Source organism: Sinohyriopsis cumingii, chromosome 6 (genome assembly GCF_028554795.1).
Source record: "Sinohyriopsis cumingii isolate HCF-2022 chromosome 6, ASM2855479v2, whole genome shotgun sequence".
NCBI classification, from domain to species: Eukaryota; Metazoa; Mollusca; class Bivalvia; order Unionida; family Unionidae; genus Sinohyriopsis; species Sinohyriopsis cumingii.
In genome coordinates this window covers 20,447,910-20,569,805 of record NC_142966.1, presented here as the reverse complement: position 1 = coordinate 20,569,805, position 121,896 = coordinate 20,447,910, and the positions used below count along the sequence as shown (strand labels likewise).

Here is a 121,896-nt window from a genome sequence, read left to right as displayed (position 1 = left end):
AAATGAAGAAGTGCGCAACACCATCAGGCGCAAAGTAGGCCAATATGAGGACCTCCTCACCACCGTCAAAAAGAGAAAGCTGAAATGGTATGGCCGTGTCACTAGAGCCAACAGTCTATCCACAACAGTCATACAGGGCAGCGTCCAGGGTGGCAGAAGGAGAGGTAGGCAGAGAAAAAAGTGGACTGACAACATCACAGAATGGACCAGGAAAGTTTTTGCGGAGACACATGCATTGGCACATGATCGAGACAAGTGGAGGGAACTGGTCATATGTTCAGCAGCACAGTGCCTCTACGACCACACTAGGTCAGGAGACTGATGATGATGACAACTTCCACCTCGAGGATGACAAGTGTTGTGTAATTTTGGGATTTTAGTAGGAAATACAGTGAATTGTTTGGTCATTAAAGTTGGTCTGGTCTATTATTGGTGATATTATTATTATTTCATGTCTATATATTTGAATTCACATCCTTTAACTGATAATACATAAAGCAATTATTGTAAGACTCCAAATAGGTTTGCATTGTTCTTAAACAAAAGTGTCTTGCGAGCCGCGTGAGTCGGTGAAGAAGAAATGTCATAAGTTTAAAAAATACATTGTTCTTTGCATTACACTGTGCAAAAATATTTACAAAAGAAAAGATTTACAAAAGTATTTTAAAGAAATTGTGTATTCACCTGAAGAGCATCCATAATGATAATGCGAAAGCGCTCGAAGGAATAAAGCATGTACATTTTTCTCATCTTCAGTTACATTAACGAATTGTTCTGTGCGTTATCCGACACATAGACGGATTCATTGACTTTCTGTTTTTCTCCATGATCTTGCATTGTTCTGCATATGTTTCATCATTACACGACAACAAATTTGCAAAGCATTGTAAGTCTACAATACAGACCGCGTTCATTTTCCAAGAAAGTGCCTGACGGATTTTTAGGCTCGAGCCGGATGTGTATTTGCAAACGGTGGCACTATGGCTGACTGGGAAGAAGTACGACGCTTGGCAGCAGATTTTCAGCGCGCACAGCTTAGCAGCACAACTCAAAGGTATAATTTTAGCACGGATACAAATATATCATGTGATTGATTGCATATGTGTTTTATGAAGAATATGAATATGCAAACGTATTGATGTTATGTCAGTGCAGCTGGATGCCCGTAAGTATACCTTTACGAACCAATGCAGTCCACAGGGGCTCCGCTCGTATCGCTGCTTACAATTTACCTGTCATACATGTACTATAGAATAACTACAGTACATGTATGACAGGTACTTTGTAAGCAATGGTACGAACAGGGGATGAATTTTCCAGAATGAAAATTTAATGTTTCTGCATAATTCGAGTTAGTCCTACAATGTATGACATAGAACATGTTTTTGTTTTAGTGCTATGTCTTACTATCCAAATAACGGCCTTGTATAGCGTGTTCCGATGTCGGTTGACAACCGAATGAGTAGTCAAAGTTTCAGAAATATTTCACACACTTGGCAGCCTATATCGACACTCTTCCACTAACTTATGTGTAATTAATTAATATACTTACTGTAGCTAGTTCAACACAAAATGTTAAAAGCACATATAAATCATACATTTTTGTTAAGTTCATGTCTTGAGAAGTCAAAATCTGAAAGCCTTTTTAAAAATATATAATTCTTTAAATTTTTAACTAATTTTTAAAGTTTGACCCTGAAAACAAAGTGTCTGCCAAGATGTAGACTTGCAGGTGCATTGGGTAAAAATTCCATTTGTATGCATGAAAATTTTAAATGAAAGTAACAAAATTGTAAATAAAGTCCAAAACACATTTAAATATCTAAATGTATATAAAGGCTGGTAGAACATCAAATATGCCGGAGAGAGTGCAATTTATTCATATAAACTGTTGCAAGATTACAGAATTGGGGATTTAAAGATTGTTGTTGAATGGCATGTGCATTATTGCTTAGGTACTTTTTTCGGGTTACCACTTTAGGCAATTATGACATGTACATGACATAAAATCAAATACCTAACTTTCAAATGTCAGTAAAGAAAACAAATAAATAAAAAACTTCTTATAAAAATGGTTCTGAAGATATTTTAATGTTAAATGCACATGCCATTCAACAACCCCAATTCTGTAATCTTGCAACAGTTTATATGAATAAATTGCACTCTCTCCGGCATATTTGATGTTCTACCAGCCTTTATATCTTGTAACCTGAGGAAAATATAAAAGAAAAACAATTTTCTTTCTCATTAGTAGAATATCCCTGGATTATTATAAAATGTGCATTTTTCACATTAAATTTTTTAGCTGGTTTAATAGCTTATAGCTGAGGAAAACTTAATTATAAGAACCAATCACTGTCAGTACCTTAAATTAAAACTTTTCCATTAAACTGACAATACCATAAAATAATCAATTGGATATAAGCAATATTGCCTCTAAAATCATTTTACATTTTTAAATATAAGTGTACATATATTTTAAAACAAAATAATTAGTTGTTGCACGTACTATTGACAGTGCTGGTACTAAATTTTTCTAATAACATTTCTTTGTAATTTACCAAAGAACACTCTTTCTGAAAAGATTATATTATTAATGGCATTATTTTGATAATTTATTTGGTCTTGATAGGCATTTAAAACAATATATTTGATATATTTTTTGTCATAATAGTCACTTAAAGCAACACATCACTTTTTAGGAATTAATTTAGCATATTATAATTGACTGAAATTGAGAAGAGTTACTGAGTGTGAAAAGTGTGTTATAATTAGATGATTACATGCACACTGGACTTGGGCCAAGTCTTGGCTATAAAAAATATATATACTATTTTTGATGAAATAAAATATATGTTGATCCTTACAGGTGTGGGAGAGGCGGCATACCAGATGCTGCAGCCCATCTTCTGTGTGTGATGTCAAGGCTGCATCGTCGGTGAATAGCAGTTCACAGATGAGTACCTCTGTGACTTTAGTCTTAGCACGGAGATGGATGATGTTGAACAGCTTGCCGTCAGCCCTGGAATGGCTGTACACTCCCTCGCTGCAGTCCATGAAGGTGTACTGGAGAAGCATGGAGAAGAAGATGGCGAATAGCGTTGGCACAAGGACACAGCCTTGTTTAACTCTGCTGATGACTGGGAAGGCCTCCGATGTTGCGTCAATGAAGCACACTGTGGTGTGCATGTACTCGTGGAATGACGTGACGACAGCAAGTATTCGTGGGGGGCAGCTGGTCTTATGCAGGAGTCTTAAGAGTCCACTCCGACTGACCAGGTCCAACGCCTTTGTCAGGTCTATGAAGGCAGTGTAGAGGGGCATCTGCTCCTCACGACCCTTCTCCTGCAGCTGGCGTAGTGAGAAGATCATGTCTACAGTTGACCTGCCAGCTCGAAAGCCACACTGGGACTCTGAGTAGATGCAGGAGGCTAGGATCTGCAAGCTTGCCAAGGCAACATGGGCAAAAGCCTTTCTGACGATGCAGATGCCCCAGTAGTTGTTGCAGTCACTACAGTCTCCTTTGTTTTTGTACAGAGTGACGATGTTGGCATCATGCATGTCATGTGGAATGTGTCTCTGTTCCCAGCAGAGGCAGAGGAGTATGTGTAGGGGCTGGAGCAGTGCTGATTTCCTGCTTTTGAGGACTTCATGTGGAATGCCGTCGCTTCCAGGAGCCTTCCCACAAGCAAGACAATCGATGGCTTTTCCGAGCTCTTCCAGGGTGGGCAGTGTGTCTAGTTCCTTTATGATATGCAGGTCTGGTATGGCGTCCAGGGCAGTATCGTGACGATGTTTTGGGTTGCATACAGCTCAAGATAGTGCTCGACCCATTGCAGTTGTTTCCCCTGGTCTGTGATGACTTTGCCCATCTTGGACTTGAGGGGGTGGTCTTGGAGGTGTGAGGGCCTGTTGCCTTCTTGATACCCTCATACATTCCTCTTGCATCTCCAGTGTCGGCGGGTGGTCTTCTGGGCATTGTTCCTGGCAGCCATGAGGGCTTGTAGTGTTCTGGGGCTAGGTGCAGCCTTGTATGCCAGGAGGGCTTTCCTCTTTGCCTCATTTATGGGCTCCATCTCCTCCCAGCTGGCCTCATACCAGTCGGCATTTTTGCGCACCTTCTTGCCGTAAGCAGTGATGGCTGAATTATACACAGAGTCACAGAGGTGGGACCACTTAAGAGTCAATGGTGTCACTTTGGTGAGAGCTTCCTGCAGTTTGCTGATGAACTGCTGTGTTTTCTCTGGGCTGCTTGCATAGCAGGTGTTGATATGTGGGTGACCCTTCTTCTTGGTGTGGTGCAGCATCTTGGGTATTATTCGCACCTTGCTGGCCACGAGGAATAGTCCATGTTGCAGTCGGCACTGTGGTAGCTGATGGTAAGGAGGACACTCGCAAGTTCCGCACGCCTGGTGATGACGAGGTCTAACTGGTGCCAGTCACGTGAATGTGGGTGTCTCCATGACACCTGGTTGATCTTCCTGTATTTGAAGAAAGTGTTGGTCACACATAGGCTGTGGGAGCAACACATCTCCAGCAGTCACTGACCATTTTTATTGATCTTGCCCCTTCTGTAAAAGCTGAGACAGGTGGACCAGGCCTCATGGTCAGCTCCCACTCTAGCATTGAAGTCTCCTGGTAAGTAGAGGCCTTCATTGTTGGGGATGCTGGATATTGCCTGATCCAGAGCCTAATAGAACTTGCCTTTCTCTTCGTGGGTGGAGCAGAGGGTTGGGGCGTACACGCAGAAGATGTTTAACAGGCCTAAGGATGTTGACAGCCGTAGAGCAAGGATTCTTCCAGTACCTGATGACAGAGGTTCAGTGAAAGCAACTAGCATGTTCTTTACAGCAAAGCCTACACTGTGCTGCCTAGGTTCATCTGAAGGCTTTCCTTGCCAAAAGAAGGTGTAATTGGCTTCCCTGATTGTGTGCTGTCAGCCAGTAGGGTCTCCTCGAGGCAGGCAATGTCATTGTTCAGTCAGGAGAGTTCTTGGTCAATGATGGCAGTCTTCTGTGCATTGTCTATCTGCTGTAGGTCAGCGGTCAATCCATGACACATGGTCCTGATGTTCCAGCTTGCATGGAACTATTATAGTGAAACAAAATTCTCCTGGAAGCTGAAATCCAGAAGAAGAAAATAATTGATGCAAGAAAATTACAATAGCCAAGCTGTCTGTATGCAAGTGTTTTTTTTCTTTTTTCTTTTTTCTAAACTGAATTGTATTTGGTTTGATCTGTTTCTACAAAGCAGGTATCAACTGTGTAGTCTGGGTTAACAAAATAAGTCTAAGTGATTGTAAATGGAATAGGTGAAATCTCATAGGCCAAATCTTTCTCACTGAGGAGATTGAACACCTGTTATTTGATTATAAGTGCCTTATAATTGCACTGATCATTAGACTAATTACATGAATGAGTGATTTGAAACTTTTGCACACTTTGATCTATTTTACTTTAAATCCTTCTTGGATATTTGGAACACTTGCATTTTACCATATACCATGGTTTAAAAAAATAGTGCATGGATATTGCTCTTGTCTATATCAGAGCCATCATTTTAATGCATAGATATTGAACTTATCTGTATCCATCCCTTTTAATGTATCTTTTATTTCTTAGAGTAACGAGAACTCGATTTTAATAGTTATCAGACCAGATGTTTTTGAAGTGTCATGTGCAAGATATACCTTCCCATTTGATCAGTTATCGAACTGTGCTTTTCCAGTGTGTTCACACCTTCTTTGACACATGCAGGGTTCCCAAGTGGCTGAGTGGTCTAAAGCATTCACCTTTATGGATCATTGTCATCTCACCTCTGTCTGTATGGGTTCGAGTCTTGGGTTCAGCCAATGTGAGTCTGTGAGAACGCTTGCCAGTAGCTTCTCATGGGTCGGTGGTTCTTTATAATGGCCTCCATGTATAGCCTATCTTGAGCTGAAAATTGGTGTTAAACCCTACAACAACAGCAACAACACCAATTGCAAGTCTGAAAATGATTTGAATTGGCTAACAGGAAGTAAATAATAAATAAGGGTCTGTTTTTAATCAAGAAAACAGAATAGCTAGGAATCATTAAATAGACTACCATGGGCTCCCCTCAAAAAGGGGCATTATTACTGTCAGTAATGCACATGGTGTTGCAGTGGTTGAAGGAAAACTTATTTGGTAATGAGAAAAATTTTAATTTTATTATTTGATTCCTTCTTGTTGCAATTGTAGTTGCAGTATAAACAGCAACACAGTAATCATAAATCTCAATTGTCTTAGATTTTCACTCATTTGTAATGATAATAAACATTTTGCAATGACTGTGTCTGCTGACATTTATTTTGGAAACATATGGTAATAACAAGGATTTTTTTATAGTAAACTTTTATAAGTTTACCATAAATTTAAAGAGTTTTGCCAGTTGATTGATTCATTGGGATTATTTTTTATTTTATTTGTTGATTTGGACCCCATTGTTCCTGGCTACCCTCTATGATACTTTTATTACACAGTAAATGAACTGACTCCTTGAAACTCATTTTTGCATGATATGCTATATGAATTGGATATATATATATATATATATATATATATATGTGTGTGTTTGTGTGTGTGTGTGTGTGTGTATATATATATAACATCATCAAGTCACTTTATTTTACAGACTATCTGAGAGAAATTTAATTGAAATTGTGACCAAACTTGTGGAATTGAGACTTGTTGAGGTGATCTACACACTAGATGGAAAGGAATACCTCACTCCACAGGAGCTTACCAAAGAAATTAAAGAAGAACTCTTTGTCCATGGAGGTAATTTAATTTTAAGCAGATAATATTATTTAAATTGTAGTGTACTAGTCACCGATTGAAAAGATGTCTGATTCTAATCTCTGGAAAGATATCATCATTGCTTAGAAAATTTATATAACCCAGGCAATTCAGAGTCTAGATTTTGTCCCTATCATGTTCCGAGTGAGTTGCTTATATCTCCTTTTTGGTGAGAACAACTCAGTTTCTGTTCTTGATCAGTTTAAAGAGAGTATCTGTCTACCCACCTCACTGACAAATTCAGCTGTGCAGCAGGATACAGATGTACCTAGGAATTATATTTATTTACTATGTTAGCCTTTATAAGAGGTATTGTACATAAAATCAACCGTTGCTATGGATATATAGAACTATATTCTTACTAGTTACAAAAAATATAATTGCATGGTTCCCCTGCATCTGTACTGTTGAGAGTGTTAGTATAATTTATCAAAAGTGGTAACCTGATATTGTTTCAAGAGAAATTAATTTTGTCTGCATAACTGTAGAAACAAAGAACCAGTCTGTTGGCAAATACTAGCTTTTAGGTAATGTGCAGTTCATGAATACTCAGTTCTTGACAGTAACTTGAACGATTGATAAGACTTCTTGCAATAGATAATTCCCGAATGACGTCATCAGGAGCCATATTTGTGGTATGATGGCAGATTTACTATTGATTTTATATGTTGGTCGGAATAAATTCACTGAATCTCAGGATACTGTTACACAAATACATACATAAACAGAACGCAAATCATGCATTCTGTTAGTAGCTATATTTTTAATCTATATGTTGATTTTGCCTCAGTGTGCCTTGTTAAAAGTGGCCATTTTTGGTGGTCACAGTTATGAGAAACTCCCAAGTTGCCCATCATCTGGGTAAAATGGGCAGAATATCATCTGCTAGTGAGAAAAATGATGGTGCAAATGACAAAGTAGGTCATTCAGTTGTGAAACTTTCAGAACAGATGAGACTTTCTTATTTTTTTAACAACAAAACATTGTTCTATATCTGTTAGTGTCAAGAAAAGTTACGAAATTCCAATCCAGATAATAGAAGTATGATATTACAGAATTGGTATGTCATGCACGTTGAATATTCAGAAGATTTGTAGGTATGTTCCTTTTGAGTTTTTCATTCGAATTAAAGAAAGCAAGTAAACATTTATGATCTCTTGTGTTATATTTCTTTGCTTGTTTGAAATTTTATGTGTCCTTCATATTAGCAGTTAAAGGACAGTGTCCCTTGCCCATAGAATCCAAAATAGTAGTTTAAATGAGAAATATATCTCCACATTTATTCCCGAGTTTAATGAAAATTTTTCCATAAGAAAGAATTTCTATTGTCCACTAAGATTTATTTCAATAAGGTTCATTTGTGTTTCAAAACTGTGGTGATTATTCAGAGATTATCATTTCCTTTTGTTGGAACTGAAAATAATATTTTATCATTTTTCAGGGAGAATTAATCTTGTGGAATTACAACAGGAGTTGAATGTTGATTTTAGCCACATAGAAACAAAAGTTAACGACATTGTAAAACATGATCGAAATCTCACACTTGTGCTGGGACAGCTGATTGATAAGTAAGTGCATAATCAAATTCTTATGTAGTCATGTCATCATTTTACTCCCTGTATTATCTGTACTAAAGAAGGAGGCATTGAATAGAATTTTCAGACCAGGGGTGAAATGCCTTTGGTTGTTAAAACTGAAGTTGAAATGTTAAAATCAGAGAGTGAACCTTTAGATTGTAAAGAGTGAAAAAAGAAGTGACAACTTTCCACAATTACTAGAGTATATCTTAAAATATATTTTAAAAAGACTTTATCCTACCTATTGTTATGCTTCTGTCATCATAAACTAAGAAACAGAAAGAAGTGAAACCAACAACAGGGATGGAACCTTCCGGTTTTAGTGAAAATTCAATTTTTTTAAATGCAGATGATTTTGGTTTTTTTGTTGAAATTTCAGGTGGACTTTAATCATTTTTTAAAATTTTAAATCTGAATATTTTTTCTTGGATATAATTTGAGTGGGAGAGAAAATAACAATGCACTACATATTGGAAGTTAACCATTTCATGGGAAATTTTCATGGTTTCATTATTTCTTTGTGCATTTTGTTGCAGTTTTGATTTAGGTCTTACCCCACCCACCCACCCCCGATCTTCTGCAATGATTTCATGGTTTCTGCAGAATTTAAATTTGTTGAAAGAGGAAAATGTATGGAGATCACTAAATTTAACCAGTCAGTAAAAAAAATTGTTTTCAAGTGGAACTGGTTGGAAAAAAAAAGATGACAGTAAGGAGTCTATTTTCAGAATATATTAGAACCTGGACCTGGTGCATGAGCTGCAAAGACAAAATTACTTATGGATCAACTAGCAAATAGGCATTTTTTAACCATGCTAAAATGAAAAAGCACAGACAGGGAAGATCAGATTTAAACATGTAGAAACTTCAGTTTTTTAATCACTTTCATCTGTGCAGATGGCAATGATCACCTCACTGCAGATGTCCCAGGCATGTATGTTTGTGTGATCTGCTTTTTAATGTAGCTGTAAAAAAAATTCAGTCATATCACTATGAAGTCTCCAGTTTAGCACTTTATGGTATTGTCTAGCACTGTGGCATCATGCTGCAGACATGTAGCGTAATGTCTGATCCAGTCACAATATCCTGACAATGGGCCAACCAATCCGAACACTAACCTCTTTCCTGCTGAGTGTCTCGCAAGGCAGGTGTTAGTACCATTTTTATGTCTTTGGTATGACTTGGCTGGAATTTAAACCCGTGACGTCTTACATCCAAGGCACATACTCTAACCACATAGGCTACCAGAGTGTTCCCAGGATCCCCAGACAATGTATGGGTTGGCTCCTAATGTGCCAGTAGTATCGACCACAACTAATACTCCATCAGAAAAGGCATCAACAGTAAAATTCATTAACATTCAAGATTGAAAATCTCATCAAGACTCTTTGATCTGCTCATTTCAGAACAAAGTTTACCTTTGTGCATTGGTCCAAAATTAACAAGTCTAGCTCAAGAACTTACAAGAGATCACAAATCACTTTCAGAACTGTTGTTAGATTGAAAAAGTGATGTATAAGGTGAAACATATGAACAGATATAATACTTGTATAAGGATGCAATATCTATATTCATGCACATAAGTGAACAGTTTTCAAATCAATAATTATAACAATAGTTAAGCTTTTCTTGCATATTTTGTTGATTTAGAAATTATTATGCATGTTTTCAGTTACTTGTAAAATTGCACACTACACATGCATTACAGATGCATGGAGGTAGCCCTGAGTGGCCGAGTGGTCTAAAGCGCTCTCCGTTAAAGATCATTAACATCTCACCTCTGTCTGCGTGGGTTTGAGTATAGGATTCAGCCAATGTGGGTATGTGAGAAAGCTTGCCAGTAGCTTCTCGTGGGTCGGTGGTTCTTCCCAGGGTTTTTCCGGGTTCTTCCTCCACCAAGAATACTGGCCGCCATGCATAGTCTATCGTGTGCTGAAAAATGGCATTAAACCCAACAACAACAACAACAACAGATGCATGGAACATTTTCAGGGTTTATTTTGAGGCTGGTTCATCCCAGCAACAAGTTTGGTAGAATTCAGCAATTAATTTCCCATGAATACAAAGTGAAAATTTAAAAGGAACTTACAGTATTGTGAATTATATTCCAATAACCTAAATGTTCTATAACAAGTCCAAAAGTATAGAATATTCCAAGAATCTTGAATGTACTGATGTAACAATAGCTCTGATGTATCACAATTATATAACCCAAAATGTATTTTAATGAGTCCTCAATAATCCCCAAGCAGTGTTTTAGTCCAAAAGTTAATGAACACTTTGTAATTCCATTGAATAATTTAAATATAAAATTATATTCAAATCATAACTGAATACAGCCAAAAGTGATTCCACAAACTGATATTATAAAAGGAATAAATAATTGCCCAATCAGTCCCTTTTATACAGACTGTTACTTTAACTATGACAACAAAATACCCATGATGTGGGTCATTTTCCCTTCAAATTCATAAACAAGATCACTTCCATGACATATCCAACTGGTAAACAAGGTCATGCCTTGAACTTCACTTCAAGTAAACATGACAAAAGTCAGGTAGACAGTAGAATTATTCACAGAAAAACCAAGGTCCTTAACTCATATCCAAGTAAATATGTTGTTTACAAATGATCATTTTCTTAAGTATAATCTAGAATTATGGACAAAACTTAGCTATGTAATACATTGTTTACAAATGACCCTTGCAATCTACAACCATGGGCAAAAGTTCAATACACAATATAGATACACATAACACTATACACAAATAGTTACATTCATGTGTTTATTTTACTTGCTATCTGCCTAAACATGTTCATTTGAATTTAAAAAATTGGTGTGTGATGCCATCTAAATGTACAAAAGTTTCAATAATTCTGATTTTGTATGAGTGCAAAAGCATGTACATATATGTACTACCTACCTCAACCTCAGTTCATGCTAGAATCATCAGACTAGATGAATGTCTGTATCTCTATTAGTACCACACCCTTACAAGTAAAAAAGGTTACTGTAAGTTAATTTTACATTTTAATGGTTCAATTAATCTTATGCATTTTAGCTTATGACCAAATCAGTTTCTGCACTCTGTATATTTACTGTAACAGTTATACCTAGGTTCATTAAACTTGGTGAGTCATGCTTCTTGATTAGTACAGCACTCTTATCTTGAAAGTAGGTCACAGTAACTCATATTTCATGCTGTACTGACTAGAGGTGCGTGTTATTACTGGTGTTCTTGTGTTCCATATTTTTCTGGTGTTGTACCACAGTACTTTTTCACCATACTGGTATGTTGGTAGTTTCTGTCAGTAAGAAATGTACAGAAATTTATGAAGAATGTTCTGACAACTTTAATGATATTAACGGCATGTTTTCATCTTTATGACGACATAGTTTCAAACATTATCCTTTTTGTAAACAAATGTTGTGTCTGTCACAAATTAATGGTAAAATATTTCAAATATATTTATATTCATTATCCTTTAATCAAATCTTTGACATGCTTCATATATGCCAATGTGGTGGCCAAATAGAATATTGTGGAACATATTTAGGACAAATCCAACTTTCAGAAAAATGTCTGACCCCATCCTACCCCACATAGCATGTTTTAGTTCTTTACCAGCATATATGAATGGTGTTGTTGTGGGGTTTAACGCCATTTTTCAGCACATGATAAGCTATACATGACGGCCAGTATTAATGGTGGAGAAGAACCCACATTGGTTAAATCCGAGACTCGAACCAACGCAGACAGAGGTGAGATGGCAGTGATCCGTATCGGAGAGCACTTTAGACCACTCGGGGCCCCCATATATGAATGAGTTAATTTTATGTATTCCTTTGTAAGACTGTGATTCATCCTATGATTTAAAATTAGCACACTTTTTTTTCTGTCTGAACTTTGTGTAACTTCTTAAGTTCATTAAATATGTCTCATTTGTTGGGTGTGTTTTATGTTTACTCACCCTCTGATAAATATATTGACTGGGTGTTGGTATCCCACTCCAAGTTTCCCTGCCTTTTATATAAATAGTGTAATTAAAATTTTTTAGATTTCAGCATCAATACTTCCTATTTTTTCAATAGGTTCACTTACATCAGTATGATTACTTGAACAATGTCAGCTGTAGTGTAAGCTTAATCATCCCACTTAGTTACAGCTTTTAGATTACAACATATACAATAATAAACATACACAAAGCAATTTCATCTAGTATAAGGTAATATCCATTTAATTGGGATGAGGGTCGGCAGGGCTATGATTTTCTTTTCAGCTGAAATATTATTTCTTTTATAACCTTAAGATAGTTCATAATTTTCCCAAAAATATTGTGGCTAGAATATGATGTTATTTTGCTTCATATCAGAACAAGATATTTCTTCCCACTATTTACAGAGGGAAATTAACAAAATGTGTCAGGCCCTAGAACATTAAATTGTTGGTCCATATTATAATTAAGGTATACTGTGGTGCATTTCAAAATACCATAGTACATAATTTTTCTTTGTACCCAGCTGTAGTACAGACTTTGGTTGCTTTTTGTGTTTAAAGTTTATTACTCTGTTTATGCATTGTAGCATTTTGTATCAAACTAGACGATTAGTTTAGGTCACATTTTTGCATTAGTTAGCTCATGACCAGAGGTTTTTTTTTACCTCCTGTGTACATACTGTTATTTTACCCAGAACTGTGATCATAGATGGTTGCAGGTAGGGATTTTCGATGTATTAATATTTTTTTTCTTAATGTACACAAGCAGTGAAAAATCAGTACAAAACAATACTTACTCTATACTTATTACTTTAAATTAATTTTCAGCAATCATCAGTAATTATTGGTTGCTTACCTTTTTATTCTTTAAATTGAGTATTCGTCTGAGACAACCATCGCAGGCACATGCATTTATTTATGCCAGTAACAGAGATCTTTTGACAACACCTACTAACCTACTACAGAGAAACTTCATGCAAAAGTGGCTATTAAAAGATCTGTAAAGTACTAATTGGAAACACAAATTGACTAATTCAGTTGTTTTAAATCTGCCCCCCCCCCCCCCATTCCATGCTGATTTATCCAGATAATGGATATCACTGTAAAGAAGACACTTCACATTCATCCCCATGTATGTTTTAGGAATTTACTGATAATTTAATAACCACTATTACACAAGGTTCACTGTTCATATCTTGTAATGTATTGAATATGAGGGCCAGATTTCCGGTGTGTCACACTGTGAAACATGGTAAAATCAATTCTGATTGATGGTTATTATTTGTTCAAGTAAAGAATAAGACAATAATCACCACTTAGAACTAAGTGTTGCTTATTCACAGTTATCCAAACTCGGTAGAAATAGATATAAAGCAACAGAGAAACTTCACACCAAAATGGCTATTAAATAATTTGTAAAGTGCTCAAATTGTACATGGGGAACAAATTTGGAATTTCTCATTTTGCACTGAAATTTATAATCAGTGACTGAAAATGATGGCATTAAAAATATATTAGCACAGAATCTCCAAGGGGTCAGATTCTAAACCGCATGAATTATAATAACCTTATTAATATGTAGAAGGGGAGTGAGTACATTTTCATTTTCACTTACAGAAAGGAGTGTCTGTGTCAGTGGTAGATGTTTTGCATTTGCAGAAGGTGCAGTGTAAAGGATTTGGTTGTTAATCATCTCTGCTCAAATAATTGGACTTGTCCTAGATAATATTTTCCTTGCACAAGGAAATTGTACTTTTTCTTTTGTTTGAAGATAACACTTTAATGCCTCCCAAATAAGAGTGCTAACAGCTTGTCTGTTTGGAAGTGAGGTTTTTTTTAAACCATGTCAAGGATGAGAATGACATATAAACAAATGATAAGTTGATGTTTGTCTTGAATTTGCATTAAATACAACAAGTATTTCAACACATATAAAATGGCACCACCATATCACTGACAAACCTTCTAAACATGAAAAAACCATTAAGTTGATATGTGTATTGATAATGTATTGTGTCCTAGGCTGCATATCAAGAATCAAATCAGCATGCTGCATGTGTGTATTGTTTCACCCATAATGTTGGTGATGGTGGGGAGTAAGTAGGTCACTGTAACTGACCCATGTCATGCTTTACTGAGTGTGCACAGTTTTTGTTTTCACTATTCATGCTTTCATCCATTTCTTTTAGTACCTGCACAAAAAGCTATCACTGTAACCCACAGTGGGTTAGGTTAAATATTGCATTTAAGTTATAGCATGCGTGTGCATTCTGTCCTGTCAAGAATTATAAACTTGATTATGGAACGCGTCTTGATCATCGCTGCTCACTAATTTCATTTGTAGATCATTATGGCCATATTTTTTACTTCACTGACTTGTGTTTAAATTAGTGTCATGTGCATTTCTGTAATGATAGAATTGAAGATAATAGGCTTTCACAACAAAAGAACCTCAGACCTATATTTCATGCTTCAGTATTTCCAGCAGGGTTGTGCTATCTACCAGTACAAAACCAGATTTTATTGTTATATATGGTAATCAATCAATCACATGAATGCATGGTTCATCACTTGTGATGAGTGGAGAAAATGATGTTGTAAACAATACTTTAGATTAAGAAAATGTGATATATTTTGACCTTTCTAGGAGCTGCATTTGTAATGGACAGTATCACAAGTCAACACCATTCCACACAGCATCACTGAATTTATCCTACCTGTATCTCAGTAAAAACTTATCTGGTCAGCATCATTAAATGTAGCTAAAAGTACCTGATTTGTTTCCCATGAAGTATTTAAATTGAATTGAGTTACAGCTAGGATAAAGTTGCGAAGCTGTGTGGAACAAACTGTAATATCATCCCATTACAATATTGTCACTGTCAGTCACCAACCTAATCCACACACAATCAACATCTTTTGATCAGAGTTCACTTATAAAGTAAATATTTCAAGTCTTTTCATGCACTGCATAAAATCCAGGTGCTCAACATGATCATAAAATTGGAAAAAAATCAATAACCTGAAGACAGAAAGATCATACAAGTGACAAAATTACCACAGATTACCCCCATGATCCATTCTGATGTAGGACCCTGTAAATTATATGCTAAAAGAGACAAGGTAAGTAACTTCCAAATACTTTGTTCCACACATGACCCATGATCCTCTTCTGCTAATTCCATCTTTAGAGGCACACAACCATAATCAATGGCTTGTTTTACTCCTGAGATATGTTTCTGTTCATCAAGCAGCTGTGAACTTTTCTGCGTTGCACTAAACTGAACTTACAGGCTCCAAAATTTACAAATGCGTGAATTGTGCCTGCTGAGGCAAACTTAAACTCATGTGCAGCGTGCTCTATTTACTGAGCAATACGGTGTTTCTGACTTGACGATACATTCCTTCATAATTCTGATAACAGTGGTAGATGCAAAAGTAAGTTCCTGCTTTCCATTAACTTGATTCAACTTTAGGAATCCTGTTCAGTGGAAGAATTATACATTTGTCATCTTAAGTCCACACATTGAATACAAGATACACTCATTTTCAAAACATCCCGACTATGTGGTCTGTAGGAAACTACAGGCAAGCTTTCTCACGTATCCATGTTGATTGAGCAAAGACTCGCTTAGACATTGGTGAGATGTGTGTGTGATCTGTAAAGTCTAGCTCCTTAGACCACTCATCTGCATTGAGCCTTCACCATTTGGACTTGAAAGGGAGAAAGTAAGAGCTGAATGGGAAGAAGTGGGAGCAAAGCAATATATTTGTGTACATGCTTTGGTTTTCTTATTTGAACTGTGTCTGCTATTTCTCATTATGCATATTTGCATTTCACATTATTTTTTATGGGATACTTTATATTTAAGCAGACAATTTCCTTGTGTTGAATGTATATTATAAAATCATGTATCATATTCATATGCTTTGTATTCATACGTAAAAGCGTGTATACTTGGGTGGAGAGATATGCAGTGTATTCATACTTAAAAGAGTATATACTTGGATGGAGAGATATGCAGTCATGTGACTTCAAAAGACAGCAGAAACAATACATTGTATACTATTCATTTGAACTGATAGGAATACCTAAATTACAGTATTCAATTTATTAATTTAAAATTGGTAAAAATACTTGTCAGCTGCTGCTAAAGATATTTTTAAAAAATCTTCATTAGAAAATGGCAGTCAGGAGCATTTCTAAACTAATTTGAAATGAACCCTATAATGTGTTATTGAGAATACATGGACATTTGTTTTCAAGCCAGTGTTCATCCATTCAAACCAGAATATTCACTGATTTTATGGATGATAACCCAACTTTGCAACTCTATATTTAGGGTTTGATTCAAAATTTAATGCGAGTCTTTTTGACAATCAATTTTTGGTGAAGTTTTAAGAATAGAAAAATAACATTGATTGTTTTAGTACCAATTGCTTAAACTACTTGTTTCTATTTGTAATTACAATGATGTAATTTACCAGTAGCTACTCTATCAGAATTAATTACAGTAGTTTTTAATGTGCTGAAGTGCAGTCTTATGGCCAGAATGTTAAGTGTAGAGACTAAGATCACATGCAGCATAAGTAAGGGACTGAACATAGACTAATATCAAAACTTTGACATTTAATATCATTGTTTTTGATTAAATATTACCCTAGATATTCATTGACAAGGAACTGAAGCATTGAGGTTGATATATGAATGAATTCCAACTGAATAAGTGCACACTGCAAAGAACAAATACATGTATGACACCATGCATGCCCTGTGGATTCATCTATTTTTAGAAACGGGTTTTCATAATTTGACCATTTACTCTTTTTAGCTTCAGCACATAAGTCTGTATATAGTATTGCAAATTTATGCTTTTCTATTTTATCTAAGTTCATGTACTCCTAATAATGTCATGCATTGTTTAGATATTATTTGCTTCACTGCATTCATTATTTTCACAAACTGAGTGATGTAAGAACCCCCACCCTCGACCATATAGCGTCTCTTGAATTCCACATGATTTGACAGAATTTTGGCATGAAGGGTTGTCTGTTTATACAAATCATTAGTGGTGAAATGATTTACTGATTGAAATGGGATGAAGCCTGGTTAGGATTGGATTTTAGCAAAGACACTGCAAGCAATTTTGGGAAGGAAATTTTTTATTTATAATGTAATTGAATGATGAATGAATCTGACACATACTCATGCACATAAAAGTCCAACAATGGATTGAAGAGAATGATAGGCACCAAGTTAACAGCTGATACAAGATGATATTATTTCTATTAACTGGAACAAATCAGAAACATGTAACTTACACAAGTAATCAAACAAGAATCAGTGCCTGGAATTTTAAACTAATACAATTGATAAATGGATCTATGACCGCGGATAATCATTTTATAGAATTTAAACACAATATGAAAAGTGTTTCATCAATTCATTCACATCTGTAGTGATGATGAATTATTGATTTCACTTATATAGTGATATGGGATATTGATTTAACAATGAAACTTGTGTATTTCATGGCATATATATATATATATATATATATATATATATATATATATATATATATATATATATATATATATTCAGCATCACTATAAATGTGAAAATAATATAATATGAAATATATATATATATATATATATATATATATATATATATATTATTTTCATGTTTATAGTGATCCTGAATTATTGATTTCACTCATGGTGATATGGAATGTTGATTTAACAACGAAACTTGTGTATTTCATAGCATCCATTTGATGAACATGAAGTATTTCTGGTTACACAGCTCTTGATTGGTCAAGGAGCCAGCATGCACCATGCGTGGCTTGCCCCTCCCATTTGCCGAAGGATATCTCAAGTCTCCTTATTCCCTGCAGACCCATTGGTCCTGAAGTTTTGGTACCTGACCATGAGCAAACCACTATAATCCTCTGTGCCAACTTTACCATTAGCAATATCACACAGGTTACACAATACACGACAGGGTTCTACAACTCCCATTCCAAAATTAGGTAAAAAATATAACCAAACTCTTTATTTTGAAATACTAAAGGACAAAAATAAACCACCCTTGGGTAACACTATATGCAGTAAATGCACCCCAAGTATGTTTTTATTTATATATATTGCAAGGACATAATAATAAACAAACTTCCATGACACTGATATATTGATGCATCAGTGATTTTGCCATTTGGATACACTAATCGATCATAAAGGTGTAGACTCTATAGAAAATGATCAAAATGACAGACACCTTATAAAAGTTTCTCATAATTTTAAGTGACCATGAATAACTATTGTCTTTGTTTATGTATATCATTATATAGTGTATCATATATTATGTATTGTGATAAAAGGCACATGCATATAATTTTATCTTTACAATCAGTGCTGATTAACTATCAAATATAGCCACCTTTAAATGATTTGTTATGAAAATCCATGAGTTAGAATTTGATCAAATAATACATTTGACATGAATGGCTTGACAGGCTGTTTTAAATTGTGCAATTGATGCCCATTTGCCATCAGATATGGCAGCTGTTTCTAAAAATAGAAAAAAAAACTTGTATAACATATCCTAAGAAACTGTTTATCAGACTTTGATCAAATTTGACAAAAAGTGTCCTACATTAAGGCCTTTAAGGCCTTTAAAATCTATACAAATGATCCTGTTCACCTATCGGATATGGCTGCCATTACTGAAAGTGAACGTGCACAACTTTATCTAAAAAAATTGCTGAACAGAACTTGACCAACTTGGAAACAAAACATAATATTAGGCAAATGATGCTGATGTGCCATCTAATATGGATGCAGAGAAGAACTTGAGAAACCACAAAACAATTGTTTTCATAACATGTACAATCAAAAGTACTAGAAGACATTTCAATACAAAGCATCTGATTGACCTCATGAATTCAGCTGTTTGGCAAATGTCAGTCAGATCAGTAACTAGCAGTCCACTTGGGTCTCATGTTACTGTAGGATAAAGTTATAAAATTGGAGCCAGCATTTTGTGAAACAACATTGGCCAAAGTTTTCAAGTTTTAGGTACTGTAACAGTTCTCATATACATACTTGATTTCTTTGTGATGTTTAGAATATTCATATAACTTCTGAAATACACATTTTAACATGCATGCATTAGGAACATGGGACTCAGGTTCACGAAATTACTTACACACCTCATAACAACAGAATAATTTAAACTATTTTTTTTTTGTGTAGGAGCTATCTGGATTGCCTTGCAGAAGAAGTGAATGACAAACTACAGGAACAAGGTCATGTGACTATAGGAGAGCTTTCCAGGTTCTATGACTTGCCTGCAGATTTTCTATCAGAGGTAATATGAATAACGAATATTTTAGGGAAGTTCAATTTTTATTCTGATCATTAAAGTTAAGAAATTTACTGCCTAAGATATGCAAGGTCCATGATAGAGTATAATGGGTCATTTTGCATGGTTTAACTTTTTAAAAATTCAGAATCTGTTCACAAATTGCACCAATATAACCTGGCATGGAATTACATGTTCAGAATGGCACAGTGTATAGGAAATTTATAATTGCAAAAATTAAACATACAAATTTGTGAAAATCTGAGAATATGTAAATCTAAACATCAAAACAGCAAAGGGCAGGAAATATAGCATAAAGTGTGCAAGAGGTTGAATTGTAGAATATAAGCAAATATTTAAGTTACAACTTTTGTTTCAGGGTCCATTTTCAGATGTGCGATTGCTGGATTTTGGCAGATTTCTATTTTGAAAAATCTAGCAAATGTTCAACAATTGTGGATTATATCTTCAAACCCTACCTTTACTTCTTCATTAAATCTCTCATTTATTCAGAAATTTCCTCTATTTTTAAATGGTTATGGTAGAGGGGGAATCCACCCCTAAATTTTCAGTTCTAGAACAGATGCTGTTGTTTTACATTTTCTGTTTAAAAAATGATATAAAATTTAAAACATAAAATCATTACTGTAACAGAGGCCACTCCAATGAACCCCTTTATTATTTATATCACTGCCCCCACTTATAATGCCTGTATGGTTTTGAATCCCAACAAAGTTTGTTGGTACTTATTTCACCTGATTTATGTTCCAGGCTGTTGAGAAACATATATAATACAGTTTCACATCACAAAGTACCTTGTTTTTAGCTCTGTTGGTTATTGACCAGAAAGGCTTGTAGGATGGCCTGTTGTCTGTCATCTGTCAGCTATTGTCTGTCTGTTACCACAAGTTTGTTATTACTGCTCCTCCCAAACTACTTGGAGGACTCATCATAAATAAAAACATTGCTGCTCAGACATTTAGTATGGCCATGATAGCAGCATCCTAAAATGTCCTCATGAATGGATGGTCATATCAACATGTTTTATGGGGTTTCACTGAAAGACTTTTTATGGTGTCTTGTTAGTCCTGAATTAAATAGTGCCACTCTGATGTCCAAGAAAGTCATATCAATATGGGGGTTTCACCAGAAAACTTCTCATGTTTTATTGGTCCTTTGTGAACACTGTGCCAAGGAAGTGGTCATCCTGTTTGTTACTCCTCCAGTTTGGATGGTCATATATAAATGAATCTATTTGGACATCTAATATGGCTGCTACATGGGCCGTCTTGCTATTCTTTCAGAATGGATTGTCAAATCAAAATGGGGTTTTCAACAAAATATTTCTATGATGTCTAGCTGCACTAAAATGAAAATGGTACTGTTTGGAAATGAAATATGGCTACCATAGTGGCTATCTTGAGTTTTGTTTCGGTACTCTTCCAAAATGGATGGTCATATCAACATGGAATTTTCAATAACAGGCTTCTTACATTGTCTAGTTGGTCTTAAAAAAAATAGTGCCAATCTGACTTCCAGTATCGCTGCCATGGATGGTCATGTTGGTATCTGGTTTTGATTTAAAGTATTATAATGATGTCTAGTTTGTCCCAGAAAAAACATCTGATATAGCCACCAGTTGAAAATCTTAAAACTCAAGTATGTCAGAGATGGTTTCAGCACCCAGCTGTTCTAAAAGAAATAATGTTCTTGTCTTGAATTTCTGGAAATACATTTTGGATAGTAAAGTGTCAGTCTGGTTTAGAATCCTACCATTAGATCAGCCCTTGTTGGCTCCTTGGTGTGTCCTTGGGCAGGGAACTTTACTCTGATTGCCTTGGTACTAAATACATACATGTGTTGCTGTGCTTTGAAACGCCAGACTAAATCAAAACACTTCAAGTGACTCTTGTTGTGTTTTGTGACAGAATTTTTTGGAACAGACATCAAAAAAGGTGGCCTCACTTGAGATATCGTTCATTTTTGTGACATCTTTTTTGGAACATGTCAGTAAAATGTTGTCTAACATATGAAATGGATCACTTTTGTGACATCATTTTTGGAACATATCAGTAGATTGTGGTCTAACATATGACATGCATCACTTTTGTGACTTTTTTTGGAACATGTCAGTAAAATGTGGTCTAACATATGAAATGGATCACTTTTGTGACATCATTTTTGGAACATATCAGTAGATTGTGGTCTAACATATGAAATGGATCACTTCTGTGACTTTTTTTTTGGAACATATCAGTAAAATGTGGTCTAACATATGACATGGATCACTTTTGTGACTTTTTTTGGAACACGTCAGTAAAATGTGGTCTAACATATGACATGGATCACTTTTGTGACTTTTTTTGGAACATGTCAGTAAAATGTGGTCTAACATATGACATGGATCACTTCTGTGACTTTTTTTGGAACATGTCAGTAAAATGTGGTCTAACATATGACATGGATCACTTCTGTGACTTTTTTGGAACATGTCAGTAAAATGTGGTCTAACATATGACATGGATCACTTTTGTGACTTTTTTTGGAACATGTCAGTAAAATGTGGTCTAACATATGACATAGATCACTTTTGTGACTTTTTTTGGAACATGTCAGTAAAATGTGGTCTAACATATGACATGGATCACTTCTGTGAACAGTATGATAACAAAGAAACACCATATTTTTATGAAAATTATATACCTTTTTTAGAATATGCATAGTTTCTTTAATGTGTTTTTAATAGCTGTAATATTTGAATACAGTGGACCTTTCACCTTTACAGTTGTTGAAGATACCTAAAATTGTGTCATTCATTGTCTGAATTATTTATTTTTACAAATTGGGACAGAAATGACTATCAACTATTTTAATTTCAGAATATCCATTTGAGAGTTGGCTCTATCATCATTGGACAGGTAGATAGCTATGACAAGAATGTGATCTTCACTGATGCCTATGTGACCCGAATGAGAGCCAAGATAAGAGGTGGCTTTAGAGCCATCACAAGGTCAGGTCTAACATGCAAAATTTTAAAAACAAAAAGTGCACTGATAAATTTTACTAAGTTGGGAAATTCTGTGAATTCATTTTTTTTTTCATGAGCATCAATTTGCATTGTTTTTAATGACCTATTTATTCATGGTAATATTCATATGTATCTGACATGAACTGCTTCCACAGCAGATACCTTTCTTTACTGGGTATTTAAACCGTCAAATCTATGAATATTGGTACCCCATGAATAAAAAATAATTCCCTTGCAACAGTGACTTCACAGGACTCAGAAATGGGCAAACTTTGTTTTTCCTAATGTGGGGTTCATACGCAGGTTGCTAGTTAAAACATGTATTGGATAACAATGGAAAGATCCAGAACCTAGAGCTTGAAAAACTATTTTTCTTCTCAGTGGTTTTTTTGGAAAGCATTTAAGCTTTGCAGAACAAATTATGACTGTTTCTTATATAATCATGAAACAAATATAGTGTTATCAAATTAAAGTCAAACCTGTTGCTAATGGCCTGTAATGGGAAAAGATAAGACTTGCTGCTGCACACAGGTGACTGTTGTACACAGGCCCACCTTTTCTTCTTATTGCTATTATCAGCAGTAGTAGTAGTATCATCAAGAACATTTTGAGTACAATTGACAATGAAATCACTGTTATGGGTATATGTTGTTTGCCCCCAAATTTACATTCCAAAAAAGTTTACTGTATTCTGCTTACTTAGTCTATCCTATTAATGAAATCATCACGGACTTAAAAATGTACACTGATCTTAGTTTCTTTCTGCAATAGAAACAATATCTTGGTTAATCAGTTGCTCATCTGTCCAAGATCAAAAGACAGTTGGCTTATTTGAAAAGATTGTGATGAACAGACAGTGAAAAGAAACTATTGCTATTCATTGTGACCCATGATCTGAAATTTCATCTGCCTTTACAAACATGGTTTTAATAGTGAATGAGCTCTGACCCACAAAGGCAGAATGTTTTCTTCAGAGATAACAATTTTACTTAACAGGCAAATGCATAAAGATATCTCACTATACCTGTCATACTGGCACAAAAGGTAGTTTCTATTTCTGCTGTGATAACACAGATTACTTTGCCAGCCATCCAGCAATGAATTGCTTTGACCCAGTACCCTAATGGATAAAAACTTCCTTTCGATTTTGACATATTGACATTTTTGAGATACACAGTTAGCTGGACTGGAGTTATGAACACATGCGAGATAAGAAACATTTGCACATCGATTAACATCATATTCCTTTATGTAAACAATGCCTTCCTCGTAAAGCAAAACTTCAGTTTGCGCAGATTAAACAGTCAGTGTAGATATGCTCCATGTTACGGCTGGGAGAAACCATTTGTTGGTTAAGAAACACCTGTTTGCTGACTGCTAAAGGCAAGTGACTGTTACATACAGGACATTTATATAGGAAATTTGCTGAGGGGGGATCAGAATGGCCGTTGTGAAAAGGTGACCGCCGAGTACATTGACTGTTAAATCAGGTTTGACTCTACTTACATAAAAAGTAATTTTTTCAATCCTTTTTGATGAACACACACCATTCTGATATTTGGAAATGGCTGATATTACAAAATAGTATGCATCTTGTAAGCTGGAATCTGGCTGATTATGTATTGATCATAATTAAATTAAAAGAGAAGCATCATTATCCCCTTGATTTACTCATTTATTTTTATCTCTCTGTCACACATACATAACACACATTCAAACACATGTTAATCCAGCAATAGGTAATGGATCTAAATTCTAAAACTATTTTGCACATCTACAGACATGCCTCCAGTTAGTTTCTAAAGTTTGAAGTCTATGTTGGAGGTGTTAAGTGACATGTATCAACAACACTTGTGTGCATGGATGCATGCGCATGCTGCATGCAGATTCACACACATACATGCACAAACACTCACAGATGTCCAGATTTTATGTCTATTTACATTCCTATGTGTATATGATTGTGTTTTTCATGTCTACTAACTTTAGCTCATGATTTATCACATAACTTACTTGAGCAATCTTAGTGCACATGAACTCCATGATTTCCACCATTACTTTACAGTAATCAAGATAAGCAGATGACATTTTGCCCTGGTCAACCTAGCTACAGGTAGAGATGCTGCAATCTCGTCTTGAGTGAAAAAAAACTAATTAATTTGTAAAGTTGTCCTCTCATTATTGTTTATAACATGAAATTTAATTCTTTATCTAAATTAAATGGAATAATATATTATTATCTTTTACTGTCTCGTTTAGTAACAATATACAATATTTGTATCATTGTGCAAGCTATCTTCAGGACATAGAACACACTGCATCGCCACTACACCACTCCCTTGATCACTCGCATCCTGATAACTTGCAAACCCACTTATAATGCGGGATTAGGTGTGGGTCCCATTTTTTAAGCATGAAAATACCCCAAAAATTGATCCCTATTTGTTGAACTTGAAGAAAATTGTGATCAAGATTGGTAATGGAAACTTTGACGTATTGCTCGTTTTATCGTCAAAAACGGTAGATAGGACCTGGAAATTTTAATCAACACTATGAAATATCAAATTTAAAAATAGGTCATACAATTTTTTACATTTTCTTTCCAAACAACGTTCCTAGTACACTGCAATTAACGATATGTAAGGAAATTTTGATCAATGAAAATGTCACTTATGCCGAGTGGAGGCAGTACTTTAATAAAAAAATATAAATGAAATAACTATTTTTTTAACTATTGAAATTTGTGTTATAGTTCTATCTTTTAGTTGCTTTTAAGTGTAATCATCATAAATTCAATGTGTCCTTTTGTAATTAAACATAAAATACATCAATCTACCATAACAGCTATGCCTGCAAGCATTTCTCTGAGAACCTAATTAAGTGCTGAGCATGTTTTGATAACTGACTTCCAAAAGTATTTGTTGTATTGTTCCAGTGAATTAAAAGCTGGCCTCCTTTGTATTATAATGTTTATTATGTCTTTTGAATCAAATAAAGGAGGTGGAATAAAAGAAAAGTTAAAATGCATGAAAATCTTACAAACTTAAAATCTAGCAGCCCTAGTCCTACAGTGTAAGACATAGCACATGTTGGTTTTGTTTTAGTGCTATGTCTTACTATCCAAATAATGGCCTTGTATAGCGTGTTATGATGTCGTTGACATCGGAAGGAGTAGTCAAAATTTCAGGAATATCTCACACATTTGGCAGCCTATATCAACACACTTCCACTTATTTATGTGTAATTAATATACTTACTGTGCTGTCTTTATCCTAGCAGAATGAAAATATGACACTAGCAAATGGATGCATTTTCATGTTCTGTTGACATTAGGGAAAATTCTAGGAATTCGTTGGACCAGTGACCTTGCAATTCTAAAGCCTTTTTTTTAGAGTCAACTTCTAGCATTCTTTGCATTATCACTAGTACAAGACCCACCCTGACGATGCCTTCACAGATCTCATGTTAGACAAGAACTATGCTGCAGCTAGTCTGACTTTGCCTGTTCTTTATGGTGGATAAAGATATTTTGCATACCACTTAGAAGCTTGTTGACAATATAGTAACCACTTGGCATCTCTGGCAATTTTTCAGGCATGCAGACAAGGCCAGCAGTATACATCCTGCCTTGACCATGCAAAACTCCCATTGGATTGCCTCTGCTGTTTTGTGGTAGGATAAAGGTATTGCAGAGGCAGGCTGCCCAAGTACTGTCCCTCCATCTCTCTGCACAGCAACCATTGCCTTATATCATTACAGTGATTCACCCTCAATGACATGATGACTGGAGACAAGGAGATATGGGAAAGTTTGCTGCACTTGATCCCAATCCTATAGATGAAGACAATCTGTTAATCAGTTTTGGAGGCAATCATATTGAGAGGATAGGAAACAAAATGGCGATCAAACTGTCTCATTGGGGCTTTGGTTCTCACTTTGCCGACCCATTCCCCTTTCATTCTCTCCATTCCTGATAGAAGTACCATTGGACTTGGTAAAGGACACAGTTTTGTAGCAAGAGATCCAGATGCTCATGGAGATGTAGACAGTGGAGATTCTTTTGGAATCTACAGTCTCTGGAGTTTTCTGCAAAGCCTTTTTTGGTTAGGACAGCCAGTGCCATTCAGGATGGAGATGGCAAGATCAGTCCACCTCTCCATCCATCCAAATGAATTTTCCATCTTTCTTGATCTGACAGATACACATTCCTATACATCGGTCCATATGGAAATTAGTAGTTCTATCAGTTTTATGCTCTCTTCCGGCTTGAACACCAGTCCATGGGTCTTTATGAAACTACTCCATGGTATCATATTCCTGATCCGTATGACTTCATCTATTTCCTCAGTATATTTGGACAACATCCTCCAGAAACATATGATTAGTTCCTTTCTAGTCAAAGGAAAGAACGATCTCATTTCTGTTTTACATCATCTTGGTTTTCTGATCAATTGGGAAGTCCCATCTTTGTCCATTCCATCAGTTCATCTATCTTGGTATGGTTTTTCTCACCTACCTCAACCTGGTGTGTCTTTCTTACCGCTGGATGTTCTGAATCCATTTCCATCCAAAAATGGATCTCAACCAGGAAGTTTCTACAGCCCCTCAGATTATTTTTTGTAACAGCTGATCATATCCTGGTGGGTTGCCTCTACATGCGTCCTTTGTAGATGACCTTTCTGTCTTAGGGGCATCCCTCTTCCATGCAGCTTGATTACAGGATTGGTGTAATAAGTGAGATATCATCATTCCTGGACCAGTTTTGCAACTAATGTTGGCTCAAGACAGGAATATCCCTCAAACAGATGCTCCCAGATGTGACCTGTATTCAGGTGCAAGCACTTGTGGTTGAAGAATCCATCTTTTACTGGACTTCACCACTGACAACTACAGTGGGGTCCCAAGGACACAAGTTTCCACATTAATCTCTTGGGGATGAAAGCTATCATCAAGCCTTTCAATTTTAGAGCGACCATCTTCAGAAAAATATAGTTCTCATCATGTCAGACAACTCAGCAGAGGTGACGTATCTCCTCAAACAGGGCGGTAGCAGATCACATCTTCATTCCCACTACTAGATCCTGAGGCTTGGTCTCTTTGACTCTTTCACTTAGTTGGAATGGTCTATGACCCTTTGCCAACCCCCCAACCCCAGTCTTAGTTCCTAAGATTATACAAAAAATGAGGGATCAGAATTGTAAAATGACTCTGATTGCCCCACTCCACAGGGACAAATCCTGGATCAACGATTTTCTCAGTCTAGCAATAGATCTATACAACCCTCTGGGCCAGGCCAAATCTTGTCAGACTGCCTCAGACCTACATGTTCCGTCATTGTCTTCTCCTTCCCACTTAGCTCACAATTCGACCCTTCAATCATGGAAGGAATTGCATGAGACAGAAGGCCTTACACTTTAAAGGCTTATGAAGGGAAGTAGCACATTTTTCAAGACTGGTGAAAAGTCAAGGAAGCATCCCTTGGAGTACCTGTGTCTCACAAGTAGCTGACTTTTTTCTTTGCCCGATCAAGGAGGAAAGGTTGGCTCCAGTTACTATTAGGGGACATTTTTTCATCATGGCAGGAGGATCTTGATCATCAGCCAGTATTCAGTTGTGATCAGATGGCTTGGCATTCCTTGTCATACAACCCAATTTTGACACCAGAAATTGCCATCAGTGGACGATCTAAAAGTCTTTATACGACCTCTTTCCTGTATTGACAAAACCTAAAAGGCTGCCATCAGTGGATGATCTAAAAGTCTTCATACGACCTCTTTCCTGTATTGACATAACCTAAGAGGCTTTCAAACAGGACCAAGAATGTGTGCTCAGGCTTGATCTAACAGTTTATGAAGCTCATAGATGTCTCTTTCTCCAAGTTAAACCTGGGAAAGAAGCCATAAACTAATGAGGGCCATCACATTGTGGTTGAAGTGGGTAATATGCATGGCACACATGTCTCTAGAACAGAGTAGTCTCATGAAGATTGTTGCTCATGAGATAAGAGTCTTCTCTGTGAGTCTTGCCTTGCTGGTCATATCCCTTCAAAGATATCTAGGCCATCATTTGGCAGGCACAATCAGCCACTTGGGTTTTGTCAGTGAGACTTGGCTCCACAGCAACAATCTCTGGATCTTGTAGACCAATTCTCAGTTGTAAATGTGGCTACCAGACACATTTGACATTAATAGCACAACTTCCAGATGGGCACCCTGCACAGCTTTTGCTGGATTAATATGGAAAGTTTATGCGATAAGATCTCATTATTTCTTCTTTCCAGCAATAACCATGTTGTCTCCAGTTGTGCTGCTTGGAGAGTGGGTTAATCTTCATATAGGGAATCCAGTATTCTTATCTTAAAGGTTAACCAAGGTATAGTTGGGTTGCTGAAAATTCCCTCTGCCTATTATCTATTCTAATGTTACTGGGATCGGTAAATATATTTGAAGGAGAAAGCAAATTTTTCAGTAAATTATGTTTCTTCCAGAATACTTACCCAATCACATTACATTATTTCCCCACATCCTCCCAGCAATGCAAGTATCACATTGTGTGATGTTCTGCTCAGTATAAAACTACTGCCACCTGTAGGTACCAAGGGGAATTACATTTGTCTATATAATATGCATAATTTTTGTTTGGATGGTAGAAGGTTATTAGGCTCAAGAATAAATATAATTTACTGAAAAAATTTGCTGTCTTTTAAAGCTTGGATTTTAATTTAAAATTTGTAAAAGTAAGATTTTGAACGAAATGGGATCAGTGTATTTTTGTTGAAAAAGTGTATTTTGTTCTGAATCAAACATTATAATACAAAATTAGAATTTACACTTTTTAGAGTCAAAGCAAATTTTTTAAAAAAGTATAAAAGTGTGTCATCTATGAATTACCATTTGTATCTGTACTTTAATATCTTTTCACATTAATGCACTACATTATTATAGTATGCACATGTAATAAAACACTTCATGTTTTTTGTGAGGATTGAAATGTACAAAATGCAGCTTTTTATATATTTCAGACCAACACAAGTGATGTCCATTTTACATCAACATCATATGCAAGAAAGAATATTTTTTAGTGAGTTATTTTATTTGTTATTTGGAGACTCAATTTAAATGGATATTTTGAATCAAAATGTTTCACATTTAGCAGTATTTTATAAGTGTTCATTTTATAGTTTTTAAAATGAAAAAATAAAGCCTTAATTGCTGACCAGTCCTGGTTTTTTGTGATCTTTTGTTGTTGTTTATTTAAAAATAATTAATAATTTTGAAAAACAAGGAATTTTTATAAATTCTCATGCAGATATACTTTGTCTTTGCATTGATTGCACTCTCAGAATTGAATATTGCTTTTTGGAATTGTATTTGATAAATTTCCATCAAAGAACTTTCCATTTACAACAGCAGTCATTAACTTAGTTACAGTAATTAAATGTCTTGCATGTTATCAGTTTGCTCATCATAAAATAAAATTTGAGTGTACTTTCAAGTCGAGGAATTTTGTAAATACAGCTGCATGGTGCTATAAATTATCTGTCCATGCATATTTCTGTCAATCTCATGTGCACAGCTGCTTTCACAACTTTACTTTCATGATAATTATCTTATTGGGTTTTCAAGAGTTATGTCCCTTTTGATGAGATTTCATTGAAAGGGGAACTTTTCTGTCCTCAGTAAGTTATTTTCATAAAATAACTCAGATATTGATCAAATGATTATAAAGCATGAATAATTTATACTTTTTGTGATTGGTAATATAAAACTCGTGTAGGTTGATATGATTAGCTTTTGATGGAAAATTGCTATTAGAGCTAGTTCACACTTAATTGATAATTGATTGATTGCATAACAGTTAATTATAGTTAATCTAGATATTTTCTTTCTGGATGATTGGGATGTGCTCAGTAAGTATAGTGTTATGCACTGTTAACATGGAAGGCAATTTATTTTTACAATTATTTGACATTACATCGAATATTCCCATTTTTAAACTGTATTCTTCAAAGCTTATCAAATAAACATTATTTGTCTATATAAAATATATAGTTAATCCATATACAGTGAAAGCCAATGATAACATGCTTCGTCATTGCACAAATTCGGCTGTTTTCTCTGGTGGTATAGTTGTTAGAGCATCCACCTTGGACGTGGGAGGTTGCAGGTTCAAATCCTGGATGAGTCATACCAAAGACATTAAAAAATGGTACTCACAGCTACCTCACTAGGCACTCAGCATGAAGAGGCTAGTGTTCAGACATGTCAGCCTGGTGTCAGGATAATGTGACTGGGTGGGACATCATGCTACTTGTCTGCAGCGTGATGCCCCAGTGCTAGACATCACTATAAACTGCCACACTGTAGACATAGCAATATGACTAAAATTGCTAAAAGCTAAATATCCAAGTCACACATGCACACACACATCTTAAGTATAATCTAGAATTATGGACAAAAGTTAGCTATGTAATACATTGTTTACAAATGACCTTTGCAATCTACAATCATGGACAAAAGTTAAATACACACTATAGATACACATAACACTATACACAAAAATTTACATTCATGTATGTGTTTATTTCACTTGCAATATGCCTTAACATGTTTATTTGAATTTTAAAAATTGAAGTGTGATGCCATCTAAATGTACAACGAAGAAAAAGTGGAAAAAAGTGTACTTGATTATTTTAGTGTTGCATGACACTTTCTGTGATAAAAAATATTCTCTGCAATTTTTTTTTCTTTCCATTTTTACTTTCTCTGTTCTCTCAACTTCTTGATGTCCCAGTGCTAGGTGCCACTATAAACTTCCACACTGCAGACATCGTAGCAGTATGACTCTAAATCTTGATCCTTTAAATTTTATAGTTACAAATGCAGACAGCAAGATCAAATCACTCATATACACAAACCACTGTAATGGTAGAGTTACATGATTTGGCTTGTTTTGCTGTGGACCATTGAGTGCTGTGGACCATTGAGTGGATGAGATCCATGGAGGGATTTATATATGTAATTAAACTTACAATCCCCATTTTTCTGCTGTTGTAATGCAAAGTTATATATATATAATTTCAATTTGCATTGGGTATCATTTATTTATTTTTTCAGTCTCTTTTAGAGACTGAATCAACTGTTTTTATTGAAATCACTCTTTACTGATTAAAGCAACTGGTTTACTTCCTTATTGGGTTACGGCAATTATACGCAACTGTTAGAGTGCTAATCAGAAGTACAGATACCATTGACGTTCTGTATGGACTTTAAGTTCAAGTATTTTCAAGCCTAAATTCAGGTTTCATTTTAGAAACTCCCGATGTCTGATATTTGCACTTTTTTGTTGTTGGTTGAAAGTTAATTAAACCCTTTTGACATGTGCAGCAAATATGTTGTTGGACATATAGTGTTTCCTGAGTTAGTGTAATTGTATTAGGAAAGAAATTAAGTGTTTGTATGTGAATGGAATGTAGCAGAACAGTTCTAGAAATTGTATGTCTTTGTACATATTTTTGATGGAATTAATATTGTGGATGCATTAAGATTGGCTGGTGTGTTCACTTAAGTTGCCACTTCTTTTTTTTTGCACATATATGTATATACCAATGTTATAGTTTGTCACCTAATTCCATTCACTGTAAGCCTGTATAACAGGATTTTTATCCATATACCACCTAATGCTAGCAACTCCAGTCTAACACGGACAAGATGATAGTTTACCTGGAAATCGGATGAAACTGTTGACAAAGTGTAGAATTTTCATTGGGGCATCAATACATGTCATCTGATTGCATCACATTTTATATATTGTAAAAGCTAATAAAGTTATCTATAAATGGCATGTTTTCTTTTTATGTTTGATGCTATATTAATGGAATTATTACTTTAGATTCATCAAAAGTAACAGATTTCTTGCGTCTTTGGAAATAATGATCATGCCGCGGTTGTGTGACACCACTCTTCTTTGTTACGAAATTCGGTTATTAAAACTTAATGAATAATCATGAAATTTTCAATCCAACCAGAGATGTAAACAATTTGGTCAGTGGTTGTAGCATGTTTTTGGTTTTTCTACACAAAGAAATAATCCCTCAAACTTTATGCAGACTTTGGCAGTTTAAATAAATGCATCATAGATCATCAAAATTGGCATATTGCAACCTTTATTTTGCTACCAAATTTTTATATTGGAAATTTTTATAAACCAATAACAATGAGCATTGAGTTTGTAAAACATTTGAATCTCCCAGTGTTGACTTTGTCATATTTTAATTTTCTGACAGCTAATAGCGATGTCAACTTTTCCACAACTGCTATTCCAAAACAAAACTTCCAGAAGAACATGCTAAGATGATTGTTTTAAATAGTTTTTATCGTGTTAGTGGTTATTGTACAGTTTAGACAGTATACATTTGCGTAATGAACACGTAAAGTGTAGATTTTTATCCACTATAAATAGGCTCAAGTGGTCAATGCTGTAAATATCTGAACTGACAAACAGTCATCGGTTTTAAAATATGTTCAACCTTATATTCATTATGTTATTGCCTTTGTTTAAATTTTGTAATGGGACTTTGTCTGATGAAATAATGATAAAAAATTTGCATCACTATGAGACAAATGCAAAGTTTCGGCATGACAATATTTTTTAAATACTTTGACAAGCATGTGATAACATTTGACAGGATTAATAATGTTTTCTAAATACAAAACAAAAAGATAAAAAGTCTGAAAGTGATAAATTATTTTGCAGGTATATGATATTGAAATGTTAGTTCTAAGTGAAAGATGGTTGCATTCCCTGGTCCATTCTACAAGGAGCTAAATATAATATCATAGGATTTAGAAGATTAACCCAACTTGAATCCTATTCATGAAATTGGGTCTTGCAACATTGTTTCAATGACAGTTATGAATAAACATTGCATTTTTGTTGCTTTTGAAGTTGTTTGACATACATATGAACTATTGCTAATGTGATATATTTGTATTAAGTTAAATGTCATAATAGTTGTTTAATGTTTATATGCTTTTCATTTATAAATGAAAATATTGAAGTCAAACAACATATTTAATGAGAGCAATGAATTCAGCAGGAAAAATACATTCAGAATATGAAACTTCATATTAATATCTCATCAAAAAAGAAAGTTATAACATTTTTGTATGGAAAGAACATTTAACTTTGGTTCTATGACTGCTGCATTTATACATTTATATAAGACACAAATTGTAGAAATGTGTAAATATTTTGGAACTTAAAAGTTGCATAACTTTTTTTTCTAGTAGAGATATTTTAAAAAATTAAACTGTTTTGGAATGCTGCTAAACAGATCTATATGAAGAAATCAAGTGTTTGCAGTTATTTCAATGTCAGACAAATGGCGGGGTTGCTACTAATGCTAGCATTGTTTAATGCTGATATGTTGGTGTCTTTGACATTAGCATTGGATGACACACTCTAACAGCTAAGAGTGGTAGCTCACCATGAGCAGTTGTTTCTCCTTTGAATACATTCCCCAATCACATTACATTAGGAATATTAGCCTCTCACAAATTCAGCCCTTTTAAAAGATGAAAATAGTCTTTTCCATTCTATGTCAAATAGACAAAGGTCAGTAACTGTTGCCCATTACCTCCCCTTGGCACAACCAGGTGTCACCAGTTTTTAGCTTTGCTGCTGTACTGGACACACTGTACAGTTTATCCTCTGACAGTTTATCCATGCAGTTTTTATGCTCTAATTGGCCCATCCACTGTTTGTTTGAATCTGTTGTGATGATTTATTAATCTGCTGTATGCATTATTTTTTTGCTATTTCTTTCAATTTTATTGATTTTGTCATCTTTCCTGACTTTGTCTTTTTAAGACCCCTGTCCCACCATGCTGTTGTTAACCTCTTAACAGATCATTATGAATTAGCATGACTTTGAGTCTTTTTTTGTTTACTCTGTTCATAATGGAGCTTATATTAATGAATTATACAGTGCTGCATTGATAATTCATGCTTGGTTTCTTATTTGATGCTGTTTTGATATAATTTTGTGAGACTTTTAATTAAGCAATTTGCACAAGTTCATAGCATGGCCATAGTTTTCTGATACAATACTTTTCACTTATCCATTAGTTATGAACGAAATTTTGCAAATTGGTAATTTTCAAATGTAATATGAATTTCCACTTTAGTTTCTTTTGTGTCATTTCAATGGAAAGTCATCCAACTGTTTAAAGTGCAAAAACAGTAATGGGTAGTAACCATGACTCCTGCATTGTCTGTACAAAATGTACATCATCATTGCCATGTATCATATGTAACACGTGGTCGAAAACGCCTGGGCTGTAGTGATCCGTCAGGCAGCTAAGGGGAAGGAATGACTGTCAGTATCAGGAAGGAAAGCTTTAACATCTTCAGCCTTCATCCCAAACCCATCTCCATTGCAAGTCTTGTATGGGGACACTGGGATTTTTCCTTCTTCGAAAGCTTGTCAGTCCACCAACAGGCACAGTTACATCAGCAGCAGGGGAGGAAGATGATGCAGAAAGGTTACAGCCATCTTTCAAACAGATGTGTCATCTGGTACAGGAGACAATGACACAACTCCTGACAGCGGTACAAATTGTACCCATTCTTCCTTTGCTTGCTCCTGCACCTATTTCTGACTCATTCAGGGTGGGTATTCCCCCAATTTTAGGCAGCCCAGTGGGTGTAATTCTTCCTCTCACTATGTCCGAGCATGGCCTTTGGGCCAGTAAGTCAGTGCGCATAGATTTCATGCTGGATCTGTTTGATCCAGTTCTTAATACTGCTGCACCATTACCAGCTATCCAGCCATCATCGGCTGTCCTGATATTGCCAGCCATCCAGCTGGCACTGGCAGTCTAGCCATCCCTTTATGGGAATCTTTTTGTAGAAGTAGTCCATGTAGATAGATTTTATGAGGATCTTAGTGACAGATCTGTTTGTCTAGCCACACCGTCAACACCTTTCCACTATTATATCAGAGAAATGTGTCCATCTAGCCAGGTCTTTTGAGAAGCTGGTACTGGTGACAGCCAAACTTTCTTACATACCTCCAGTATCTGGACCGACCATACACACCAGCCAGCAGTGCCAGCATTGTCAGACTTCCAGTTGTTCACAGCCTACCCTCAATGAATAGCTAGTGATATCTCCAAATACAACTGGCCAGAGTCATTGATGCCACCTGACATGACTTATACAGACCTAAAAGCTAACCTGGAAGGAGACCCAACACAGTGAGTGTAATGAGATGCTGGTAAATCATTCTTATTCAGATCTGACAATGGAGCGGACTGAATTCAGCTTTCAAGCCACCATTGAGGAAATCTATCAGGTGTTGGTTACATGGGAATGCCCTCCATCTCCTTTTGCTGCCCAGGTCTAATTCAAGGTATTAATTGATTTTGCGGAGGAGGTATAGACACCATCCTTCTGGCTCCTTTCCCAGTCTGCAAAGATTAATGAGATTAATGACCAGCTTCAGGTCGGATTAGTGACCCAGGCAATTCTAAGGCATTCTTCTCAGAAAGCCACATTCTAGCAACATTCCCATCTCGCTGTTATCATACTCATTCCATCACCTTCATACATATCTTCCAGCTCTAGACAAGAATTTGGCAGCCATCCATATTGGCTACATTGTATTACAAAGTGGGTAAGAATGTGTTCCATGCCATGTCCAAGCTGGAACATCATAGCAACATCCTCCATGTTAGATTTTGGCAATCTTCCAGCTTGCTGAACAATCCAACTATAACCATACCTGCTTTGTGACCACTATGATCACTCAGGTCCTTAACTATAGCTAATAGCTTGTCAGCTTTGGCTAACTTAGATCTAATCAGACTGGATGCATGTCTGTGGTCCGTGTTGCTTGAACCACATCATACTCTTGCTTTATGGTTGACCCATTTTTACTTTTTGGAAGATGAAAATCGATGAAGTTTGGAGGCAGGTAGCTCAGGAATCCTACAATTCCTTGCTCCACCCACACAGACATTTGGACCCACTTAGCCCCCACCAGAGTGAAGGAATGCTAAGTGGCCCCAGGAAAGGATATTTCCTCAGATGTGCACCAGTATTGGTTCCAGCCCCATGCTAGGAGACATGCAGTAAGCCAGCCTGTAGGCAGCTAATTCCTGTGTTTTCATGCTTACAGGATTTTATGTTCTCTCAATACGGGCGGTGATCTATTTCTCCATATCATTTTGGATGGGCATCAGGTTTTGTTGATCCAACCTTCTCCACTCTCATTCTCTCCTATATTCATTCATGCACTGTCAGATCGGGAGAAGGATGCCAACAATAGGAGATAATGGTCGCTCATCAAAAATCAGGTGGTAGAGATTTTGCAAAGACCATGATCCCTGTGGTTTTATTCAAGGCTGTTTCTAATTCTGAAAGCAAACGGCAAGTTGAGGCCCATTATTAGCTTGAGTTGCCTCAACCAATTCATTGAACCTCCAAAACTCAAGATGGAGACAGCAACATCAGTTTGTGTCTCTGTCTGAAAGGGCGAGTGTGCCATTGAGTTTACCCAGGAGACCAGGCTGAAATATAATATACAGTACTTAGTGTAAAGTGTGCTTAGAATCACTTAAATCCTTATTTATTCCCAAACATATTAGATGCAGATTTGCTTTATTGTTTCAACCAAATTGCATTCTTCCATATAACATTTCAGCTGTTTCATTTATATTGAATCAAGCGCTCATGAGTTACTCATTTTCAATGATATAAGCAATTCTACAAATTGAGATAATATTTGTGTAAAAGTACGCACGTTTAATTTATACAAGGCACATAACCAGCACAATTTACTTGTTCACGAAGAGTTTTTTTATATAAAAGTTTGTCTAAATAAATGCATTTAGAACTTGCCTTGTGCATCTTGAGATGTCTTGGAGTTGTGAGTCGGCTTATACGCGGGTCATGCACTTTTTAGTGTTTATACCTGTTCAGTTGGGGGGTCAGCTTATACGCGAATGGGCTTATACGTGAGTATATACAATAGTAAGTTCTATCCTACTCCAAGGCAGGGACAATCTCCTCTCTCTTTTAGATCATCTGAGCTTTCCATTGAACTGGAAAAAGTCAGATCTTCATCCATCCCAGAGTATGGTCCACCTGGGTATGGAGTTCTCAACCAACTGGAATTTGGCGTGGCTTCCCTGTGTTCATGCAGTTAGAATCATCACATTTGTCAAGTCCATTTCCAATAGGACTTGAATTTCAGCTAGAGAATTCCTGCAACTTGATTTATTCAATGTAGCTGAGGTCTTGATCCTGCATAGTTATCTTTTTTCTCTGCCCCTCACAAATGAATTGCTAGCACAATGGCACCGCATTTTTAAATCCCCTCAATCAGTCATGATCAAACCCAAGATTTAATCATTCCAGCATCATTGGTGCAACCCAGGTTGGCTGACCATGTGAATCCCACTGTAGTAGCCCCAAGCAGAAATAACAGTATTTACCAAGGCCAATTCATGCAGTTGGGGTTCCCACCTGTTAGTAGACATCTCTACCATCAGCAGCACATGGGAGCCATGGGAGTGGCCTTTGCAGAACAATGTTCTAGAAATGAAGGCTGTCATCAATGCCTTTCACATGTGGGATGATTGACTCTCCTCAAACAGAGGGGCACCAGATCACCCAACTTGTGTGTCGTGATTTGGCAGTTCCTGTGTTGGTGCAACAATCTCTTTTATCAAGTACAAGTCAGACTCCATGCCTTGGCTGACACTCTATCCAGGAGAGGTCAAGTGCTTCACATGGAATTGTTGCTCCATCAATCGGTCTTCACTCAGATCTGCACACTTTGGGGGCATCCAGAGATTGATCTTTTTGCAATGAGGTGAAATCGCAAGTTACCCACCTTTGACTCTCCAATCCCAGTCCCAGAAGCTGGGCCATGGATGCACTTTCAGTCAGTTGGGAGGGATTGTGGGAAATTGCCTACTCTCCGATGGTTCTGATACCAAAAATAATCCAGAAATTACGGGGTTAGAATTGCAAGATGATTATGATAGCTGCTCATGAATGGGACAAGAGTTGGGTCAGTGACACCCTAGACTTTGAAGGTTTATGAGGGAAAGTGGCATGTTTTCATGGACTGATGCCGTATCCATCTGAGTGCCTTAATCCCTCAACTGGCTAACTTTTTTTCTTTGTCTCTTTGAGGAGAAACATTTGGCCCCAATCACTATCAAAGGCTTCCACTTCATGATATCAGACACATTCCGGCATCATAGCAGACCTTATAAGGCATAATAAAGACCTTTCAGATCTTTTAGCCAGGTTTAATCTCAGTCGACCAAATTCCCTCTTTTCCCCCAAAATCAAACCTATCATGGCTTTTGACATTGCTCAGTTTGAGTAAATTGAGCCTCTAGCCTACACTTCCAAAGTTACTACCATTACAAGACATGTTTCCTGATATCTTTGTCTTCTGCATGCAGGGTAAGCAAACTACATGCCCTTTATGTGGACCTGATCTGTCAGTTAATATCAGATGTTCAGTGGTCCTTTTAACATGACCAGGTTTTGTAGCCAAAGACAGGTTACCATCAGATGGTAACTAAAAAGTTGTCATTAGCTCCTTTTCTTCTATAGACAGATGAAGATCAGCAGCCATGCAAGCACTACGTGAAGTGCACAGAGACAAGTCATGGCACGTGCAAACACCTCCGCCCTTTGGTGAAAGCCAGGAAACCCCTCAAGCACTTGCTTCTTGGCTAAAGTGGGTTATACACTTGGCATTCTCAGAGGTCTCACAAGATCAAATTCACCTTATGAAGATTACTGCTTGTGAGTTTAGAGCCATATCTGTGAGCCTCGCATTCAAGCTTAACATGTCGATCCAAGATATAATAGAAGCCATTGACTGGCAGGCAGAGTCAACCTTCTTGAGTTTTTATCACAGAGATTTAATGTCCCAGAGGCATACCTTGAATCTGACAAGTCCATTGATAGCACCACAGATGGCCACTAGACTAAAATTAATCAATCAACACAGCAAGTTAGCTTCGCTGGTTTAGCTAGAGAAATTTTTTAGGTAAGAAGGTTTCGGTCTTCATCTTCTTAATTGTAGATATGGGTCACAAGTCAAAGTGACCCTAGACTGTGTTGCTTATGCAGTTAGGAGAATAGGTTATTGTTCACATGGGGAATCCAGCTATCCTAAGTAGAGGTCAGATGCTCAGCATCCCTAATTCTGTTGCCTATACTCCTAACATAATGTCGATGGTGAATGTGTTTGAAGTAAAAAGCAAAATTTAAGTTAAGTAATGTTTCTGTGAGAATACTTTAGCAATCAGATTACTTAAGAAACCTCCCAACACTCCACCTTGTGAGCATCCTTGTTAGCATCTCGCTTAGCTAAAAAATAGTGACAGCTTACAGTGCCAAGAAAAGGTAATTGATAAAAGTATTTAAAATAGTTGTTGTTGTTCTAGGGTTTAATGCCATTTTTCAGCACAAGATAGGCTATACATGGTGGCCAGTATAACTGGTGGAGGAAGAACCCTGGAAAACCCAGGGAAGAACCACGGACCCACGAGAAGCTACTGGCAGGCTTTCCCACGTACCCATGCTAGCCGAGCCTTGGACTCGAACCCACACAGACAGAGGTGAGAAGGCAGTGATCCGGAACGGTGAGCGCTTTAGACCACTTGGCCACTCGGGGCCCCAGTTTTTAAAATAGACAGGAATAGATGATTTTCATCTTTTAATAGTGCTGGATTCGTGAGGTAGCAGGCTCATATTCCTAACATAATGTGATTATGGTACATATTCTCAGAAAAACAGAATTTTGCTTGAAAATTTGCTTTCTCTTACAGAAGAGCTTGTCAACTGAGATCTAGTAAATCAAGAACCAATATAAACTTAGTTTATTCTTGACATAGCTTTAAATTCTTCCTTGAATGTTTTCCTCGTGATAACAATATTTAACTTTTTCGGCAATTTAATGAATCTTTTTCTTTTATCAGGTATACTTGAGGATTTAATCCAGAAGGGTCAGTTAGCAGGCAGTCTGTCAGGTGGAAAGCATGAGAATGCCACTTACATCCCTGACATTTACTCCAAAGCACAGAATGAATATGTGGATTGTTTCTACAGACAGAATGGATATCTTGGTAATTTTTGTTTTTCAGATAATAAAACAGTGCTTGTATTTATGGTGAAAAATCATACCATACCCTGTTAATGTTGAAAAATTATTTAGTATGATTTATAATTTGTTGTTGCTTACATTGTCTTAATGCTATGATTTCAAAGTGATTTTCCCCCCACTGAATCTTAAAACCAAGACACTGAAATGGCTGTTTAGAAGTTAACAATGTTAGCATTATCACATTATCAGTCTTTAATGTGTTTTTGCACCACATGTAATTTTTCATGGGCTGTCTAAAATCTTGTGTTCTCTCACTGAATGAGATCCTGTTGATGCCGTATTGCTGGGAAATCTTCAAGTCATTGTTGATGTTTTGATACCAGTCGATGTATGAGCATGGTTTATAATATGCACACGTTATTTTATTGTCTGCTAAGTTAAGTAATATCTCCTTGTTGTGGTTCCTGATGGTTGCTTAACAGCAGAGAAATTTCAGACACTCCTAGCCTGTCAAATTTATTTCATTACAGGTTTGATTGCTAGCCCAAGTTGAAGCTAGAAATACCACTAACATGTATTTTGGTACATTGAGACCATGTTGGGTACTTATTTGCCTTGTAAACTGTTCCTGAGCAGTAACTTCTGACTTAAAGTCTGTGGCGAATGCGAGGAACAACATTGTTAATTTGGTTTCAGACTGCATAAAACACAACAAACACGATTCTATGGTCAGTATAGGAATTAATGCTGACATCCACAAGGTTAATGTGGTTAACACAACCTGGTCAGCAGTGATGTTAGCATCATGCTAAGTTGCATTGTTGTTGCTACCTTTATGGGTTAGCATGACTGTATGTTTGAGCCCCATAACAAGCATTCTATCATATTTTGAACCTTGCATCAAGGAAGTTTTACAAATGTGCATTTGTAATATGGGTTATCTAGGGGACCCACAATGGCTGATTCCAATGTTGTTCCTCTATAGATGATGATTTCGTTTGGCTAATATTGGCAGTTATTTTTAAAGTGATTTTACGTGGCTTTTACTTGCTGATCATAGTGATGAAGGCAATTTATTTTATAGTGGTTTTGTTAGGCTAATGCTTGCCGATCATAGTGATATGGCAATTTATTTTTAAAGTGATTTTGGTTGGCTAATACTTGCTGATCATAGTGATCAAGGCAATTTATTTTTAAAGTGATTTTGGTTGGCTAATACTTGCTGAACATAGTGATCAAGGCAATTTATTTTTAAAGTGATTTTTGTTGGCTAATACTTGCTGATCATAGTGATCATGGCAATTTAGTGATCATAGTGATCAAGGTAATTTATTTTTAAAACAACGGTTGAACAAGTAGAATGTGGCATTATTGGACTTAAAATCCTGGTACAGCATCATGGAAAGTAAATCTGGCATAGTGTAGAGTGATAATTCAAGAAAGTTAAACTTTGGCAAACCTTATGTTAGTGAAAAATCTTATTTTGGAGCAGAAGTATCTAAAAGACAATAATGTGAGCTGTGGAAAATTGTACATAATAACAGAAAGGAACATGGCCTAGTGGTTAGAGCATCCGTCTCGGATGTGGGAGGTCATGTGTTCGATCCCGGCTGAGTCATCCAAAAGACATACAAAAATGGTACTAACAGCTGCCTTGCTTGGCGCTTAGCATTAAGAGGTTAGTGTTAGGACTGGTCGGCCTGGTATCAGGATAATGTGACTGGATGGGGGACATCATGCTACATATCTGCGGCATGATGCCCCAGTGCTAGACATCACTATAAACTGTCACTGCAGACATCATAGCGATATGACTGAAAAATTGTTAAAGCTAAGTTAAATATCCAAATCACACACACACACACAAACAGCAAGGAACAGTTTTTGAACTCATCATCAGCTGGCTAAGCAAGCTATGTATGTGCCCCTTCCAACAACAGACTGAAATTGGGTTCTCAGTGCAGAACAATACTTATACACAGATAAGGAACATATTAAGCTCAGAAGCAATCAATAGATTAATGCTTGAACAACTAGAGGCAACATCTTTTAATATTTTAGTTTTAATAGGGATCTTACAATGGAGCAAGAAGAAAGAGAGACGGATATTGAAGTGTCATTTAAATATTGAACTATGGCTTTTTCCTCATCCCCATCATTTCTGTTTTACTCCCCCCCCCATATTTTTGTGACAAGAGGGAAAATATCCCCTTTTGATAATAATCCTTGGAGCATAACTGCAGATATGTGACTGAGAGGAATCACTCGCAAAAACAACAATTGAGCTCCATGAAGTTCTAGTTGATGCTTCACAAAACCAAGATTTAAATTTGGGTTTGTACTTTGTATTTGCTACACCATAGGCCTGGACTGTCCTCTTCTTCAACAAGCTTGGCTGTTATCAGGACAACCTCCTCTTCCTCCACCATTTATACTGGCCGCCATGTATAGCCATTTTTCATCTTGTGCTGAAACATGGTGTTAAACCCTTCAGTCATCTACATGTTGTGAAATAACTATAGGAGGTGACCTGCCTCTTGTGAATTTCAAGAACACAATTCCTAAACACCTGATTCACAAATATTTCTTAATTATTAAACAATAAGAGTTAAAAAGTCACATCATAGCCGTATGATAAGAAATTTGACAGGAGCCAATTTACAAAACTGTCCCATGCCATCTTACACTTATACCTATTTATATTATGATAATAAAGTTACATGGGGAGACAAACTAATTTTGGTTTGGATAAATACTCCATGAAAACTTTGGAAGTCTCTGAAAACTAATTGAAAAATCTTTGAACAACAAATCCATGGGACAATATGACCCATAATTGTGATTTTGGTCATAACACCAAATATTTTTTGTAGGTTTATGGAGATATATGTATATTTCATTTTGTGATAAATAGAAATTGACATGTATGCTCATTGCATATAAAATTTAACTTGCACATCAATAAGTTTCAGTGTGTTTTTTTTAAGGCTTGTAAGACTTTGAAAGTATTTAAGTCTGTTTATAAATGCCATCTTAAGCAAGATTTGGCCTGTACTGTATTTTTGACAATTGTGCAGGAACGTCTGTTTATATTTCAGAATATGACTCCCTAGTCCGATTGGGGATCTCTGACCCCAAAGGTTTCATCAAAAAGCGATACAAGTCAGAGTTGTTGCAGTACTTAAGCACATGCTGTGCTGGACAAGCAATACAAGACCAGATGGATGCCAATATTGAGGAGGCACTCTCCAGTGAGGCCTGGGTTGATGTGATGGTAAGGAAATAGGACCACAATATCTGCCCTGAATCTTTTTATATTTTTGGTCCACGTATATTTGTGCAGATTTGATTGAAATTGGAGCAAGCTGTGAATTCATTATTTTTGGATATAAATTTTCATGGTTTGGGGAAAAGTTACATTTTCATTTGTGTTATGACTATATGGTCTTAAAGTAAGCAACAGAAAAGAGCAAAAACCAGCAAGTTTAGTAAAATTCAGCAAATAATTTATTTCCCTAGAATAAAAAGCTAATATTTAAAAGGAACTTAAAATATTGTGAATTAAATGCTAGATAGTCCTAAAAGTTTATTGCAAGTCCAAAAGTAGAGTTTCAAAGGAATTCCAGTGATGTTCCAAATGAATTCCAATCTTGAATGTACTGATGTGCCAATAGACTTAAATATGCTGATGTGCTAACAGTCTTGATGTATCACAATGATATAATCCAGAATGTCTTTGAATGTATTCACAATAATCACAAAATATTGATTTAGTCCAGAATAATTAGTGAGTTCTTTGTAATTTCAGTGACTAATTTGAATAAATTAATCCTTTCAAATTATAATTGGACACAAATAAAAGACTGATTTCACTAGACAGATGTAAAAATAACAATAAATAATTCTGTTGATGACTACCTTTATATAAAAAAGACATAAGACAAAATAAGAAGACCAGGATCATACATGCCAACCATTATGCTTTTGTCTTGGAGTCCCGAGTGGCCGAGTGGTCTTAAGCGCTACGGATCACTGCCATCTCACCTCTGTCTGTGTGGGTTCGAGTCTCAGAATCGGCCTATGTGCGTATGTGAGAAAGCTTGCCAGTAGCTTCTCATGGGTCAGTGGTTATTTTCGGGGTTTTCACAGGTTCTTCCTCCACCATTAATACTGGCCTCCATGTATAGAGTATCTTGTACTGAAAAATGGTGTTAAACCCCACAACAACAACATCAATGCTTTTGGCGTAATCATTACGCTGTTTTTCACCAGATTACATTTTCCATGAGACTGCATTTGGATTATGTTTTCTTTTGGTATATTAAATAATAAAATGAAAATAAAGAGATTCAAAATTGTTTTTGTCATTTTATTATCATCTCTTTAATTCTACTCATATAAATTAGAGATTAAAAAGGTGACTGCTGCATAAGAATGTTGTAAGAGTACTTTCCTTATTTGCTATTTATACAACTATATATGACCCATTTCCAAGAAAACAAATGAGTTTCTTCAAAGTGAATTCTGCCTAACAGATTCATTTTGTTGATGAGATAGTTGGGTAGTGAACCATTCTACATTTTTAAAGAAAATGAGGCCAGATGTTAAGTGAAATGCTTTTTGGTGTGATTTGTGGAAGTTATATGACAGAAAATGTTAGTGAAGAAGGATCTTTTCAAACTTAAGAGCCTGTCAGATCAGAAAAAGTGACAAATCAACACTGCTGTACAAACTTTACAAAGAAGAATAATGGATTAATGTAATACAGCACTCTGAGCAACTGACCATGATTATTGCAGAATTCCAGTACATGGTTATTCAGTGAAAGTTACACATTTAGACTAGTTAAAGTGAGTGTTGAATATAAATAATTGTTTAGTATATTTGTCTTGTTTTTTCTGGTTCTGATCCGTATTGATTTTGCCCTTTGCAACAAGAATTTTGACCAGCTACAGAACCAGGTTTGTAGTAAAAATATATATTTTTCATACATGTTGTATTTCTGGCATGAAATATTTAGATTACACTTTTTATGCCCAAAGTACACTTTTTTTTGCAACTTATAATAGCAATAATTATGCTTATACATCTTGGGGGGGGGGGGGGCATGTATACACGATGAGGAAAGTTCATTTCCAGAACATTCTGTGTTGTAAACAAGGTCAGGTCTTTAAAGTTTAGTAAAGAGCATGACAAGTATCAGGAAGACCATGAAAAACCAGTCTTAAATTCAGACCAAGTAAAGATGTTTACAAATATTGTCTTAAGGTTTAGTCTACACTCTTAGACAAAAATTAGCAATGTAATATGTTGTTTACAAAATGACCCAGTTTACAATTGTGGACAAAAAATAAACACACAAGATAGACGTGCATAAGGTTTGTACTTCAAATTTTAATTTAGGAAAGGATCTGTTTATTTCCACACAAGTATCGTTATTCAGTGGGGTTTCAAGTGCATTGTGTTTTGTAGTAACCATTAATTCCCAGAGCATTGGTACCCTACAAAAAAAACCAAGTGAATTCACAGTATTTATGTTTGTGTTTCTTTTTATTCTTTTTATTGAGGATCCTAGTATGAAATTGTTTTTGTTGAACCCATATTAGTGTAAAGTGAGACATAGCAGTCCTCTGGTGACATCATCAGTCTTGTATGGTTTTGGTTAGAGCTTTTACATTTGTATCTATTTCCTAAACCCCTTGAGAGCTGATTCTCATCATACTTGGCATGAATCATTTTGAAGCTGTAACAATTCATTCTAGAACAAGCTTGCATGCCCCAGTCATAGGAAATAAGTGTTATGGTGTTAAAGTTTTTCATTGGCTTATATTAGGAAATATAGTTTGGATTTTCTTCATACTTGGGAATTTTTTAAAAGTCATTTTAAAGCTAAGATATTTTCATTCTTTGAGAAATAGTATTGCTCCTTTGATCTTGATGTCAAGTTTATATGCATGGAAACTCTGCAGTAAGGTTTTGGTTTAAATTTTCTTACATTTGCTTGATTTCTGGACGGATTTACTTCATGAATCATTATGATGTAAGAAAATTTTATTCTGTACATACCTTTTAATCTTTGCATCAAGGTCACAGTCATAATTTTTTTTAGTCTGTGACATACATTTTAATTTTTGCATTAAGGTCACAGTCATAGAAAATTTTAGTCTGTGACATACCTTTTAATCTTTGCATCAAGGTGACAGGCATAGAAAATTTAGTCTGTGACATAACTTTTAATCTTTGCATCAAGGTCACAGTCATAGAAAATTTTAGTCTGATGTACCTTTTAATCTTTGCATCAAGGTCACAGGCATAGAAAATTTTAGTCTGTGACATACCTTTTAATTTTTGCATTAAGATCACAGTCATAGAAATTTTAGTCTGTGACATACCTTTTAATCTTTGCATCAAGGTCACAGTCATAGAAAATTTTAGTCTGTGACATACCTTTTAATCTTTGCATTAAGGTCAGTCATAGAAAATTTTATTCTGTCACATACCTTTTAATCTTTGCATCAAGTTCAGTCATAGAAAATTTTAGTCTGTGACATACCTTTTAATCTTTACATCAAGGTTACAGGCCTAGAAAATTTTAGTCTGTGACATACTTCTTAATCTTTGCATCAAGGTCACATTCTTAGAAAATTTTAATCTGTGACATACCTTTTAATCTTTGCATCAAGGTCACAGTCATAGAAAATTTTAGTCTGATGTACCTTTTAATCTTTGCATCAAGGTTACAGGCATAGAAAACTTTAGTCTGTGACATACCTTTTAATTTTTGCATTAAGATCACAGTCCTAGAAAATTTTAGTCTGTCACATACCTTTTAATCTTTGCATCAAGGTCACAGTCCTAGAAAATTTTAGTCTGTGACATACCTTTTAATCTTTGCATCAATGTCACCATCATAGAAAATGTGCGTTCAAGTTTTGCTTAAAGTTTTGTTTATATTTTCTAAATTCATTGGTGGATTTTCTTCATACTTGCAATGAATCATTCTAGTGCTAAAATAGTTTATTCTGTGATTTGCTCACACCTTAGGGATTGAACTCAGAGCAAATGCCTTACAACAGATCTGTTGTATGACCAGAGGTGCACATTTTCTCCCACATGCAAGAGAGAAATCTACCTGTTTTGCTAACCTTACTTTTCCTATGTCGGTCTGGTTATTTTGGTCCTGTCATCTTAGTCATGGTGCCCATGTTAGGAACTACTTTTAAAATGAAACCTTTGATGTCTTCTGCTGTACCTAATGGAGTTGTTATAAAATTCAACAACAACATAGATATGTAAAGAAAAGGAATCCACTCATAAAGCAACTTAAGGTCTCTCCAGTTTTGATAAAATGATACAAAACATTTATACACACACACACATTACACACACACACACACACACACTTGATTAGAGTTCCAGACATGGGCAATACACATCACTGGCCACACACTGGCGACACAAAACCAAACTCCCTCAAGTGCTACTGCAAAAGGGGACAAAAAACAGAAATGTGTTATGTCAAACTGGTGTCTTCTAATTTTGTGAAACACACACCCACCAACTGAATCAAATATAATTGCAAATGAAAACTCCTGCACTTACCAACCAGAGTGGTTCATTCATCAGGACACATGCTGTTCCACAAGATTTCCATTTAGTATCATTGTACTATGATAGCAACACTTGCCATATTTCCAGGACAGAAAATAAATTTTTCAAGAAAGTTATGAATTATAAATTTCCTCAGTCACTACACTTTGTTAGAACTGTACCCGATAGTTCTGTTGTACTGCACAGTATAGTACCATTGCCTGCCATAGAACGTTTTCCAAATTAGAACTGATGAAATTTAAAATTTCACTGTATAAAAGATATTAATTATTTATTGTCAATTTTATATGACATCCATTAATTATGATAGTACAGAAATAATATCTGATGTTTTTATGTTTCTATTTTCTCATTTATAGAACTCATGTACTTAGGGTAGTCAGGTCACTCCAATGCCCTCATTAACATATGTCTTATTGCACATTTACAAAATAGAAGCATGTGGATGGATATGCTCATTGTGCAATACTTGCACCATGTAACGTTTTTTCTGTTATTTTTTGTTTCTTTTCAAAGAGCGGCATATATAGCTTGATTCTGCTTGGATAGTTATTCAGATTTTCATAAAAGAGTGCAAAATCTGATGGCCTTTATATACAGTGAGATGCAATAATTGTACCTGTTGAATACTGTGTTTTGAATTTGCTAACTAAATTGCAATAGTGCCGGGTTATTTTAATTTATTAGGAAACATTGGGTGAGAAAAATAATCTATGTTGATGTTTGTACCAAGACATGGAAATCCCAGTAGTGGGGTTATATTTTTCGTTTCAGTAAGATGCTTGACTGGGATTTCCTTGTCCAAGTCCAAACCGCAGTATAGATTCTATTAATCTCAAAACATTTTTTCTTGGTTATTTTGTATCTAAATTTGCAATAATAAAATTTGTTTTTCATTTCTTTAGCCCCATCTGCCATCTGTCTTCAGTCCAAGCGATGCTGGCCAACTCTTGGGAAATTATCTTAAAAATCATCCAGGATTGATCCTTTGCTGTGATACCATTGTTACAACTGAGAAATTTATACAGAGTAGTTATGAGCTGTTTAAACCTCTAATGCAGGCCAAAGCAGAAAATGTAAGATAAAAAGTTTTAAGGAATTTTAAAAAAATCTTTTTGAAGATGAAAGTAGTTGTACCATATGCTACATGTACTCATTTATAAAAGCATATACTTATGTGCAGCCTCCCTGCAACTTAACTATTCTTCTCTTCCTATGTTCTTGACAGCAGTTTGAAGTGGGTTTTGCAACACTTAACTCATGGGAAGGATGTTACGGTTGATGACTTGGTGCATAACAAGTATACCATTTGTACATTCAGGATAACATTTGTACCTCTGGCTCATGACCACATAGTTCTTTTGCACCCAATATAATATACTCTTCATCCTTGAATTACATTACTTTGTACAGAAATAGGTATTTGTGACTCGTGTTTCATATTTCACTGGCTATAGTTACATTTTGTTTTTATTTCTCATGTGCTGTTCATACTTGAGTCTTCAGACTGATAATTGTATGCAGCTCTGTTAATATTACACCCATAAAATCAAAGAAGTTTACTGTGATCTGCCTTTTAGCTCTTAATTGCTTAGGTTAAGATTTTGTACATTGCTGTGAAGTATAGGTTTTTGGATGCTATGTGCATAGCATCATCATATCTAGGCTTGTGAACTCCCTGAGGATGCATCTTGATAAACACTACATTTTTAATGCAAAGATTAGTCACTACAGCCCATATTTTAGTGCTATGTATATTTAATTTATATTGTGTATCTGTATCATGATTTTGATTAAGGATTGTTAATGGAGTTAGTGCCTACCTGACTTTAGTCATGGGTTTAAGGATTGTTAATGGAGTAAGTGCCTATCTGACTTTAGTCATGGGTTTAAGGGTTGTTAATGGAGTTAGTGCCCACCTGACTTTAGTCATGTGTTTAAGGGTTGTTAATGGAGTAAGTGCCTATCGGACTTTAGTCATGGGTTTAAAGGTTGTTAATGGAGTTAGTGCCTACCTGACTTTAGTCATGGGTTTAAGTACTAAGTAAGGTGTTCCTTAGAAGTTGATTTCAAGAGTTAATGGAGTAAACATAATGGCTATCACTCCAAGGTTATTCCAAGCCTGTCACTTCCTGCCAGTAAACTTAGCTTTTAAGTGGTGAACAGTTATAATAATTTCTCAGCAGATTTTATAAACAGTTGATTCTGAAAACAACAACAAAAGAAAAGTAATAAATATTCCCTTGGTTTTGCTGCTTAATTATTGCACAAAATAATATTCTTTTTTTTTATTTGTTGTGCTTGTTCACAACTACTATACTTCATAGGTTAAGATTAGTATGGGGCCCCGAGTGGCCAAGTGGCCTAAAGCGCTCACCGTTACAGATCACTGCCATCTCACCTCTGTCCGCATCGGTTCAAGTCTCGGATTCGGCTAATGTGGTTATGTGAGAAAGCTTGCCAGTAGCTTCTCGTGGGTTGGTGGTTCTTTCCGGGATTTTTCCCAGGTTCTTCCTCCACCATTAATACTGGCCGCCATGTATGGCCTATCTTGTGCTGAAAAGTGGCGTTAAACCCTACAACAACAATAAGATCAGCATAGTCTGAATTTATTTTCTGCATGATAACTATTGTCTATAATTGCCACTGATGACTACCAAAGCTTCATAATGGCAAGCTGTGTGATTGTTGATGACATTCAGGTTTGCCAAAATTACTGAGTGAGGTCTTGAAAGACAATACTTTCAGTAGTGATCTTTTCTGGACCTGGTCATAGGAAAGCCTCACAGATAATGATTCTTGCAAGTAAACCATAGTAGTTACACTGCTCACAGAAAACCCATAACCACATTATATCACAGAACTTGAAATGTAGATTCATATAGGATGTGTTTTAGATACATAACTTATAGACTTGTTTGATTCAAAAATGTATTTCCAATTTTGCAAACAGAATTATATCAGAGAGATAAATTCTTCCACAAAACCTCTCATGATATATAAGCAATTTAAGTGTTGTACTGGAAAAAAGGGTTGGATGGGGTTGGATCAGAAGACAGTTATGTTTTAATTATACTGTATATTGGTGATTGGATGTAATCCAAACTAATTAAACTGCTCTGTGTTGACCAGTCCAGTTAAAATGTTATGGATGGTGGACTGTCAGAAATGGTGCTTTTTGCTATTCCTACTAAACCCTTTGATGGATTCACATCATGCTTGGCATGAATAATTATGAAATTAAGACAATTCATTCATTGTCATGTTCACTTCCCTCTTTTACTTTGATTATATTTGCTTATACTTCCTAAACCCATTGATGGATTTTCTTCTTAATTTGGGTGAATTATTGGATGCTATGACAGTTCATTCTGTGATATGCCACTTTGAGCTTGGGTTATGGTTGCCATCACAGAAGATTTGCATTAATGCTTAGGTTAGTTTATCATTTACTGTTGTTTCCATATCCCCTTAATAAATTTTCTTCATACTTTATTATTGTAAAGCAGAGGCAATTTATTCTTTGAAAAGTGCACTCATCCCTAATGTGTTGCAGTGAATGTCAGAGTCAGAATAATTTGTGCTTAGGTTTTGGTTGAAGTTTTTTTTATTTGCTTATAGTTACTAAATGCCTTGATAAGTGTTGTTCATACATTGGTTGAATCATTAAGAAGCTGAAATAATTCATTATGTGTCGTGCTTGCTGTCTTCTTTTTACCTTGAGGCAAACATCACACATTTGACAGCAATGCATGGGCTTGACATGCAGGACCTGGCCCTCTAGTTTCTGGAATAGCCCAAAAGCAAAACTGTATAGAATAGGCTTGAATAAAATGCTGTAACATAAGCATGATGCTAATATCAACTTCATGAGGTTGTTACTGGTATCAGAAACCTAAATTAGTTAACAGATAGTTGATATTGAAGCAAAGCAAAATCATTGGCTTGAGTTCAGATCAAGTTTGGCTCAGATAAATTGACAGTGCTCAATGGAAAAAACAAAGTTTAAAAATGTTTTAAAAATTCCACAGTATTTCATTTAATATGCAATCAGTTTCTTCTCTGACGTAAATACTGACAAGCTTCACTGTTGATAAGCTTTGCACAGATTTGACAGAACGGCACATAAAGCCACATACTAATTCCTTAATAAACATGCATTTTGACATGTCACATGGATAGTGTAAGCGTTGACTTTTTGGAAACACTAGCCCTCCAGATATAAGCCTTGCCTTATAAAGCTGTTAACCTTTCTTTTAAAAATCTTTGGTCTGCCATTATGTGAGCTTCAATATTTATAGGATTCAAAGTTGCACCCCATCTTTTTGAGCCCTGATGAAGACAAAAAGGCTGCAGTGAAGTCATCAGGGGAAACAGATAAACAAGATAAACAGGAACTTTATGGCAAGGATGAACGTAAGGAACAGAGAAGGAAAAAAGCCACAAGTAAGTGTATAAATACAGTCATCTCCACTTCTTGCAATTATTATGTTTAGGCTCTTACAAAATGCAACAAGAAAAGAGTGAAGACAACAAGCTTTGTAAAATTTAACAAATAATTTATTTCCTTAGAAAAACAAGGTAAAAATGAGAAAAGACCTAACAGCTCTATGAATCAAATCCAAAAATAATCCAAGAATTAAAAAATATAAGTCCTAGTAATAAAAAGTCTTAATGAAGCTAAGTTCGAATCCCAATGATATCCAAAATGGAAGGCGATGACATATGCTGTGGTCAGTGTTGTACTGATATGTCAACAGTTCTTTGTTGAATCACAGAAAATAATATTCCAGTGTTTGAATTCTGTGTAAATTTCTATATGTCTGTGTCAAATATTAATTTAGAGCACAAGTATTTCCAGGGAAAAATATGATCTCTTAGAATCCAAATAATTTGAAGAAAAGTTAAAAATTCAACTCAAACTGGTCACAACAAAACACCCCAAAGTGTCAATGGTTTAAAGCCTGACTAAGTTCTTTATAGAAAACAGTTATACACTAGTTTAAAATGCAATACAGATTCCTGGATGAGGGTTACATGATCGTGTTTCTAGAACAACACAGAAGCTTTTTACATGCCTAACATCACATACTCCCAGTATGGCCTTGACTAAAACCAATGATTTTTACTCTGGGAAAGAATAACACTTTTTTTTTAAAGTTGTTTACAAGAACCCTATACTGGTTCTGAATCAAGGTCAGCCACTAGATCAACATTAGATACAATGTTTCTATAAAGTTTAATATGTCAAAAATATATATATATAAAAACAGTCAAAACTGAATTCTTTTCCAGTAAATAAAGTTACATTTTAATAGCATGTAATGGAGCGAAAACAAATTAATACTAACAAACAATTAAATAAAATATAAATTAAATCAAATATGCATAACACTTCCCCCATAAAGAAAAAGAATGATTTATATAATAAAGCTTTCTTTTTACCATAAATTAATTATATATGAGGTTTGAAGAAGAAAAAAACATAAGAAGAAATCTTATGAATTATACAAAGTATCCATAAAATAATACATTTCTATCAACGGGAAAGTGCATATGCTATTAAATTATCTTTTCTCTTTATGTGCCTGATGTCAGTATTATATTCCTGTAACAACAAACTCCACCTTAGTAGTTTTTGATTTTTATTTTTCATCTTGCTGATGATAGTAAGAGGGTTGTTATCACTAAATACAATAATTGAAGAAGTAGCTGAACTAATGTAAACTTCAAAATGTTGTAACGCCAATATCAAAGCTAAACATTCCGTCTTGATTGTTGAATAATTTCTTTGGTGCATATTTAATATTTTAGAAAAATAGCACACTGGATGATCAACACTGTTTTCATTTTCTTGAATCAATACTGCACCAACCAAAACATCACTTACACGAACAGATAGTTTAAATGATTGGCTGAAACTTGGAGCTGTAAGAACTGGCGCGCTTTTAAGTATGGCTTTTAACTTATCTAAAGACTCTGACATTTTTCAGTCCAAAGAAACTATTTTTCTTACTCAGTAAATTTGTCAGGGGTTCAGCAATTATGGAAAACTTGGAACAGAATTTCCGATAGTGTCCAGCCATATCTAAAAATCACATTAGTTGCCTTTAACTAACAGACACATGGAATTCAGAGATAGCCTTAACCTTAACATATATAGGTTTAACTTGTCCATGTTCCACAATGTGTCCTAGAAATGTTACACTAGCTCACTTTTTTGATAGATTGTCGAACTTATATCAGTGAGTCTGTCAAAGAATTTCTGAATTGTCGCTAAATGTTCTTTCCCGGTGTCATTGTAGATGATGACATCATTGTAAGCATCACAGTTATCTAGACCAGAGGCGATCATATTTCTTAGATGTTGAAAAGTACTTGGCAGATGGCATCACTTTATATTGATAACGTCCGTCCGAAATTTCCTTTATTCTTTCCGTCAGTGGAATTTGCCAAAATCCTTTCAGAAGGTCAAATTTTGTGACATACTTGGCATTTCCTGTCTTATCAATGCTGTCATCAATTCTTGGTAATAAAAATGAATCTGTTTTTATCACACTGTTCACCTTCCTATAATCAGTGCACATACAGAAAGTTTTATCTGGTTTCGGAACAAGTATACCTGTTGAACTCCAGTTACTTTTACTGGGCTCCATGAAATTATTCTCCAGCAAATACTGAATTACTTTTTTCAAGTATACCTGTTTGAGAGGGTTCATCTTGTATGGGTGTTGTTTCACAGGTTTGGAATTTACAATTTCAGCATCATGGAAAATTTTGTTTATTCTTGTAGGAACATCTGGAAATAGGTGCTTATATTAAAAATATAGCAGTTTAAGTTCATTCCTTTCTTGCTGTTGCAAATGTGAAAGTTTCTGGTCCAGATCATTCATAATGTCTGAATTCCGAAGATTTGTTGCTCCAGAATCAGTAGAGAGTCCGATGGTATTCCTTCACTTAAATCTTCACTGAGTGGGACAGGATCAACTAAATTAATTGCATGTTTAACCTATCTATCTCTCTCAATATACTCCGTTAACTTGTTGATATGGCAAATTTGTTTTTGTTTTCACCTCCCAGGAGTATTTATGATGTAATTTAAATCATTTAATTTCATGTCAACTGTGTAGGGACCATAATACTTGGCCTGAAGAGGATTTTATGGTATGGACAAGAGAACCAGAACTCTATCAACAGGCTGAAAACTCCTTTTCTTTGAGTTTCTATCATTGCTTAATGTCATTTTTGACTGAGTAGAGTGCATATTCGCTTCTGCAACCTCACCAGTCTTTTACAACTTATACTTAAAATTGGAAACATAATTGAGAAGATTTTTTAGAAAGAAGTTTCTCTTTTAACAGCTTCAATGGTGCATGCACAGTATGTCCAAAAACTAGTTCAAAGTGACTAAATCCTAAAGATTCTTAAAATGATTCCCTAACAGCAAGGAATAGTAAATGAATGCCTTCATCCCAGTCTTTACCCCTATCAAAACAATATGATCAAATTAATTTTTTCAAAGTCTGATAAAATCATTCTAATTCCCCTTGGCTTTCAGGGTGATAGGCAGAAGATTTGAACTGTATTCCAGTAAATAAATTTACAATAGCATGTAATGGAATAATAAAAAAAAAATTTAAATTAACAAACAAGCAATTAAACTAAATATATATAACTTAATGTTATGTACAATAAATCATTTATATTTTGAGTTATTTTTATAAACTTGCATGTTTGGACTTTTTGCAAAACATGAATTTGCAATCCACTGGCATTTGAGTACTGAAATTTCTTCTTCAGCTATGTTACACAATCATTATACTTTAGGAGACCTATGACTATCTTGCAAATTCAGCCCTCCAGGCCTGCGGCGGTTCGAGTCAAAGATTCAGCCAATGTGGGCATGTGAGAAAGCTTGCCAGTAGCTTCTCGTGGGTCGGTGGTTCTTTCCGGGGTTTTCCGGGTTCTTCCTCCACCATTAATACTGGCCGCCATGTATAGCCTATCGTGCTGAAAAATGGCGTTAAACCCCACAACAACACAGCCCTCCAGGCAAAAGTCATTTTGAAAATGGCTTTTCTTTGGTGACAGGAAGCTGTACATTGGAAGGGAATTCTCATTCTATTTGACAACTCCACTGTGGTGACTTATCTCAAATGGCAAAGTGGGAACCAAGTCCCTAGACCATTGCATTCTTGTTTTGGATTTTGTAAAGTGGCATCTTCAGTGATAAATTCACATCCAATTTTGACATATTCCAGATTTACTAAATTTATTAGCAGACTCATTGACATGCAAAAATCGACTAATACAAAAAGAAGGGTCTCTTCATTCCTCAGTTTTCACTCAAATATGTACCTAATAGGACCAACACATGGTGAAACTGTATGCAAGAAGGTGGTATGCCAAACTCAACAGTTTTATCATCAGTCCTGTATCCAATGGCCTGGGCAGTTCAGTGTTCTTTCTTTTGATTGGAATGGCCTGGATGCTTAATGCTTTCACTCCAACACCTCTGATTCCACTCTGAGGTGGTTATCCTCAGTGATTCTACAAGAAAGGTTGGTGTGAAGAGGAATTCCCTGTGAGCCACTGTGGCAACTCTGTCATGACATGTAGAGAGATAGTGGAGTTTTTTTTCATACTCCTCTTCACTCTTTCTCCACCCCCGCTGCAATGTGTGGGGTTTGCAAAATGTACGAGCTGTAATGTACCTACTTGCTTTACAGTAAAACACCAAATAGAATCAAACTGGTTTGGATTTTCCTTAAGAATGATGAAATGTCCATGAATGGAATAAATATATGCGGCATATAGTGTGTTTACAGTGTCAGCATGCCAGCAATAAATATAAACAGCACATCAGCTCTTGAAGTTATGAATTTTGTAGCAATGATTGTTCTGAATGGTCTTGCTGTCAATGTTTTATACAGTTGGTCAGTTCTTACTTTTATTTGTTTACTGAAGGTTTGAAATATGCTTTACCACTGTGATGTAGCTGACAAGATCTAAAACTCAAACTAATATCATGATTGTGCAAGAATATCAGGAACATACCTTGCATATTTGTTATTTTTCAATTAAAAGTTTTTTGAAAAAAAATCAAAATAGAAATGTACAGAATTTAATTATGCAAAAGTAATCCACAGCAATGTCAGAAAAACAGAGAGAAAACTAGATACATTTTGGATACTGATGACTATTTTGCTCGACTGCTATTTTATAAAACTTTTTCATTTTAGAGAGGAACATCCTGCATGCTAACAATTTGACTTTAAAACATTGTCAAAGAAAATGAACAATTTAAATAGCATATTAGAAATGGCTACTAGTATTAAGTAACTGCAACCTCTACAAGTGTTTCATCTACAAATACATGTATCCTTAGTTCTTTATGGCTTTACAATTTTTTTTGAATATTTGTTATTGTGATTGATTGATTTATTAATCAGTTGATCATTTGATTGATTAGTTGGCTGATTGTCCTGCAGTTATACTTTACTGTGACATAACAAGTTTTGAAATAGTGCACTGCTTTGGAGATTGGGCCAGTTAGCTGGATTTAAGCGTTTTTGGAAGGAAACTGGCTTCATAGTCAATTACTATTTTACTGACAAAGAAAGAATAATGTCTTTGTTGTATAATATATATTTGAATCTCTCTCTCTCTCTCTCTCTCTCTCTCTCTCTCAGATACATGCCAATTGAATGTTGAAAAATGGAATGATTGTGTGTGTTTACCAATTTGTTTAATCTGTGCTGAATTTGTCTTTTTAAGCTGCTTTAGCTGAATATATCAATGATACATACATTGGGTTTTCTTTGTATGTTTTACAGTGTTTTATTTCAATTTCAACACAAAGAATAATAATATAACTGACCTGGAGTCCCCCTCTAAGCTACAGCTACAGCACTGATGGCTGGTGTAGTAACCTCACTGTTCTGTAATTCCAGAACTGAAGTACAGGGGTTAAAACTGATCTTTGATCATTGTACCTGCATGTACAGAGTTCGCATGAATGTCCTCATGTTTATCAAAAATACAAATGCCACACACACACACACACACACACACACACACACACACACACACAAACATATACTCTAGCCTTGTGACTGTTGGAAGATTGAATTGAATTTTACTAGACACTTCGAACATGACCTAGGATTATACTTATATGCAGTTCTCATAGTCTTGTGCAAGTTTTTTTTTATATACTGTAATACCCCCTTTCAAACAAGAATGATTATGGGGTATAGATATATCACTTGTTATTTGCTTATTCTTTATTTGAAGGTGGAAATACAAAGAGTGGAGGTGGGACACAAGGCAGAGAAGTGAAGACCAAATCTCTCAAAAAGAAGGGCAAGGGCTCTGATTATGACAATGCCTCAGCTGAGGATAAAGCCAAGCCAAACAGCAAAGGTCAGCAACTAGAACTTGTGTTTATGACACAGGAAGAAATTGAAGAAACGCTAAAGCAAGACCAGCAGTACAAGAACTGTCCAGAGGAACTTATTTCAGAAATCGCTCATAAGATAATTAGGTGAGCTTATTTTGTGATTTAGATATACTTCTCCCTTGATAACTTGCACCTAGATAACATCCCAAACCAAAAGTACAAGCTTATTTTTGCATTATCATATGCAATGAATAAAAACCAAATTAACATGTTTTAATTTGACTCTAGATTCTTATACTGAGCATGGTCTAGTCACAATATATTCAGCATTTCAGGAAGTACTGATCTCATGCAGAGCTGCCAACTTTCAATTTTCAGGAGTGTAATTTTACATCAAGTATTTAGATTTTGCAAGCTTGCAGACTTGAAAAAATAAAATTCCTTTTGCAAGCTTTAACTTTAAATTTTGCGAGCTTGTAGACTTGGAAAAATTCCTTTTGCAGGTTTGCACCAGCTTGTGCAATCACCCTTACCAGCTTGTGAAACCTCAGCTAGCTTGTCATAAGCTTGCTGCAAGCTTGTGGTAAGCATGTATTTTGGTTTGTGAATCCACTCATAATGCAGAATAAGGTTTGGATATCTTTGCTTTTACTTGAAAATGTAAAAAAATGGCCTTCATTGTTGAATGTTAAGAAATAGCAATCAAAATTAGTAAATGATATATTGCTTGTTTTTATCATTAAAAATGGTGGTTAGTTCCTGGAAATTTTTTAATCAACGTCATGAAATTCACAGCTTTAATAGGAAGTCATATGTTTGTTAAATTTTCTTTCCAAAGCGCATTCTCAGTACACTGTAAATAACTATATTTGGCAAACTTTTGAGCAGCAGAAATGTCACTAATGTCTACTGCTAGTAACACTTTAATAAGAAAAAATACAAATTAAATAAGTTTTTAAATTGTAATTGATGTAATCATCATAAATACAATATGCCCTATTGTATTCAAACATGAAAATTATCAGTCAACTATAATCATATTTATGTCCTGTAAACCCTTCTGTGAGAACCCTATTAGTACTGACCATGGTTAGATCTCCAACTTGTGCAAGTATTTACTGTATTATTACACTCTGCTAACAGTAGACCTTGTTTGTATTATTACATGTATTATGCTCTTTGTATCGAGTCAGATAAAGGTGGTGGAATACAAGAAAAGTTAAGAGGCAGATCATACATGCATATGAGCTAACAGCCATGGTCGTGCGTCAACTCAAATCATTTCAATTGATCATTTGAAAACTTTAAAAAAATATTATGTAAGTAGTATAATTAAACTGCTTTAAATTGGCCTACTCATTCACAAATTTGATCAGAGATACAAGGCAACTAAGCAAATGAGCAATTGGTTAATAAAAAGCTTTATTTCACAGATGTGTTTTATTATGGAGAAAAAGGTTACAGAATTTGCAACGAACTTAAAATTCCTGAATTGAGAATCTGTGATTTCCTCAAGCATGAGAAGAAAGTTTTACTGATACTTGAAATGAAATCAGCATCAATATTTTACTAATTGAACATTGAAGAAAAATAATCAGATTTTGACTTTGACAGTTGTTACACAAAATAAGTAGTTGGGGAAAAACAGTGAATCTTCTTGTGGTTCATCAAGAACAAAAAGCAGTGACTATATACTCAGTGTTTTCCTATACACATGATTTTCTTAGGCTTGGTATCTTGAGAATGAAGGTAACCTCTCTTTCTTAAATTCATGCACAACAAGGTCCAAGAACATAGACTGCGCTATAAGAGAGGGTGCGAGTTACCAAAGGACCTCCAAACAATAATAACTGATATTGCTAGACATCGAGAAAACTGCAGGGGTGGGGGAGACTGGGCACTGGGAATTTTCATGACTGTATACTCATTTTATAATCACATTGAGAATAATTGTCAACAAAGTGCTTTTTCAAAGGAAGTTTGTTATTCTGTTTAAATTATTGCATTTATTTTCAAGCTGTCCAACATCTGAAAGATTGTTAATATTATTCCGGTTGGTTTCAACAACCTTCATGTGCATGTGAAAACATTTGTGTATTACATCACTGCTTTTTGTTGCTGTTGATTACTCTGGTTCCCTGCTTGGTTTTGATAAATGAGTGCGAAACAGGTAGTCACCAAGCAAGGAACCAGACTAACTGTTGATACATTAGAAAACAAGATTCCTATTTTCAAAGACTAGCAGCATTTATTTTGTTAAATGTCTACATCAAAACTCAATTTCTTTATTGTTCAATTAGTAAAATATCAATGCTGTCATTTCATTGCAAGTAATAGTTAAACTTCTTCAAAGCCTTGAGGGGGCCCCAAGTGGCCGAGTGGTCTAAAGCGCTCTCCGTTACGGATCACTGCCATCTCACCTCTGTCTGCGTGGGTTCGAGTCTCGGATTCGGCCAATGTGGGTATGTGAGAAAGCTTGCCAGTAGCTTCTCGAGGGTCAGTGGTTCTTCCCGGGGATTTCCAGGGTTTTTCCTCCACCATTAATACTGGCCGCCATGTATAGCCTATCGAGTGCTGAAAAATGGCGTTAAACCCTACAACAACAACAACAACAACAACAACAACGATCAAAGCCTTGAGGATATAAGTGCCAGTTCAGGAATTCTTTGAAACTGGTTTCTCCACACTCATTCTTATCTGTGTGAAACAAAGCTCTTTATTTTACAGTCATTTCAGTTGGTTGCCTTGCTGTCTTTGATCACATTTGTGATTGAGTAGATTAATTTAAGGTAGTTTAATTATATTACTTTCACAATAATATTTATAACAGTGTTCAATTGCTCAGTTGAAATGAGTTTAACCAGACCTGCAACCGTGGCCACTAGATCTTAGCGCATGATAAAAAAACTTATTTAATTGGTATTGATATTTATTTATTAAAGTACTGCTTCCACTAGACATATGTGACATTTTCATTAATCAAAATGTCATTGATTATTGTTATTTATTGTGTACTAAAAATGTCGTTTGGAAAAAAAATGTAACAAAAATATATGACCTCTTAATAAAAGTTGATAATTTCATAATGTTGATAAAAACTTCCAGGTCCTGTCTTCTACTGTTTTTTAAGATAAACGAGCAATAGTACTTATCAAAGTTTCAGTTACCAATTTTGATTGTGATTTTTCTTCATGTTCAACAAATAGGGATGAATTGTATGGTATTTTCTGGTTTAAAAAATGGGTTCCATGCCTGATCCTGCATTATAAGCGGGCTTATGAGTTATCACGATGCAGTTTATCAAGGGAGTGGTGTATTGTACACAGAAAACCAAACATATTCATTAGAAAAAGCTCCTTTTGGACAATTATTCCCAGTGTGACTATAAAAAAGGTATTCAGGCATTAAACAGTCCTTTTACCTCCAGCCCCTATTTTTCTTCATTTCTTGCATGGGTGGCATTTCCTTAATTGTTTTTGATGTCCCTCGGTAACTTGCCCCTCATTTATTGTGCAGTCAATTTTTTTGGGTCCCCATCCTGTATAAATTATTGAGGTAGAAGTGTATTAGTGTACTTTTCTTATGACTGTACTAAATGTAGTAGAAATTGCAAAGCCTAGTTACACCTTTCAAGTGTCAGTGGTGGCATCTGTGTTGTATGATCAACCCTGGCAAGATTTTTGTCTTGCTTGCATAGGTGAGATATAGGTATTACTTATGGCATTATAATTGTTGACTTTGCCATGAGCATTAAGTTGTTGCATTTATCTCAGTTTATCTAACACTTGCTTATAGCCATGGAAGGTTTTGGAGGCTTCTGCTCATCACAGGCAAAAGGAAGTCAAAATGACCTACTTTTCTTGTGGCAGTGATGTTTCTGGATATTAAGAATGGTTTAGTATTAATTATGCATCAATGAATGCAATATTTGATGTGGCAATAATGGCACATGATACAGACTTAAATTATCAATATAGAATGAAACATAAACTGAATTATATAAACTGTCCAAAGCTGGGGCCCCGAGTGGCTGAGTGGTCTAAAGTACTCTCCGTTACGGATCACTGCCATATCACCTCTGTCTGTGTGGGTTCGAGTCTCATATTCGTAATGTGGGTATGTAAGAAAGCTTGCCAGTAGCTTCTTGTGGGTAGGTGGTTCTTTCTTGGGTTTCCCCAGATTCTTCCTCCACCATTAATACTGGATGCCATGTATAGCCTATCGTGTGCTGAAAAATGGCGTTAAACCCCACAACAACAACAACAACAACAGTCCAAAGCTAAACATTGTCTTGTCTTTCAATCCCTTTGAATGAAGTAAACAAGGCTGCTCACAGCATTCATGCAGTCTCTTGTACCTGATATGTCTACCTAACACACTTTAAATTCAAAGAATTTTAGTGTACAACAGGATAGTAATTATTAATCCTTGAATACATATTTTTTTTAAATATCTTGCAAGCTGTTTTATTCATTCTGATTAATGTTTGTACCACTTGAGTATTGTCTGCATTTGTATGCTACCTGATAGTGTAGGCTGATTATTAATCTACCTTCCACTTTTAAATTGCATATCAAATTCTCCTTAAATAAATGCATTTCCCCAACCCCAATTTGAACATAAGTAATCTGCTTAAATAAATGCATCCTTCCCAATTTAAATATAAGTAAATGTTTACATTTTACTTAGATATATCCAGTAAACATATTCAATCAAGAAAGCAAAATTTACATCATTTAACTATCCAATTTTATTCACAGTATATGAAGGGTAAACAAAGTCAAAATAAAACAGACATTACCTTTGCAGATTCCATGTTATCTAAACCCTTTGCAGCTCTACTATGTGCATCCTAATATCATTTATAGATGGGATAGAAACCAGAGTGCTAAGCAAGTGATTATAGCAATCCTGGAAAAACTTAAAACTGAAATTTAATGCATTTCCACATTTTTAGGATATGGGAAAATCATTAAAATAAGTAAAATGAAAACAATGTTTTAAATTTTTATTTAAAGTAAACCCCTAATTTATATGGTTTAACTGAATCTTATGTTAACATTAATTAATAATAATACTCAAGCAGAATAATACACCCTACAATGCATGTCATACAGGTATATATGCAAATATAAAGCATGCCTTCCCAAACAGGATTCTGGCAGCTTTGATCAGTCTCAATGTTACTATTGTGGTCTGCCAGTAGCTTCTCGTGGGTCGGTGGTTCTTCCCTGGGTTTTCCAGGGTTCTTCCTCCACCAGTTATACTGGCCGCCATGTATAGCTTATCTTGTGCTGAAAAATGGCGTTAAACCATAGAACAACAACAACAACAACTATTGTGGTAATACTGTAGTATCTCCACTTAACACTCTTAGTCAAGAATTACCTTAACCCTTTATGCTTCATTAAATGTTCAACATGAATGCTTCTATAGTACAAGTCACATAGATCATGTATGCATTAAACACCAATTATTTCATTAATGGGTGTTTAATTTTTTAGAATTTGATTCTACACACCTTTAAAGTGGCGAGTGTTCACTTCATTTGGATTCATATACATCCTTATTCCATTGGAAGGTTGTTATTTAGATGCCCCAGAAGGTGCATATGGCAAAATCAACTTTAAAGTACGTAGACCTTTTTGGGTAAAATCAACCTAAAGATGTGATCCAGTACAATCCGGATTGAATGTCACGTGCTGTGATGTCACAGTGAAAGCTATGCATATTGATAAACAAATTCGTTATACCCTCGAATGTGATGATTCCACTCAATGTGCTCTTATTTTGACCAAGTTTAGTACATTGCCCCCATTGTGAAAGTCCATAGCGATGGATAATTTTTGTCTGGAAGTTTCTTGGTGACAGTTAAGGTGCAGATCATTCAGTAATCAGGATTGAATAGACTTTGGGTAAAGAAAATTAGTATTAAATTTTAAAAGAACAATTTATATTTAATTTAAAATGTCAGTAAATGTGCATACATGATCCGTGTGACTTGTACTATAACAGTGATTCTACAAGTGCTTCTACCTCCACAAGGAAAAGTAAAACTATAATTCTGGGGAAAGAAAACATAGTTTTGGAGAGATATGAAAGAGGCGAGAAGACGAAGGAAATTAGGTATGCTACAGGGCTCAATGAGTCAAATGTCCATACAATTAGGGATCCTTCTGAGAAAATTAAGAAGTTCTATAATAGTGCTACAGATTTATCTACTTTACCATGTTTTATTAACATTGTTGGCTATCATGGAGAAAATAAGACGCATGTTGGATTGAGCACCAGAATCAAGAACGCGTGCTGCTTTAGACCCAAGTTTTTCAAACAAAGGCATGCATAATTTATGAAATGTTAAGATGTGATGATCCTGAAGCCAAGCCATTTACTGCAAGTTATTTAATGCCCACCATGGATTTCATAATCTTAAGTGACAGGTGAAGCAGCAGCTGCTGATAATTTCCTGCAATCCTACAGGCTGTCATTGAGGAGGGAAGCTATGATCAAGGCAAGTTTTCAACTTGGAAGAAACTGGACTCTTCAGGAAACGCATGCTGAGTCAAATGTTTGTCTCATTTGCGGAGAAAACTGCTGCAGCATTCAAGGCCGCAAAGGATCATTTCACACTCTGCTCAGAACAAAGGCAGCTGGTGACTTCTAGCTGAAACTGATTTTGGTTTATTTGGCTGAAAAACAATGGGTTCTTCACGGTTATGCAAACTGACACTTGCCTGTTCAGTGGAAAGCCAACCAGAAATGGATGGTTTAGTGGTTTGAAGATCATTATTCCAGCCTTGTGCATTTGGAATTGACAGCTTATTGTGACAAGCAAAATCCACCTTTCAAAATTCTGATGCTTCTTAATACTGCTCCAGGACATCCCACAAGCCATGAGAACCACATTGACAGCATTAAGGTACTGTTTTTGCCACCAAATGCATTGTCACTCATCCAGCCCAAGGATCAGGGTATCTTTCAAGCTCTCAGGAGCTATTATGTATTAAGGATCTTGAAGAAGATTATCAATGTGTGTGTGTGATTTGGATTTTAAATATAGCTTTAACAATTTTTCAGTCATATCGCTACGATGTCTGCAGTGTGACAGTTTATAGTGATGTCTATAGCACTGGGGGATCATACCACAGACATGTAGCATGATGTCACACCCAGTCACATTTTATCCTGACACCAGGCCGACCAGTCCTAACACTAACCACTTAATGATGAGTCCTAACACTAACCTCTTAATGCTGAGTGCCAAGGTCAAAGATAAGGTTAATTGTGGCAAAATGAAAAAAGGTTTTGAGGAACATGTTTGCCATGCAGGGAGTAAGTTACATAAGTTCTGGTTGGCAGTTATTGTTTACCCTGGATGGGAACAAACAATAACCACCATTGAGAATTCAATGTATTTCATTAGTTGATGTATATGTGTGTGTGTGTGTGATTTGGATTTGTAATGTAGCCTGAACAATTTTTCAGTCATATCACTACATCACGATGTCTGCAGTGTGGCAGTTTATAGTGTTATTGTGATGTCTAGCACTGGGGCATTATGCCACAGACATGTAGCATGATGTCACACCCAGTCACATTATCCTGACACCATTGCAACCAGTCCTAACACTAACCTCATAATGCTGAGTGCCTAACAAGGCACCTGTTAGTACCATTTACATTGGTTTAATATCTCCAGAGTCAACCATGCCCTGCTAGAACATGCATAGAGGATTGTTAAACATTGGGTAGGCATATATATGATATAATGTACCATTCATAGAACTCTTGTTGCCTGTTATTTCTCAGTAGTCAATAATTAACATATAAATGTTGATTCTCTTTTATGATAACTTTCCTGTTGACAGACCTTTAACCAGACAGTATCAGGAGATAGCCAAGTCTATATTCCTGCAGAGCACAGGGGTTGATTCCAGTTCTGCCAGAAAAAAGACACAAGGAGAATTAGAGGAAAAGTTGTCAGGACTGTGGACTAACGCTATATTATTTGAAAAAGGGATGAAGCTATTTTCAGGTAAATCTTTAATACTAAGTTAAAAATGCCTGGGCTACCATTTAAACAGAAATGTTGCAGAGTATGTAATTGTTGTATCCAGTAAAGTTCATTACTGTTTGAATTAATGTTGCTACTAGAGAGCTCTAAATCAGAGAGGGTCAATTTTATTTTGTGATACTGGACACATTGTTTTGGTCAGGTTGCTTAAAGTGTTTGGACACTGAGATCTCCTTTTTATTATTGATATCCCTGCCAATTCTCAATTATGCCCATACCCTTGAAGATAGTCAGCTACTTTTTGTAGTTTGACAAAGGACAAGGTTCGATAAGGGCTGATTTTGGTACCCGATTAGATTCTTTTGGAATTTGTATAGTTAAAAGAGGTCACTCTCTATTCCCAAAATATGTATTTGATTCTTACCCAGGATAGCTTTTAAATAGAAAATTGACTATTAAAAAGCCAGTGGTTTTCTCCTCTGTTGTGGAACCTATTTTCATATATCATAGACAGAATGACAAACATACCCCTATGAAACTCACTGCCAAAAACAGATGCATCTAAAATTCCGCATTTGCACACAGTATGCCTCCTGATAGTCAGTGATAGTATGTAGAAATATGTATTTTTGTTTTGCAGTATTGTCTCATTGATGTGTATATTTATGGTAAGTATGGCTGATTATCTCTGACAGCTATTTCATTTTCATTTAAAAGGTTGTGCTTTTGTTTATGTTTAACACTGACCTGTATATTTCTTTACCACAAATAAACATGCAGAAAAACATGCAGATCTTTTGTGCAACGCAAGAGCCATATATCGTGTATACAGTGTGCAGTTAAGAATTAAAACCAGATGTTCAGATTATCGGTGATCAAAGCAGTTTTGTGAATGTGTCAGTAAATGACAGCTTACATTATATTTTATTATATTTCCAATTCAAAAAAATTCTTGTTCATATTGATCAATGATGACGAAATTAATATTGAGGGAGAGGTATAATTTTCTAACTTCATTGTAGGAAGGAAGGGATTGAATGGTTTGGTAGTAGCAAATGCTTGATTTGTTAGGGTTCTGAAACTGGGTCATTCACTTTTTTTTGTTGTTGATGTTAGCATCTCTTCTAATCTCTGGTTGTGGAAGAGCTGGATAGAAGCACTGATGCTCTTCCATAGAAACTCATCTGGCTCTCAGTGGAATTGAGATCTATAAGATTGGTATCCCAGAGAGGGTCACTTTCACTTCTATTGAATTAAATTGAAAGAAGGTACCACAATGACAGGACTTGGTGATCAGTTGAAAAATTAATCAGCCAGACCAATTCCATAAAATCTTTAATACTAGATAGTGACATCTTTTTTACTATTAACCTCATGGGACAAAATTTGCTGCTGTTGTTATTTAAATTAATTTTATTATAAACCAAGGTTACTGGAATTATTTGATATGTTTTCTTTTATGTTGTGAATGCAGTGAGTACTCTGTTACATAGAGTTAGAGTTAATGAGTACTTGGTAACATATAGGAAGCTGAGGTGACTCAGTGTTTAAAATACTGGACTCCAGACCAGAAGGGTGAAGGTTTGAATCCTGCCCAGACCAGGACAGGTGAGATGATACGTGTCTCCAGGCAAAACACTATTCTAATTTACACATTATCTTATAATCATTCATTTGTTAATGTCATTGTACATGTAATACTAATGAAATTTTGTACCTTTTGGACTGTCATATTCAAAATCATTAGCTAGAACATGTAAATTTTTGTTTCTTTCAGAAGAAGTCCAGTTGCAATTAGGTCGACATTTATTACGGACAGTTTGCACAGATATTGTTAACTTGGTGCTTAATTCTGTAGCCACAGAACATATGCTGTCTGTTGCAGAAGAAGCCCAAACTGGCCCAGAGGTAAATTTATGTGTGTGTTTTTTAGCCATAAACTGTTATAGCTCCTTGAAGTGTTTCCTGTGTGATGATGTACAAACTGACGACCAATCATACTTTTTTAACTGAATCAAGCTACCAGTAATAAAAAGAGACACAATGAAAAATAATTATCCAATACAGTCTGATAGCCAAACACCCATGGAAAAATTACATATTAAAGTATAATTAGGATACTACCAGTATCAAAAGTTAAAGTTTGTTCTTTCTAGAAATTTAAGGCAATGGTTAATGGTGGAAATAAAAGAAGGCATTATGCTTATAATGCAGTGTTCAAACTTAGTTTTTAAATATGCCAAAACAAATAACAACTGTGCTGCATTTTTGTGTACACAAGAAGCTTGTAATGAAACATTGAAAAAGTAAGGCAGCATTAGAAGAAATGCCAAGATTAAAGAAGGCACATCAGACTGGGATTGCTTCATTTTCCGAATTAGAGAAAGAACTTGGTGATTTTGTTAGTGAATGTTGACAAAATGGATACACAAGAACTGCAAGTCATCTGTGTTCTATGCAGATGGCAAATGATGTCAAGTACAAGTTGACAGATCCGTCAAAATTTTGGCATCGGTTGGTTGGTGTTCATGTTTTACGAACAAGTATGGTTTCTGTCTCAGGCAGCAAACAATCTTCTTTTCAGGCCATTGCAGTACTGTAATGGCTTTGCCCCTTCTGTTGCAGGGTCTATGCTTAGATGGGATTCAAGTGAAATAGTGCCTGTAATTTCACCTGAATATGCAGAAAAAGAGACATTGACCTTGCCTTTTCATGTTTCCCAATCCTTTTCCAGTTTTAGGTCATTGGAAGCTGTAATCTGCTGTTTACTATATCAGCTCTTGTGTATAATTTTTGTACAAAGATCAGTGTAAAACCATTTAAATGTTGGGGTTTTATGGCTTTTGTCTACTCTATGTCAGTTTAATGGTTATTTATATATGTAGTTACATTTTGACCTACAAGATTCTCACAAAATATTCACACGTGAAGGCATTTGTTGCAGTGGATTTCAACTTTTTATTTATTTGTTGGGAATGAATTTTCCATTAGTGTTTTATCTCGTGGACCATAGTTTTGCTGTTCTGCAGACTTCTTTTTTAATTGAGATTTTACAGTCTTTATTGTATTCGTCAACAGGTCTATGTATCAAACAGACTGGCATGGCAGGTTCTAAGACAGACTGAGTAAGGGATCAATCAAAAGATAACACAGACACTGGTGAAATGCCTAAAAACCAACCAGTTTTCTTCCCAGGACCTTTTACCATAACAGTCCCACCACACTATCATTTTAGCTCATGATGCTTTAGAGCCCTGGATTGCACTTTTATGTTTTCTGCTATCCTTCACTTAACCATTATCTTTTCTACATGGTGACCTGACTGCAGATGTGCAGCCTTTGAGAAATGGTTCTTCTTTACACTGTTAGACAATAAGGTGGGTGATTAGTTGGTGAATGATACTGAAGTCTACTGGTAGCTTGTGTTGTGCGTATTTCAGTTATTTCCACTGCAAGCTGCAAAACTTATACATATTATAGTTTGTCATGCAAATTCTTGTGCAAAATGGAAACACCACCTTAAAAATAAAGTAAAATTAGCCAATGCTTGGCTAGCCCCATGTTGACATGGCTTTACATGGTGATTCCAATTCATATAATGTGAGTGTGATTTACCCAAAGAAAGAGTTTAAAAAATGAAGGGCTGAGTTTAACGCTACATTGGAAGACTTCATATCCCTGGGTGGAAATTGTTGGATTAGATGGCAGCATGAGTTTTACGGGTTGGTGCTCCCCATGAAAGAGATCATGGGTGTCAAAATAAAAAGAGGCTAGTGAAAACATGGTGGGCTGATGTATCACACCTGGCAAGGATCAAGTCAGATTCTCAAATGACAGAGCTAAGAATCAATCTTTTTTAAATAAAGTAATTTTCAACATTCAAACTTCGCTATATATTAAGTTGAATGAAGAAAGTAAGAGGTCGAAGCTAGCAGAATTCTTTATGGGTCTTTGCAATATACCCAAAATTGTTGGGGCCTCTCTGTCTGCAGGAGGTTTACCTTTAACAGAATTGTCAGATATTGGAATGACTTTACCCAGAATATCAACATTCAGAGTAATGCTTTGATCTGAGTACTGCTTGACTGACATTGACTTTGATCCTTATAGAAAAGTGTCTGACTTGAATCCAACATTCCTATTATCCCAGTTAGGTACTAATCAGATAGCCCAACCTTTAAAATGTTATCCCAGTTAGGTACTAATCAGATAGCCCAACCTTTAAAATGTTATCCCAGTTAGGTACTAATCAGATAGCCCAACCTTTAAAATGACATCAACATCCAAAAGATGCTCAGAAAGATGGTATGTCCATCATGTTTACAGCCACTGATCAAACCGTATGTAATCAACAGATAGCTGTAATTCATGCTGATACTTGTCAGAAGGTCTAAGGGTTGACATTAAAACATGTGGGCAGTTATTTGTCAGGGTCTCAGCTCAGTTTTTACTGGCCATGAGGATGCTATGAACATATTGGACAAACATACATGTACCAAGTTGTTATGAATTCATCACATTGTTATTTATTGTTGAACAGATCTTCAGAGCTCATAGAGATGTGAAAGAAGCCAGTCATAATTTGCATATCTCTCAGGATAAATCCCCTTTTGAAGACCAGGTACCACTTATCATAGCACTTGTAGAGCCAGTGATAAGACATATACTGTAATTTACCTTAATGTTAATAATAATAATGAGGACTTTGTATAGTGCCTAATCTTTAAAAGCTCTAAGTGCTTTACAACATTAGACAACACCTATAAGATAAGAAACATAATAATATTATTACAAAAACAAACAACATGAAATTAGAAAAACATTAAAAAATAAAAAACATGCTGAGAATATTTCAGGTAGGAAACATTATTAGGTCTTTAAGTTTGTTCTTGCTGTCGAAATAAGTGAGTTTTGAGAGCCTTCTTGAATGTGATCACTGTGTCTTTGTGTCTAAGTTCAGTGGGCAATTCATTCCACTTTGCTGAGCCCTGGTATGCAAAAGAACGCTGTCCATATGACTTTGTTTTCATAGTGGGAATAATGAGTATATGATTGTCAGAAGAGGAGCGTAAGTATCTTGCTGGTGTGTACACATGGGTGAGGTCAGATAGGTATGTTGGACTAGAGTCCGACAGTGAAATGTAGCACAGAGAACAAATTTTGTGTTTGATTCTGGATCGAATGGATAGCCAGTAGAGGGTACAGAGCATCGGGGAGGTGTGCTTTGATCGTGGTACTCTAAGTATGATCCGAGCAGCTGTGTTTTGAACTTTCTGAAGTTTCTGGAGTAGATATTGAGATGAACCAGACAGAATTGAGTTACAATAGTCCAGTCTTGAAAGTACTAATGAACACACGATTGTTTTAGTTGCATCAACTGAAAGATATTTGCGAATTGAGCTGATGCATCTCAGCTCAAGATATGCAGCCTTGCATATGTTCATGACATGTTAGTGCAATATGAGAGTACTGTCCAGAGTAACACCTAGGTTTCATACTGATTGTGTGAATTTAATGTTGGCATTGCTGATATTTATTGTTTGAGGTAAAGGATATGAATGAGAAAGTCTTTGTCTTGTGATCAGAATGGCCTCAGTTTTATCATCATTCATCTGCAGCTTGTTACAAGTTATCCATGATTTCACATCAGAAATGCACCTCTCTACACCTTGGATGGTAGCATCAACTTCAGTTGGGTGGCTAGATTTGTATATTTGGGTGTCATCAGCGTACAATTGGTGAGACACTGGATGATGATCTATGACACTTGAGAGCGACTGAGTGTACAGAATGAAGAGAGCAGGTCCAAGAACAGACCCCTGTGGAACACCACAACATAGATCAACTGGGCTGGAGTGTATTCCATTTGCAGATACAATTTGTGTCCTGTTGACCAAGTAGGACTTGAACCACAGTAAGGCTGTATTATGAATGCCAAATACATGCTGGAGATGGTGAAGTAATATATCATGGTCTATTGTGTCAAATGCTGCAGACAAATCAAGGAGGGTGAGGACTGTAATCTTTCCGCTATCCAACGCAGAGAGAATGTCATTAACTACTTTCAGAAGAGTAGTTTCAGTACTGTGGCAAGGGCGATATGCAGATTGTACATTGCTAAAAAGACTGTTTGAATTTAGGTGAGATACAAGCTGGGATAGAACAACCTTTTCTAAGATTTTTTAAATGAATGGGAGATTAGAAACTGGGCAGTAGTTCTTTAAATCATTATGGTCTAGTGTTGGTTTCTTCAGCAGAGGCTTTACAGTGGCAGTTTTGAAAAATGATGGGAATTCCCCAGATGAGAGAGAGGTATTAATAACATCAGTTAGTGAAGACAATACTGGATCTAAGCACTCAAGCAGCAGTGATGTTGGAATTGGATCAAGTTCACATGACTTTGGTGCACTCTTCATCACGATTGTACGTACGAAATCCATAGAGACAAGTTCAAATGCTGCTAATGGTTGCCGCTCAAATTCTGTATCCCAACTGTATGGTGACGACGAGTCAATTGAAATTGTGGTGTCAAGCTTATCTCTAATGGTTTGTACTTTGTCACCAAAGAAATTTGCAAACATGTCCGGAAGGTCGACTGGAGAGAAGGTAGTTGGAAGTGGTGTTGATTTGTTCCTTGACATTAGCTTGTTAGTAATCTTGAAGAGCTCTTTGCAGCTGGAACTTTCCATGATCTTAGTAGTGTAGTGGGCTGATTTCGCTGCATAGACTATATTTGTGACATTCTTCTTAGCGACTTCATAGATTTGCTTATGAATAGTGAGTCTGGTGGAAAGCCAGAGCCTCTCAGCTTTACGGCGGTCTCTTTTAGCAGTGCGAAGCTGGTCCCTAACACTGCTATACCATGGAGAACACTTTTGAATTGATACTCTGCACTTGGTAGCTGGGGCATGTTTGTCAAGTAATGAACGCACACAGTTACAAAGTTGTTCTGCAGCAGGAGGTAAGCAACTTGTTAGGTTAGCTTGGATGTCATGCATTAATTTGGTTCTATTTACCATATGGAGGTTTCTCTTAGTAGCAGATAAAGGTGGAGGGTTAGGAACTGATACATCAAGATGACATATAATGCAACGGTGATCTGATGCAAGGTCATGGGATACCAGGGAGGACTGTAGAATGTTATCATCAGGTCTGTGAAGAATCCAGTCTAAAATGTGACCATGTTTATGGGTGAGTTGGTTAACTGACTGTTTGAGGTTGAAAACATTAATGGAATCTATGAGTTTTGATGTATTTGAGTTTTCGGGACAGTCAAAGTGAAAGTTGAAATCTTCAAGAATAATCAGGTTGCCACCTATCGAATTTCCATAGTCCAGGAGATTCGGAAACTGCTCAGAAAGAGAGAGTCAGCCAGCTTGTTTTTTTCTACTAGGAGGAGGACGGTATAGGCAGAAAAAATGGACTGACCTTTGCTCCAGTGTGAGTGTGGTTTGGACTAGTTCAAATGATGTGTGGTCGAAATTGAATATTGTGGTGTAGTTAAGACATTTTATCATGGAGTTCTTTGTGATGACAGCAATTCCACCTCCGTGAGAATTACGGGGGAATGACTTGATGGAGTAACCAGTGGGTGTTAGATCCGCACACTTGGGCTCATCACCTGATGTTTTTAGCCATGTTTCTGTCAAGAAAAATATGTCAACATTTTCGTTACTGATAAAATTAACTATTTCTGTGCGCTTTTCCGGTGGTCCTACTGACTGGGCATTGAATAATGCAATGCGCAGAGGTATTTTGTTGGATAGTTGACACAAAGGTTGACGAATTAATTGGGATTTGAATTAGGTTATCAAAATTAATGGTCTAAATTTTTTTAAATGGTTGTGCTGAAATAAGGGAGATAACTGGAATTCTTCCTGTTCTACGCCGGCCAGCTTTGAAACGACGTTTCGTTTTTCACTTCTGTTTACATTTAGGTAATGATGAATGTAGTCCCAGTTCGTTTAGTGTAGAGCACAATGTAGTGTGGAGAGCCAAGGAGTGAACATTTAAAGCAATTAATGAGGGTCCATCGTAGCATAAACGGGTTGACAGGCGAGTATCACGTGATGGCGGTTTGTTCAAAAACAGTGGAGCAAGACAGCTGAGAAAAAGTCTAATTATTCTCGTTTCCAAAACAAGGAGATGAAGAAACACATACGAATTTAACAGCCAATACATAATGAACACAGTAACGAAGATGAAAACAGGCAACAAGCACAAATATCGTGAAAATGGCACTAAAAAACGGAACAGCTGCTTCAAGCCGGTTAAGTGATAGCGGCCATCTTGTAAGTCCCACCAATATTCTGGATACCATATTTTCCAAGATTGTAAAAATTTTCCACAGTACATGAATTTTCCAGACACCAAGTATATTTTTTAAAGCTGACCAAAATTAAACATTAAAGTTAGAATGTAAATTGAGCAATGTTTTACCAATGCTTAAAATCATGTGTGAATAAACAGCTGTCAGACTGAAACTGCTTTGATTACCCAATTATCACATTGGATTAACTGAAGGTATTGTCAGTATAGGCAGCACTAAAAACATCAAACACTCTCCACAGTGATGATAAACCTGATGAATGGATGTAGACAATTCACATTCACAGTAAAGGGGAATAACTGCAGTGATATAATGCATACTGACATGTTTAGGGCAATCATTACCATATTTGGAATGGTATTGTGCTTGCTTCAGGCATTTCTGAAGAAAAATATTATCTTTAAGGTTTGTAGAGGTAGGGTAATATGAACCTTTCTATACTATGATATTGCTGCATTCAGTTGTCATAGATAATCGTTATGTTATAAAACAAAATCAGTATTAAAACCTGTTCCTGTCAGCAGTGTGCTTTATGATAATCTGGTTCATATTTGTAGATAAGTTTCTAGTCATAATTGAGAATTGCTGGGACTTAATTGATCTTATTAGTAATTTAGACAGATTTAACAGTATAATACCTGCCATGGATAATAAGCTTGCCTCTAGATTACAAAAATTTAAGTATGGTAATTATATCAGTTAGGTCCGATTCACACTTATCCCAAATGGCAGTACATGCACATGATAACAGGCTGGCATGGTTTTAAACAGACATCATTAATAATGACGATCAAAACTAATTACTATTATAGATGAAGACAAAGACCCCATTTATCCCAGGCATTACTGATTACAAAGGCAGTTAGTGACATGTACTAGTCCGGTTTACATTTATCCTTGCAAAGGGGTGCTGATATGAGTTTTTGTGATGCAGTCGTTCATAACACTGTTTAATGCATAAAAGTTGTAGTCACAGGTCGTGTTCTGCAGATGGTCACTCATAACAGTAAGTTGATATCATAAATTATTATTCATTTTATTATTATTGTTATTATTATTACAGTGTGACCCCGCTATAACACGGTAGTTGGGAGCCATAAAACCCAACCATATTATAGACCAAACCGTGTTATAAGCAACCAGGTCAGTTAGCTGAAGAAAATGATGTGGGTACCCCAAAATATTTTCAGGGGGAACAGTAGGTAATAAATGCAGGTGGTAAAATATGTGCTTCATCGGCACAGTTACCATCTTAAATTGATGCATATAAAATGATAAATACACCTGTAGTGAAATCAGAGAAGGCATATATAATAGTTTACTTTATTTAGAGAACCACAGATTGGTACATATACGTGTATACTGTTTATATATACACGCCTTATGTATAGCATGAATAGAGTATCAACACTGTGTACTCACCCGCGAATCTCATCACCGTTTCCAGAAATGTCAGCAACAAAAAAAAGCGGATACCTCACAACATACAGTACTCATGCTAGATGTCAGGATAAGCAGATTATGATATAACAGTGCATTGTTTAGATGGTTTATCAATATGGGCAAAGAATTATTTTATGAAACAGTAGATAAATTTCAGTGCATTTTATATCAAGTTTGTGGCTTTCTTTCATGGGGCCTCTGAATTTCTCCACTCTAAACCAATGGTTGCATATACAATTTTAAACAGCCAACAATGTTGCCAATAAAAAAGATCGCTGGGTATTATTTTTTGCCACCAGTAAGGACAAAAAATCCAAGGTTGCAACATTGGTAAAGCCCTACGCAATCCCAGAATAAACTTTTTACATGTTAATTTTTTTTAAACTTTTAAAACAAAAAAACTACTTTTTCGTGTACAAGAAAAATACATTAAATTTCAGGAGCCATTTCATGATCATCTTGTATTATTTATACGCGATCTCTTCCCCAAAAGGATAAACTTTTTACGTTTTTTGGGGTACTTTTGTGAAAGAATTTTCATGTGTATGAGAAAAAATACATGTATATGAACTTTCGGGAGCCACACCATGACCGTGTTATATCTAAATTCATGTTTAAACAGAGTGTGCTATAGTGGGGTCACACTGTATGTGAAAAGTTTTTGTCCCTTTGCATGAGAACATGTGTGATCTATGAGTCAGAGAACATTATTTGGACAAGATCTGAAAAATGATAGTGTACCAGAAATGGGCGATTATGTTAGGCTATACATTTGACATATGATGTCCTGGCATGTGTAAGATTCCACAAACATATTGGTATATTTGTTTGTGGATAATATTTATGAGATCATGTTTCTGCATGGGGTGTGAGTAATAGATTCAAAATCAGCTTTACAAGAAGACCTGTATTTTATGTGTTGATTTGCTAGCACTGAAATTCCCATTTCCAGCCATCATTGAATTTCATGTGATATTATTGTTATTTGAATCTGATGTTTTGTCATTAGGATGTTTTGATATCTCAACAGACTTTAAACACTGAAGTCAAACTGTCCCAGATTTATGTAACTTGAGCTCTTGTGTAATCCAACCATAATTAATTAACATTTTTAATCCTGTCCAAATTACTTTTGATCATACATATTACAGACTCCAATCAATCTCGACAACATTAAACACCAAAGTAGAACATGCCTTGTAGGGAGAATCAAAGTAATGTTTATTGTTTTATGCTGATTGATAATCATTTAATGTCTTTAATTCTTCTGGAATTACTTCTGCTCACACATAGTATAATCTACCTTGACAAACTTGTAGCTAGCTGACCTTGACAATGGGGCAAAGGGTAAAATAAAACTATATGGTTTTTCCCTTCTTAAAGCCATTTACAGTGATTTGATCACATGACAGTATTTAGCATAAAATATACCACACTGGGACCTACATGTGCAGAAGGAAAAAAAATGGCAAAAATTTAATTTTTTAGCTAATAATTATGTATTTGTGGGAGATTTTATTGAATGATAGGATAGATGGGAGATGCCTCCAAACTTATGAGAGAAACCCTGCCATTCCAAAGGTTCTCATGGATGCTTTTGTAAAGATAGTCTAAATAAGAGATTAAATGGTTATAAAATCCTCTTTTGAAAGGGGCCCCGAGTGGCCGAGTGGTCTAAAGCATTCACCGTTCCGGATCACTGCCATCTCACCTCTGTCTGCGTGGGTTCGAGTCCAAGGCTCAGCTAGCGTGGGTACGTGGGAAAGCCTGCCAGTAGCTTCTCGTGGGTCGGTGGTTCTTCCCTGGGTTTTTCAGGGTTCTTCCTCCACTAGTTATACTGGCCGCCATGTATAGCCTATCTTGTGCTGAAAAATGGTGTTAAACCCTAGATCAACAACAAAAACAACAAAAATCCTCTTTTGAACCTCTTTCCACTGCCTCATTAATGATTCTGTTTAAAAATACCTTCCTGACTGCATCAGGCAGAAGATACTCTGATTTACATTACTTGAGCAGTAACTCGGATCAAATTAGGTGGAATCCTGGTTTAGCATTGAGTCTGTGCCCTTGTTTCTTGGCAAATTTACATGTCAAAATACGAATATTTATCCGAGATATCTGAATTTTCCTCCATCAAAGCGGATAGTATGCTCTGTCCATTTTGAGCTCTAAGCCTTTGCTTAACCCAGTGCATAAGCTCAGAGGATATCCAAAGCATTGAGTCACTGTTTGTAACTTATAAAGGATTCACCTTGCTGCTTCTATTGACACCATTTCAAAATGGAATGTTGAGAAAGCTTGTGATGATGAAATTAAGTTGGCTTGAGCTCAAGATACTAGAAATTGATTTACTATTTTGAGGAACATGATTCCAAAGCTCTATTTGTCTCCAGTTTTCTCAGCATCAAATAATTGATGAATTTTGTGTGTGTTTTGTTTGATCCTCCTTTCACCTTTTAGATGTATTCAGGCATTAGCATCGCATTGTTTAGACTCTAACAGTAAATATTGTGTGAAGGAGATTGCAGTCTTTCCCTTGTGGTAGGGTTATCTCAAAGCATCATACTTACTCCTGTGCACCTTCCCATAAAACCATATCTTTGCTTTTCATAAAAATTGGATTCCATGTGCAGAGGCTCTAGAAGGTAATTAATCTGCTAGGAAATAACCCTGTCACATGAGATATGGCATAATTAATCTTTCTTGGTGAAAACCTTATTAATACAATCATGCCAATGCCACCTGAGATTGACCAGATTTAGTTTGTCATACTGCTAAAATATTTTCTCTAATTGTTACCTCATCAACAAAGAAAGTAAGAGATATAGTCCATTTATTTGCGTGTTCATTTGTGAATTCATTTGTTGATGCATTATTCATTTTGTTAAAGTATTTGTTATGCTCTCATTAAAACTAATATGTAGGGTGAATAACTCCTTGATACAAAAACTAGAACACTGTGACCAAACTTAAATGCTTGAGTGACTATTTTTAATTTTAGCTTTTTGATCACCACTTCACATAGAAAATAAAAAAATTCCAGTATAGATGTATGCATATTTAGATTGCCTGAGTATATTTCTCCACTGAATACTTCCCTGATCACGTTAACATTATGAAAATAAACTCTGCTCTTCGATAAAGACATACATTTTTCATATTTATCTATATCCCACATAGACCAATGGAGGAAACTCTTGCATATTACCTCCCCTATACCACTACTTTGTGGCATGGGTTTTAAGCTTTCACCCAGTACTGTGAACTTTGTCCTGCAAAATCTCTTTAAATCCTTTGAATATCTATGTGATTTCAACCCATCCAGCCAGAAAATTGGTATATTTGTGTGTAGTATTGTTTTTACTACTTTTTCATGCATGTTGTTGATTGTTTATTCATGTTGACTGCATATATATTTCCACTCATTTAGTAATGAATGTTATCGTGATTTGTCAACACTTCTAGGTTGTTTGTTTTCGGGGGGAGGGTGTCATTCTTATTGTAAAAGTTAAACAACGATGACAAAATGCAGTAAGTGCAAGAAATGTAAAGCTAACAAGGATACATGAGAATGTCTTGCTTGCACAAAGTGTTCTTCATCTTTTATATTTAATGTGTGTATTTGCATTCTGGTCAGAATCTACCTGGTCCATGGTGTTGTGGAAAAGCATAAAAAAACAACGAGAAATGTGTGCATCTGAGCTTAAAACTTGAGCCACCCAGTGATAGTATCGGGTTGGTAATTAGTAAGAGTTTCTTCCCTTTATCTATGTGGTGTTTAGATGGAAGAGGCATTTTAGTCTTGTCGTAAGAGCTGGATTCAGGAGATGGTGGAGTTCTTTTATGAACATTAATGTAATTTTCAGTTATTTGCATAAAAATGTAATTTACTGAAAAATTTTCCTTTCCATGTCACTGAAATAATTTCTTCCATTTTAAAATGTTATATCACTTTGGACTTGGATAAATTTTTGTTGCAGTTGAGGCATAAATGCTTTGAAACACAAATCTCTCCCAGAGGCTGTCTGTTTAGAAGAATAAATTGTTATTATGGGTGTGAAAATATAATTTTTTTTATAGTTTTCATTGTATTTCTAAAGGTAAATTGTACAATATATGACAGATCATTACAGACCAGTATTCTTGTTATTACCAATGTTTCAAAAGGTACAGTACATGTAATAAATGCTGGACACCATTTTATAGATACTGAAATACTTTTACAGACCCCAACATGGGTAATTTTAGGTGCTTGTAATACCAGTAAATCATATGTACCTTTTGCAGACACTGAGACCGGTAAATTCAATACATTTAAAAAAAATTATTGACACCCATTGATGGATCATGAGATGGGTACTATTAGCAGTGAAATGAAACCGAATGTAAAGATAACACAGAATGAAGAAAATTGAAATGCGAAATTAATGCAAATGAATGAATACGAATGAAGGAGAATACAAAAGGCAGAATGATAAATGATATGAAATGAAATATGAATGCATTTCATGAATGTACAATCTATCCTTTACTATCTGTTTGGTGTTTGTATGTTATATGATTGGAACAAACCATTTCAGTTGTGTTAAGAACATATTTGTTGATATTGTTTATTTGAAAGAATACTAAAATATTTTCCTAAAAAGAAAATGAAGTTACAACTGTAAATGATCAATATATGCCATAAATATCTTGATTAAAAGATAAAGCAGAGTTTACCTTGAATATGCAAATTAAGGTTAATATAATTTGAAATTATTTCCATCATAGTTATACTTTTTCAACAAAGCGTACACAGTGTTTTAGTTTAGATAACAAAAATATGCTACTCTTTTTCAGGGCAGAGCTAAATTGATTCAGAAACTTCCGAAGGATGTGCAGAATATTTTAAATAATTTGAACACATCTTTAGGTGCAAAGGTAAGAATATCCCATTCTAGTGCAAAATGGGAGGAAAGTGTGATATAAATTATCTATGCTTCTTTTCTTACATGCTTCAAGTATATTTATAGCCTTACACTGGCAGTATTATGGACATAAAATTCTGAGAACAATGAGTAAGAAGGTTTGAATAGGATAGTAGCCTTGGCTATCTTGAATTAAACCTAACTTTCATAAAACTCTTCTTTAGTTCTACTGATCCTTGACCAGAAGAGCTTATGTGATGGCCTGTTGTGTGTTATCCCTCTGTTGTCCATCCTTCTGTTAGCACAACTTATTACTACTTTTACTTACTACTTGGAGGATTGGTATGAAACACCCTAAATGAAAAGGGTACTCCCCAGACATTCAATATGGCCACCACAGTGACCATCTTGAAATCTTGTTATCATTACTTCAGATGAATGGATGGTCTTATCAGCATGAGTTTTATATAGAAGACTTCTCATGATGAAAATCTTGTATGTATTCATCCTAAATAGAAACTCAATCAGTATGATTGGGTATTTTACCAGAATTATTCTTATAGTGTCAAATTAGGTGTGAGTAAAAGTGATGCTGATATGACGTCCAATATGGCCACATCTATAAAAATTTTGTTCACACTACTCATCCAGAATTGATGGTCATATTGCCATGGGGTTTTCAGCAGTAGACATCTTATGCTACATGTATGTACTGTAGTCCTAAATGAAAATGGTTCTCCAGCAGATTCTAATATGCTGCCACAATGAACATATTGAAAATTGTTGCACTAATTCTCCAGATTGGGTAGTCATCTTGGCCTTTGGTTTTTACCAAATGTCTTTAATTTTATCGAGTTCTGTCCTAAATGACAATTGTGGCAATCTTGCATCCAATATGGCTTTCACAGTAGCTAATTTGAAAAACATATTGCATGAGAATGTCAGAGTTGGTTTCACCACTAGGCAGTTTAAAAAGAAGAAATTATTTTACCTTCAGTTCCTGGTTATTCTTTTTGCACAGTGGAGCCTTAGGCCTTGTTAGGGACTTGTTTAAAGTTGAAGTTATTTGTAGACATATAATTATTAGATATAATAAATGTTAATATCATGTGTGAAATCTTATCATTGGCAGCATTAGAACTATAATGACATTTGTACCCAACAAAAAATATTTGTTTTTGTTTCCAAAAAGTATTATTTATCTGTTGATACGTCCACAAACATTTTACTCACTCAGATAATATTGACAACCCAGTAAAATCTTTGTTTTAGTCCTGTTAGTAAATTAGCAAAAATATTAAGCTATTTCTTTAATTAGCGTAGAGCTAGTAGATACAGTAGTTGTAGACCAGAAGAAATTTTAGGATGGCCTGTTATCCATGTTACATCAACCTGTCTGTTTGGTTTTGCTCTCCTTCTAAACTGCTTGGAGGATTGTCATGAAATTTTGCACACACATTCATCCCATGGTCTAGTTTTTACTAGATAAAATTAATGCCACTGGGACATCGAATATGGCCATCTCAGTGGCTATCTTGAAATCTTGTTATTGCTACTCCTAGAGAATGGATGGTCATATCAGAATTGGGATTTTCACTCAAAGACATCTTTGATGCCTGGTTGGTCCTGATAGAAAATGGGCCCATCCAAGCATATGTTAGACAGATGTGATGGATGGGGGCATTATTTAATTAAGCTGGAGGCTGAGGCATTTATAAGGTAGAATTTTCACCCAGAAACTTGCTTAAGAAGTGTTCTTTAAAGAAAAACAAAATCATGTAACATAGTTGTATAAAATCAGCTGTTTTACTCTCCATGAGTAATATTTTAACCCTGTTTTTGTTGATTATAATGCATTATAATAGGGTCAGAACAAATAGTTGGGAGGGTTTATAAATGCTCAGCCTCCAGCTTAATCCAATAATGCCCACCCCTCCATGACATCTAAAGTATGCTTGGATGGGTTTATTTTTTTTAGTAAGCCTTTGGCTATGTATGTAAAAAGTAGCACATTTAAAGAAATACAACAAAAACATGCAAATTCAACGGTCATTTAATTTTTAGAACTGCAGTTACATAAGTCTTACTTAAATTTATATCTTGAAAGTAGAATTTGTGAAAATTATTGACCAAGAACTAATCTTCAGTTCTAAGAATTTCCCAAATGGAATGACCTCCCTTATGGGCTAAGGATATTGAAGCTGTACGATGTCAGTGAGCTTTAAACCACTGGACATCAATGGTCAAAAGTTGTAGCACCACTTTTAACCACTTTGCTAATGTGCCACTTGTAACTGCTTTAAAGTATGAAATGACACAATGAACTGATCACATTTTTTAAGATTATTTAGGGACCATTAAGTTTAAGTTCCATGCCTCATCTATTACATTTTGATCAGTATGTCAGCAACTGCATTTTCATCATACCCCGTATTAAAGAAGGCTTCTTTCTGGTTTCCTGCTATTGATGTATCTGAAACAACTCCAGGTGATTTGTGGAATTTTGATCAGGAGTTACCATGGACAACAATTACCTGTTTGGTTACATGTCCCAATTATCATTAGCTGTGACAGCATAATTATTACAAGTGTCATCATGGTTAGTGTTAATACCCAACAATTCATGCAGAAATGTGATATTTTCAGGGTTTATTCAAGTCCACCAAATTCTGCCCTGATTTTTGTTCATTAGCTATCCCCACCTTGCTAGTAGATGGGCCATCCACTGCATAATTTTTGGAAGAATTATCTCCTTTACTGTATATTTTTCCTGGTCTGACAACCATGGTCTTTGCCTTACAGGCAAGTTTTACATTTTTTGGCATTGTTTTATTTTGGTTGCCTTTAGCAATTATGGGAGCTTTCATTCCTTTCCTCATTAAGGATACTTCCATTATCAATATCGAACTCGGAAAACTGTGACATCAGGTGACAGGAGCTTTCCCATATTTGCAGTCATAAACCTGTGTTAAATTGTAAAGTTTGGGTTATTTGACCTGAACAGCATTCGAGGTTGGCTGCACAATTAATATAAAAAAAAGATATTAATTTAACTGCAAAGTACTCAATAAATACTGAACACGTGGTTTTTTCCTTGTCAGTTTAGCTTTATTTATGACCTCTCATCTTGTGCAAGTGAAAAGATTTCTTAAAGTTGGTGGTTTCATATGACTTAGTAATATGATCTTGTTTCTCTTTAAATAGCTCCGCAAATAAGTGCCTTGCTAAAAATGCTATTTTATACATGTGAAGCCACAGGCTTAAGGAAAATAATGGTGCTGATCTAACATTCAGTATAGGTACAATGGCAGCTACTCTTCCTGAACAGCAGTCATTTGTATAATGTCTAGTTAGTCCTTAGTGAAAATGATGCTCTTTGGACATTATGGCCATCACAGTGAACATCTTGAAAATCATTTTATTGCTACACTGCTGGAATGGAAAATCTTATCAACATTGGGTTTCACTTAAAGGAGACTAGAAATCAGAATTTTCCTTTTACGTATGTAATTCTCTACAGATTTTAATCCGACTGTCATGTTTATAAATTAAATATCGTAAGCGGGTAGTGATTTTATTGCATGGAAGATACCACAATTCCGTAAATTGCCGAGTTTTTCCAAGTTTTGATGAGACGACAGACCACGTGGTACCGTGACGCAATACTAGCCAGTCCTCGAATACAAACATAAACATTGGCGAGCAAGGCAGATGGAAGGAGACCACATTTGGGTTGCACATTCAAAACTTGAATCTGCAGACTGATATAATAGTTTATGTACTGTACTGGTCAGTGCTAAAAGAAATTTTTTAGGCACAGGCCCCGGGCTGGTGACTTTAATAAACTCAAGCCCTGACTGAAATTCCACAAGCCTGGACAGTTCATACCTGTCAACTCTCAAGCCAGGAGAGAAACCTCCCAATTTTGGGGGTATTTCCTCATCTACATCCCGATCTCGTAATATCTCTAAATTTTTTGCAGCGAAGTCCCGATTATTACATTATGTCTGTCAATTTTCATTTGTCAGAAGAAAAAACCCAACCCCAAACCATTTATAAATAGATATAACGTATGCAATCCACAGTCTAAACTGCCACACTGCAGACATCGTAGTGATATGACTGAAAAATTGTTAAAGCTACGTTAAAAATTTAAATCACATGCACACATGTCTAAATCCGGCACCGGAGGAAATAATTAATATCACACAACAGTTTTTTTCTTTTTTTCTTCTTCAGTAAATAGAACAAGAAAATTAAACATTATTCAAGTAAATTTCAGATGTTTTTAAACAACTACAACAGTACTATAGTATAAAAAAATTAAAAGAATAAAATTGTCACCAATTAGCTTAAATGAATGATCACTGTGAAATTTTCTCTGCAGACAAAATCGCATGTCCATTTCTGCCGAAGAAACTCGGCCAGTTAACACCTGACATTCCTTTACCATATATGTAAAGTTTAATTACCATGATTAAATTACAAGGAACAAAACAAAATATACCATGCAGTATATGTGGCCCTAAAGAACTAATTCTGAATAAATATTTTGTTCAGCAAACAGTGTTACATGCATTAAGACTTAAACCTGAAGTCCATGGCAATGTAAGTAACAACAAAATAGGCATCGTTTATTTTGGCAATCAGTTGCTGGTGCTTACACATACACACACTGTCGAACATGGTTTCTTTGAAGTATGTCCGACGGGCAGTCCTTTTCACAAGATCAATGCAAGGATAAGGAGTCTGTTCATTAGTCACACCGGCTTTATTGTTTGCTTACTTAAATTAAAACTTTAGCTATTTTGCAATTTAGCCAGAGCTGACCAGAATATGCAAAATGGGCTTGTCCTGGGGGAATAATAAGGCGTATCACATGGAGAAAAGTACGTCCCATGGGCGCTCATACATTGGGGCAAGGGGTTGGGGGTTGGGTCAATAGTGTCTCTCCTCCCCCCCAGTTTCTATTGTCAGCCATTTAATGTGAAACTTTGACCTCTTTTCTTTTAATCGCTGCTATTTAAACTGCCCAAGGAATAGTTTTATATCAGTTCGAATCATTACAGATTACCGTTTATACATACTACACCACTCCCTCGATAACTCGCACACATCGGGGTCCAGAAACATCGACTGCACTATAAGTGAGGCGCGAGTTATCGAGGGACCTATAAAATAAGCCCAAAACCAATAAAGTAATTGACGACTTAACGGAAAAATGGGGGGGGGTAGGCAGATTATACTGTTGAATACTCACTTTATAATCGTTCTGAGATTAACTGTTAATAAATATCTCTTCATAACGGTGTACTTTATTATTTTCTCATAGGACAACATTAATTTCGGGATAAATTACAGTATATTGAGGCGATCATCGGAAACATTATTCCACGTGGTTTCCGTTCGCTTAACATGTGTACCACTTCACACATTGTGTACTACGTCACTAATTTTTATGTTGAATTGGATACATTCTAGTTTTATTGTTTGATCCAAATTAGACTTTTTTTATATACAAAAGATTGACTGATTTCGAGAAACAGTGTCGATCGAACGATAGATAGATAGATAGATAGATTTGAATGCGATAGAAGTTAAATGGAAAACAAAAAAAAACCAAGGGTTAATCAGTACTAACATATTTAATTGGTCTACAAATTTAAAACAACGTAAATTAGAACAAGTTAATACTTGCCGTTTGTGCCACGCTTGATAAATATCAATTCACTTTTTGAAAAAATCAGTAAATTTTTTTTTTTGTGTGTTACTCCTTGGTTTCTCTGCTGCCGGGCAAAATCCCTCAGATTTCTCAAATGCATGAGCTTTACGTAGTCAACATTTTGGGTCTCCAGCCACCTTATGGCAATATCAAAATATTTGATTGCTTCCTGTGCAGAGGGGTGGGGGGTGCAACATCTGCGTCTGCATCACTTTCAACACTTGTATTACTCCAGTTAGAATCGTCTTCTGCTGCAAATTTGTTCGCTATAGAAATAATTATAGTTTCATCTGACATGTATTCGGCTGTGGGGCAATCATTGTCAGCACAAATCCACTCCTCCATATCATCAAGAGAAACGCTCATCTCAGGACCATGAGTCTGTACGAATTTCTCCCAAACAGCCTCAGCATTAATGACATAAGTTTCACTGAAACATTCAAAGTCACTATCATCGTCATTGTCTCTGTTACTGTTTTGCTTTACGTCAAAGGCAGCTCCAAGACCCTTAATCCAGCACCCGAGATCTCTTGTAATCGATTTTTTTTTTTAATGCAACAAACACTTCCCCAAGTTGTTGATCAAAACAAAGCCGGCATGTACATGTAATTAGGTTCTCACAGAAGTACTCACGGGTTTCGATGTGACGGTCGATTGACTCTTTTCATGTTTTCAATGAACAGAATATGTTGTGATTATAATGTTTACACTGAAACAGAATTAAAGGATTAGAACGTGACTTTCACACAGGAAGACATTTAATTGGTGTTTATTTCATTCTCTGTTGCCACCTGTTAGCATTTACCAGAAGTTTTCATTGATCGCTATTTCACCAGACTGTTTATGTACAGTATAATGACAACTATTTATCATAAAAACTTACATAATATATGATATCTTTAAACAGAGTTCTCGCTAGGATTTTAAAACTGGGTCTTTCTGCCTCTGAATTCAATCACTAAATATCAGTACATTTTCTCACTCGGCCGCCAGTCAAAGCCTTTGAACTAGCCGCCTAGCTGTTGCATCATGTTCTTTTTTTTTTTTAATGTACTCTTATAAAATGGCAACAGTACATCAAAGAGTCTTTCAGTCATTGAATTCTGTCATTGTAAATATCAGCACAGTTAACTGATCAACACATTTTCCCACAAAGCAGGTGGCTGAAACAGGACCGGCAAATCTTTGAATTTTCCCGCGCACCTATTACATGCATACAGAGGATTCCCGCCTCAGTGATTTTCTGCATCCCAGATCAAAAATTGGCATCCAAATGCGCATAATTAAGCGTTTTCGAGATCTCTGAAATTAATTCTTCTTTAGAACCTGCAAATTTCAAAATATGGATTATATTTTTACGGGCATTAATCACCATTTTCGATGATAAAACAAGCAATGTATCAAGGTTTCATTTATCAATTCTTATCGTAATTTTTTCATGTTCAGCATATTTTAAAGATATTTTAAATACATTTTCTCTGGAAAAAATCGGGAGCCAAGATGGACAGCACGTTATAAGCGGGATCGTGAGTTATCTGGGCGCGAGTTATCGAGGGAGCGGTGTACATGTATACAATGATTTTTGTTTAAATTTGGAATTTTTATAAGATTACTGAAAATTGTGTTTTCTCGAAACACGACAGGTTTAGAATATTATTTTTGGCAAAGCCTCCATTTGATTTAAATCAAATCTAAATTTCACCTTGGACAGTAGTGATTTGATTTAGATTGTGCCGTGTTAAGGCATGTATGTCAACATCTTGAAAATACATTTACTCATTTCACCATTGCCATCAAAGTTTCCTCAAGCAAACAATTTTTGTTTCGACAAGCCTGACGGGCACCTCACTTTGAATACAGGATGGGCCAGAACTAAAACCAGAGGGGCCCAGGGTGTCGGGCTATCAGATTTATTTTTAGCAATGCTGGTGTAGATAAAAGATCTGTGAATTGATTGTTGCATTTTGTGGTCACTTACTCGGCCTTCTGCCTATTTTCATAACTCGCACGTTTAACACTTTTCCCAGGATTTAAAATATTCAACGTTATGTCTGGAACAGCACCAACTTTTAGTCTAGGCCTAGCATTTGCGTATCCTTGAGCTGCCATTTTTTCAGAATCCCTCTCGTAACAGTCCTTTGAGAAATGTAACGAGCACATAGTGCAGTATGGTGTTGCTTTGAAATCGACTCGTTTGTAATAATATATCCATTCTTTTATTATGCCTTTATCTTTCGGAAAAGAAAAAAAATGTTGTCCACAGGCTTTTCTTAATGTTCTATTACACCCGTAAGCAACGCAAAACGGTATTGTCTTTGACTCTGGCAACTCCCACTTGGGCTGCTGGAGTCGCTACTATGACATCACATCCCGAAAGTAACTGAATAGGCGCGGAAATTTTGCATACGAGGTCATGGAAATTCAGCTCCTAGAAGATAGGCCAACGTAAAGAGCCTCTTACGTGAATGTATATGATTTGTTTACAAATCAAAAGTGCTGGTGTCTGCGTCATTGTTTGTTTACAATAGAAAGTAGTTCCTTTATTCACGTGAATGCTATATGTGTATTGTCGTGCACGTTCAGTATCGGGGAATATTGAATGATTCTGACAATGTAAAGTTAACGGGGAAAAATATGAGCATATAATAACTCTTTTTATTGAATGTATGAACACATACACACACACACACACACACACACACACACACACACACACACACACACAGATTGTTTCAGTACTCTGCAGTTAAAAAGAGAAAAAAATGTCATCTTGAATAATTTCCAGGAAATTCTTTTTTGGTATGAACATCAGACCATTTGAGGGACTCTTGTATTAAGTATTATTCCATATTTGTAAATAATAATAATAATGAATCATTTTTCTTTGTTCTTTTCTTTTAGAATTTAGATGAATTCTTTGACCATCTAAATGCAATATGTGGGCCTTCTCACCTTGGTGTATTACTGAAGAAACCAGACAAAAAGAAAGAAAGGTATATGTGTAAAGATGTCTCTTTTTTGTACAGAATATTTCAATTTCTTACAAATACTGGAAGGTTATGTTTAAAATGTTTAAATGTAATTGGTTTTACACTTGTTATCATATCTAGACTTAAGTTAAACAAACTCACTCATTTCCTCCAATTAAGCATGTTCTAAATGTGCTGTCAACAGAATACAGTATTCCCACTTTATAATACTGTAAGCAAGCACAAGTGTGGAATATTTGATAATGTGAAGCCATCTTTTAATTGGTTCTTATCAGCCAAGATCTAAAATTAAGTAGTGAAGCTGAACATTGATAACAATATTTACCCAATTTATCATGGTTCAAGCCATACCACTATTATAAGACTGTGACAGCAGTATCCTGAGAGGCCTTATAATGAAGGAATGCTAAATGCTTCTGTGCCATACAAATTAAAGGCACACTCCGGAAATTAAGGAAGTATTTGCGGGAAGGTTCAGAGATACAGTGAGACCCCACTAGAGCACAATTATTGCGCTATGTACTGTATTTTGATACATATCTAAAGAAGTCAGTTAACTGAAAAAAATATTGCAAGTGTATCCTCCTAGCTATAAAACACCAGGGGAGTGGGGGTGGGTGGCACACAAACCAACAGGTTTTGATGATACAGTTATCAATTTGTTGCTTATTAAACAAAAATTACTTAAAACAGTTATTACATATTTGATATTGATTTTTTGGGGGCAGATAAACCATTAATTGGTACTGACAATATAAATATATGCAAAATTTGGCAACTGAGTGTAAATAGAGGATATCTGCTCACTAGTTATGAGCTAGTCTGATTGTATCCATAATAGTAATTCCCCCAAAAATATGCACAAAAAACTATAATGACTACCAAAACATTCAGCTAGATGCAGATTCATTTGAATCAAAATTCTGAATTTCTTACTAATACACTCACACTAACTTAGAAAACAGTGTATTTTCCATGACATTCATATTGAAATATACTTAAAATGAAAATTCATACAGGTGGTCAAAAGCATATACCCCATAAGATAATCGAGATGAGAATTCTGCAGGTTTGTATACATGTACCAAGTCTGTGAGTAAACCATTTGATTGGATGGGTGCAGTCACAATTGAGTCATTTTCTAAAGGACAGAGGAAAAAAGAAATGAAATAACTCAATATGCATTGAAACTTTTGTTGATAACAGTGACTTTGCACTACTGATGAGCTAAATCAATAAAAAATATAAGGATTATCTTTCTGGATGATTATCTATGCGGTAAACACATACACCACTCCCTCGCTAACTCGCGCCCTGATAACTCGCAAACCCGCTTATAATGCGGTGTCAGGTGTGGATCCATTTTTTAAACCCGAAAATACCCAAAAAATTATCCCTATTTGTTGAACTTGAAGTAAAACGCGATCAAAATTGGTAATGGAAACTTTTATATAATCTCATTTTATCGTTGAAAACGGGAGATAGGAACTGGAAATTTTAATCAACACTATGAAATATCAAATTTGAAAATAACTCATCCAATTTTTTACATTTTCTTTCCAAACGACATTCCTAGTACACCGCAATTAACGATATGTAAGGAAATTTTGATCAATGAAAATGTCACTTATGCCGTGTGGAGGCAGTACTTTAATAAATAAATACAAATTAAATAATTTTTTTATGAATTGAATTTGTGTTCTAGTTCCATCTTTTAGTTCCTTTTAAGTGTAATCATCGTAAGTGCAATGTTTCCTCTTGTAATTAAACATAAAATGCGTCAGTCTACCGTAACAGCTATATCCGCGAGCATTTCTCTGAAAACCTAATTAAGTGCCGACCATGTTTTGATAACTGACTTGCAGAAGTACTTGTTGTATTGTTGCACTGAATTAAAAGCTGGTCTCCTTTATATTATCACGTTAATTATGTCTTTTGAATAAAAAAATGGAGGTGGAATAAAAGAAAAGTTAAAAGGCACAGAAATTGGACTAACTTAAAATCTAGCTGCCTTGGTCGTATGTTGGGTGAACTCATTTCATTTGATCAATCGAACACTGTAAAAACGTTATTGTGTATGTAACATAAACTACCTTAAATTAGCTGACTTTTTCATAACTGATCAACGATAACAAGGCAGCAAAGCGAAAAGAATACTTCGTAAAATAAAGAGCTTGATTTCACAGATACAGACCATTGTGGGCAAGCAAGTTTCAGAGAATTCTTGAACTGGCATGTAGATATGTCCTCAGGGATGATAAGAAATTTCATTATTACTTCCAATGAAATCATGACATTAACACTGTACTAATTGAACAATAAGAAATTGAGTTTCGACGTAGACATGTCACAAAATAAATATCGCGTGTTTTAAAAAAAAAAAGGAATCTTGTTTGGTGGTGTATCAACAGTTAGTCTAATTCCCAAATTGTGAACTACTGATTTGGCAAGATACTATTAAATACCACTATGGGAACCAGACTCATCAAGAAAACAAAAAGCAGTGATGTAATACACAGATTTTTTGCGTACTCGTGATGGTTGTTCAGACCAGTTGGAACGATCTTTCATATGTTGGATATTTTGAGGGAAAAAAATGTTATTTAAATAGAATAATGAACAACTTCATTAGGAAAAGCGCATTATTAAAAATTATTATCAACATGATTGTAAAATGAGGATTCAGTCATTAAACAGCCCAGTTCCCTAACGCTGCCCCCACCCCCCTACAGTTTTCACGATGTCAAAGTGATTTTGTTAAATTTGTGGAGGTAACTCGCACCTCGCTTATAGTGCGATCTATGTTTGTGGACCCCGTTGTGCGCGAGTTATCGAGGGAGAGGTGTACTAATCCCAAGAACACCCATGATGAATGTTCCATGTTAATAAGTGAAGCTGTATAGTAGTTTCAGCATTGACATGAAAGACAGATGAGAACCCACACATATAGGTAGACAAAGTAAATCTTGTATGCTGCCAAGCTGATTGACACAAAAGTATTAAAGGAAATATTTTGAACAGGTCACAAACCACTTCTTAAGAAATGAAGTAAATTTTATTGGGGTTGATGAAATATGCTTTAAAAGAATCAAGTATGGCTTACCAGGAAAACATTGAAATTAAAGTAGATATTTAAAACAAAATTAGTATTTTGTAGATTAAACTGGATTTAGAGATTTTTCTCCATTTAAATAGCTTGACAAACATTATCTCTGTTTTGTGATCAAAATCCTTATTATATCCATTATTAGTTAAAACGAAATATCTAGAGGTAATAGAAATGTAATGTTGGAAACGTGAGATTCTGCAGAATAGAAAAATACTGTCAACTTCAAATGTTTATTGTTTCATGCCTCTATTTCCATTCAGAAATGTGTATAAGGTATGCAGTGTGTTTATCCATTTCCTGATGATATTCATTACACATTACATGTATATACAGCTATTTGGATTTTAATAATCCACTGCAAAGTGAAGTGTCCATCAGTGTTGTTTACCATGGGTGTTTACCAGCAAGTATATTGCTTCCATTTTTTTCCAAGTCCTAATTAACTGTCCTATTATTACTATTTGTGTTTTGCTCTATAACCACTGTGTTTAATGCATTAAAAGTTTTGATTCAAGTTGTATTTTCCTTTTCCATAAATTTAACTCCAAAGTGACATTTCCCAAGTTTTCTGCCTGTGCACATGGCCCAGTAAGACTTTGGCATGTATACCATTCCAATGGAAAAAATGGTTAGAGTGTCTGCCTCAGATGCGGGAGGTCATTGGTTCAAACCCAGGCTGAGTCATACCAAAGACTTATAAAAATGGTACTTGCAGCTGCCTCACTTGGCAATCAACATTAAGAGGTTAGTGTTAGGACTGGTCGGCCTGGTGTCAGGATAATGTGACTGGGTGGGACATGATGCTACATGTCTGCGGCATTATGCCTCAGTGCTAGTCATCACTATAAATTGCATCACTGCATACATTCTAGCGATATGACTGAAAAATTGTTATAGCTACATTAAAAATCCAAAACACACACACACACACAACCACTCACATGTTGGGGTTATAATGTACTGTATTAGGATTCAACACAACTACATGTTGACATTCATTCAAAATAGATAAAATGAGACAGTGATTAAACCTGAATGTTCAGCATCATTGCAAACATGCTTCAGTTTCCTACACCTTAAAGATCAGCTGAGTTAAGGGCTATCTTATTGATATTACATATTTCATAATGAGATATTAAAATGTATCAGTCTGAGAAAATTGGTATTGCCACTGCCGCAAAGCAACTTTTATAATCACAATGGCAATATGAATTTTGGAACTATTTTCTTTCCCATTTACAAAATATCTGCTCTTATGTATATATAAGCAAAGAGGAGATGCCATTAACAAATGCCTAAAATCAAAGTCCAGACAAGAGGTACAGCAATGTATACAAACAATAAACTTTGCTCATTAAATAAAGTGCATCAACTTTTTGATTTTGATCATTGCTGTAGCCACATTTTAGGGTCCTCAAGTAACCCAAAATAGCTATTTTAAACAAAATGTGGTGTTAATGGGAGGTAATTTAAACAAGCTGCAGTTACCATGCGAGTTTCAATTGCAATTTTGTCACTGAGGTAACTTATCATTAACTATCAGTTTAAAACAAAAATTTTATTTAAATTAAATGCTTGTGAAACCAAAAAACTTTAAATATTAAAAGCAATAAATACTTTTCTAAAAATAGAAATACTGGACAAAGTGTGATTTCATCCAAAGTCTAATTAAAATTATTCAGGGCTGTTCCATTAAAACATACATGGGACCCAACGAAGGCACTTTTAAAGTGGGTAATTCTGTGAAATCAAAGTACTGTGGCATATACTTTTACAGAACTTCCTTCCCTGTGTACCATGTATGTTTAAATGGAACAGCCCTCATACTGCTAATGGCCAATGGAGAGATACCTTTTACTAGTCATGCATAACTGACAGGATATTGAATTTAAAGATCAATGTTGTGGCTTTTCTTGCAATTGTTTCATTTATTTTGTGCCTTTGATCAGTTACATGTACTTTCAACCTACTTACTTTTCTTGAAACTGACAATAATACATTCTTCTACCATAACTGTTCTAATTGGCCGTAACAATGTGTTTCATCATGTAACCTTAAAACAACTGTACTCTTAACACATTAACCCAGGGCTGAGTGGTCTGAAGCGCTTTCCATTATGGATCACTGCCATCTCACCTCTGTCTGCGTGGGTTCGAGTCTCAGATTCAGTCAATGTGGGTATGTGAGAAAGCCTGCCAGTAGCTTCTTGTGGGTTGGTGGTTCTTTCCGGGGGTTTTCTGGGTTTTTCCTCCACAATTAATACTGGCTGCCATGTATAGCCTATTGTGTGCTGAAAAATGGCATTAAACCCTACAACAACAACAACAACACATTAACCCCTGGAGGTTTTTGTCATTTTCGCCTGAAATTTGAGTAGGAAACACATTTTGACAGCTATTTCTGAATAGATCCGAAAACACCAAATCGCAGTTGGATGAAGAACCAAGAAAAACCCTGCCTAGTTGTGTTAGAAACATCGTTTATCATTGGCTATTTGGCTCATGCATGAGCAAAAGGGTAAAAGTTGGATTTTTTTTGTTTTTGCTTCTTTTTTTTGTTGTTGTGCTAAACAGAGCCATTATTTTTGTATCGAGACCACTCTTTATTCCAATTGGCCATTTTATCCTACTTTTTGCAAAGGTTCATCTGTCTGTTTGCAGTTCATACCGGTTTGCCTTAGATCTGAGACCAAAAAGTCTAAAAATCTGGACAAAAAAATCAGATTCTGACCACAAGCGAATTTTGGGTAGAAAAATGTCAGGTCCAAGAAATGAGTTTTTTTATCTGTATTTTGTAGTGCAACTAGATATTCCAGATTATTTGGTATCATTGTAGAGCTACATCTGTCTACCTTTATATGATACCACCCACTTTAGTGTATCATGCATGACCATGATGCTACAGAGCTTGGCAGTAGGTTACTACCTCCTGCCCAGTTAAGTCGTTGCTAGGGGTTAATATGTTAACAGCAATGTGTCCTGTAATCATCCATTTTATGTAGTACATAGATCAACAGCAAATCAATTGCACTTACATGCACTTGTTGAAAAAAAATCTAAATTTACTTTTGAGTGATATTTGGGAACATCTGTCCGTGTTGTTCATTTTGGATTATTTCATCACACAATGCCTGAAATGTTATTGTTACACTGTGTGTAATAGCTACTACTTGAAAAATATACAAATAATGTGTCCTTACCCATAAAAAGAGTTTTACAACCTATTCATCCATAACAATTCCCCAGTCAAGTAGCATTTCTGGATTTCTAGAGAGCATAGTAGTTTTGTGTTGGTAGTAGCTGCACCAGTAAGGCAACAAGGTTTCTTTTTAATGAGGTAAACTCTATGCAATGGCACCAAACTCTGAGGAGGGCTTGATGATATGAGAAGGAAATATGCTATTTGTATTGGGTTAGACAGCTTAAAAGTCAAGGTTACATTTACCAAAACAATAGTGGTCTATGCAATAAACTGTGTTTGATACCATCTTTTAGTAAAATTGCACACAAATGGTTCGTTTTGGGGCCTGGAGGGAACATATTGCTTATAGGGTTAAAAAGTCAAGGTCATTGACACTTGCACCCCATTGGTCAATGCTGTGCAAAGTTAGACATGCCCTACTTGTGTTGACATACAAAATTATCAAACACAAGGTTATTTGTACAATGTACCTTTCACAGTACTCTTGTTATCCAGAAGTCTATTATTATATGAGGAGATATATTGAAACCTCTTGCAATTTTCTTATTTACCACTGAAAGTGAGATTTAATGAACATAGAAGACCAAGTTGAATCTCGTCTGAAATATCACGGCACATCCACAATGCTTGCCCTGGCCATACTGTAACTTCGAACTCAGTAAAAATCGTAGATCGAGAACAAGCCTGGTTGAGCGTGGGGTTAAAGAATCAATCTACATCCATGCACACAAACCCATGCTGAACAGGGATGGGGGTCATTACAACCTGCCGCATATATGGGGCAATCTGTTAACATTGCTCACCATTCTATCAAGCAGTGTTAACAGTCAGTAGAGACTAAATTAGTCTGCTGATGAAGTCCTTAGTGTGAGGATGAAAGTTTCAGGTTAGCTTTCTCTATATTGTTTGTGTATGTTGGTTGAAAAGTTATAAACAATGTCAAATTTGAATTCTTTAAGAATTTTCTTCTAAAAATTGTTGAATTGCCAAGCTTCACCCATTTGATCAATTTACACAGTAGTTCATGTTCTGGTGGACTACCAGCTATAGTTTCAAAATGAAATATACATCAATTAGTATGTGATCACACTTTGATAGCTGACTTTGTAACAGTCTGGAGCAACAAAGTTGGAGACTTTTTTTTCACTATATTCACCTGCCATAGCAGATGCCTCCATAAAAAGGACATCTGTTTATCAAGTACAAAGTTTTTTTTACTCAACTATTTTTCACTGAATTTTGCTGAAAGGATTGCCTTAAGCACAATGCTTTTGATTGTTACTTTGTAATATTTGCAAAAAGGAAGTTTTATTTGGTAGAAAATGGTTTAGTTTGTTGTTTTATGGCACATCAGTACTTTGAAGGTCATATCATGCTGTGGCAAGTTGAGTAAAGTGCCTTGTTATATTATTAAGTGGATATTATTATTGCAACATTTTCTACTATTATTTGAATATTGGTTATGTACTAATTACGAGCATAATGTTCTGTTGCAGGCAGTTGATATTCAGTCATAGACAGAATTTACTACAGCAGATGAATCAGGAATCTGACCCAGCCATGACCCTTCACCTTGCTAGTGTGATACTCTTCCAGACCTTCACACAGTCTATGGTCCATGCTCCAGGAAAGTGTGTTCCACATATCATCTCCTTCCTGAAACCTTACCTGGATCCAGAAAAGTTTACAGTTCTTACCAACCTTCAAGGTCAGTGTTAACATAGTGAAGAAAAATATACATTCTAGTCTTCTTAATCCAGTTCCAACCATAGCTGTCAAAATCATCAGATGAACATGGAAATTTGTTCAACAAGTACTAGCTAGAAGAACTTGAATGGCTTGCCATCAAATTTTCCACACTTTTTATTTAAACATATCACAGCAAGGACAAGGAATTTTGTCTGTACGCTACGATAATGACAAAAGAAATCAGAAAACATGAAATGGTTGTTTTCATAATGTGCAATCAATGGAAGAATTTTATTGAGAAAACGTCCAGCTGATTGAGATTTGTTGGCCGTTCTTTTAGCTGTCAATCACTTGTCAGCCAGGTAATTTATATTGGGCTCACTTGGACCTCTTATTTCGGATGAATAGCATTTCTTTTATATGATACTCAGATTAAATTCTTAGATATTAAAAAATGAAATATGATACAAAAATAAGATTATATAAATCTTTTTCAAATTTCTCTATAAACAGATGATCACTATTTTCCTCATTGTGATAATTCTATCCCTCTGATAAATGAATTGAGTTTTTCTTTGCTTCTTGTAAAAGTATTTCTTCCTTTGTTTTTCAGATATGGTTGTAAAATATGCCCGTTCACAGGGCTCTGATGGGAATAACAAGTCTGAAGAGATGGAAACATTAACAAAAGAGATGTCTAGTTTCGTTCCAACAATTAAAGAACTAGTCCATACTACAAAGAAAACTAATCAGCCTACTGGAATGGAAGAAAGTTAAATTAAGAAAAAATTCTTTGATTTTGTAAAGACAGAAAAACAAATAACTTGGTTGTTTTAAAGGCAGCAAAGTAAAGCGAGTTACAAGAACATGTGGGAATAAACTCATTACAATGTTATAGTTTTTATAGAAATATGCACAAGTACACATTTTTATATCAGAGTACACATACTTGTTTTTATGTTCATTATACTACAGAAACTGTTAGTTGATGATGAGCCTCACTGGTTTGATGAAATCTTTTAAAATTTAATTTATTACGACTACAAAAAACTAAATCAAGAATATGATCATTCAGACTTGAAGTAGTACTTTGTTCTATTTATAAAAAATAATCGCATTTGGATTTAAGAATATCACTGTTGTAATCAAGTAGTATTTAACATTTTAAGACATGGATGATTAGTTTTACATCCTGTTGTTATGGGTGCTATTATTCCAAAACCACGAAAAAACCATTGTAAACCAGACTAAGGTACATTTAGGTTATTCCAGCATTTAGTCTGGTTCCCAGCCTTATCATTACTACTGCCCACATGTAGGACCCTATGTCCAGCTTTATCATTACTACTGCCCACATGTAGGACCCTATGTCCAGCCTTATCATTGCTACTGCCCACATGTAGGACCCTATGTCCAGCTCAGTGAATGACCATATCATGAGAACAGAGACAGAGACCACTGATCCTTCTGTAATCATTTGTATGTAATCATTTGTAACAACAATTGCTTGAATAGTAAAGATTGTTCTGATCAAAAACACTCATAAAAGGAACTATCAAAAAAAAGAGGTGGGTCTGGCTACCGGTTGGTATATAGTGACAGATGGTACAGTCTGTAAACCAGGCTAATGTAAATGTATGTCGCAAACTGACGTTGTAGTGCCACAATTAAGGTAGTGGTTGCGTATATCATTTGTCATTAAAGTTAATCCATATTGCTTCAGGGTGAATAATGTCTGTGTCTATTAAACCAGCAAGTGATAATCGTTTGCAGGATTCAAATGATAGTGTTAAAGGCTTGTGATGTTTTTTTCCGATGTTACAGTGATTACATCCCAATCACCGTGCTGTCATCTATTCAAGTTGGTGCAGCCGGGTTGCACACTTTGTTTAGAGTTAATCCCTGTATGCCTTCTTTGAATTAAGCCATTGTTTTTTGTCTTGGAGTAAATAAATCTGTTTCTGGATGAGATAATTGTTTCTTTCTATTTCATTAATTATTAGATATGCAATGCTCATGTATCGATTTTTCATATTTTCCCAAATTCTAGTCAAAACTGTCTTTATAGTCGATATTACAACTGAGCACTAATACTGTTAATGGCTAGTACCTTAGTAAAAATGGAAGAACCTCCAACTAAAAAGAAACAAATTTTATTGCTGGAGAAAATAATTATTGCAACTGAAAGAAGTGAAAAAGAGCAGACAACTTGCAAAATAGCGGTTTAAACATCAGTAACACAAATTTAGGGTGTTATAAAGGAAAAGGAGTAAATGAGAAACAGTTTCATGTGCTAATACATGTATATGTAATCTTCAGATGTAAATGTGATTTCATGTTTAATGATGGAAGTATATTGCTATACAATTTTGTTTTCAGATGAATGCATACAATATTTTAGCAATTAATAAAGAATAGAACATATGTACCATGATTGTGGTTATTTTTCTTTAAATTGTTTTGATACTGGACCTTGGTCTTTTTGTACAAAACTGTTATGAGAGACCACCTCTTGAGAGACCGTTTTTTGTTGGCAGAAGGGATGGAAATAGCATGCATCGCTTTTATCAGATACATCAAGAAAAGTATATGTTGTTGAGTGAATTTGTCCATAAATGTCATAGTTATAGAGCTGAAATTGGAATTCTGACTAAAAGGGCCTACAAGACCAATTTACTGTTATTCCATGACATAAGCCCCCTGAGACAGAAGCCCCCATACAGTGATAGAACAAAAGCCACTGGGGGGGGGAGAAAGATAAAACCCTTGATCTTTGATATGTACATTATTATACAGTTTCATTGTCCATTTTATGTATTTTGTTGAGGTTTTATTTATTTATTGTCACTATGTTTACCATGATGTATAGTGGTTTCACTTGCACCCTTCAGTAAATTTTTTATTGTTTAATGTAACGTGTTCCTTGTGCAGTAACTATGAAATAATTTAATAAAATATTTTCTATATTTTTTTCTTTTCAGGCATATATTTATAAATATCAGATAAAATTATCAAATTTATTGAATTCATCTACATTCATGCCAACCATTATGCTTTTAGCATCATCATTAAACTGTTGTTCACTAAATTACGTCTTATCCTCACCTGTATATGGATTAGGCTTTTTTGGTATATCCCCCTCCCCCAAAATAATCAACAGTTGTTTTCTCTTTTTAATTAACAATCCATTAATCCCACAGATCATATTCTAGAAAAGATGGATTCTATGTAACCAGGAGTACAGTTGTCCATAGACTTTAATGCACTTTCCTAATACATGTAGTATAAATATGTTTATTTGTAGCAGATGTCCTATTTCCTATATGCATGCTGATTTTCATCTTACAAACCTTTGACCTTGGATTTGTTGATATAAATCATGTTTGTTAGAGAACCAATCTATAGTGTACTATAGGTCATCTATACTGGATTTTGTACAAGACTACAATAGACCTTCATGTACTTTCCTATCAATATCATTAGATCATATGTATATCAGCTATATGGCATAGTTCAGAGAAAAAGACTGGTTTTCTACTTTTGAACCTTTGCTGTCAGATTCTTTGTTCTGTTTCATATCTGGTACAGAACCAGTCTAGTTATTTCATGCTAAATTACCAGTGAAATGGATTGTAGTTGATGTGTATGTTAGTGCAAAAATGTTTTTCAGATAATTTCACAGATGGATCAGAAATGGAAGGAAAAAAAAAATGGCATCCTCCAAAGATTGAAGGATGAATACATGAATGACATAATACAGGATTCCAATTTAGAGCAGCATTATGCCCATTGCAGGGTGTGTGGAAAGGATTTTAATATTGGTTATGGTGGCAAATAAAATGTGGAAAAACACTTGAAAACAAAGAAACACGTAGAATTAGCTCATCTCAGTAACTCCAATACAAAGGTAGGTTCTGTTTTATTTTGTACAGCAGAACTCGAGTGTGGACCTGCATGTTATAGATGCAGAGGTGTTATTTACCAAGTTCTTAATAGAATATGGACTACCCCTAGCGGTAGCAGGCCACACTGGTCCTTTGTTAAAAAGGACATTTCCTGATTGCAGAAGAATATGTGCAAGAACAAAATTAACTAATATTGTTCAGTGTTTTGCTGAAGGTACTTCGCTTAAAATAGCAGATGTTGTGAAAATTGACCTGTTTTTAGTATTGTCGCAGGGAGTAGTGATAATGACAAAAGTTGTATCTGTGTCAAACTTTGACAACGAAAATGGCAAAGTCATGAGTGTTCTTCTTTCATTACTGGATTAATGGTAGATTCCACTGGAGATAGCAATTTTGATTTGCTTCATAATGCTTTGAAGAAACATGTCATAAGTTGACAGAACTGTATGGGGTTTTTAGTTGATAAAGCATCAGTGATGACTGGAATATATATAAAGGAGTTGCATCCTATCTTTTGATCTATCTCGATCAGTGTATATAATAGGTAATTGTTGTAGGATTAAGCACCATTTTTCAGCACAGGATAGGCTATACGTGGCAGCCAGTATAAATAGTGGAGGAAGAACCCAGGAAAACCCCAGAAAGAACCACTGACCCATGAGAAGCTACTGGCAAGGTTTTTCACATATCCACATTGGCTGGCCCAAGACTTGGACCCATGCAGAGTTGAGATGGCAATGATCCATAATGGTGATTGCTTTAGACCACTTGGCCACTTGGGGCCATACATAACAGGTTGTCCCTGTCATTTGATGCCCCTTACTGTAGGAAATGCTGCTGATAAATTTGAAGTAGATATTGGTCATTTGCTAATTGACATCTACTGTTATTTTGAGAAAAGTAGTAAAAGGAAACAAGCTTTAAAGTTGTTGCAAGATGACTTTGACCATGACAACTATAAAGGTATAAACGTATTAGCCATATACTTGAGCTATGGACAGCAAACTGAAAGTGAGTCTGCAGGGAGAAATGGGAAACAAAGAATGAAAAAGTGTATCACTAAAGTGAGACAAGAAAATAAGGAAAGTATAGGTAGAAATACTAACAGTAAAGAGAATGGGACATCAGAATGGAAAAAAATTAATCCATGGAATTTGGCAAAACTAGGAAAGTGGATACTAAGATGTCACAGAAAGAAACAGAATCTGTTCTCTGTTTGGATGAATCAGAGTGTGAGATGGTTTTCAAAAAACATAATCCAGTTACAAAGCTGTATTGTTTGTTTATGAAAAGTGCCATTCCATTGTTTGATGCAGCAAATGTTGTCTTACAAAAAGAAGAACCATGCATTCATATTATGCACAAGATTCTGTCAAACCATTCATCAGATTTGCTAATAAGGTTTATTAAGCCAGAAATCATTTCATCAGCCAAGTTTTTAACTGATATAAACTTTCATGACAGAGCAAACCTGAAAGATAATGAAGATATAGCAATCGGTGCAGAAGCAAGCAAATTCACAGAATATAATTCTGCTCTTGCTTTGAAGGTTTTCTTTGATGATGCTAGAGACTATTAAGCTACAGCCTATGATGACATGTTCTAGAAATTCCCATATGGAGATGAAGTGGTTTTACTAGTAAATGAGAGACAGTAAAAAAAGTTTTAACAGTAAGGGTCTTTGTCAAGAGATTTATTTATATATTTTTCGTTTGCCACCCATGTCTACCCTGGATCAATTTGAAGGAGAACTCCTGAAATATCAGTCTGGCATTCTACTAGACAATGTGCTTCATGCAGATGTCCAATGGGAACTTGTTTCCCAGCTAAAAGATGCAACCACTGAAATATATAAATTTCTTCTTCTTTGTTAGGTTATGAAAGGAATATTGGTTCTCTACCATTCTAATGCCGACTCAGAGATTGTTCAGTACTGTTAACAAAAAAAAACAAAAACCTTGAATGAATTTAGATCCAGGCTCAGTAACCCAGTGCAGATTACTCTGCTGGTATGCAAAACATTCATGGTTACAGCTGGTATGAAGTGTTTTGAATTGCAAAATGAGTCTGTTGCTTTCTAGAGCTAAAAGTGCTGCATATGAAACTTTAAGCAGTAAATGATGTTAATATAATGGAGGGATAAATAAATCTTCTGTTCATTGAATGTTTAGCATGGTCTATAAGGATTACTTTTTTCTGCTCAAATTACTCTGGATGTCCACTTGGATTACACCTTTGCATCTCCATGGGTTAGCATGTATGAATTGATGTATCTCACACATCTTGTTACTACACAGAATAATACAACATGCACAGAATAATCCAAGCACATCCATATAATCATTTTGACCACTCCAGTGGCCTAGTGGTTAGAGCACCCACCTCAGATGTGGGATGTCATGGGTTCGATCCCCGGCAGAGTCATACCAAAAGATATACAAAAATGGTACTAACAGCTGCCTCGCTTGGTGCTCAGCATTAAGAGGTTAGTGTTAGGACTGGTCGGCCTGGTGTCAGGATAATGTGACTGCGTGGGATATCATGCTACATGTCTGTGGCATGATGCCTCAGTGCTAGACATCACTATAAACTGCCACATTGCAGACATCGTAGCAATATGACTGAAAAATTGTTAAAGCTACGTTAAAAATCCAAATCACATCACATCACATATAATCATTTTGGTACTGAAAGCCACAAAATCCTACAAACTCACCTTTTTAAAGTGCATGTAATTGATATAAAACCATATGGTTTCAACAAATATAGTTGTATTTAGAGAAAAATTAATATACATGTATATTGCATAACTGTCTATTTATTGGTGTTTTTGGGCAAAAGTACACCCACATAATACCTTTTGTTACTTATACAGTTAGGTGCATTTCTGGTTCATTACATCTTTTTTTTCAAAGACAGTTACCCACTTCAGCTTGGAAAACTGCAGTTGTAAATTCATAACTGTTTAAGCATCCCTAAGTGTAGAATTATATAATTAAAAATGTCATGTAATGGAAGACTGTTTTAACAAATATATTACTTTAAAAAAATATAAATGCTTTCTTATTTTAACTCACTGTCATTGCATGTCAAAATTTCTATGATTTAAGAGAATAATTAAAATGAAAACCATAATATAATTATTTATTTTAAGAAATGTAAACTGGTTGGGGGAAGGGGCCTTTTGTCCTCCCCTGAGTGGCATTGTCCTGGGGGGGGGGCTTTGTCTATACCCCATTTACAGCAAGTTGTAAATTATATATGATTTCTTAAAGTGGCATGTGCTTTTATTTTACTATTATTTTCTTTATCCACACTATCCTTGTGATTATTACAATTCTATAAAAGTTTGTTTTTTATTATTCAGCAAGAGACTGAAGTTGCAATTGATGTTTTAGAACACACTGATGTAACTAGTGACATACGGTTGATATGAAGCAATTGATGTTTTAGAACACACTGATGTAACTAGTGATATACGGTTGATATGAAAATTTAGGAAGATCTGTATTAAATCAATTACATTTTTGTATAATTGTTATGAAAGTATTTCGAGCTCATGTAAAATTTCATTTTTGTATAACTGTTATTAAATTATTGCCAGCTCATGTAAAATTACATTTTTGTATGATAGTTATTAAAGTATTACCAGCTCATGTAATATCATGATGTCACAGTTCTTGTGATATTAAAGTTTCAGAGATATTAGTAAATGACATAATTGTACATATTAGTGGAAAGCATAACATATTTTCAGTGTAGATATATAATTTCAGACATTTTGTTCACATAAGTCATGTGTTTGCTGGTAGGCCAACTTAAAAAAACTGAATAAAATTTCTTAAATTTTTATAACAAAATTTTGAAAGCATATGCAGAACAAAGACGACAAAGCTTGAAGTGTGTCTTCAGGAATTTTGCTGGTGGTAGTCATTGTGGTGTAGGGATCTCACTGGGATGGGCTGGCATTAGTACTATGATGAACACTGACAAGTAACCAACATTGTGGTGTAATGATCTCCCTGGGCTGGGCTGGCATTAGTACCATGATGAACACTGACAGGTAACCAATATTGTGGTGTAGGGATCTACCTGGGATGGACTGGCATTAGTACTATGATGAACACTGACAAGTAACCAACATTGTGGTGTAGGGATCTCCCTGGGATGGACTGGCATTAGTACCATGATGAACACTGACAGGTAACCAATATTGTGGTGTAGGGATCTACCTGGTATGGACTGGCATTAGTACTATGATGAACACTGACAAGTAACCAACATTGTGGTGTAGGGATCTCCCAGGGCTGGGCTGGCATTAGTACCATGATGAACACTGACAAGTAACCAACATTGTGGTGTAGGGATCTCCCTGGGATGGGCTGGCATTAGTACTATGATGAACACTGACAAGTAACCAACATTGTGGTGTAGGGATCTCCCTGGGATGGGCTGGCATTAGTACCATGATGAACACTGACAGGTAACCAATATTGTGGTGTAGGGATCTCCCTGGGATGGACTGGCATTAGTACTATGATGAACACTGACAAGTAACCAACATTGTGGTGTAGGGATCTCCCTGGTTTGGGCTGGCATTAGTACTATGATGAACACTGACAAGTAACCAACATTGTGGTGTAGGGATCTCCCTGGGATGGGCTGGCATTAGTACTATGATGAACACTGACAAGTAACCAACATTGTGGTGTAGGGATCTCCCTGGGCTGGGCTGGGCTGGCATTAGTACCATGATGAACACTGACAAGTAACCAATATTGTGGTGTAGGGATCTCCCTGGTTTGGGCTGGCATTAGTACTATGATGAACACTGACAAGTAACCAACATTGTGGTGTAGGGATCTCCCTGGGATGGACTGGCATTAGTACTGTGATGAACACTGACAAGTAACCAACATTGTGGTGTAGGGATCTCCCTGGGATGGACTGGCATTAGTACTATGATGAACACTGACAAGTAAGCAACATTGTGGTGTAGGGATCTCCCTGGGATGGGCTGGCATTAGTACCATGATGAACACTGACAAGTAACCAACATTGTGGTGTAGGGATCTCCCTGGGATGGGCTGGCATTAGTACCATGATGAACACTGACAAGTAACCAACATTGTGGTGTAGGGATCTCCCAGGGCTGGGCTGGCATTAGTACCATGATGAACACTGACAAGTAACCAACATTGTGGTGTAGGGATCTCCCTGGGATGGGCTGGCATTAGTACTATGATGAACACTGACAAGTAACCAACATTGTGGTGTAGGGATCTCCCTGGGATGGGCTGGCATTAGTACCATGATGAACACTGACAGGTAACCAATATTGTGGTGTAGGGATCTCCCTGGGATGGACTGGCATTAGTACTATGATGAACACTGACAAGTAACCAACATTGTGGTGTAGGGATCTCCCTGGTTTGGGCTGGCATTAGTACTATGATGAACACTGACAAGTAACCAACATTGTGGTGTAAGGATCTCCCTGGGATGGGCTGGCATTAGTACTATGATGAACACTGACAAGTAACCAACATTGTGGTGTAGGGATCTCCCTGGGCTGGGCTGGGCTGGCATTAGTACCATGATGAACACTGACAAGTAACCAATATTGTGGTGTAGGGATCTCCCTGGTTTGGGCTGGCATTAGTACTATGATGAACACTGACAAGTAAGCAACATTGTGGTGTAGGGATCTCCCTGGGATGGACTGGCATTAGTACTGTGATGAACACTGACAAGTAACCAACATTGTGGTGTAGGGATCTCCCTGGGATGGACTGGCATTAGTACTATGATGAACACTGACAAGTAAGCAACATTGTGGTGTAGGGATCTCCCTGGGATGGGCTGGCATTAGTACCATGATGAACACTGACAAGTAACCAACATTGTGGTGTAGGGATCTCCCTGGGATGGGCTGGCATTAGTACTATGATGAACACTGACAAGTAACAAACATTGTGGTGTAGGGATCTCACTGGGATGGGCTGGCATTAGTACTATGATGAACACTGACAAGTAACCAACATTGTGGTGTAGGGATCTCCCTGGTTTGGGCTGGCATTAGTACTATGATGAACACTGACAAGTAACCAACATTGTTTTGTAGGGATCTCCCTGGGATGGGCTGGCATTAGGACCATGATGAACACTGACAAGTAACCAACATTGTGGTGTAGGGATCTCCCTGGTTTGGGCTGGCATTAGTACTATGATGAACACTGACAAGTAACCAATATTGTGGTGTAGGGATCTCCCTGGTTTGGGCTGGCATTAGTACTGTGATGAACACTGACAAGTAACCAACATTGTGGTGTAGGGATCTCCCTGGGATGGGCTGGCATTAGTACTGTGATGAACACTGACAAGTAACCAACATTGTGGTGTAGGGATCTCCCTGGGATGGGCTGGCATTAGTACCATGATGAACACTGACAAGTAACCAACGTTGTGGTGTAGGGATCTCCCTGGGATGGGCTGGCATTAGTACTATGATGAACACTGACAAGTAACCAACATTCTGGTGTAGGGATCTCCCTGGGATGGGCTGGCATTAGTACTATGATGAACACTGACAAGTAACCAACATTGTGGTGTAGGGATCTCCCTGGGATGGGCTGGCATTAGTACTATGATGAACACTAACAGGTAACCAACATTGTGGTGTAGGGATCTCCCTGGGATGGGCTGACATTATTACTGTGATGAACACTGACAAGTAACCAACATTGTGGTGTAGGGATCTCCCTGGTTTGGGCTGGCATTAGTACTATGATGAACACTGACAAGTAACCAACATTGTGGTGTAGGGATCTCCCTGGGATGGGCTGGCATTAGTACCATGATGAACACTGACAAGTAACCAACGTTGTGGTGTAGGGATCTCCCTGGGATGGGCTGGCATTAGTACTATGATGAACACTGACAACTAACCAACATTGTGGTGTAGGGATCTCCCTGGGATGGGCTGGCATTAGTACTATGATGAACACTGACAAGTAACCAACATTGTGGTGTAGGGATCTCCCTGGGATGGGCTGGCATTAGTACTATGATGAACACTAACAGGTAACCAACATTGTGGTGTAGGGATCTCCCTGGTTTGGGCTGACATTATTACTGTGATGAACACTGACAAGTAACCAACATTGTGGTGTAGGAATCTCCCTGGTTTGGGCTGGCATTAGTACTATGATGAACACTGACAAGTAACCAACATTGTGGTGTAGGGATGTCCCTGGGATGGACTGGCATTAGTACCATGATGAACATTGACAAGTAACCAACATTGTGGTGTAGGGATCTCCCTGGGATGGGCTGGCATTAGTACTGTGATGAACACTGACAAGTAACCAACATTGTGGTGTAGGGATCTCCCTGGGATGGGCTGGCATTTGTACTATGAACAACACTGACAAGTAACCAACATTATGGTGTAGGGATCTACCTGGTATGGGCTGGCATTAGTACTATGATGAACACTGACAAGTAAGCAACATAGTGGTGTAGGAATCTCCCTGGGATGGGCTGGCATTAGTACTGTGATGAACACTGACAAGTAACCAACATTGTGGTGTAGGGATCTCCCTGGGATGGGCTGGCATTAGTACTATGATGAACACTGACAAGTAACCAACATTGTGGCGTAGGGATCTCCCTGGGATGGGCTGGCATTAGTACCATGATGAACACTGACAGGTAACCAATATTGTGGTGTAGGGATCTCCCTGGGATGGGTTGGCATTAGTACTATGATGAACACTGACAGGTAACCGATATTGTGGTGTAGGGATCTCCCTGGGATGGGTTGGCATTAGTACTATGATGAACACTGACAGGTAGCCAACATTGTGGTGTATGGATCTCTCTGGGATGGGCTGGCATTAGTACCATGATGGGCAGGCATTAGTACCATGGTGAACACTGACAAGTAACCAACATTGTGGTGTAGGGATCTCCCTGGGATGGACTGGCATTAGTACTATGATGAACACTGACAAGTAACCAACATTGTGGTGTAGGGATCTCCCTGGGATGGGCTGGCATTAGTACTATGATGAACACTGACAAGTAACCAAGTTCTTATATCCTAAGATCAGAATTTTTCAAGATAAACTTAAATAATCAGCTTTCAAGTACATTACAAGATTTTCTGTTAATACGAACATTATAGAAGTGGGAGTTATTGTATGTAATAATGGATTTATTGTCTTACATCAGAGAAGCAGAAACATTTTATGGTAAATACCTCAAAGTTTACATACAAAACAAATTTAATTCATTAAATAATCCTCAAAATCCAAGTGTGCTTCTTTTTTTAAAAATCAGTTGTTCATTCTTCATAAATGATATGATATACATCAGGCCATCAGCTCTGGAAAGTAAATGCACTACTTGACCTTAGACACTTTAAAAATGCCATTTCATTTGCTCTTTCTGAGTTCTATTGGACAAGGTTGCTTATAACTAAACATTTTATGTATAAACTGTAAATGCGTGTGTTATCAGAAAGCGATATAACACAGCCATTGGTACCGCTTATTAACAGACCATATTAGTATACAAACTAAAAAAATTAAAGTTACTAAAAGACTTGAATTACAGTTGAATGTTTGGAACTTGGAGAATGTGTAGGTGTGAGATTTGGATTTTTATCATAGCTCTATAGCAATTCTCAGTCGTATAGCTACAATGCCTGCAGTGCGGCAGTTTATAGTGATGTCTAGCACTGAGGCATCATGCAGCAGACATGTGGCATCATGTCTTACCCAGTCAAATTATCCTGACAGCAGGCCAATCAGTCCTAAACACTAACACCTTAATGCTGAGCACCTACTGAGGCAGCTGCTAGTAGGAGAATGCAGTTGAATGTTTTGAAATTACGAGGTTGCAATTAAACGTTTGGGATTAAAAAATTGGAGCTGAATGATTGGAAATATGAGGCTTCTATTGAAAGTTTTGAAATTACGAGATCGCAATTTAATTTTTTGTAAAGAATTCAGCTGAATGTTTGGAAAATATGAGATTGCAAGGCAGTGTTTGAAAATTACAAGATTGCACTTGTATCTTTTTAATTTACAAGATTGCAATTGAATGTGATAGGAGATTACACTTGTATGTTTGAAAATTTTGGGATTGCAGTTGCATATATGGAAGGAAGACATTACAGTTGAAAATTTGGAATTACGAGATCACAATTAAATGTTTGGAATTACCGGAAAGCATCAGAGTATTTGGAATACGAGGGTGCAATTGACTGTTGGGAATTGCAGTTTAATGCTTGGAAATTAGGAGAATGCAGTTGAATGTTTGGAATTATGTGAATTCAATTGAATGTATATATTTATGAGATTACAATTAGATTATTGGAAATTGCAAGAATGGAATTTAATATTTGTGATTGTGATATTGCAATTTAATGTTTGGAGTTGTGATAATGCAATTGAATGTTTGGAATTGCTGGAATACAGTTTGATGTTTGGAATAATGAGATTGCAGTTGAATAGTTGTAAATTACTAGATTGCACTTGATTGTTTGAAAATTATGGGATTACAGTTGAATATCTGGAACGGAGAGATTGCAGTTGAATGTTTGGAATTGCAATATAGCTATTGAAGGTTTGGAAATATGAGAAAGCGTTTGAATATTTGGAGATACAAGGGTGCAATTAACTGTTTGGAATTGCAGTTGAATATTTGGAAGTTAATAGAATGGACTTGAATGTTTAGTATTAAAAGAATTGATTTTAATGTTTGGAATTATACGATTGCAATTGAATGTATGTAATTACGAGATTGCAATTGAATTATTTGAAATTGTGAGAACATAACTTAATATTTGAAATTACGAGATTGCATTTGAATGTTTGGAGTTATGGGAATGCAATTCAATGTTTGTAATAATGAGATTGCAATTGAATATTTGTAAATGACCTGATTGCACTTGAATGTTTGGAATTACGAGAGTGCAGTTGAATCTTTGGAAATTCAGGGATTGCATTTGACTGTTTGGAATGACAAGAGAGCAGTTGAATAATTGTAATTACGAGAATGCAATTCAATGTTTGGAAACTACGACATTGCAATTGAAAGTTTAGAATGATGAGAATATATTTGAATGTTTGTAAGTTACGAGAATGCAATTCAGTGATTGGAATTATGAGATTGAAATTGAATGTTCCGGAACTGCGATTATGCAGTTGAGTTTTAGATTTGCAAGAAAGAACTTTATTTGCCTTTATCACGTATATATACATTTGTTACGAACATTGATGGGGACATGTTTATTACATAATGAAAAACGAATGAAAAGTTGTCGCATACCTAAGTCAGCACCTAGAACACCACTATTAATATAAAAAAATCTTCAATATCATTAATAAACATGGGTGGGACTATATACGGACAATAGGAATTGAACAAGGTGATGTCACGGTATTGGGCACTGGCAACAATGTTGAAAGGGGATGACCTCAATTGGGCAGAACAGTGTGGGAAGGGGCTAACGTGAATACATGTTACTCTAGGGACAAATAAAGGCATAGACATAGAGAGGTGGTTAGAGACATATACATATTACACAAACATACATTTGTGGACATAGATCTATCAGACATAAAATTGACTAAAATATTTTTTAGGCAAAAGAGAATAGATATTTTTTGAGACTGTGGAGGGGCCCTCAAAATGGCCCTTCGGATTTTTGTTAGTACCATTTAATTAACATAGAGGGCATCACACGGATATTCTTCTCTTCCTCAAACTTCGTATGATCTCTGGACCGTAGATTATGACTCTTCAGACATCATTTTCTCTCTACACAGATCCTTCGTTTCCCAAAGGGCTGTCTCTGTGATCTGGATAATTGCCTGTGATGATTTGACATTCATAGGATAGGCAGGGTTGAACAGCATCGACAATAGGAGGGTAGACGATTATATGTTAGTCCACATCTTGTGACGAGAATAGGTGAATAGAATGAGGTGAACTGAGGTTATTTGTAGTGGAAGAGCGGATCGAAATGGTTTGAGTTCATTCACCAATCCTAACACACGTTACAAAATTCAGTCACAGTGCGGAGTCTGTCTTCCAATCCGAAGAGAGTCACCTGTGAGTGCACGTTCCCTATATAGGTGCGCTAGCGTCTGTGCGCAGTGAATCAATGTGACAGAGTTAGAACATGATGAAACTTAAGAAGACAATTAATTGGAGTGCACTGGTTGTGGAGATGAGGAGTGGTGGCATAGCAGGGGCTACTAAAACAACCACAATCCTACTTCCAGAAGAGAACTATTTTAATTGGGATTTAGCGGCTTTTCTCTCTTCACAAGAATTTGTACCAGCACCTTTGCCGCTTTCTCCTTCCTTACCGAACGTCGAGGGTTATAAACAGTCAAAGAGAAGAACTGGATAAATTTTTGCAACAGCAGAAAGAAGCAGAACAAGCCTTTCTCATTCAACAGCAACAGCGAGAAGAAGATGAGGCAAGAATAAAACGACAGGAAGAAGAAGAAGCAGAGAAGACACAAGGTCTATGAGAGAAGTAGGACAGTGAAAGTCAAACGGTGACGGTACTCTTAGACATTTTGGCAGAGTTAAGGAGTCTGAAAGAAATGTACCAGACTTCTTTCATACGACCCAAGAGAAAACACTCCAACCCCGTTAACACTCCACTACGCCAGAGATACCAACACTAGTGATTTCTACAAAATGATCGACAGTAGCAGGTCCATGAGTAAGTCTTGGTCGCGGAAATGGAAATGGCAGTTAAAGATCATTACCTCCCGTCCCGCTCCTGAGTTTTTTTTTTTATATATAAAAAAACAAAAAACAAATACCCAGCGGTCCTTTTCAGGGCCACTCACATCTCTCAAAAAGAGACTACTCAATGTTTGCCAAAATCAAATAAAACTGAAATCCCTTTTTTCCCACGATGGACGTGTGTGAATGCGTGAGGGTAGGTTTTATGATGATTATAAAAATCAAAACCGAGAAACAATTTTTTCTTTCTGGTATATTATCTGTAAAATTTTACAATCCAATTTCACAATACGTCACTTTAAAAAGTTCATAGACTTCTTTGTCTTTTCACTCTCCTTTTTTTTGTTGAATTTCTTCTCTGTCACGGGTTTTTCCTCACTTTCGTTTCGTCTTCTTTTCTTCTCTTTCTGGGCATGCCTGGGTTGTTCCTTTTCGGAGGGTAACTCTTGTTCATGTTCTCTTCCTCAAGCTCCTGTTGTTTCTTACGGCAGTCTGAAGACCAGTGTCCTTTCTCTTGACAATAATAACAGGTATCTTGACCTTTGTCTCTTTTGATGCTTGTCTTACTTTGACGTTGTGGACATTCTGAAGACCAATGCCATTTCTTCTGACATATATAGCAAGTATCTTGAATTTTATCTCAAAAGGAGGGGAGTAGTACATCGGATTCTCTGAATAAAATCTTCGTATGACGCCTCGCAAGCTCTGATCAGAAGTTCGATCTGTGTTGGCTCTTCCATCTTTCTGGTAGGATTGAGAGTGAAATGAATGCTTTAAGGGAAGACACTGGCCTTACATTTATTTATAGGGGACCATGAAGTTTAAAATGTAGTCATTTGGAATTTTGCAATCAAGATGAACCGATCGCATCATTTCGTGAAGAAAGGAGAAGAAAGTAAGAGGCACAGTAGCTGAAGTCTTGGCTGAAATTCATTACAGCGATTTTGAAGACGTGAGTGAGCCAGAATCTAGACCCAGAGAGTCTACGTCAAACTAATGTCCACCACCAGCAACCCTTGAAAAGTACTACCACATTCGAGATACGGATTAGAAACACGGCCTACACGTACACGGTGAAATTTAAAGATTTCAAGTTATACGTACTGCTGAAGAAAACAGAGGGGTTTATCACTGATGTGTGGGACTCTTTGTTAACCACACTGAAATGGCAATGTCGAGCCAAAGAAGACGATCGCTTGAGACTTTCCATTTATCGCGATAGAATGAAGTCACCTGTTTGGATCGAGTTTAGCAGCCCAGCAGAATTGACACCTTCCAAAGTCATCGATAAGTTTCAATATGTACAGCAATCCAGCAACAAATTTCACATCACTGATGGAAAAGTGACCCTCAAGAAGTGCGTGGAACTTTGTTGTTTCGAGGCAAAAATTTTAAAGACGGCAAATACATTCACGTCTATCATCACGGTGAATATTTCGATGCCATTACTAGTATCACTGCATTCCTGGGATACGGTTATTATTTTGAGAAATGTGACTATGGCTATAACAATCGAGAGCAACACAAGCATTGTGGATCGAAGTGTGAGGGGTGTTTTGCCTCTAAACCCTGCCTTGACGAAGGACAAGAACGAGCGCATTGCCCGGTTAGGCAGCTCACTTTTGTCAGCCCTAGATGTTACCAAAACATCTGACGACGCAAGGGTTCACAGCAGAAATGTGCTTGTCAACTCCTGAAATTGTGCCCTACTTGTGGACAAGGCATACGTACCAATAGTACCAAGGCACACCTTTGTCTAGAAAAGAAACGATGTTACATTTGTCAACTAATCGTGGATTTGGAACATAAATGCTACATTGAAAAATACCAACCCAAACAGGAGGAGGAGGCAGATGACAAGAATAAGAAAGGTAATTTCATCTTTTTCGATTTCGTATGCATGCAAGAGACCGGCATTCACATTCCTAATGTCTGCGTAGCTCATCGAGCGTTCGAGAAGTGCATCCAAGAGCCTATCTTTAGCCATTTATCCCACTGTATCAAGATCAGTAGAGGACGTGACAAAATCTTTCGGGGACCGAACACGCTGACCGATTTCGCCCAATGAATCTTAGACCCTATCGACGAAGCGTTGAGTCAAGAGGACATCGAACGTTAGGGAGATTGCCATCGCTATGCCACGGTGATGGCTCACAATTTCTCGGGATACGATGGACAGTTTCTTCTGAAATATTATACGGAAGAAAGCATCGAATGTTCTACAGTGACTTTGAACGGAGTCAAAATCATTTCCACGCAAGTGGGACAAGTGCAGTTTAAAGACTCGATGAGTTACTTGGTCATGCCGATAAGCCGAATGCCTAAAACATTTGGAATGACAGAAATGGCTAAAGATTATTTTCCTCACTTTTTCAATAACGAAGCCAATGAATACACCGTTCTAACCCATTTGCCTGATGATCACTACTACGACCCCAACAACATACGCACCGGACAACGAGAAGATTTCTACGCTTGGTACCAGGCTCATGCCTCAGACCCCTTTGACTTTCAGGAAGAAATGTTATAGTATTGTCGTTCCGACGTGGACATTTTAAGGCGATGCTGTGGGAAATTTCGAGAATTGTTCATGGAGCACGGAGAGATCGATCCTTTGATAAAAGCATTTGCCATTGCCAAAGCGTGTTCCTTAGTGTACCGCAAGCGATTCATGCCCGAAAATTTTGTCACACGTCAATACTCGGTGAAAGCCCTCTGCTGGCTACATTATTTGTGTGACAAGGAAGACAAATGGATCCAACACGCCCGAAACGGAGGATGTGAATAGACAATCGGAACGTATTCAGTGGATGGCTGCTACTTAGAAAACCCTAAGATCGCGTACGAGTTTAACGGTTGCTTATTTCACGGGTGTCCGATCTGCTACCCTCAACGGTACACCCAAAATCGGCTTTTACAACGTACCATGGAAGACTTGTACGAGTCCATTTGTCAGCGACTCTTAAAGTTAGAACAGCAAGAATACCAAGTCATGGAAATGTGGGAACACTAGTACGATCACAGTTTGAAAATTACAAGTTGGTGGGCTCTCTGATCCTACGAGACAGTTTGTATGAAGTATGGACCAATGTCACCTGTTTGTTGTACCACGCCAACGAGGAGAAAGGAGAAGAAATAAAATACTTTGACGTGTATTCACTGTCTCCTTACGTGTGCAAATATTGTCACCTGCCGCAGGGCACCCACAAATGTTGACGGAACACATTGACGTGGAAAACATTGGACAATACGATGAATTGATTAAATATAAAGTCTTGCCTCCCACGGACTTGTACCATCCCGTTTTACCTCACCATTGCCAAGGAAACCGGATGTTTCCCTTGCGATGCACTTGTGCCGAAACGTGCATCCAAGTCCAACCTTGTCAGTACACCCAAGAAGAACGCGCCTTGACAGGAACGTAGGTCAGCGTGGAATTGTTCAAAGCTCTAGACCTGGGATACCACCTATTGGAAGTGTACGAAATGGACCACTTTCCCAGGATAGAACAATACCACAAGAATCAGAAAAGCATTTTCGCAGACTACGTGAATGCCTTTTCGAAACTGAAACAAGAAGCCAGCGGCTTTCCTTCCTGGTGCCACACTCCAGAAGACCAAGAGAAATTCAAAGTTAAATACATGGAACAGGAAGGAATCTCTTTAGATCTCATCGAGAAAAACGAAGGAAGGCGATCGTTTGCCAAAGTGACAAATTGTTTGTGAGGCAATATGGCACAACGTCCGTTTTTACCCAAGACGGAGTATTTCACAGAACCTTCCTGCTACATCCAGATGATTCAGGATAAAACGAAATACACGAAACATGTGGACGTTTTTCGTGAAGACTTGATCCTGGTAAATTACAAAGAAGAACAGGCCGACGAATTTGGAAATGCCATTAATGCGGCTTAAGTGACAGCCCATGCTCGTTTAAAATTGTACTAAGCTTTAGAACTGAAAGGAGATCGTGTGCTGTACTTTGACACAGATAGTTGCATCCACATCAATCGCATTGATCACCGTCACCCGGATACAGAAAGAGACCGTTTAGGAGCCTGGACCGACGAGCACGCTGACGACAAGATTCTAAGTTTGGCTAGTGGCGTTCCCAAAAATTACAGCTACGGACACCGTAACCCACAAGAAGAAATGCATACCGAGTGCAAAGTGAAAGGACTGACTCTCAATTATCGCACCAGTCAAGCGGTGAACTTTGGTGTGTTGAAAGAAGCTTTGCAATCGGGAGAGGAACAACATTTAAAAGTGACCACCTACGAACCGCACAAGATAGTACGTTTACCCACACACCAAATCGTCAGTCGACCTTTGGAAAAACTGTATAAAATCGTATACCAGAAGGGAGTACGACTTCCATTCACTTCACTTTACCGTACAGACACACTGGAATAAATAAAAATCGTTTCAAGAGGATAGTCACCAACAAGAAGGATGACTTACAGCAAGAATCGAGTGAGAGACCCACTGCAAACTCAAAGTTCAAACAATGCAATTTTCTTGTCGTCTTTCTTGATTATTGTGATTGTGCCAGTCGATTGGAAACATTTAAAAAATGGCACACGGATAGGGAAGGGTTACCTACTTCGAATGTTTTAGCTAGAAAAGGATTTATCTACTTGGGACCTGAGACTGAATTGGGATACGGCGTACAGTGTTTCAGTTGTGGCCTGACGTTGCGTATGGATCGATGTTACTATAAAAATTCAGCTCTTCTGGAACATACTCGATGGTCTCCGCACTGTCCTTACGTTTCTATTACCTTTCCACCCATCACACTGTGATACATTTTTGACGGTACCTTAGCGAAGGTAGTACCGTTGTCCAGGAAGTAGAAAAGGAAAACTTCCAAAACTAGGCATAAAAAAGGAACGATTTACAACTTCCAGACTTTATTGCGATTAGTATAAAAAGGAAAAACTGTCAAAAGTCGATAGTTCATTGTGACTACCAACACCAAGCGAGAACGATGAATCCTAACACACAGACACAATTCAAGTTCGGTGATTTTCAAGTGGAGTGAGATGCTATACCTTGCGATTGCAGACATGCCATACGCTGTGACCTCAGCGATTCAGCAGGACATCATATGAATTTTGTAGGACTACTACAGTACCTACAATGGAAAGTGATGATGTGCGTGTCAAATCTGACGGATGCGAAAGCGATGCCACTCGTTACATTACACCTTATCACTTTACTTGTTTTTATCCCGAACGTCATACTAGTATACAGCTACCACCGTACGGATGTCATCCATGCCTGAGCAAACTATTTAATGTATTACCACCTCTGCATCGAAATGCACCTGTGAAAGAAGAATATTCGTTGCCTATGCACTTCTCTGGATACTGTGACTTTGAAAGTAAATTCCAAACGTTCGAAAGAAAAGGGCCTAAATATCTGGGAGGACCTACCCCCGAAGAATTAGCCATAGCTGGACGTATCTACTTGGGCTAAGGTAATAAAGTCAAGTGCTTCATTTGCGGTGTGTCACTACACGAGTGGGAACCTAGAACATGCTCGATGGTCTCCGCACTGTCATTACCTACCTTTAGTGGGACGACCTCTCTTCATGAATATTTTACAAGAGAACTTTTGTGGTTTGCCCGTGGAGTTGAGATAACACATATACCTAGAGTGTGTCAAAATACAAGTCAAACGTAAAGAACAATTGCATCCTTTACGTCACTGATGTTGGAACCACTGGTACCTGAATGGTATAAGACGATTGATTCATTTCAAAATGTTCCAGGGGCCCCGAGTGGCCGAGTGGTCTAAAGCGCTGTCCGTCACGGATCACTGCCATCTCACCTCTGTGTGGGTTCGAGTCCAAGGCTCGGCAAATGTGGATATGTGAGAAAGCTCGCCGGTAGCTTCTCGTGGGTCGGTGGTTCTTTCCGGGGTTTTCCCGGGTTCTTCCTCCACCATTAATACTGGCCGCCATGTATAGCCTATCTTGTGCTGAAAAATGGCGTTAAACCCTATAACAACAACAACAATCAAAATGTTCCATTGGTCAGACATTGATAAATCACATGAGATTAATAACGTTTTGGATGCCACTCATTCTACTTACAAGGCAACCATATTACACCAAATTCCTACGGAAGAGTTAGAGGATTACCAAAGTCTTTTACACGAACAAATCTTGTCTAGAGGAAAATTCTGTAAGGCATGTGGTGTGTGAGTTGGTGACAAAATAAATTTTTCAACGGTACTGAAATAAAACCGCTTCTGTTCAAAAAGTACATCTAATGCCTTCAAAAAAGAGGGTATGTTATCAGTATGATTTCAATCTCAGTACCTGTATCAGATTCTAGCTGTTAGTAGGGACAGTTGGCCAGAACATGAGTCTCAGCATTCTGATTATTTTGATACCAGATACTGTCAACTGGTTCGGTTCTTTTGTTTATCTTCCCATGGCTAACTGATCCTGGACTTGTTCATGCCCTTGATAAGGCACAAATGGTAAATTAATTAAATATCCATTATCTCTAACCCTTATTAAAACAAGAACAGTGTAATAGAGCAGGTAGTTAGGTAGCTGGGATTGGTACGGTAAGCAACACTAGTTTTAGCTTTTGTGAAGACTTTAGCTTTATTTTACATAATGTTGTAGGACCATTACTTGGTGTTTGTGTGTCCTTTGAACACGAATGTAACATTTTTGGAGGCAGCGGTACGGATTCCAACAATTCTGTGTGAAATATTCGGATTTCTTCAATACGTTGGAATTGAGACTGTCAACAGGTTCGGTTCTATTGTTGATCTTCCCATGGCTCAGACACCCATTAAATTAATTAAGATTCCTTATCTCTAACCCTTACTAAAACAAGAGCAGAGTGGTAGAGTTGACAGTTACGAAGCTGGGGCTAGGTACTGTAAGCAACACTGGTTTTTAGTTTTTGTGAAGAGTTTAGCTTTATTTTACATAACGTTGTAGGACCTTTACTTGGTGTTTGTGTGTCCTTTGAACCCGAATGTAACATGGTATAAAAACGTGCTACCATACCGCTATGACCTTTGTCATTAGTGATACAACAATTGCCGTGGAAGGAAATCAGTGACAGTATTCAGACTGTGACGGATTACCAACACTTTGTACGATAATTGTATCCAATAAATTTGGTTAGTTGTGTGGTATGTGTCTTAGTGACTTCCTTTGTGGGACTTCGTTTACCAGCCGATTTATTGCTGGCACTTTACGATATGTACCTCACAGTACCACCAAAACCACGAGGGTGGTACCTTTAAATGTATACGAGAGACTCATTCTGTTAAAAGCATTGCGCTTTCATCTCGATACTTCTCTACCTCTACGGGAAAAAAGATTCGTCAACTTTAAGTCACTGAAGATGTTTACGACGATGTGTGTGTAGCTTGTGACTTACATCCTCACTGGCCAGATGTACGTGACTGAAAAGTTTTAGTTTCGAGGCTTTGAAAAAGAAGCGGCAAACGATGCCAAAAAGTTGTGATCAATTCAAACGTTCAGTTGAAAAAGTAACTTTTAAACACGTATTAGCCACATTGTCAGAAAAAGAACCCGACACCGAGGAAAACCACCACATTCAGGACAGGACTGTCATTGACGTGGACATCCCTGAAAGGCCATTCTGGGAGGACACTTGTGTGACTGTGCCAAGTGTAGAGACTCTAAGGACATTACCCAGTGTCCCTTGTACACCACACCTTCGTCACAGAAAAGAATATTGTACAGTGACTTGTTTATATTCCACTTTGATCGTGTTAATGTGTATTTTATCGATGTACTTAACCATTTGGCTTTTATGTATTTACGTCTTTGGTGTTCAATTTTAATTTTTTCAAAAATAAACGTGTCCTGAAAAAAG

At 36.3% G+C, this 121,896-nt stretch overlaps 1 protein-coding gene across 1 annotated transcript; it reads left to right on the top strand.

The window, feature by feature from the left end:
* Nucleotides 1-948: 948 nt before the first annotated feature.
* LOC149796468 (E3 UFM1-protein ligase 1-like) lies at nucleotides 949-100,767 on the top strand. Its single transcript, XM_089961172.1, has 17 exons — nucleotides 949-1,054; nucleotides 6,655-6,800; nucleotides 8,260-8,386; nucleotides 19,651-19,765; nucleotides 22,639-22,769; nucleotides 29,809-29,867; nucleotides 40,802-40,948; nucleotides 44,025-44,200; nucleotides 49,443-49,613; nucleotides 52,839-52,983; nucleotides 58,834-59,083; nucleotides 66,808-66,974; nucleotides 68,731-68,861; nucleotides 81,565-81,645; nucleotides 90,256-90,347; nucleotides 98,151-98,362; nucleotides 98,957-100,767. The coding sequence occupies exons 1-17, from the start codon at nucleotides 981-983 to the stop codon at nucleotides 99,118-99,120; spliced, it is 2,388 nt and encodes a 795-aa protein (XP_089817298.1). The 5' UTR covers nucleotides 949-980; the 3' UTR covers nucleotides 99,121-100,767.
* The last annotated feature ends 21,129 nt before the right edge of the window (nucleotides 100,768-121,896 follow it).

Bases quoted from the DNA above. Each gene is read 5' to 3' on its own strand.
- LOC149796468 (XM_089961172.1), top strand. From the start codon at position 981: ATGGCTGACTGGGAAGAAGTACGACGCTTGGCAGCAGATTTTCAGCGC. The intron at 19,766-22,638 runs GTAATATGAATA...TTTTAATTTCAG, and splicing joins CTGCAGATTTTCTATCAGAG to AATATCCATTTGAGAGTTGG. The intron at 66,975-68,730 runs GTAAATCTTTAA...TGTTTCTTTCAG, and splicing joins AGGGATGAAGCTATTTTCAG to AAGAAGTCCAGTTGCAATTA.